At 39.4% G+C, this 143270-nt stretch overlaps 4 protein-coding genes and 1 long non-coding RNA gene across 8 annotated transcripts; 3 read left to right on the top strand and 2 right to left on the bottom strand.

Annotated features, from left to right (window-relative positions):
- The first annotated feature begins 22730 nt into the window (after positions 1 to 22730).
- On the top strand, positions 22731 to 45360 carry VPS26C (VPS26 endosomal protein sorting factor C). 3 transcript variants are annotated; one of them, XM_065676942.1, is made up of 8 exons: positions 22744 to 23114; positions 31984 to 32127; positions 32492 to 32641; positions 36062 to 36142; positions 38662 to 38736; positions 42203 to 42353; positions 42686 to 42838; positions 44714 to 45360. In XM_065676942.1, the coding sequence occupies exons 1-8, from the start codon at positions 23058 to 23060 to the stop codon at positions 44794 to 44796; spliced, it is 894 nt and encodes a 297-aa protein (XP_065533014.1). In that variant the 5' UTR covers positions 22744 to 23057; the 3' UTR covers positions 44797 to 45360. The 3 variants fall into 3 exon arrangements, with proteins under 3 accessions (XP_065533017.1, XP_065533014.1, XP_065533015.1); XM_065676943.1 differs by lacking the exon at positions 22744 to 23114 and adding an exon at positions 31189 to 31256; XM_065676945.1 differs by lacking the exon at positions 42203 to 42353 and having other exon boundaries at positions 22731 to 23114.
- Positions 45361 to 46551: 1191 nt separating this feature from the next.
- TTC3 (tetratricopeptide repeat domain 3) lies at positions 46552 to 121036 on the bottom strand. 2 transcript variants are annotated; one of them, XM_065676940.1, is made up of 46 exons: positions 120933 to 121036; positions 120040 to 120125; positions 118435 to 118480; positions 111546 to 111678; positions 110322 to 110406; positions 109066 to 109119; positions 107080 to 107203; positions 106053 to 106138; positions 105201 to 105295; positions 103371 to 103433; positions 100428 to 100482; positions 99572 to 99734; positions 99407 to 99455; positions 97941 to 98064; positions 93905 to 93959; positions 87762 to 87816; positions 85352 to 85418; positions 83146 to 83283; positions 81994 to 82074; positions 81173 to 81285; positions 78684 to 78810; positions 76039 to 76161; positions 75750 to 75848; positions 74987 to 75079; positions 74221 to 74285; positions 72646 to 72782; positions 69522 to 69836; positions 68427 to 68690; positions 67925 to 67971; positions 64991 to 65047; positions 64123 to 64199; positions 63224 to 63376; positions 61689 to 62601; positions 59669 to 59734; positions 58858 to 59007; positions 57450 to 57589; positions 56043 to 56111; positions 55236 to 55332; positions 54222 to 54322; positions 53494 to 53587; positions 52865 to 52963; positions 49719 to 50140; positions 49136 to 49256; positions 48773 to 49000; positions 48469 to 48558; positions 46552 to 47837 (listed from the first exon to the last, which is right to left on the bottom strand). In XM_065676940.1, exons 2-46 carry the CDS (start codon positions 120112 to 120114, stop codon positions 47727 to 47729), a joined length of 5919 nt encoding a protein of 1972 aa, XP_065533012.1. In that variant the 5' UTR covers positions 120115 to 120125; positions 120933 to 121036; the 3' UTR covers positions 46552 to 47726. The 2 variants fall into 2 exon arrangements, with proteins under 2 accessions (XP_065533012.1, XP_065533013.1); XM_065676941.1 differs by lacking the exons at positions 93905 to 93959; positions 97941 to 98064; positions 99407 to 99455; ... (10 more) ...; positions 120040 to 120125; positions 120933 to 121036 and adding an exon at positions 89960 to 90185.
- Positions 121037 to 121195: 159 nt separating this feature from the next.
- Positions 121196 to 126132, top strand: PIGP (phosphatidylinositol glycan anchor biosynthesis class P). The gene is made up of 4 exons (XM_065676946.1): positions 121196 to 121517; positions 123050 to 123122; positions 124205 to 124323; positions 125499 to 126132. The coding sequence occupies exons 1-4, from the start codon at positions 121436 to 121438 to the stop codon at positions 125627 to 125629; spliced, it is 405 nt and encodes a 134-aa protein (XP_065533018.1). The 5' UTR covers positions 121196 to 121435; the 3' UTR covers positions 125630 to 126132.
- A 4431-nt stretch (positions 126133 to 130563) lies between these two features.
- On the top strand, positions 130564 to 142870 carry LOC136013279 (uncharacterized). The gene is made up of 3 exons (XR_010612211.1): positions 130564 to 136241; positions 137275 to 137307; positions 142460 to 142870. It is a non-coding gene; the product is annotated as an uncharacterized LOC136013279 (long non-coding RNA).
- RIPPLY3 (ripply transcriptional repressor 3) lies at positions 134303 to 141446 on the bottom strand. Its single transcript, XM_065676939.1, has 4 exons — positions 141412 to 141446; positions 140481 to 140550; positions 136370 to 136437; positions 134303 to 135150 (listed from the first exon to the last, which is right to left on the bottom strand). Exons 2-4 carry the CDS (start codon positions 140499 to 140501, stop codon positions 135003 to 135005), a joined length of 237 nt encoding a protein of 78 aa, XP_065533011.1. The 5' UTR covers positions 140502 to 140550; positions 141412 to 141446; the 3' UTR covers positions 134303 to 135002.
- Positions 142871 to 143270: the final 400 nt, after the last annotated feature.

The raw sequence follows: 143270 nt of genomic DNA, 5'->3' as shown, positions 1-143270 counted from the left end.
AGGCATGCCAGCACAGTCAAACTAACCAAAACACCCACCTGAAATAAAAAGCTCTCCGCATGGCTGGGGAAAATACTGGTGCACAGGAGACGGCAGGAACATCTTCCCACTGAGCAATGCATAGTGTAAGATTAAATCACTCACGAAATTGTACCTGAAAGCTGTGGTAGGTGTCTGGGAACACCATGATTTTAGCAGACATTGCTCATTTGCCTCAGCCCAGAAAAACTGAGAGGTCACTTTGAGCTGCTTTTGACACTTCTCTCTTTGCCTGCAAGTCAGACCGGAACACGGTTCTTGCCCTGGGATGAAGAAAGCCAATGTGCACGTTCCGAAGCGTAGCCAAGGCCCAGAGGATCCCATGTTCTACCAAGGGGCTCCCAAGCTAGTATTATATTCTGGCCTGGAGTACCTGCACACAGTGTACTGTACAGGAAATCCAAAGCATATGAAAGGGCACTGGCTGCATATGCTCAGCCCAGTTCATCAGTAAGGGAGGAAGGGCAGCTCTGCTCTTGGGGGTCCCCAGGAGGACTTTGTAAACCTTGCTAACATCTCTTTGCCATTCTGAGTGAACAGGGATGTGCAGTGGTGGAATAATTTCTCTGTTGTTCAATGTTAGGTAACTAACACTGAAAGTTGTTGCACCTTTTACTCTATTCAAGCATGTAACTTGTTGGGGTTTGGGGTTGAGTTGTTTTTTTTTTTTTTTAAATACCTGGGTTTGCCTTTTTTTTGTTTTTGTTGTGGTTTTTTTTTTTTTTTACGAACATTTTTAAATTTACAGAGTCTTCATGATTTTGTGCACTTCCTCTGTAGTCCTCTGCTTTTATTTTGCTGGCTATACCCAGGCTTATGGTATGTGGCAACTTGGGCTGAGATAAAATGTCCTTTAAATGGTGATGGCCTTTTTTAAAATTTTATTTTCCAGCATGAACAACTACATATCTTTGTCTTGTTAATATTGTCTTCATAATGAATAACCTGTATAGTTCTTCTCTTGTACAACAGTGCCCTCTGAAATGTCCATTTCATTAAAAGCATGTATACACACTACAGACAGTCTACAGCATTGTCTGTTTAGGTCCTCCACAGTTGAAGTGTCGAAGCTGGTAATCATTAAAATTAAGGAACAAGGCCAATTAAAATTAAGTGAACTGCAGTTCTGCCAGAGTCCTGCTCCAGCCACAGAACCTGGAACTGGAGCTGGTGTCAGGATGGACTTGCAGAAGTACCAGTATGCGCTGGGAGGTGGACTTGTGTCCTCTGGTGCCAGTATGTTTAGGGCTGGAGTTGGGGATCTGAGTGTCTTCCAGGCTGGAACTCTACCAGAATCCTGCCTCACCTGGAAACCTGGTACATGGGATGGGAACAGGACGGAGCTTGATCCTGGCCCTGAGAGCTAGGAGTCTTTTTCTGTGCAGCAGATACAGGTAAATTTAGGCCTAGCATTTGGGAAGTGAAGGGCTTCCAAGCTGGGACTCAGCCAGAATCTTGTTCCATCTAGGGAAGTTTTGTTTTGATTTTAAAACCAGGTCAGATCTGTTGTGTAATGCATCCCATAAATGGCTGTACTGGAGTAACCGAGAAGTTGGTATTGCATAGATGTGGGTGGGAGTAAGGGGCAGAACACAAAGGTACATTTTAACTGGTTTTGCTAGTGAACTCCATACAACAGGCCAAAAATAAATATGGCCGCAAGAGACATTACCTTCTAAGAGGTCAGCTTTGGAGAGAAGTAGCTGAAATGATAGACTAAAGATGGAGCAAGGAGAAACAACTTGTGATCTGGAAGAAGGGGATTCAAATATTTGCTAATTTCTCCTACTTTGTTCAACATAACAATGTTATCGTATCTTACTTTTTTTCTCTTTTTTTTTTTTTTCCTTAAGGAAGGAACTGTCAAACCGGGAAAGCCTGAGAGTCCTTTTTTCTTTTTTTAAACTCTATCAAGAAACCACCTAGAGTAGGCTGACAGTATTTCAGAATCACACTTGAAAATAGGAGTTTGCATGCATTCTTTATGACTTAGTAGGCAGGATCCTAAGAAATACTTGTTTTTCTTCTCCTGAGAGATTAACCCCTCAGAAAGCCGAATATGTTCGGCCAAACAGAACAACAATAAGCAGAAAACTTGAGAGAGAGGGAAAAATCCTCCCAAAACCCAAACAAAAATGCCATAAAAATGAGGAGGAAAGGATAAGTATGGGGAAATAAGATCTAAGAGGAAAAAAAAATACACAACAGTCTAGAGAAATAGAACAGATGTAAAAGAAACAAAAATCAGTATAAAAGTTTTCTTAGTTCAGCAGGTACAAGTGACCTGATACATGACATTCAAAACATCTTAACTGAACAGAAATATCCCTTACAGACAACCTTTTCTGCTCTCCTGTCTTTCAGTGTGATTGTGCTGAGAAACATATTCCTGCTGTTTTCCTCTTTTTTTTTTTTTCATCTATGCTGTTAACAAAGTAGACTTAGGACCAGTGCAGAAATGGTTGTAATTGGAACTTAAATAATTCAAGAGTTCCTCAAGGTGCAGGACTGCGCAGAAAGTATGCTGTAGAAACTACAGGTTTCCCAGACTGATGGCTATTATTATTACTGGTATTAGGGGGGGAAAAGCACACACTTTGTCATCTAAGGGAAGAATGAGACAGATAAATGTAAAGTCAGAAAGAAATACTTGTGTGTTCCTGTTTCTCTTTTATCAAAGAAATAGATTGAGATCAATAAATTAGAGGGGAAAGCTGAAAATTACATAGTATTAGTTTTATCCTTTGAGGCTTCTGCCCAGTAAATATTAGAAAGGAATTATTTGTTAGGTCTGCTTGGGTTTTAACTGTTTTTTTAACTTTTCTTCTGGTAGTAAAAGGATGGACTACGGGTGTGCTAAACATGGCACTTCTTGCATCCACAGTGGCCAGGTCTGCTCATTTATTTGTTGTTTTGTTTGCTGATGATTGTGGGCATAGTCTACAAGTCTGCATACGACGCCAGGTTTACTTACCTGGGTTCCAAAATGTTAGAAGCAATAGATACTTTCAGAACCTTCCTCACTTTCTGTGGAAGATTACCCGGACTTCGTAACTCCTGACTTAGGAATGTCTATTCACATAACTAGTATTTAAAAATATCTTTTTAGTTATTAAAGCCAGTGTTCTGCCAGTAATAGAATTACAGTTATGTCAATAGTAATTTTTGCAGCCTTCTGAGTACACACTGTATCAGTAAGACAGTCTCTACCATTTTGGGGATGAAGATGTTTTCCTAATTAAAGGGCTAAGTACTTTCCAAGTCTATGGAAGCTGCTCAGTATCTTACCAGCTTGGATCCATCTATCCCTGCTTCAAACTATATATACTGATTTTGTTGTTTCACCCACACAGTTAACTGATGGTGGAGTGCAGTTATGGGTAACATATCCAGTTTTTCCTTTCCAACATTCCTACACTGAGTAGAGGGGTCTATTTACCTCTTTACTGAATGTTCTAGAAGTCTTCATTCTGTGATCCAAACCCTAAAAAGCCCATGTAGCCATGCAGTTTTCTCTTGGAGTGTGTGCATTTCTGTCACAACTCCAGGCTTCCTTCACACCAGTCATGGGTACTCTGACCTTTCCAGGACTTAATATTTGTGGTTTGAATAGATGTTTCAGGCTAGATGATGCGTTGTGCCAGTAGCAATTCAAATAATTCTTGGTATCCTGCATATCCTCTTTGAAAGTGGCCTTCTTAGGCCAGCAGACCCAGCTTGGAAGATCTTCAGAATATAGAAAAAAGGTGATGATGTTAACTGTTCTGTTAACTTGTGTTTCTCAGGCAAAGCCACCACATAGCTCAGTCCCTGTGGTACTAGGCCACAAACTGAAGTTAAGTCCCAAAAGAAGTTCTTCTCTCTGGGTTACATCATTAACACTTCAGAGAACACCATGGCAGCACTCAGACAGACTTAATTCTAAATCAAACCATCATCTGGAGTGAGCAGCTTGTGTTTCGCCTGTCAAAAAGGTTCTGCTAAGTAACTAATGTGGTCCATCTCTTTTTAGGCCAGAGAGGTTGCCATGGTAACCTATTCAAATGTAGATAGATATGCTTTTGAGTCATCATCAGAGCCTGGCTTTGATAGTACAAGGTTTGGATTGACAGCCAGTACTGCATATTGTGTAGGTTGGCACGCCTCTGGACCAGAAGGTCCTGGAATTGCTGCTGTTGCTGCCGGATGAGGCTTGCTACGAAAAAAACATGTACAGCTCCCTGCGTTTTCTCTGATATTCTCCTCAATGGCAGTCATGTATTCCTTGGTGTTCTCACTCTATAAAGAGGTAGGTTGAAGATCACACTCCTACATATGACAAGTTCCTCACTCAGTTGAAAAGTCCTTCCCCAAAACAATGGAGTTTTTTGGGGGGAAGAAGCGTCTGGGAAAGAGGCTGTGTTACTTATTTTAGGGGAAATGTAAACTTTGAAATCATATCACAGAAGTCCTTCTGAAACCACTTTCCATGATAAATACATTTGTAGGAAAGCACTTTTCTGTTAAAATCAGGCATCCTGAAAAACTGCAATTCTTTAAAACTTTTGCAAAACAAGTGCTACAATGTCAAATGTTTCCCGTCTGTGAGCTTCTTTACATCCTCAGTTTCCAACTCCTAGAGGGATCTGGTTTCCCTGTGTTTGAAAAAGATGAAAAAGGCATTATGTTAATTTAATCATAAGATTTCACTCACATCCAGAAGGACTTGTACAACACAAGTCATGTCTCTAAAAATTTGTATTTGGTTCTGCTGATCGTAACACAGCTAAGCTGAGTTTATGTACACCTGTTCAATGTAAAGCTTTTGCTTCTCTGTCGGAATTCCTGAAAGTCAAAAACTGCCCTCAACCCTGTCAGAATCAGGTCCTTTGGCAGCTTCTTTTGAAGCTCACCCAGTGATACAAAATTAAATTTTCTTACTCCAGTTGTGCAGCAGAACCTACCTCTTTGCTGGCAAAAATGGAAACTTTGTTCCTGACGTCAGCAGAAACCTTTTTGTGCTCCCTCTAGAGGGATATTTTCTGTGAAGCTCCAACACGTGGTATCTGCAGTATCCAGACTTCACAAATCTGTTCAAGAAAGTTCTTAGAAGTATGTTCTACTAGGTACCTACATAAGCAAGAAACCTCCTGCTAGCTAAGATTAAGAAATTGTGACAAGTTCTAAATTACATTTCTCTAAGCTTGTCACTTAGGGTACTTCATCATACCTAGAAATTATTCTTTCAGCAGCAGAAGCAAGAATGCTTCGTTGTCTATCCCTTTTTCCTCTCAGATCCTCTATCCCCTCCCAGTCCAATACATTATTTCAGGTTTTCAGATTCCTTTAGTACCTCAGACACTGAACTACCCCAAAGCTCCAGTATGTGACCCTGCACTATCTGTTGAGCAAACGGAACTGTAAACTGTGATTTATTTGGGGTTACACGTGTAGAGCTTGGCCACTTAGCCAACCAAACAGAAGCATTAGCAGTTCAACTTAAAGAGTTCAGCTTTTCCCAAAGTGAGAAATGGTTAATTAACCAAGATCAATTCTCAACCCTGCATCAGTTTTCACAGAACTTCTTTGAGCCTCTTTTATTCGAGACCTCCGCTCGAGAAGGGTCTGTCAAATCACAAGGTGGCTGATCATTATTATTAAAAAAAAACTATTATGAGAGATGGGTCTAGTCAAAAGGCAGTCCACTCAGTCTAATGAAACCAGAATAAAGAGTTTATTTCCAGTATGCCTTTACTGTGAGGGTGGTGAGACACCAGAACAGGTTGCCCAGAGAAGCTGTGGCTGCCCCATCCCTGGCAGTGTTCAAGGCCAGGCTGGATGAGGCTTTGAGCATCCTTGTCTTGTGGAAGGTGTCCTTGCCATTGGCAGGGGGTTGGAACTAGATGATCTTAAGTTCCCTTCCAACCCAAACCATTCTATGATTCTATGATATAAACCAAACCAGCTGTGTGTGCATTACCTTCCTATAATATCTACTTCAGACTTGGATCCCTGGCTATACACAGTGTTGTGGCCCTTGAGTGTATTCTGTGGCAGTGCTAATGTAGGCTAATTGATATGTGGGCTAGCACTCCTTTTTTGTAGGGCACACTTTTTAGAGGCCTGCAGCTTCACCTCTGTGAGCTATTCCAAGGAACTGGCAAAGCAGGCAAGGCTGGTGCTGACCTTATGCTGAGAATACCCCTGCCTTATCATGATCACTCCTGCATGCCAGCAGCACAGCCAGCCAGGCCTGTGGTATCAAATCCCACAGAGGTAGTCCAGCCAGAATGGAGCTACTAAAATAGCACGTCAGCTGCCAGGCAGGGTTTTTCTGCTAGTGCAAGGATATCCCTTCAAGGCTTCCCAGGCTGGCTGTAACAGTCTGGGGAGGGCAGAATGCCACAAGCACCTGTGGGGAAGCACGTGTGGACACGAATCTGAAACCGGGGTGGGAAGAATAATGTCATATAAACAATTTGGTGCTAGCGTGTCAGGCAGCTCACTCTTCCTGTGGTTAAGTCAGGTCCCAGTCTCCTCTAGAGGTGTAATAGAGGGGATGAGTCCAGAAGGTCACTAGATGGTTTGCAGCGAGTTAGGCTGACTTGACTCTGTTGGACCTTCCAGTTTCCCATTCCCATTGTTTTTAAAGAGGCTACAGGGCTATCTATGTCCTAGCATCAATGTTAGTGACTTCTACCCCAAAGGGACTCTCTTATTAAACAACTTGCCTGCTGAACTCACCTGCTAAGTTAAAAAAAAAGGAAAAAAAAAAAGGAAAAAAAGAAGTTTGGAGAAGTGTCAGTTCTCAGGAAATCAGAAAACCTTGCAAGGGGTCCAGACCCTCCCCAGGAGAGTGTTCATTTATTCAGCAGAGATATGTTTGTGGAAAGAGCTGACCAAAAATGGCTTGAACCATCCCCAAACCAGTTCAGGAAATCCTGAGCTGGGCCAGATGCTTGTGTTTTGGCAACACTTGCTGGGCAAGAACTGGCCTATAAGCATTACTGAACAGATAGTTGAATAGTTGCTCTTTATTAGTGGTTTTCCCTTTACAGGGAAACATGTTGTTGCACTAAGGTCAGTTCCAGGTTTTATACACTGAGTAAATCTATGGCAACACAAGACGCACAGCTAGTACACAAGTGTGCTACAGCTGTCTGAAACTCCTGCAGTCACACTGATTTGTTTAGGGTACGTTTACAGAATGACAAAGTCATTCAATCTACAGATTGAATAAACTTGTGGTCAAGTGTTGTCAGTGCCAATGTATTTGGAGAGCATTTTTAAAGCAAGTCTTAGAAAGTCTTAGATCTAGTTTAAATATAAATGTCTAAAATCTGCATTGTGGCTCTTAAACAGTGGTTTAAGATGCTAAGCATGTTGAACTATGTTTGACTTTATCCATCACTACTGTCAGTCACATTAGCTTCTGTTATGTGTATGCAAATACTATAGACCTCCTTCAGCTCACCTTATTTCTGCACCATTATTAATTGTGGAAGCCAGATACAATTATATGATGTACAGAAAAAAAGTGTTTTATATTGGGGATGATGGACTATCAATAAGCATTGGTTGCATAAGTGAAGATGAGGTGTGGTGTTTGCTTGAGTGCTGTGAAACTTGATCGTGAGTGGAAGAGAAAAAGGACTTCTGCTTTTCTTTTGTTGCTGGGTTTTGTGTGTCTGCATTAGTGTTTTTTCATAAACAGTATTTTAAACTTTCACAAGAAATCTGTCATTCACAAGAAATCTGCCACTTTTTACATTGTAGAATGGACTGGGTAAAGGTGGCAAGTCTGTGGAAATGTGAAAGATTTCATTCAGCAGCAGCTGCTCATGAAACTCACTATGCCAGTAGCTGCACAAACCCACTTCTTTGTTCTCTGTTGAGTGCATTGCCAATAAATTCTTTCCCTTCTGGAGAAGAAAATTAACATAACTCCAGATAGCTAATATTTTTATGTGTAGGGCCCATCAAGTTTATGAATGCACAGACTATCATGCTTATGAGTGCACACATCATCGAGTTTATAAGCATTGCACATAACAGTTATGCTCACAGCACATAAAGTTTATCTCTTGGTATATAAAACTCAGTTATGAAAAACAAAACCTGAAAAATTACTTGAATCACATTTTTTTCCTTCACCCTTCCAACCTGTATGTCATAGCAGGTCTTTTCACAATGAATTTTGTATGTATTGACAGAGGATTTTTTTTTCTCAGGTATGTGAAATTGGGACTACTGTAGCCAAGTTTCAGGCACAACATAATTTTGAAGACTTCCAATTAAAAATTATAACAAAGCTAAAGAAAAAGCATATAGAAATTTCAAAGTGCCTAAAAACTAACTTGTGAATACTCACAGCAGAATCCTACTAACTTCAGAGAAAATGCCAAACATGTTAATTTTTAATTTTTTTAACACAACCTTATCTTTGCTATAGCCAAGATGTGTCTCTAGTAGCATAAGTATATAAAAAATTAAGGTAACATACCTACTCTGACTTTATGTGTATCAGTATTGACTGTAAATCCCATATTTGACACTTAGAAGTCTGAATTAACACATTTTCTGAAGAACCAGACTACATCCATTTAATAAAGTAGTAATTACACAGTGCCAGTTGTCTACATGGGAGACTAATCACAGAATCATAGAATAGTTAGGGTTGGAAAGGACTTTAAGATCATCCAGTTCCAATCCCCCTGCCATGGGCAGGGACACCTCACACTAAACCATCCCACCCAAGGCTCTGTCCAACCTGGCCTTGAACACTGCCAGGGATGGAGCATTCACGACTTGGCAACCCATTCCAGTGCCTCATCACCCTTACAGTAAAGAATTTCTTCCTTATATCCAATCTAAATTTCCTGTTTGAGTTTTAAACCGTTACCTCTTGTCCTATCACTACAGTCCCTAATGAAGAGTCCCTCCCCAGCATCCCTGTAGCCCCCCTTCAGATACTGGAAGCCTGCTATGAGGTCTCCACGCAGCCTTCTCTTCTCCAGGCTGAACAGCCCTGAAAATGAAAATGTAATGAAAAACAGTGCTCACATTGTCACAGGTACTTTATACCTGGAATGGACATTTCCTACATGAAACAGAGTACAGAACACTGTGTTACTTAGCTCATCTGCTTTATAACTGCTAACTCTCTGTTCCTAGTACTTAGCTACTCTAAATAATGCCCTCATTACTAGGTTAATGCCAGTGGTCACTGAACAGAGCAGTTCCCCAATACATTGAAAAGCCAGCTCCCCTGATCAAATGGTCAACTAGATGAAATAAGATGTATTTGAGTTGTGCTATGGGAAGTTATTTACTTTTTATTAAACTAGACAAAGTCCTAATATTACAGAACATCATAGGATGTATCTAAGATGTAAAGCAAGAGTTAACAGTGCTAACCCAAAAAGCACAGCAAAAGCAGTATTTATCAAAAGAAGCCTGATGCCCACTTCCACTTATTACTTACACTTACACTTTTACTGAGGCTGAATTCCTGTCTGCACCATCTGACTCTATCATCTCCTAAATCTCAGAGATCTCTTCTCCCCACCCCCCTCCCCATTTGTACCTATCTCCTTGCCTGCAGTAACCCTGCTCCTTGTCCTCTCACATTCAGTGAGTTATCTGTCTCCTCAGAACCTTAGCAGCAGCAGTGCTGAAGAGACAGAAGAGACATTCTCCTCACTGGAGGTGCAGGTGCCCAGAACTCAGATGCCACCACATACTGGAGCAAGCAACTTGAATTAGTCCACTGCTGTATTAGCTGGAGAAGCAGGAACTCTGGGGAAATCAGCAAAGTTTCTACTGTGCATGGGCAACTGTCATTCTTTAGACATCCATAATTTTGCTTGAGGAGGATAATATGAAGGATTGTCCTCTTCTGCCCTGTGGAGAGAATCAAGCCTCTTTCAGGTAGGTCTCAAAGCCAGTGTTCAATAAGCCAGACACAGAATATAATCAACTAATACACACGGTATGTAGTCACTGAGACCAGATTCTCTTGTATGTAGGATGCAGAACCGTATTCTACATATGTGGAATGCATTGGGTGTCTTGGACATGCTGTACTTGTGTGCAGTGGTCAGAGCCTTGGGCACTCATAATATGAAATTCGGGGTAAACCTGAAAGGAACAGAACTACTCTGACACCAGGACAGCACCTACATTGATTAAAATCTGGTTCCAGAGGACTGAGTTTTCAGTTAAAAGTCTAAAGGTTGTACACAAATCTAAAAGAACACATTTCTTCCTAATTTTTCATCCTGAGAAACAGCTGAAACCTTCCTGGCCTTGTTTTTTTGTTTTGGTGGTTGGGTTTTTTTTGGGGGGGAGGGGGTGTTGGGGTGGTTTGGGGTTTTTTGTGTCCAGAACATTCAGGCTGAGTTCAGGCTCAGGCAAACATCCAACTAATTTTTATTTGTTTGTTTTCCATTGTTTATAGGCTTGCCAAGCTTTAACTGTCCTGGGTGTTGCTTCAGGCTGACACCTCCTTCCCCCTTTATTTTTTTAAAGGGGAAGGAATAAGAAGAATATGGGGCATTTTAGAAAGGGTAATATTTTGGTGTTGGAAATTTATAAGCAACTGGAAAACAAGAGCAAGTTTAAAAGGCTGGAAACATAAGCAGCAAAAATATTTCTAGTTTAGATTTTCACAAGAAAAAAAATGTCTTTTTCATGTTGCTTTCCAGGGCAGTAAAATCAGTGTATAATAAATTATGGTACATATACCAAACTCTGCGTCATTAATTTTTACCCAAACCCCAGATAGCACTAAGCATCATCTACCTCTGAGCCAAAGAGACAACAATATACATTTTTTTACAGGCAACAGACACGTGTCACTGTATATGTTCCATAGAAGAAAAAAATCTTGGTTAAAAGTTAGTTCTGAATTAGGGAAGTTTTCCAAGCATTTGTTGTTCCTTTTCCCAACAGTATCATAAACTATGAAACAGGGATTTCTGCAACAGCTTCCAGTTGTATCTCAAAATTATGACATCGACTTTGCCACTGTTAAGTTCTGAGAGGAAAGGTGTTAAGTCACTGCTTCTTCCAAGCCAACAGAAGCAACTGAGAGATTTAATGACTCGCACAGTACATCTTCTTTTATATGTTTCATTTTATGGTTAGAAGAAGAATATTATCTAATTATTTATATTATTTAGAACACCTATTTATAATATATATAATTAATATATTTATATATTGTTTATACTATGTATCCTATACTTATATCCTATTAATAGTATATGATATTATATATTGCAAATATAATATTTAAATAAAATTCACCTATTCAAGAATTAACCATATTCCTAGTCAAGTGACAAGGTTTGTGTGTGACACTGATTTCACACACCTGTGACAGAGACTGCAATTAAGTTCTGGAGTTTACATAGCACTGATGGAGTCACTATCCCTGCCTAGCTGTCTGATCTAAATGAGATCATCTTTCCAGTGCCCTGCTAGTGTAGGGGAGACATAGGGTCCTGGACCTGCCACCTCCAAAATGGCACAGCATCTAGAACAGAAATGTCAGTGGCAGAATGAATAGTCAGAACCAAATTTAAGGCCATTACTAAGGGTGTAAGGTAACTTTGTGAGGAGCATAGTCAGCACTACAACAGCTTGATATTCATATAGGACTGTAAAAAAATTTAGCTATATATAACCTAGAATGAGTAGTGTTTCTTGCTGCATCAATATAGATATTTCAGTTTTAAATATCTCCAAGCATCAAAATAAAGATTTATTTTCTTCAGACTTAGATTGTTTTCCTTTCCTTAATGGTGCCACAAGCCAAATTTCATCTTTTGTATCATCATTGTGTGACATTTCAAATGGTAACTAACAGAAAATGTATTTTCCTTCATGCTACATAAGTAAAAAATTACTGATTTTGCTTCAGTTTCCCAATAACTCTTGAGCTGAAACAAAGCACACAAAGCTCCAGTGCAAAAGGATTTTTAATGAAGAAGAGAAACTAGAAAGGATAATCAACCACAACCTTGGCTAATACAGTTCAATGCAGCAAGCATTATAATCTAGTGAATGTGCAACAGCTGATGAGCAAAGATGAGCATCTTTGATAGTCTGTTTTCAGGCTACCTTTACGCAAACGAATATAAAGGTTTTAATTCAAGCTGCACTGAGGTAATATTCTATGTCCTACCATACATGCATAAGGAGAGAAGTTCTGAGCATACAACCACAAAGGGGGAAATTACACTTCTTCTCATGTGACAGTCACGCCCCCTCTTGCATTCTTACCTCCCACATTTGCACTCTTGTCTTTTCTGTTTCTCAAAATGGTAGTGACCCCCTTAAAAAAAACAACACAAACAAAGTATTTTGGACAATTCATGAAGATTTTCCTTTTATTTTTGGAGAAGGATCTTGAGGTGGCCTCTTCTCACACAAGGGGGTATCCTTGTTTCCACCATGTGCTCTTTCTTTTCTTGCTTTCTAAGTTAATTTTCTCCCTCTGCTCAGTGATACACCTTTGTAGCTAGCAGCTGTCCCAGTCATCACCAGCAGAACACTCAGACACCAGCATGCCTTCCCTGCAGAGGGCTGCTGTTAGGTGTTTACACATGGGTGACCAATTTCACTGCGTACCTGGTTTTGACACTACTTTCCAGCTATATGGATTACGATTTTTAATTCCTGAAGACATCAGTGTTTCTCCCAACCTTTTATGACTCTGATCATAGTAAAAGAAAATCCATGAAGGAGTGTGTCCAAAGGAGGGTGATCAAGATGTTGAAAGGTCTTGAGGGCAAGACTTACAACGAGCAGCTAAGGTCACTTGGCTTGTTCATCTTTTAGAAGGCTCAGAGATGCACTCGACAAGTCTACAACTTCCTCTATGGGGCCAGTGGAAGGGGAGGAGTTGCTCCCAGCAATAGAACACAAGGAAATGGAATGAAGCTGTGTCAGGGGAAGTTCAGATTGGACATGAGGAAAAGGTTCTTCACTGAGAGGATGGTCAGTCACTGGAACAGGCTCCCCGCAAAAGTGATTATAGCACCAAATGTGTCAGAGTTCAAGGAGCACCTGGATGATACTTTTAGTCACATGGTTTAGTTTTCGGTAGTCCTGCAAGGAGCAGGTATTGGACTCAATGATGCATATGGGTCCCTTACAACTTGAGATATTCTACAGTTCTGTGATAATGTTAAACTTCACGGCCTCTTAATCTTCTCTTTTCTATAGTATTTGCCTGAAAAACTGCAATATTTGGAACTTAAAACTCATCTAATTTGGTATCTGCTTTCCAGCAGCAGCCAATAAAGAATACTCAAGGAAGAGCTTACAAAGTAAGCATGTTATCTTCAAGCATTACCAGTGTTCAGTAATCCGTGGTTTGGAGGTTTCTGCAATGTGGACAGTGGGGGATGTTTTCTTATTTAACAGTCCTTACATTTAAATGGACTTTTCTTCTGTTAATTTGCCAGTTCGGTTTATCTCCTAAACCCTTTCCATCTTGCAGCAACCTACAGTATCTTGCAGCAAAGATTGTCTCTGCTTAAAATCATGAAGCGAACACAACTTTTTTGTTTCGAACATGCCTCCTACCAGCTCCATTAATATTCTTAGTACTCATGTTGCAAAACGACACGAAGTGTCTCCATCTTCATCTGTTCTCTGCCACTGGTGATTTTGTAGACCTCTGTTGTATCTCCCCGTAGTCCTCTGTTTTTTTCAGTTAACAGCCCGTAGGTATACCTCATACAGAACCATTCTGTTTTCTTTGATTATCCTTGTCAAATCTTTTCTGAATCACTCCCAGTTCTATTATGCTTTTTTTGAGATGTGAAGGAAAGAACTGTACATACTATTTAATATGCAGAGAACTATGGATTGATACTGGGGTGGATGTGCTACAATGTTCTGGTTTGTTCTGTTCCACTTTTAATAATTTCCAGTATTTTATTTGCTTTTCTCAGTAAAAGGGAACATTGTGCTGATACTTTCATAGAAATATTCATTAAAACCCAAGGATCTCATTTCTGAGTGGAAAATCAGCTTACAGCCCATCCTTGTATATATAATTTTTTCTCTTGTGCACTACTTTACACAACTGTATCAAATTTTATCCGGTTTTATTATCCACTCAGTCTTGTGTCTTTAGTTCTTCACATTCACCCCTTCAACTGTATCACAATTTGTCCTCTACCTTTCCTTTACCTGAATAGCTTAATATCATTAGCAATCTGTGATATTTCACTGCTCACCCTCTTTTTCCAGATCATTTATGAATACATTAAGCAGCACAAGTCACAGCACAGGTCCCTGCAGACTCCTCTTGTGATCTCCCTCTATGAAAACTGAACTTTTATTTCTGTTTTACTTCTGTTTCCTGTCATTTAGCCATTTTTTTGATCCATTCCTCTTGCTGCTTCTTGTTGCATAAAGATGCTCTTTTTTTTTTTTTCTTTTTAAGGATGCTTTTTCTGGGAACCTCATTATCCCTACAAATCCTGGTAACTATTAAACATGAGATCTCCCTTGTCCACATAGATCTGTAATCCTTGATATAATGCAACAAAAGCTGTATTGTCATATTTATGTATGCGCACAGTGATTCTGCTCTGTAGGACAGATATTACTTACTTACTCAGCACAGACTACGCAACAGGCTCACTTGTGTGTAGTTGCCTGGGTCTTTGTGTTTGCCTTTGCCACCTGGTTAGCAGGGAAGGGTTACACACTGCAGTTAGTAAGTCAGCTCTTTGATACTTGAGTTTTCTTAGAACTCCTGGATGTAGGCCACCTGGTCTCTACGATGTCTTGCTTATTTTATCTGTTTGTTCTCTAACTTCTTCTGCCCTGCCCTTGTGTTTGAGACAGATATGCTAAATGCCCCATAATGCCAAGTTCTGGCTGTTGCACTGTGAATACAGACACAAGAACCTGAATGTAGTCTTCTCTTAGGGTCTTGCTTTCTCTGAGTGTTCCTTTTACACCTTGACAGTCTACAGGGCCTACCCACTCTTTGGCAAGCCTTCTGTTCCTGATACTAATTGGGTTTTGGTTTGATTTTGGTTGGGCTTTTTTTCGTGCCTTGGCGAGTCATTCCTCAAGCTCAGTTATGATCTGCCTATCATGTTAATGTAACAAAATTTATGAAGTCACAGGTTTTCTGCATTTCCAAAACAGTTTCCAGAAGATACCTTCTTGCTTCTACTAACCTTCTTTACCTTGTTTAAGCATACTGGCTTCCTCTTCTTCTGTGTCTTTCTTTATAATGTTCTGAGAAGTTGGAGTAGCCCATTATTAACAAGAGGATGAAAACTAGGTTTCTCTTGAATACCAGAGAATAGGCCTAAAGGCCAGAATTCACCTTGCAGAAGAGTTACTCTCCATCTTCCTGTCAACAGAAATTTTCTTCTCCATAATTATAGGATTCTTTCTCCTCTGACATTCCTAGTCAATGCCAAGGCCTCTCAACCAGCAGCTGAGGATTTCTCTGCAATGTTGAAAGAGATCTAAAACTGGAAACTAGAGTGTTTTTTTAAAGAAGAATCTTATACATATACATGCTTTATTGCCTGTGAAAATTATTGGCTAACTTTACTGTGTATGTGTGTGTGTCTATATGAAAGTTAAAAATGTCCATACTGTTCCTTACCCTATTTTAAAATACTGCCATACAAACATAAAGGAAAGTATGTCATTAAAAATGCGTAGTGTCACTCAGCATTTTCTGATGGTATCTCCTAGCCACCATATATAAAATATGCCAAGAAAAAAGCTATTTTAAGGACCAAGCTACATAGTTTTGCTTTTATGTGACAAGAAAACTGAAAAAGATCTGTGTACTATCTCAGCTAGCTCCACAGTCCAAATGTCAGGATAGCGAGGTTGTAAATATCCAGTCATTAACAAACCTTAAATTGCATGCCCACTTACATAGTCCTTATGACTAGCAGAAAGAAACAACAGTGGATAAAAACTAACCCATAAATTGTAATTTTAGACATGGAGGTTTAACAGCTATTTATATCACATTAAAATGTAAACAGCTGAGAGTACTGATATCAGGTTCTGATGGGTTTTTTCCAGTCCAAAATCAATATTTAATAAAAAATGAAGAGTTCTGTTAAAGTCTCCTTTGAGGCCACTACAAAACAGCTATGCAAAGCTGACCGATTATAAAAGCTGATGTAAAATGTGCAATTTATATTGCATTATTAGCAAGCACATACACTCATTTCCTGAGAAAATACAGCAATTTCTGTTCCTTTAAGTGGCTGCTCTGACCTAAGTACTGGGCTTGATGACCAAAGGAATAAAAAAAATTATCAACTGAGATCAAACTAGTGGGTTGATTGACCCAAGATTTTGTTATCTACATAAGACTTGTCATATGGAATACCCAGCTCCCAGATAAATTTTGGGCAAGATTTTCTGTTTAATATGATTGTGGATGTGTTCAGTATCTATATAAATATCAAACTATTTTTCAAGTCCTATCAGCATTCAGAAAGTTAATTTTACACATTTATCATGTGTGATTTAAATATTATTTTAACTTTCTTAAAAAAAAAAAAATTTAACACTGACTACTTCAATTTATTGGTGCTGGCAGAAGTTTCAGTAGGATAGTGCAACTTTCTACTGCTTTCACTCTACATATTTCTATCCTGCTATAGTCTATCTGGCAACTTACCAAACAGTTCCTTTATATCCATCAGTTCTCACACAGAAGTCTGCAAATTTTACTGTTTTGTTAAGAATTTCTTTTTCCACATTTTTAAAGATAGATACCAACTTGCACATCATCATACACAAGCCCACAACACCCAGTATCAACTTTTTGCACTACAAAAAGTTACCATTTATTTCCATGGATTGTTTTCCAATTAAGTATTTCTTACTCAGGATAAGGCCTTGCCTGACACCATTTTATTTTCCTGCCAGACTATTTCAGTATTTTTTTTAAATGTCTACATCACATGTTTTGTTTTATCTACTGTTGGTTGTCAGCCCCTGCATGTCATATTATTTTCCATCTTTGCTAATTCTTTTGAGAGGGAAGTAAACCTCAGTGTAATTTTCAGTAATTTCAAGCCCTTTTTAAACTATCTAATGGCATTTATGCTAAGGTAATTCTTTTTAAAAATGTGCTTTTTTTTTTTTTTCTGGAAAATGAGTTAGTTAATTCTTCAATACCTTTGAAATTCCTTGACTAGTATTACCTCATTTATGGAATTATATGCATTTAGTTTCTTGCCTTCCTATCACCATTTCCTGCTTTTTCAACACCTCAGCTTCCAGCACTGCTTTGTTGCCTGGCACAAATAAAATCAGGTATCTATCTCGACATTTCCTGTAACACATCAGTTTGCAGTGGTTTTACCCTCTTCAGAGGAGTCCTCATCATGCTGTCACTGAAGTTAACACAAAAAACTCAGTAGGTTTCAATATCACAGAATCTAGTCCTTGTTCTTTTTACTTTCTAGTGGCTGAATATGGTCCTTAATTAACATGGACAAAGAATGCACATCAGCATTCTTCTACTCTATTTATGTCTCTTGTTTCCAAGCCTTTAAGCATTTACTTTCATTCTACCTCTACCTCTCAATTTTAACATGCTGTACTGTTCGGGGTTTTTTTAGGCCTTTTTATATGGACCTTTCCTCAGCTTAGTTTCATCTTGGCTAGCTCTTTCCACATTCGCATTTGAACAAATAAGTGTATTTTGTTGCCTTCTGTAGCCTTTTCTTGCTTTTATATATATATATATATATATATATATATATATGACAAGCATAGTTCTTTTAAGTCTGATATACTTTAAAGGGTAAGTTTTAATGAAAAAGAATTTTCCGTGCAATGGGAAATGTTTTAGAAAACATTGATAAGATTTAACATGTACATAGTCCCTGTATGTGGTAAACAGATTTTAATTTCATTATCTTCCTTATTTCTGAGGCATTCAGAAACACTACCATTTAACATGTCACAGTGCTGGGATTTGGTATGATTTTTCTACCAAAGATAATGAATTTCAATATGCTTTCTGTTGTTCAGTGTATCAGTTACAGTTATTTCTTCAGCTCACTCCTTTGTTAGGAATAAAGAATAGCTTTTCCGCGCATGCACTAAAAACAGTTTTCAGTTTATCAAACATATATAATATTATATAAACCATGTAATGCTCTAGAAATTGCCCAATACATAAACAGTATTTGGAATTAGTTTTATTAGACTTAGTAATCTCTGATCTCTTTCAGTAGTATGTACTCCATACGTGTCTGATGGGAAATAGTGAACTTTCAAGTACATTTCTATTGTGACTTTCTATTACCTGTACAACTTCTCCCATTGGATTCCTTAAGTATACCATTGTTGTCTAAGCAAAGATTTCAAAACTATTAAAAAAAAGCAGAAACCCCTATGTTTCAGCTTCCCTATGGACATTTACTGTTTAAGCTGAAGATTTCAGGTCCCCATTTTTAACTTTTTTTGTTTTGTTTTTTTTTTTGGGGGGGGAGGTTGGTTTATTTTGTGGGATTTTTGTGGTTTGTTTTTTTTTTGTTATCCATCCACACAATGGTATTCTAAAAAAAGACTAAATTTTGCTTGTTTCAAGTTATGAATGCTATCATTCTACACCACTTAATGTGTACATTCAGCTCTGGGTTGAAGCAAATATAGAATCCTGATTATTCTGAACAATTTAAATGTATTTATTAAAATTATGTCCCAAAGGAGATCAGTTTCATGCATAAAACAAATGTATGTATCTTTCTACTGAAGTTATTATTTTTTCCATTTAGTTTCAGTTTAGGTTCATGTTACCTGAGTCTTCTAGTTCAGTTCTGGTTCAGGCTCAGCAAAACTCAAAACCAATTGAAGGTCGAAGTCAAGTTTGGGTTTGGTTAACTTCAACAGCAGTATTACATCCGAGATGAATTCAAGCAAAGTATGTAGTCTAGTTCGTTGTGATAAATTCAGGAAAAAACAGAATATATTTATTTAATGTTATTCTCACAGCTGAATGCAGCACTGCTTGAACTAACAACAGCAATTATAGAAATGAAGTAATAAAGGGCTGTCATATCAAAGTAGCTAGTGCATTTCTAAATTAATTCAGATCTCCCAAGTAAAACTATGTTAAAGAAAACCAACATGCCCAAAATAACGAAAAAATAAAAATAAAAAATAATTAAAAAAAAGGAGGGAATAAAAGAACTACTTCAAGGGAGGGAAATATTCAGTATGGTTTTGTCATTAAAAATCCATATACAGTGAGAGCACCTGAGGACTGCAGAATAACCCTACCATAATTACCTAACCTGTGATTCCTCAACTCGGAAATCTAACTAGCACCCGCAAATTCCTAAAAGCTGAAGAAACCAGTAAAAATACCTTCCAGATTCCGCTACATGGCACAGCAGTGATCCACATGCACATAATCTGTTGGGAATAGCTTATTCTTCATCACAAACCACTGCTGCTTGAATTGCCCTGTAGCGATCCAAGCTGTCCCCATGTGTCTGGGCCTGCCCTCAGAGGCAGTAAGCCCTGTTCTTTGCCCCTGGTGCCACAGGCAGTGGCTGCCAGTTCAGGCATGGTGACAGATGAGCTGCCTTCCCACCTCCAGTCTGCAGGCACCAATATTCCCCTGAGATGCCCCATAAGCCCTTTTCCCTTTTCATTCCTTCTGCATTTCTAGCCTGGAGCATGGCTGGGGCAAACAAAACACAGTTGCAACTTCCTGAAGGCCCTCCCAAACATTGGCCAAATGAAGCCTAAAAATTTTCTGTCTCTCCATTTGTCCATATTTGGAGTGGATTTTTCAAGTGGACAGAAGCAGCACGCTTGTGACAATGAGAGAACTCAGTGCCAAAATTCAAGACTTTGCTCTGAAGCTTGAACTGTTTATTTTGCTGAAATCTTTCAAAATAATTCAGCATGAGGTGGATACTCAGTAAAGAAGATTTATGACTTGGATCAATCTAAATAAATCAGTTCCTAAAGAAATCGGTTCTATTTAGGCATGCAACTAGTAATAGGATAGAAACAAGTAATACAAGATAGGGTCACTAGATGAATCATGATCTTCCCCTCAAAGAGTTAGATTTTACTCTAGTATCTTGTGATAAAAGTGGCCAAAAGGGGAAGGGATGATCATCATAAAGGAACAATAAAAATTGGTGTCAGATTTTGTCAAGCTGAATTGATGAGGTTGGTATTTGGCTTGGGCATCTCTTAGTCACTGTAACTAGTATCAGCTTGGCCTAGGCATTTAGAAACATTGCTGGCCACATCTGCAAATCTCATTGTTCTGGCCAACAGCCTTAATAATCCACCAAAACATACCTCACATCAGAGGTCATGGTCATGAAGGAAATAACCAACGCTGGTGAAGAAATGCACTAAGAGTATTTAACTGTCAATAGAGAGACTGTATTTGGATGCTGCAGTCCTTGGGAGCCAGGGAGCTCCAGAGTAGTTTGTTTGTGATGATCTGTGTTGCTAGGCAGATGGGCAGCTACAGCTTGTACCAATAAGAGCTTTTTCTGGACATGAGACTTCAGTTCCTAGAAATGAGTAACTGAAGTACTTTAAAAAAGAATGATAAACACTTGATTGTGAAAAATATGGGTTTCTGAAGGCAACTATCCTGCTTAGGCTAATATTTTTCTATTTCTAGTTCTCCTTTTCAGGGTAAAAAATAAAAATAAAAAAAAAAATCCCTCTTTACCTGCCTCGCAGTAACTATTAACTACCTGTATGAGGCATGCTTTGATTACTGACATTCAGTAAGCAAAGTTATGTGCTCCTTTCTCTTTACACTGACCACTTTCATTCTGTCTTCTCTGAAACTAACACTCGGGAATGACTCACATCTCTCACTTCTTTCCCCAAAACAAAAAATGCTGCTAATTATGAGAGTACGCACTGTTTTTTGCCAAGCTTTCCATAAGCAAACAGGAAGAAGGCACAGTGATGAGGTGTTCTTCAGTACTGAAGTGTGTGTAGGGGTGAAGAGCAATAGGACAGAACCATCTTCTTGGCTTCATGTAGCTGAGAGGACAGAATGCAGACTTCAGACTGCTTCATGTAAATTCTGAGCTCTTCCCTCCTGTTGCTTCAGGAGCCAATCAATGCTCAGGAATGATCTCTGCATGCTGTTGCTAGTGTGGTACTCCCACCACTGACAGGGGCTGAGGGTTGTTTTTTTTTAACTATATGAAGCTTAAGAAAATGTATCTTTAGATTGCTGCTTCTAAATACCAATCTTGAAAAAGCACAGTTATTTATAAAGAACAGAGAACGGTTTCTTCATTCTCCAGTTTCTTCTAGGCGCATTTGCATTACCTGCTTTCATGGAGAACAGTGATAAACGTGGCAGGAGACATCGTCAAGCTCCAGTCAAGAGACCCAGCTGAAGCAATCAGGCTTCAAAAATCCCTAATGCCACCAATGAAGAGTTCCATGAGTGCCTATCTCGGGCCACCTCTTTGGACTTCCTGGAAGGCAGCATTCCAGAAACCTGTTGTGACCCTTCAGCTGTACATTTCATACACATTTGTTAGAGTAGAGCCAGCTTACAGTAACTGCACTGTCCACTTCCACGTTCTCTTTGCAGTTCCAGTGGGTTGTGGTGGGATTTTTTGTGCTTTCAGTGGTTCCATTATTTTGATTGCTAGTACTCAAACCCCAGAAATATATCACAATCCTCTGCTCCTCCACCAAACTATAGTTTAGGAGTGAATTAGCAAACTCCTACCTTTTAAAATAAGGCAAGGATGGTGCTGTAGACTGAAATTTACTTGTGCTAACATCTCAATTAAATGGCTGCACTCACTTTTCAACACAGTAAGAATGATGACTTAAGAAAAGCATTAAAATTCATAGCTAGGTTCACACTTTATAGATTTCCTTTGGGACTTCAGATACCGTTGATGTATAATTTCTGGTCCCACTGAAATCACAGGAATTACATATCCATGGTCCACATCTGTAAGAGACTGAAGCATTTCTCTCAGTACTAAAACCTGACCACACACATCAACTGTTCACCTGAAACATTTTCCAGACCACCCATTTCTTTGCTTCTGGCTTTTAAGACAAATTTTCACACCGTGTATTTTAAGGCGTTGCCTTGTTAAATGTACCCAACAACTTGCCAACAACTTTGAGGAGAGAGGCTGAAACGTATTTTGAAACTCAATATACTGAATCATATGTGTAATTATAACAGCGACAAATCCAGACCCTGTATGCACAGGTTCGTGTGAGTGTAAGGCATACCTAAGACTAACCCCTTCAGTGTAGGCGGAAGTACGAAGTCTGCGGACTCTCTCTTTCTCTCCCATTGTTACCGCGCTGGTCAGAACACAGCCTCCATGCGCTACCACAGCACGGCAGCGGAGAGACCGAGGGAGCCCTACACGACCACCAGCACCGCCACAGGAGCGCCTGACCGGCCAGCCCAACCAACCGCCCGCTCCTTCGCGGCCGCGGCCCAGCGGCACCACCTCCACCCCTCCACTCCCACCAACGGCCAGCGCGCGCACCGCCCCGCGGTAACAGCTGCGCACGCGCAAAACCCCTTCCCCTCCCGCCCTCCGGGCTCGACCGTTACAGCAGAGCCGCCCTGCGCATGCTCCGCCTTCGCGCGAGCGCCGCCGCCGCCGCCACGTCCCACAGGCCCGGCCGGGCAGGGCAGGGCAGGGCCAGGCCAGGTCAAGCCTGGCGGCGCCCGCGGCGATCCCGTCCCGGAGCGGCCGTCAGTCCCCAGGGCTATGCGCCCCACGGCCTCCGCCAGGCGGGAGGACCGCTCCTCCCCGTTGCTATGGCTGCCAGGAAGGGGGCGGAGCCAACCGAGAAGCGCAGTCACCGGCTGAGAACTGACGCCACCGGAGGCCCGGATGCTCGCGGGGCAGAGGCCCTCACACACCCTCGCGGGAGGAAGCGGGTGGCTCGGGAAGGGTTCTCTTCCTGCGGCTCGGTCATGTGACCAGCCTGTCGCCACGTGACACTGCGCGGCCGTGGCGGCGATGGGCACGGCGCTGGACATCAAGATCAAGCGGGCCAACAAGGTCTACCGCTGCGGGGTGAGTGCGGGCCTCACCGGGCTCCGTGCTGGGGCTCCCTGGCCGCTCTGAGGCACGAGGGCGCTTCCTGCTTTGCGCCGTGCTTTACCGTGGGGATGGGGCTGTAGCGGGGCTACAGCCCCCCCCAGCCTGATGGGGGAAGGTTTACTTCTACCCTGCTCCGAGTTTTCTCTCTCCATCACCCCTGCCCACTCCGTGGTTCTTCTGCCGAGAACGCCATGGATTCCTCCTGCCTCCTGTAGCAAAGCAGCTCTGGGCTCCGGCACGGCTTTAGGATTAAAGCCTGCTTTTTGTCCTCCCATTGTCCCCAGCTAGTGCGACGGTGCTGAGGGAGGACCTCCAGCAAATCTCTGCGGGGGGCGGCAGGGCTTCGGGAGGGAGAGAAGGAAGGAGTAAGGCTCCCCGAGGAGTGACTGTGGAGCTCACCTGTGGGGCAGTGTCGGTCAGTCGTTAATACTTCTGCATTATAGCGGGTCTGGTGTTTCAGTACAGTATATAGGTTAGAGTCTTGTTTAGTTTCTGTGCTCTGCAAGAAACCTGAAAGTGTCTCAAGATGTTTGCACCTAATAGGAAATATCCTGTTAGATTAAGTACTTAAGCAAGAGCAGATCGAACTTTTGTTTTTCTTTCCTGCCACTGTACAGAAGTCTGATTTCTTAACTTTTTTAACTGATGTAGTTATTGATAGTGATAAAGTGATAGTTCAACTTATGCAGCTACTTGGAAAAACATTGTGCCTTTTTTCGTTGTTGAAGACTTCAAGCACAGTTTAAAAAGAAACCTCACTTGGCTTATGTTTTCAATATTTTTTGAATAACTTCTAGAAATACTGTTTAAGCTGAAGATTTCAGGTCCCCATTTTTAACTTATTTTGGGTTTTTTTTTTTGGGGGGGGGGAGGTTGGTTTGTTTTGTGGGATTTTTGTGGTTTGTTTTTTTTTGTTATCCATCCACACAATGGTATTCTAAAAAATCTTTTAACACACTGCTTTCCTGTAAGTTGGTAGTTTTGGTCGTTACAGTGTATAAAGCTTGTTTTGACGTATAAAGGTTTTTAATGCTGAAAAACTGCTTTAAACAGATTTGGATGAAAGGATATGCAGCATCTGTTCTTTCTGCAGATGTTAAGTCACCTAAAGGGTGACTTTCATAAAGCAAAATTATCAGTTTGTGAACAGCGCATCCTTTCAGTATGGTGTCATAATGGTAAAGGCTACTTTCTGTATCTCACTTTTACGTTGTTTTGCTAATGCACAGTATTAGAAGGACCTTATTTATTTCAGTACTGTATTGCTATGCCCATTTTCAGTTTCTTCACATGGCTTGCTTTATATCACTTTAGATTATTTCACAGGGAAGGGATATTTCTTATGTCTTTAAGCTGAAATTAAAGAAGATATTTATAGTTAGTAAATCTGTCAGTCTTTTTTGTTGGCTTCTACTTTAGCTCCATGTGAAAAGGTTTATAATTTTAGTTCGTTAACTAGGCCTGAAATTTGGAGGTCTTGAGTGATGTGAAAACATGATGAAAGAGCTGTACACTAGAAACACATGAATTTTTAATAGAAATTTCATAAAGATATGAAGGAATTACAGATCTCCCTTCAGTTAGGTGTAGAATGTACACAGGTTTGGTTCTGAGGTTTGTTTTTTTTATTTTTAAGAATTTAGTGGTTATACTTCAGTGACAGTAGTTATGCTAATAATAGCTTTAGTCTATGGCAACTTTGATCCCAAAATATGCCTGCATCAATGCTACTTGAAAATGGAATACTTTAGTACAGAGAGTAGTTCATCCCAGTGTGTATGTCTAGTTATTCGTTTGAAGGCGCTAGGGGTACTGTAGCTAGATTTGATTTCCACATAGACATGCACCACCCACCCCGAATGTATTTAAACCTGCATTTGGATTTAGAAGAAGGTGATGCCTAAATTATGCACTGGCATAATAACTCTTTTTGTTATGCCTGTTGCATCATAACAGCATAAAAAATTGCTGAAACATTCTAAGTCATAATTTGGCCAGGATCATGCCACCCACCTAGCATTTAATTTCTGCCACCTTTTTTGTGCTGACAGTATTGGCCATGCAGTAAGCTAGATCAAGGAAATGGATAGTATTTGGTTGCAAGACACTCTAAAAAGTAATAACGGTAATAAAAAAATTATCATGGGCATCCTTTTCAGTTTTTCTTTTGAATGCCTTCCAAGTAAAATACAGGGTATTGAACAGTTGGTATCGGAACAGTCTCGCGTATGACCAAAAGAAGAGACATAGTTGAGCAGGAAATTGGACAAACAAAGTGGGGTGGATGAAGAGCAGTCTAAAGGATCTCAGCCTCTGATGTTAGGTAATAATAGACCAAAGAACTGGTAATGGCCATGGCTAAATTCAACCACTCTTCAAAGGAAGAATCAGCATGGCATTACCATTACAGCTCTGATTTTGTACATCTTGAGAGTGTGTAGTCTGGATGAAGTAGGGATTTTAGCAATCAGCATCTCTCAATCTGTTTTGTGTACGTCAACCAGCATCTTTACAGCTGTTGAGTGTGTTTGCTCTAAATCTTTATTCCCTCAAGCAGTGAAAGGGTAAAGGGAAACAGTGGAGAGACCCATATTTAACAAGTAACTGTTCTGAGAATCTTAGTGGTAAATTCCATGCTAAATAAGACTCTGAAGGTGCAGGAGTTTACATTCAAAACTTCTAGGGAAGAACTCTGAAAGTTAACAAACTTATATCTTATTTTATTGCAGAACTGAATTTGAGTCTTGTTAGGGAAAAATATTGTTGAAAGCACATATGAGAAGGCTGGTGTGTGGAGAAGATTAAGGTGTGCCTAAAGGAAATAGCCAACCAGGAAAATAAAGGCTGAATAACTTCTTTTCTGTTCTTTATAAGGTCAGAGTGATGCATACATTTCATTGCAGGCTTTCCCGACCAGGTCAAGATGTTTAAAATTTCTCTTTAATCCTGAAATATCATACAATAGAGCCTTCAAAACCTTTTCTGTTGTCTTGGGTTGGGTCAAACTACCTCCTGCCACAGTTGCTTAGGTTATACTAAATCCAGCTGAATTCAAGCATTTCTCATTGTTGCAAAGCAATCTCCTATGCTGACTGGAAGTCAGTTCACTTCCTAAGACTTTCTTTAGTTCTAGGTATTTGAGTAGGCAACTGTTCTGTTGTTTTTAGTTCCTTACTTCTGTGTTGACTGCTCCTTTCTAATTGTGAGAAATTGAACACAAAATTTGTAAAATAGTCATGCATCATGCAAGCCTGAGATTGTGTTCCTGGTTTTAAAAAGGAAGTTGGTTAAAAGAACATGCTGTGATAAACAGTAACCAATTTCTGTATTCATTATTTATAATCACCAGAAACTGGAGGAACTGAGCAAACAAAGACCTTTATTTTGTCCAGACTTCAGTTTGAGAAAAGCTAGCTTAAACAGGTTGCTTTAAATTGTGAGTAAAAAAGAAGCTTCCCACTTGTTGGACCAAAAAAGTAATAGCATTTTTTAAGAAAAAAATATAAAAAGGGGATTTAAGAACAAAATGACAATAAAAATTGGATCCTAATAAATAGCAGAACATGGCTTATTGCAGTAAAACTGTGTTTAAGTTCCTAAGAACAAAAGATCTGTTCAGGAGACTTCTTATTTAATTGGATGGAGAATTCTTGAGCCACTGAGGCTCATTTAATAAACTCTGGAATGCTAGAAGAATGAGGAGATAGGCACAACTAATGATGCATTTTATTTGGAAAACCCAAACAGGATGACTGGAGGAATTCTGAGATTGATAATTAGAAGAATTGTAGGCTGAAAGGCCTGAAAAATGCATAGTACAAATAAAGGTACTGTAGTTAACATCAGTGAAAACTTTTACTGACAAGTGAGTCCAAAATATTCTTAAATCAAAATTTGCCCATAAGGAAGCTGTCGTGGTTTAAGCCCAGCTGGTAACTCAGAACCATGCAGCCGCTTGCTCACTCCCCCCGCCCTCCCCTTTCTCCCCGCCCCCAGAGAGCTGGGGAGAACCACAAGACTGTAACTCCCACGGGTTGAGATAAGAACAGCCCAGTAACTAAGGTGTAACACAAACCACTGCTGCTACCACCGATAGTAATAATGATAAGGAAAATAACAAGGGAAGAGAATACAGTCATTCACCACCCGCTGACTGATACCCAGCCCGACCGAGCAGTGATCTAGCCCTTCTGGGTAACTGCCCCCAGTTTATATACTGGGCATGACGTGCTGTGGTATGGAATACCCCTTCAGTTAGTTTGGGTCAGGTGTCCTGTCTCTGCTTCCTCCCAGCTTCCCCTCCTCCCTGGCAGAGCACGAGACTCACAAAGTCCTTGGTCAGAGTAAACATTACTGGGCAACAACTAAAAACATCAGTGTTATCAGCATTGTTCCCAGGCTGAAAGCCAAAACCACAGCACTGCAGCAGCTACTACGAAGGAGAAAAATGACTGCTACTGCTGAACCCAGGACAGTATCCACCCCTTATTTCATACTATTCATGTCATGCTGAGATCCCATATTTTTCAATACCCCATCACTCTTGTCTTACATATATATATACACACCCACCCACACACAGAGAGAGAGAGATCATTCCTTAGTGCATGGACCAATCCCTATGAAGCTGCTGAGTTCATCGGGTCCATGATGTTGGGCTCCATCTCTTGTAACAGTCTTTCAGAGCAGGAGAGATGGTGTGCAGTGTTGGATTGTTGCCTGCTGATGACACTGCAGAACTTGTCTGGTCACTGCTGAGTTTGTCTGGTTTCGTCAAAGTTCATTCTTTGTTGGGATGATGTTCAGAGGGAAGTCAGGGCCAGCCGCTGGTGACCCGAAGACATCTGTTTGGTGGGCTATAAAAGTGCTACATAGAAGGCAACAGCATGCAATTGAGTTCATTGGCTGTTTTCCCCTAAAATGAAATCCCTTTGAGGTACACATTGGACTTGCCCCATCTTCCCACATTACCCACCAAGTATATCCGGGTCCCTGAGCAAAAGCAATCCCACGAGTGGGTTTGCCTTTACCTGAAGCAGGAATAACCCAGACTGTCTTCCCCAGCAAATTCTTTATGTGCACCACAGGAAATTTATCCCCTTCTACAGTATGCAAAATTTCTGACTGGGCTGGGCCAGCCCTGTTGGCAGATCCTCTGCTGTTGACCAACCAGGTGGCCTCTGATAAATGTGTATCCCAGTGTTTGAAAGTCCCACCACCCACTGCTCTCAGTGTGGTTTTTAACAGCCCATTGTACCATTCGATTTTCCCAGAGGCTGGTGCATGGTAGGGGATGTGATACACCCACTCAGTGCTGTGCTCTTTGGCCCAAGTGTCTATAAGGTTGTTCCGGAAATGAGTCCCATTGTCTGACTCAGTTCTCTCTGGGGTGCTGTGTCACCACAAAATTTACTTCAAATTTTCCTTTTCCCTAACAAAAGGCAAAGTAATTAGTATATCTGAGCATTGAGGTTTTAAAGCATCTAATGACTAGTTAGTTGGGTTTAGCAGGCTTTTTTCTATTGAATGTGATCAGTTTCTAGCTAAATAATCAAAAGAATACATACTTAAGATTTTGCAGGTGGCTTGCCTAGAGGAATAGATCGGGAATATTTAGCAAATGTGATGTACCTGAATGTGAATTTTTAAATTGTCAACTGTTAGTCCTAAAAGTGAATGCCTGGGATGTGGAGAGTGGAATCTAAGAGGAACCTAAGGCATCTTGTTGGTAACCAGCTGACTATGGACTTGCATTCTACCAAAATAAGGATAAGCTTAATCTATAGATGTATAGTGGCTATCAAATGGAATGAGAGAAATGTTAGGCATTTCTGTATGGCATTAGATATGACATCTTCTCCTATTATCAACACCTCAAAATGAGTGATGACAGATTTCAAGTGTTCTTTAAATCTGCCTCGTGGTTTGTTGTTTATTCAAAGCTACCTTGCATTTGAGAAAAGAAAAAAAAAGAATTACACTGATTTTATTAGGGATGCTGTCAAGTGATTAGATACAATCTGAAAATACCTAATATCTAGCTAAAATTATTTTTTCTAGCTCATTAATGCAGCAAACAGATCTGACAGTGTAAACAGATTGGAATTAGTAAAAATTTGAACACTGAAAGTAGTCATCCCAACAATTTATGGGACACCATAGTGTGTGCTTTGATCCTTCCAGTCTTTACAAAAAGTTTATGGATACTGAATAGCTGTCTAGTTCAGTCAGAAGTCTTTAGATGTGGCTTAGGACTTAAGATGAGATTCTGTGCTGTGTTATGAACCATTTCATGTTATTGATTGAACATAATTCCAAATTGTCCTCAGCCAGACCTGGATAACTCTGCTCCACAACTAGAGAAACAAGCGCTTGTGCTGCTGGATCACATGAAGCAGTTGTTCATCTTAGTTATGACCTTGGAAGTGACAGAAGCTTTCAAAGTGTCATGTACGTATCTGAGTGGTAAGGAACTGAGAGAGGAAAACTGAAAGAGCTTGTTCAGGGTTATTAACCTGAGACAGTCTTCTTACAAAGATGTTTTGTTTGCAGATTAGAACATGTACCGCACTTCTCTGTTTCACATAATACACTGGCCTTCCTATGGATGGTTACTTTTTTGAGATTAATAATTCTGTGTAGAGCTGTATTAGCTTAGTTCCATCTTTCAAAGTTTTGTCATCCTGTGGTGAAGCCATGAGGAGTTTCTAGTAAGTGAGAAGGGAAGAAGTGAACAAGAACAGCTGATTGTAATTTACTACATTGTAGTACAAGGGGATTGATTCCAGTGGTGACATTCTCTGTGCCTTTAGTTTTGTGGTGTTAGAGCTAAACAAACCCCTTTTGATATGATAGTACAAGGGGATTGATTCCAGTGGTGACATTCTCTGTGCCTTTAGTTTTGTGGTGTTAAAGCTGAACAAACCCCTTTTGATATGAACAGTACTATTTTAGTATGACATGATGCTGCGTAGCTTTTGCAAATGGTACATGCTTGCAAATGTTTTGCAAAACTAGTTTTCTCATAAATTATTCGCTAACTGTAAGTATTTTAACATCTTGGTGGGCTTATGTTCTTTGCTTTTTACGTTTTAGAAGGACAAGTTTACTGACAGCTTTGTATTTAGAGAGGTCTCTGGCCTTACACAAAATGGCTCTTCCCCAGAAAATACATAGCTGACCACCTCGCAACACATCAAACAAAAATATGAATATTATCTAAATAAATACTATTGCATCTTTTTCATGATTCTTCCCTCTCCCCCACATTAGTAACCTTTAAAAGTTTTGTTAGAAAGTAGTCTTCAGGTGGGTTTTTTTTATTTCTTAAGAGACATTGAGTGTTATAAGAAAAAATAATATATAACTTCAAGTCACTCTTCTTTCTGCCCCAAATGCATACACCCTTATCGTGTGAAAGTATGTAGGCAGTAGCTCTGGAATAGGTTGTTGCTGTGTGGTGGGAGACTGTTCTCATTTATTAAAGCAGTTCATATGTTCAGGATTGTCCTTGCTTCTTATAGTTCAGCTGTACTCGTTTTTCAAAGCAATAACCTAATTGCTTGTACTAATTAAAGCCTGTTAGCAAAGCAGTACAGTATTTAGGTCAGCTTTTCTTCACTGTCCTTTTGTGTTTGTGCCTCCTGTGCCTGGCATTTCCCAATTGCTGCAGGTCCTCTTTTCAGACTTGTAGCGTGTCAGCCTTTGTTGTGATGCTTGATGTTCTTCTGTTGTCCTGTTCTGCTTTAAACCCCCTGACCCATTTTCTATATTGTCATCCTGTATGTACCTCTAGTAAAGACAAAAGGCTGGCAAAATTCAAATAGTGTCTGTCAGAGATGTACATAACAAGACTGGTTTTAACTGGTTGAGTGTAGAGTGGGCAGTCTCTGAATTATTCTTTGTTTGGAGTGATCTGTAGTTTGGTGTCTAGCTTACAAGCCTGGAGAAGGTGCAGGAAGCATTACTATATAGCAGAAGAGAAGGCTAGCCCCAAGAAACTTTCATAGGTTCTCAAATCACTTGCTTGTATTTCCAGATGTGTGTGAATGGTTGACGTTGAACACTGACTTGGAGTGGATTCTTTGTTGTAGGAGAGGGGAAGGATAAACTCGGGTATGTAAAATGAACTGTGTGTTGTTCTCCTGCAGTTAATCTCTTTTTTTTTTTTCCCCAGTGTTAGAATTTCTAAGTTGATACTTTCAAGATGCAGTGTTCTTGTGCAAATAGCATTTAGTAGACAAAACATTCTTAATGGGATAAGTGACGCGTTGCTTGACTCTTACAACTTGCGCCTTCGATTTCCCATTGTAGCATGGAATTTCCTGGTGTAGCAGAGCAACTATCTATTTATTTATTTTAAACCTATTCCACTCCGCTCTTGCAGAGAGTCTTATCTTCAGCTTGGCCATCACTTTCACAGTTACGCCTTCTCTTCAATCTCCCATTTCTGGCTGTCTACTCTTCATATAAAAATTCCTCCTGGGATTTCATTCTATCATGTGAAATCGAACTTGTTTATTACCAACTGACCTGATATTTGTTCATGAGGATATTTTTCATCTTTCTGAAGAGGAAGATTGTGAAACTTTGGAAAGAAATTGAACCTTGGATCAGTACTTCTGCAAGGAAGAGGACAATGTTTTTAAAGAAAGAAACTAGAAGTAGAGTTCTCTTCCTCACGCTGCTTTCAGTATCAGTATTTGTCTTCTCTGACAAGACTAGACTGTTCTCTAGGAACAGTGTTTTTGAGTTTGGAAATCAGCTAGCACACTGTCTGAGTAACAGCTATAGAAGAAATTTATTTAAACAAATATTTTCCTGTTGTCTTTTTTCCTATTAGGAAGTTCTGTCTGGAGTTGTGGTCATAACAAGTAAGGACACAGTCCAGCACCAAGGTATCTCGTTGACAATGGAAGGCTCAGTAAATCTGCAGCTTAGTGCCAAAAGTGTGGGTGTGTTTGAAGCCTTCTATAACTCTGTCAAGGTAAGACCTGTTCAGATTAGTATTTTTAGCATAAAATCTTTGTCTTTTTTCTCAAATTAAATCTTTCCTTACCTACTTTTGGGTAGTTATAGCACTTCATGCTATGTAAATGATAGCAGAAAAATGCTGAGTATTATCTAGTGATATATGATGACACTTTGGGAAGGAGCTTGCACTGTTTTGAGAATTTTCTTTGGGGCTGAAATACAGTAACATAAATAAGAGATTACTGAATGATGCTCTGTGCTGTGAATAAACACCTGAGTTTCTTGAAATTCAGGAAGACTATTCAGTGGGTGTTGCTGGTCCTTGAAATGGTGGGGCTGTCACTCCAACCTAAACGTCTTAATGTTTATCTTTGCAGCCTATTCAAATTATTAACAGCACTATTGAAATGGTAAAACCAGGGAAGCTTCCCAGTGGCAAGACAGAAATTCCGTTTGAGTTTCCACTGCAAACAAAAGGCAACAAAGTTCTGTATGAGACCTATCATGGTGTCTTTGTTAATATTCAGGTAAGGCAGTCATTTCTGTAAAAAAAAAATCTGAACTTTTGTTAGTTGCAGCATGTATTTACTCTAAAGCATCTTTTATTCCATGGAAGCAGAGGGTAAAGTTTTGCAATAAAGTTTTCATAGTGCAGTATCTTTTCATTTCTCTAATTAGAAGAATGAGCAGAAAGTCAGAGATCCTTTGAAGTAAGTAGCTTCTAAGCTTTCCTTTATTAATACAGCATTCTTCTGGTATGTACTGTGTTTTCTAAATATAAATTAAGATTAAATATAATGATACATGTTAACCTTCAAAGTACTGGTTTCTAGGTAGTTTCTCCGTTTTCACTTAGAGTTTCTTGGAGTCAACACTTTCCACAGGTGGTAACACTCTTAAATGTGGCAAAGGAACCATCCTGAGATCTCAGAATCCCATCAGTGTAATGTTGCTTTAAAAAAAATATGTGAAGTCTCTTCTCTTTTTCAGCAAGTTTAAGCTTTTCATTGTAAATAGTTGATAGTAGTGAAACTTATTAGATGTAACATGGGAAGTATAAGAGACAATTAAAAGCATACTGGAAAGAGGAGCTTTGGGTTAAGAAAGATCTATTAATTTGCCACAGTTGTTACATCTTGCACAGCTCTCTTACAGAGTTCTGATTTTATTGTGAAAGAAGTTGCATTTACCATTTTGTAGATAATCTGTATAATAGTACACACCCGGATACAAGTGTGTGTACTAGTCACCTAGTACCAGTGAGACTTTGTTAGCACAGTAGACAAAAATTACTACTAATACTAGAATGTTAAAAAATAAGTTTATTGACTTAGCAGATCCATTTTAAGACACTGGGATAAATCCTACAGTAATAAAGCCACTTAGTGTTCAGAATCTCTTTTCCTGCATTCATTTCTGAGAAGTATCCTCTAAATAAAGGAAATCTTTCCATCACTTATTGTTTCACGCCTTCCATAATGGAGTAAATCTTTTAAGAATGATGGTATAAACAGAACAGTAACAGGAAGTGTTGCCTGAAATACCTTTACAGAGCTACAGTGATCCCTCCTTATGTTGTAGACAACTACATTTTCTTCATGAGAAAGACTGCACCGCAGTGTCCTTTTGGCCCAAACAAATGTGTGATTTCAGAATGAAGACTCAAACCAAAGTGTTGAGAGCCTGTAGTGTTTTCAAAATCATGAATTGTTTGCTTTCCAGTGGAGATGAGTAGTAACATTTCCTGCCCAAATTTGTACTGACCACCTGCTTGTAACAGAATCTTGTGGAAACACGGTTTCAAAATTTGACCTTTTCTGGTTAAAAATTGTCTTACCATAGGTGGGTTCATTTGTTTGGGTTTTGGGTTGGGATTTTGTGTGTGTGTGTGTTTGTTAGGGTTTAGGGTTTTTTTTTGTGAGGGAAAAGTCTTCAGCCATCTCGTGAATACAAATACTGTGTTAGACAATGCTTTTTCTGACTTGAGGAGTGCATTTTAGGTTGGGTTGGTTTTTTTCTTCAAGGAAAAAGTTGAAGGAGCCATTAAATGCAAAAAAAATCAAAACTACTGTTGATGGAGAATCAGTGGGTTATAAAGCTGCTGGTTTATTGCTTGTGTGTGTGTGTGTGTGTGTTTTTTTTCTTTTGTTTGTTGGCCTTTGGTTGGTTGGTTTTGTGTTTGGTTTATTTTTTTTCCATTTGTAGCTCACTGAGTATTGGATTTGGTGACAAAGTATAGAACTGTTGGCTATTTAATTGAGCATATTACAGTCTGGGATTTAAAAACAAACCCTAACAAACCAAAAACCCACAGGAAAAACCCCTACCTATTGGAAGTAACTATAAGAAAAATTCCCTTGGTTTTTTGTCTACATCCAGATGTTTAAGTACTTCTCGTGTTTTTTTCAGCCTTGGCTTTCTTCCTAATGTAACATCTGTTGTTTGTAGAAGGTATGTCAAAAATGGTGCAAAACTGGTCAAGTTGCTTTCCGTATCCAGATAACTTGCCTATGATCGATATCAGTTGTTTTAAAGTATACTTTAATGGTGAATATTTGTTTTGTTTGTTGTTCCCTCATATATATAGCTTCTCTTTACAAGCTGATGATAAAATGTAATTAAAAGGTTAATCATTAGATTTCAGCCCAACTGTGAGAGCTGTGCTGTCCTGAAGAGGAAAATGTAGTGTTGAGGTGCTGTTTAAGAAACAATTCCTAGACCTTTGTTGAGGTCCTGTGCAATTTAAAAGCAAGCCTCTCTTTCTTGATCTAGGTATTAGTATGTTAGCTGAGGGTTCAGTTTCAAGATTCAAGACTCTGTCCTCTTACAGAGACCTTCTAATTATCCACTGATGGGGAGACTGTGGGCCAAATTCCAAGGCCTATATGGTCCTGCTGCCTCACTGTACTGTGTTCCCTGGTCCAAGTGAAGTATAGTGCAGTAATAGAAGGTTTGCTCAACAATGATCACCTTCAGTGGCAACCATAGTCTGCACGGGGTGGGTAAAGCTAATGCTCCCCAGTGTCTTTCTTGCGTGTATATTCAGGTTATGAGCAGAGAGACATCATGAACTAGAAGTTATTAAGCTGAAAATCAAACCCCTAGTTTGATTGCACCTGTTTTTTGCCAATTCATCATCTGTAAACAAGGAATTAAAAACTAAAAAACAAAACAAAACGAACCCAAACCACCCCAACAAATTCCTTATTTTGTAAGGATGTTGAACAGCTGTGTTATAGATACTGGAGTATATGATTACTGGGATAATGAAGGTCCTACTATTTTTCAGTCACTGGTTTATGGCTCCTTTTTTTTTAGGGGAGAAATGGGAGGAAATTGTCAGCAAGGTTTTGAACAGTGAACAGCAAAATTAACCTTGTTGCCTGATTTTACTGTCCACTGCTGCTTTTAAGTTCAGATGTATGGCTGAAGACAGTTCCCCATTAACAGTGGTAACAGTTATATGCATATTTAAATTCAATTTTACAGTAGATTTAAAATTAGAGGGGCTATGAATATATCTTATAATCATGTATCCAAAGTATGGTGAAAAGCAGTACCATAATCACTCTTAACTGAATGTAATTTGGGTGCTGAAGCTGTAAAAGAATACCACTCTCTGTCAGTGAATTAGTCCCTCAATCTTACAGGTTGTTATATAATGCAGAAGATATGGAAAGCTTTTGCAAATGACTAGGGGACTGCAAACTCAAAGAAAAATCATCTTGCATTTGGGAGTATCTAAAATCACTGTACCTCTTACCTCTTTCCCCTTTTCCTGTCACGGGTGTGTACATTGCCTACTAATCTGTTTTAAATGATGCCTTAAATATTAATAAGAGTAACATTCTGCACATATGCAATAAAAAGATGAAAAGTCAAGAGAAAGAGAGAGGAAATCTTAATTAAGTCTCTCTTTTTGTTCTCTGCCATCCTGTTCTTGCTAGTATACGCTACGGTGTGATATGAAACGTTCTCTGCTGGCAAAAGACCTGACTAAGACTTGTGAATTTATTGTCCACTCACTGGTAAGTGTGATTTGTATACTGTACAAAGTGAGATTTTTATTTTTTTTTCCACTTTATGTAAAGTTTGGCAGTAAGCCTTGAAAACTGAGTAAAACCATGTAACTTGTAACAATTAAATGTGCATATATATGTATAGGGATATATACGAGTAAGGAAGATGGCCTCAAAACAAAACCATCCAGAAGAGACAGGGTGTCAGTTGCTTCTGATTAGAATAACACATCTCTCTTCATTTAAAGAAAACAGTATAAAGAGGATTTGGTTTATACGATGATTTTATACTGTACTTAGTTTGTTCTCTTATTCATCCTTTCAGTTCCAAACACAGGTGTGGTTAAACATTATGGTGGTGGCCTAAACCCTGTTTCAGATTATCCAAGCATTTGTTAGCCAGAGGTTCTAGGCACCCACAATGCCTGTCCCAAAACCAGGAGTTTGTTGGTGAAGAGAAAGTGTCTGATATCTGTTATTCAGATGACTAACTACAATTGAGAGCCCTGACTCAAAGTATCAAACCTGGGATTGCATCAAGTTGGAAATAAGAAGCTTGTCAGCTTAATCACCTTTGCTATTAAGTAAGCCCATGGTTGGCAATATGCTAAGATAACTAGGTTAACAGATATCCACATCCTGCTGTTAGCAGCATGGAGACAGCATTCCTCTTCCTCCAGCGGAGATACCGTTGTGGGATGACATTGGCTTGTCTCCCAAGGAACGCTATGCTGCTTTGTTATTTGAAGTTCCTTTATCAGATTGGTTTTAGTTTATATTGACTTCATGCATATCCAGAGCATCTGATGTCAGTACAGTCTGTGCGGGCCTAATTAAGTATCTTTTTCCACCCACAACTTGTTAGAACATACTGTTTGTATCGTTCCTCTGAACTGTTAATGGGGCAGTAAAGTATTAGACTCTTTTGTTTTACTTATGCATAATGGTGGAAATGGGTTATTTTAGTTCTATAGTACCTTTTAAAAAATTTAGTTGCTTTTTTAAAGCTGTAGCTAGGTGCTATGAAGTTTCCTGTCGGTAAGATTTCATTTTTTTCTAAATATTATACCACACTTTATTGGTCCGTTATTACATTATAAGTAAGCCACACTTGTCAAAATAGTGAACAAATTACACACTGTGCAGTTTCCTGGGTTTATTTCTTGTTCCCACTACAGCACTTCTTAGATCACAAGTCAGTAAATCATGAGTCTCTCAGTCAGGGTGAATTAATGAGGTTTTACTGAACATATAATTCTCGCTGTCAGTGCTCAATGTACCATTTCCCTTAACCTTATTCTTTGCCAGAGTTAGTCATTTATGGGAAAATACAGTCAAGTCTTCTGCTAATATCTTCTGTCTTGCAGCTGGGCAGCAGAAGCTATTTTGAATTCTTAAGCAGTGAGGGTAGATCCTAACTAAGAATTCAAGTTAAACCCATTGGTGGTGGCGGTGTGCTCTGCCAACTCCCAGTTATATACAGCTGGGACTCAGAACTGATGCTGTGCTGGCTACTTTAAATATGTAGGGGAAAGACTGTGCATCTCACTGAGATAAGGATGGAGAGGGAGGCCAATGAATGGTAAGCAAAGCTTGTCTTCCTGATGCAGAGTACAGGCTTCCATCTCAACAGAGCTCAGGGCTCATTCAGCCACTTACAGAAAGACTTCTTGGTTTTGTGATAAATGGTGTGAATAGATACTGTAGAACTCTAGTAATGTGCCCCCCAGATTGTTTCTGTAGCGTGGAAAGCTAACCTGGACCAAGTTTTCTTCATTTTACAGTTAAAGAAGCTGGAATGCTAAGCCCATTAAATCAGTGCTATGCTTGATTCCATCATCTGAGGATGGAATGATGATTTGATGATCTTCTAGTAACGTGAGGATGGCTTATGAGACCTGAAAGGGCAGCAGACAAGTTCAGAATGCTCGGAGATGTTTGTGCTCAAACATATTTGAAGCAATGAAGCAAGTTCATTTATAATCTCCCCATCTCTGGACTGCCCAAATTAACTAAGTATTAATAATGAAAGGAAACATCGCAAGTAATATATAAAATGGAATTATTTGTAATTACAGAAATGTGAAATTTAACTGTTTTCTAAGGTGTACCCTGTGCTTCAGATAGGTAGTGTATTTCTTTATTTCCAGATGTTAGTTAACCGCATGATTTGGTTTTGTTTTCCCTTTTTCTCTTTCTCCCCCAGTGTAGGTAGGGTGTATGCCAAAACTCACAAATGGAGAGCAAAGAGGTTGTTATTTGGCAAACACAAAGTAACCAAAAATTGCCATGGTTTTGTTTCTACAGTTCAGATTTGTGATGCATTGTGACTTGTATTTAGACAATGTTGTAATGTTTCTTAATAACAAAGGCAGGAAATATTTTTTTTATTATAGATGCATACTTTCAGTATGAAGAAAATCCTGAAAAACAACACATCCTATAGTTGCTTGACTTTGTCTTTTTTAATATTCTTGTGTGTGTTTTGTAAATAGTAGTTTACAGTTTAACTCTTTCATTACTTGCAGTCACAAAAAGGGAAACTGATGCCAAGCCCAGTAGACTTCACAATCACTCCCGAAACTTTGCAAAATGTTAAAGAGGTAAGGCTTTTCATATTCTTTAAATGTAATGCCTCTGTGATTATTAGTGAGAACGAGACAGTAATGGTTAAATGCTGTCCTATAGATAGTCAGTCCTCTCTTTCCCCTCCGCCCCTTCTCTTTTTTTCCCCACCTTTGTAAGCAGTAAAGTGATTCTGCCTGGTCTCTGGTGGTGGTGGTAGTGGTGGTGGTGACTAATGTAAGGTGGACCTTTGTCCAATAATGGTTAAACATTTTTATAATTCTTCTGAGTGAAAGATGGCAGCAAAGCAACAAAAACCATTCTAAACCCGGTGTAGTCAAGATCCTTTAGAAACGTACATTTGGATCCTTGTTTATGCCTCTTTCTACAGCCCCATGTGGCTTTGGGAAGTCTGGATGAACGTTAGGAGCTATTTCGGTCATTTAGCTTTCTGAACACTTGTTTCTGTTTGTCCACTGACACGTATGTTCTCTTTTTTCCAGATTTTCCTCTTGTGCTCTTTTGTTAATAGGACTGTTTTCCTGCTTTAGGCTTCCCTTCTGCATCCCCAATTTGTCTTCCATTGCTCTTGGTCCCAAGCTTCTGAATTTAGACCTACTTTTCCACTTGTTTCTCAAAACAAACCTCTTATTCAGCTGTCCAGTTGTTTCATGCTATTGTTGACCTTATTCTACGTGTTCTCCAAATCACTGCAGCTAGAAGGGACCTCTAGAGATTGGTTAGTCCATCACCTGTGCTTAGAGCAGAGTCATCTAGAGCAGGTTGCTCAGGGCCATGTGCAGTCAAGCTTTCAATATCTCAAAGAATGGGGACTTGCAACCACTCGGCAGCGTTACAGTGTTTGACCACCCTCACAGAGTTAAGAATAAATAATTAAGATAAGGATGATGTTCAGGAACCCTTTTTGTTCATGACAGCCTTACAAAGGTAATCAAGATTGGCCTCAGGGGATCATGGGTCAGTTTCCTCAGCACTTGTGTCCCTTAAGGTCCAATGGACTTGTGTACATCCAGACTGTTTAAATGTTCTCCAGCCTGCTCCTTCTCCGCCAAGAATAACTCTTCCTTGCTCCAGACTTCCCCTGTGGTTGCAGGGGCCTGGGATTTCTGAAGGGAAATCTTATCAGTAAAGTCTGAGGCAGAGAAGACATTAAGCGCCTCTGTCCTTTTCATGGCTCTTGTCACTAGGTCCGTGTTGTCCTTCATGTCTCTTGATTTAATTCCAGCTGTTCTTTGGCTTTCCCAAAGCCATCCCTGCACACTTGGATATTGTTTTTATGTTCCTTCTGGGTCACCTGACTCTATTTCCATCTTTTGTATACTTCCTTGTTATTTTTATCAGTAGTATCTTTTTCATCCATGCAGGTCTCCTCCTACCTTTGCTTAACATTCTGCATGTTGGAATAGGCCATTCTTGGGCATGGAGGAGGTGATTCTAGAAAACAAGCCAGCTAAGTCCCACTGAGTTAGAGGATGAGCAGGTTGTGTCCGGTAGCCTCTCATGTCTCATGGAGACTGTTGCATGCTGAAAACAAGTCTTTCTAAATGTAAGGATATAATAACTACTCTTGGTAGTAAAATTTGATACTACTGCTAAATAGTAAGCTCTCAGCAGTCTGCTGTTCCTACGAACCATGTTTCCATATAAATGATTTTCTCTTTCTTCTTTCTCTTCTGTATCTTGATAGTCTATTCACTCGCATAGCAAAAACTTGGTGGTGCACGTCATGAAAGTCCTGTCCATTAAAAGCTCTTTCTTAACAGACCTTGTGCCTTTTGATACTTCAAGTACATAACTACAGAAGTAGGTTCTAAAACTCCTGACATCTCTGATCCAGCAGATCTTGGTGCCGTCTAAGGAATAGCGTTGACTGTGTATGGTAGCACAAACAGTGCTAGCTCGTCTCAGAAAAATGTATGAAATGTATGGTCTAGAGTGACTACCCAGTGGACATGTAGAAAAAGTCATTGTTTTGGTATATTTAAAACATAAAAATTTAAATTCTCTGCTTGTCTGGAGATTATGACCGACCTATAGTTTCTGGTGGACTACTAGAAAACTGATCAGGAGGTTTGAAGTAGCCAAGCAAAGCACAAAGACATTGGATGAAAAACCAGGATTGATTTGCTTCTGTGTTCTTGATTCTCTGAGGCGAATTATGAACTAGATGGTAGGCCCCATGAGAGAAGACCTACCTAGGATTAAAATACGAAGAGTGCCAGCAAGAGTAGTACCTTTAAAAAAACAGGTCTCATAGACTAAGATTGAGGAAAATGACCTTGAGTTCTCGTTCTGCAAGTTCCTTTTATCTCTGTCTCTTAGCTTCCTGACCACTAAGTTTCAGAGCATAACTGTATGATGTCCCAGGGAAACAGCTCTCTGTTTACTGGTAGTGGTGATGAGAGGAACCTGTGAGGGAGGGATCATACAATAAGAAAGCATTTTACCAATACATCATTAGGACTCAGTATTACATAGGATGGTTTTGTCGGGGATGTAACTTCTGTTATTTAAGTTAGGAGAAAATACTCATTTACTAAAGGCATGAAAATGCCTCTCTTTTCATTTCCCCCCAAGATTTGTTTTGATCGGAACAGCTAAATTCTGCAGAGGTGTTGGGTACCTGAGTGAAACAGTCTAAACAATAGCTACTGCCATCGCTACTGGCAGCCAGGACTCAGAAGCAAACCAAACAGATTGGGATGAAAAAAGTTGTCAACGAGAGAGGTGGTTTGGAAGAAGGGAAAATCAGTAACATGGGCAAGGAAATCCAATGTCACGAGCAAGTGTGAACAGATGGTTGGAAGGTAGGGTCTAACATCAAAGATGTCAATAACAAAAAATTAAGGAGAGAGAATAAGGCTTGCAAAAGGGGAAAGTTAAGAGCAGGATGCTCAAACAGATTGACGAAAGCTGGATGGTGAAGATACGAGCTGAAGATGTGGGTAGAAAGCTTGACGGTTTCAGTATGCCTCCTGCCAGAACTTTTAACTGGATCTTGACTAGGAGAGAGAAATATTAAAGGGTAGGAAAATCACTGAAATGAGAGACTGTATTGTAATCTGTAACAAAATGGGACCAGCATGAGGTTCTTAGCGCACTCCTAGCCCCCTTGACCATCCTGTTCCTGCCAGCCTACCTCCTTCACCATGCAGTTCTGACTTCTGGATTAATTGCAGTGGCCAGGTTTTGTCAGTGCAGGTTTTGTCAGGAAAAGCTCCTGTGGATGGAATGAGTAGGGGGGCGATGCACGTCAAGGGGAACAGGGGTACTAAGAGATACTTTAACGCATCTGCATAAGGATGCGTATGTAAAGAGATTATTTGAGTTTCTTGAGGCATTTCTGAACTTCTAAATTCTTAACTTTGCAGCTTTTTGGGATCTCCTGCATATTTTGGTACCTTTCTGTAAGGTGTTTTTTTTTTCCTAGTCTGCTTTTACAGTTGTCTTTTTCTCTTCCCCCCCTTCCCATAATCTTTTTAGAGAGCCTCACTTCCCAAATTCCTCATCAGAGGACATCTCAGTTCTACAAACTGTATCATTACACAGCCACTGACGGGGCAGTTGATAGTGGAGAATGCAGAGGCTGCCGTCAAAAGTATCGAGCTGCAGTTAGTACGTGTGGAAACCTGTGGTAAGCTTCTCTATCAATGGAATGTGTATAGAACAGACTGCAGTAGCTACTGCCTGTGCTTTTTCAGCTTAAATATGAAAGATTGTCAAAAGCCGTATAATTAAAAAGACTTGCAAACAATTGTTTTGTGCTTTAGGTGGAACAGTCCAAACATTAACTTAAATAACCTCTGCCATCCTTAACTCAGACTGCTCATGTGAGAACGTGCAGGTCACAGGGATAAACGTTTTGCCCACACGTATCTCACCCCTTAGCCCCAGTGCATCTTTGTTTTATATTTTGGCCACTGTGTTCTCTCTTTCCCTTCCCTCTGAATCTCCCACTTTCACCAGGGTGCGCGGAGGGGTACGCCAGAGATGCCACAGAGATCCAGAATATTCAGATTGCTGATGGGGATGTCTGCAGGGGCCTGCCAGTTCCTATATACATGGTGTTTCCCAGGTTGTTCACCTGCCCTACCCTGGAAACAACAAACTTCAAAGTTGGTAAGTGTGCGTAGGGCTTTATGCTGTGTTGGTGTCTTGCACCCGAGGGAAGTTGCTGAGTTTCACTTCAGCTTCTGGTAGGTAACAGGATAAGTCACTGCCAGCACTACAAGAAGCACCAAGGACATCACTCTGTTTCCCTGCAGTCCCTGAACAGGAATGGAGTCTGCTGTATTTCATGTAAATTGAGAAAATACAGCCCAAATACTTACAACTAAAACTAGTTGTGCAGCTGTTCAGCTACTTCTCACTACTAGAATTATATAGTAAAGGGACAGGAGCAGCAGTGTAATGGCAGGGTTAGGGTTTTTTTCTGCCAAAATATTATATGTGTTAACTATGTGAGTAATAGTCCAAGAATAAAATGCCAAGATGATCCCTTCCTTCTTTCACCATCACTGAGAACTTCTCTTTCCATTTCCTCTCCTTTTTGTTTCCCATTTTCCTGGTGCACGGGCACAGAAGTAGAAGTAGTTAGGCTGCATGTGGCTTTTCTTTTTGCATGTGACTTTACTTTTATTTAGCTATACCAGCTACTTCTTCCTGCTTTTTTTTTTTCCTTCCAGCATTTTCCTCCACAAATACCTCACTTGCTCAAGTGCAACTGCAAAAATTCTCATTGCTAGCCTGGTTTTCTTCCCTTCATCCTGCTGGAATCTACTGGGGTTTGGTTTTTCGTTTGATTGTATCAGATTGAAGCTAAAAGTCCCTGCCTTTGGGGTCCTTCCCAGCTGAAGTCCCTGAAGCTTTTCTGCTGTACATCTCAGACAAATGTGCACAACTAGTTTTCCACAACCAGTTTTTCTGCTTGTTTACCTGCTCCCTCGAGAGCTCTCTCACACCTGATGTGTACAGTGATGTTTCCCCAGAATACTTCTACTCTTTACTTTTTGCCATTTGTAGCTGTCGAACAGCAATTTACAGTGACAAATGGCTCCTGTTAGTGTAGTGTCTACTTCTAAGAAGTTATGAATATTACAAAAAAGGACAGTTATTTTCAGTTTAATTTGATCTCTGGTTCCCTTCATTTATTAACTCTACCTGACTTTGTATCGTGTGTCTACTTAGGATTCATTATCGACCTGATTCTGGTTTTGAACACCACAATATACTATCCAAAGAGCAGATTTTGAAATTTTATCATAGCTTGCAGGTTTATTAGATGTTGGTGTTTAATGTCATAAGGCCGTGTGTGATGCATGATTCTAAGGTTCTGTTATGCTGACAGCAGAGGAGGAGTCTGCTCCCCAGCTCTTCTGTTGCCATGCCTGAGCAATGCATACTGGTGTGAGCCATCTTTCTCAAAGCATCTTAATCTTGGAGGCTTCAACTCTGCCTGTTGTCTGGAAAACCAGATGTCATAGTTTGTCAGTGACACAGAAATGAATCCAGAGGAATCCCAAAGATGAGAACAAACCAAGGTTCTCTAGGAATGGGCTGAGGATTGGGTGGGATGCCTGGGGCGGGCATATCCAGGGTACTGGAGCAGCTTGGAAGAGCTCTGAGAAGTGCTGTGCATGAGAGCAGGAACTGCCTGCCTCTCCTCTTACTGCTACAGTTCAGATCTGCAAGGGGCCCTTCATCTGGGACTGTAGCAATAGGGCAAGGGATAATGGGTTTAAACTTAAACAGGGGAAGTTCAGGTTAGATGTAAGGAGGAAGTTCTTTACTGTGAGGGTGGTGAGGCACCGGAATGGGTTGCCCAAAGAAGTGGTAAATGCTCCACCCCCCTGGCAGTGTCCAAAGCCAGGTTGGACAGAGCCTTGGGTGACACGGTCTAGTGTGAGGTGTTCCCTGCCCATGGTCTTAAGGTCCTTTGAAATCCAAACCATTCTGTGATTCCATGACTCTAATTTTGTTATTCCCCCCTCCTAGAGTTTGAAGTTAACATTGTTGTCCTTCTGCACGATGATCATCTCATCACGGAGAACTTTCCACTGAAGCTCTGCAGGATGTAAATAACCAGAGGAGAATCACTTGAGGATTTAATGAAAAAGGACAGAATTGTTCAGAGGCAAAGTGAAATTTTATCAGTTTCTTACTTGAACTGGAAACACATCACTTCCTTCTCCCTCCTGGAGGTTCTTGTGTCTTCAGTTCCCTGTAAATCGTGCTGCCACTTTGCCTGCCTCACAATAGCCTGCATGGAGGTATCTATCCAGACAGCCACGTCAGGTATCTTTCTGACTCCAACAACCATGTTTTCTGAGATTTTCCTTTGACAAATCCTGAAGGAATGATTCTGTGTATTTCTGCAAGTTGTAGGAATATAGTAAGTTTCTCTCTTCATTTTGTAATACTTGTTCCAAAGGCCTTTGAAGACCTCTTAAACATAGTAAGTCCTGTTATATATGGTGTATATATACTCAGGGGGGAGGGTATGGGACTTGTAATATAATACTGAACTGTGTCTTTGAAGGCATAATAAATGGTGCTACAGCAACACAGGGTGGTGATGTGGGATGAATACTGAAGGATGAACGTGAAGTAAGTGATGTGTAAGAAATAATGATGTGAAATAACACCAAGTGTGTTTTGGTCAAATGAGGAACACAAGTGTGTACCAGAGGAATGCTTAGAACTGGGGTTCTTGTGTATGGTATAGAGTATAAGCGTAAAGATGACAACTTGAAACGACAGAATTAAGAGAAGTGCTTGAAATTATTTCCTTTAGCTGTAGCCAGCAGCACTGCAAAGCAGGAAGCTTCAGTTCTAGGGTTAGCCCTGGTTCTGTACCACCTTTAGGAATAACCGTCTGGAATTCTTTCTTTTGTCTTACAACACTCTTGGGCCAGGAGGGGGTAGATATTTACTAGAACTTACACCACATTAAGATCAGGAACTGGTACAGGGTAAGGAAAGGTGCTCTCTAGTCTGGCTGGTGGTGCAAGAGTGCCACCTGCTGCTCAAGTGCCACTATCACAGCCTACCATCAACGTTGTTTTGAAGGCCGGACAGTGTCCATCCTGCCCCAGGCTCCAGCATCCAGAGTAGATGTGATTTAAGCCCAGCCGGTAACTAACTCCGTCCCACGCAGCTGCTCGCTCACCCCTCCCTTCCCACCCCCCCCCCCCGGCATGATGGGGAGGAGAATCAAAAGAATGCAAATCTCACGTGTTGAGATAAGAACAGTCCAGTAACTAAAGTATAATATACTACTACTAATAATAATTTTACAGGAGATAACAAGGGGAGTGAATATAAAACTAAAAGGGAAAAGGAAAATAAACAATAAGCACAACAGAGGCACAATACAATTGCTCACCACCCTCACCTCCGTTAATCTGCTGGTCGCGTTCCTTTTGATCAGCCCAGGCCATGCTTGGCTTTCTGAGCTCTAAGAGCACACTGCTGGAGCATGTTGAGCTTTTTTGTCAATCAGCCCCAACCACTGGTCCTTTTCCTCAAGGCTGCTCTCAGTCCACTCCCTGCCCAGCCTCCTGTTGTAGTTTGGATTGCCCTGACCCAACTTGGGATTGCTCCAACGCTTGGTCCTGAGGGTCAAGGATGTGGGCTAATGGTGTGACAAGCTAGAAGGATGATGTATATGTATCCCCCACCCCAAAAACATAATGGAAGATGAAAAGTGGGCATGTGCTCTTATGGCTAGCAGTGCAGTACCTGGATGTTCAGGCTGCAAGGCTCACCAGCCTACAGTAGACCACTCACCAGTAATTCACACTTAGCGAAAATATCACACAAAAAATTACTACTGCAGCTGCTACAAATTTTATTTTTGATCCAAGTGCCTAGTAATATAGTGATTAATCACAGAATAGTTTAAGACTTCATCTGGAGGATATATACGCATTTGGGGGAACATCTGATTCCTAGAATTAGCTAACAACCTCATATAATAAACGTAATAGTGCCTGTATCCAAACAGTCACAGTTCAGTTTCAGGGTGGTCAGGCTGTACACTCTTACAAGCGTACACAAGTCTTACTTACAGTGACAAAGGTACTCAGGCAAGCTCAGACTTCTAAAGCAGCAGGAGAGCCAGTCTTTCAGCTGTCTGCATTCTGTACCTCATTCTGAGGATGAACATCCACACACAGAATACAGATGCAGGTTTGCCTCATCAAAAACAAAAATCTTGTAATTCTGATTTAAACAAATCAGCTCTTCAGCAATGAGGCAAATTCAAATCATATTGTAAGATTAAAGAACTGAGCCACACTATTACAATTTAGTGATAAAAAGAAGGAATCACATGAATACTTAAAAAGTCTTGCTTTAAAGTATTACTAGAAGTAATTATTTAAACAATTTGAATTATAAGCTATGGATTTATGCAGAGTAAGGAGCTGCAGTTATCTGAACTGCATTCATAAGGAATACAACAACCATGATTTGAATCCTGCAGTTAAATTCTAACTGTTTGTGCCAAAGGAAGGTAATGTCTTGGCTGTTCCAAATTCTGCTGGTCTGGCATTGGGGTCACCTACTTGTTTAATACTAGAATTTATTTTCAGGGTGGTGTAAGCTCTGGAGGGTGGTGCATCACTCCTGCAAAGAGTGATGCACCATCCCTGGAGAAGAGTGGATAGAGTAGTTGCAATATCCCTTAGCCAAAAAACACAATCAGTTTTGTGTGCTGCCAGCCTCTGAACTACACCAGCTTCACACAGGAAAAGTGCTGCATCTTGGAGGACGCCAGCTAAATTCCGCAGGTGCCGTGACAATACCACGTATTTATGTATATTATGTGCCAGTATCTTATGGCTTAAAACTCATTGGTAAACACTGCAGCAGTCCGAGCTCTGCTACCATTTCAATATAGCCAGGGTTCCAGCTCTTTCTGGGCATCATGTTTCTGTTCCTTATCATGGTGGTTATTCTGCAGCTGCTTTGCATCTTACTACAATGTGTTCAAATAAAACAAGGTTTAGGTGTATTTGTTCCGTGCAGGAAGCTCAGGAAAGTCTTCAGGTAATAGAGCATGAACACGGCAGATGGGGCAGGTACTCGAGTGTTGCTTGAGCCAGGTTCTAATGCACTGCAAGAATAGGAAGATGTTGAGGACACAAAGCCCTGTATCAAGACTTCAGTTTAACTAAGCTAGTAATTGTCACTAGCAGGCAAGCACAAGATACTCTATGTTACTACAGTTTGCAGTAGAGAACCATTCTGCAGCTGTGACATTGTGCTCATCAGTTTACTTTTGCACCTACTTTACAATAACAAATCTGCAGTGAACAAACAAGGAAAAAGTCACAGGCACAAGCATCCAGTTATTCTCGCATAATCCTGACTTCTTACTACAGTAAGCTACATGTGCAGCTGCTAGCAGGTGGCAAATGCAGGGCTTACAGCAATAGCCTGTTCTGTAAGTACACTGCAAAAAACTCTGTGACTTGACTACCAGATTCATCCTCTGAAAAATAAGCTTAACTCCGATGAATTATCATTTTACTTTAAAATCTAAACCTGAAAATTTTCTGGCACAGTAAAGCCGTGTGTGCTGCAAGTCCTGGAGTATAAAGTACGGAAAAGGAATGGGGGTTCTGCACTGCTCTTGGGTGCAGACGGGTTCAGAGGGGAAGGCTGCTTTCAGAAAATGGAACAAGGGCATAACAAGACAATGTCCATAAGCATTTGCATCTAAGCAATAAGAACAAAGTCCTTACTTCTCTGTGAAAACGATGCCCGCATTCTAGTTCACACGAGTCTCTGCTTAGCTCATCATGACATATTGTGCAAGGATCATCACTGGAGGCCTAGACAAAAAACACAGTTATTTGAAAGCTGGCAACAATTAATCAACAAATTCTAATAAGTTAATGGTGTTCCTAATTTTAACAAAGTCTATTTAAGCCTTTGCACACCAAATGAATGAGTCAATTATTTTTGCCAGCAGTACTTGGATTATTTTATGTCTTATAAGAACCACACAGCAATCACTTCCCATCATGGAAACAGTGGAGAACTTACTATAAAGTCTCGTTTCTTCCATTTCGATTTAGGTGTTGCTCCAACATTTCCCCAGGGCTGGAGACTCAGCTGAGGTGGATTCTTACTCGAAGCATTTTTAAGTGCAGGTTTTGCCTTGGGTGGGCTGGCAACATGTTCTCCTGCAGGGACTTCCTGACCCCGAGTTCCAGCCTGTGCTGCTGACACAGAGGATGGTGACTTCACAGGTCTCTGTGTTGAAGTTGGTGCCTACGCAGGTATTGGAAAAGAATTTGGAACAAGTTTGCATTTCAGAGCCTGGCAGCAAAGGCAAGGCTGCATGATTTTCTGGGCTGTGCTGCACCAGCTCCTCTGTCAGGGATGCAGCTATGTACACCACAGTACCTTACTCTGCTGCTCCAGAATGAGATCCGTCACTCTGCTGAGAATTTCATCAAAGCTCAAACCTGACAATGTGTTCCCATTTCTTCTTTGTACAGCTTTTATGTAGCTGGTGAAGTCTGAACTGGAGGGGCAAAGACAACATTGATTATGTCTGACTGGCAACATGATGGCTGTTACCAGCATAGGCACAGCATGAGGGTGCACATTAGCCTCCATGCTTGATTCATGGCAGTGAGAAGATACTCAAATGAACTGCACCAAGTTCCTGCTTCCAATACCTTGCAGTGACTAGAATCTACCTTAATGATAACACACACTTCCACCCCTCACCGCCCCCCCCCCCCCCAAAATAAAATAATGCTACTTCTATTTGGTAGTGGCTCTTAACTGGGGAAAAACCCCAAACCACATAAGCCAACACCACAGGTCTGTTCCCTTAAGGAATGTCTCAGTGGGAGGGAAGGGAACAACTAAGATTACTCTGCTCATGAAACAGAAGCCTTCTAAGAAATCAGTTCTTCTTGTACTGGATGTTCAGAACTCCTGTTACTCAGCATAGCATTACAGTCATGAAAACAAATACCTGCTGTAGTTTGGAAATATGCTCTGTAGATGTGCAATAATATTTTCCAATGGCTTTGGAAGTGTTCTGTTGGTTGAAAGTCTGGGAGGCCTCAGTTGTGTAGCTGAGTCATCTTGGTGCTTCTGGTTCGGCTGGACATTCTGAGCATTACTTCCAGAAATCCCTGACAGGCAAGCTGTTGAAACTTTATTGGAATGCGATCCTTCCAGGGGCTTTGAGGGTGTTTTCACTGATCCACCACTTGCAGAACCAGCCTTAGAATTTGCATACACTGGCTTAGCTCCAGCCTGTGTATTAAGTGAAGCATGTGTTAGACCTTGATCTTCAGAACTTGAAAATGCAGGAAGTAAATTTGGCTGTGCAGGTGCAGACGAACACACGACGATGGCTGGATCACTGTCTGGAGGCCTGCCTTGTTTTATCTAGAAATAAAACGATTTCACAGGAAAAACAGTGATTAAAATAAATTGAGCAGATCTCTGGAGCATTTGCAGCATGAACTATGACACGTTTGGTCATGCCAAGGAATTGGAAGGTCACATTATCTAAACTTGCTTCACCTGGCTAAAAGCACTGCACAAAGATGCTCTGTAACAGGTACTACATGTACAGCACCTGTTTGAAACAGGATTCAATAGGACAGCACATACACAAGCTGTTCCTTTAACTGAAGGCAAAGCTGTTGGACAGCTGTCAGTTAATACACAATACAGGAATAGCTTGAAGCTGATAGTAGAAACAATTGCTTTAAGTAAGTGCCATCAGTTTAGAAATACAGATTTCACTGCTTTTAATGAGTTACATGATCTCTATGTAATTCAGTGTAATTTTAAACCAGAAACATGTGTCAGCTGTAGTCATCATCCTGAAAACTTGGAGCTCACGCGAGTCAGGAAAACTTCTTTTTTGCACTAAGAACTCTCTTCCATAAATGGGAAGAACTCCTTAAAGTCAGTTTAGTTGTTTGACCCCATGACTGCTACTTCTTTCAGAGCCTGACTGCTCTAGGAAGGTGGCTTCCTAACACACAGAACTGAAATTCTGCACTTCATAGTTGAAGTTGAACCTGCTGGTTCTTGTTCTATGCTCTTTAGTTTAGCACCTTTTTGAAGCGGTATTTTACCATCCCTCTGAAGGTGTTTAGTTAATTAATGGAATTAAATAGGGGAAAAAAAAAAAAGGTTTTCATTCAAGTCTCCTTCATTTGGGCTCTATAAAGTCCTCTCAAAGCTGAAAGAATTACAGATACCCCTTCTAAAAGGTTACTCCTGTATTACTGCAGTAAAAATAGATAACAAATGCAGAACGAGAAGCTCAACAGTCACTCCTTCTCAGCCTGTACATTGATGGTAACCAAAGGATGGTAACTTAAGTTACCTACATACTCTTAAGAGATCTGTACCAATAAATAGAAAGGAGAGACCTAGAAATAAGTGGGGAAGAACAGGCATGCAGGGAAGTGTAACTATGACTTGTGTAAGTCTAGAAAAACTGTAGTAATGATCATTAACACAGTATTAGAACAGAGCCTTGAATCTAAATTATACCAAAAACCAACCAACCAACCAAAAAAAGCCACATGACTTTCTGCAGAGAATATATAAAAAGTTGTCTTGCCTCTTCAGCAAATTCATGGATTTCCTACGTGTGTGCATTATGATAAACGTTTCACTTACTGAGTCCATTATATCCCTTATTTTGAGGGATGCCTGAATTGTCTTCCTCTTACTCCACACCATCGCAGGTACTGTGGTTTCTGAATGCTATTCGTCTTCAGGGCTGGGCATCACCCCCCTGCCCTGGTTTCAATTTTGCCATCCATGAACATCTGCACCACTGCTGCAGCTAGCTTGGCTGTATTTTATCACTGTCAGGTGTCACCCCACAGCTGTGCTCATGGACAGTTCAAGGAGTACTGACTTGATACTTGAGTCAGAGCAGCCCTGCAGAGAAGGACTTGGAGGTGTTGGTTGATGAGAACCTTAAGATGAACAGGCTTCAGTGTGCGCTTGCAGCCCAGAAAGCCAACCGTATCCTGGGCTGCATCAAAAGGAGCATGACCAGCAGGTCCAAGGAGGTGATCCTGCCCCTCTACTTTGCTCTTGTGAGACCTCACTTGGAGTATTGTGTGCAGTTCTGGTGTCCTCAACATAAAAAAGACATGGAACTGTTGGAACAAGTGCAGAGGAGGCCACAAGGATGATCAGGGGACTGGAGCACCTCCTGTTATGAAGACAAGGCTGAGAAGGTTGGGCTGTTCAGCCTGGAGAAGAGAAGGCTGCGTGGAGACCTCATAGCAGCCTTCCAGTATCTGAAGGGGGCCTGTAGAGGTGCTGGGGAGGGACTCTTCATTAGGACAAGGGGTAATGGGTTCAAACTTAAACAGGGGAAGTTTAGATTGGATATAAGGAGGAAGTCCTTTAGGTGAGGGTGGTGAGGCACTGGAATGGGTTGCCCAAAGAAGTGGTGAATGGAGCATCCCTGGCAGTGTTCAAGGCCAGGTTGGACAGAGCCTTGGCTGACATGGTTTATTGTGAGGTGTCCCTGCCCATGGCAGGGGGGTTGGAACTAGATGATCTTAAGGTCTTTGTCCTTGCTCCAGGAACAATTACAGGGTATGGAATTAACTAACATGACTTAAACACATTTTCTTATGGGCCAACAGTTCCACAAATGCTTTGCTTAAGCAGTATTTATCTGGGATGTAGTCATTGCAGATGCATTTCCATAAATGGCTATGCTCCATCTAGTTCACAACAGATACAACTGGAAGTTGATTTTGGTATTTGTAATCAGTTACACATGTCAGTGTAAGGGGGCCTTGTCCCTATGGATTTTGGTGCTACAGGAAAATCATGACACACAAAAATACTAGTCCCAATTCAGACAGAATATGAAGCATTTTAAAGTGAAACAGCTTGAGACTCTCAAAGGACTTGATACTGTTCTTCTCACTGGCCTTCATCATGCTAATCCACAGTCACCTTTTCCTTTTGACAATTACCTGGGCTTACGGAGAGACAGCTTACTTTGTATTCAAGACCGTATATTCAAGTTCTTTATGTACATATCCTGTAACAGGTAGCCATGCTAATTCAAACTTCAAGAACTTCTTAACAAACAGCTATCAAATGTAAGATACATACTAAGACACTGGGAGGAGAAGGAAGATCCTCAGTTTCCATTTTAGTGAGGCAGTTCCGTGCACCATTTTTCACCATCTGAATTTTTTCTTCATACTCGGTCTGCAGAAGAAACACAAATTATCCTCCACATCAGCATTAACTAAATGGCATGAACACAACTACCTTTTTGCAAGACACCAATGATATACCAGGCCTTTCAAATGGAGGCATGAGGCTACCATTTGCTATAAATGATGTACTTGCACTGATGCTTGAAACCATTTGGGAAACCCAGTCTAGACATTTGACATCGTAACTTTTCTGTTGCTTTTAGAGAAGTTGCATGGATTATCTGAAATTCAAAAAGTACAAAAGAACCAAGAGCAAGAGTGGGATGCAATTTTGAAGCAAATGTATAAAGGACAGATTTTTGCCTTTTGAAATTGAAGATAGCCATCGTAATTTAACTATACTTAAATAATCTGGACTTAAATCTGTGCCTTTCCTTTGTAATTTAAAAACTGCAGTACAGCATTTGCAGGACAAGCTACTGGTGTTTTAAAAAAGGAATGCAAGATTACGTAAGGTATTTATTCTGTTTTAATTTCCAACGTTCAATTTAAAGCTCTTTAGGAGAAATTAAGGCTTACCTCTACTTTTTCCAGTTGTTTCTTTACATTTGAAATAAATACTTCCCAGGATTCAGTTTGTGACTTCAACTTAGGCGCTGCTGAAGCTGAGTTGCTGAAGCATCCAAGATGTCAGTTAAACTCCAACATTCCCCTTATTTTTGTTCAAGACCACTGGTTTTCGTACCACAGTTAGTTCTTTTCCCTACCAGCTAAATCACAGTTAAAGATTCGAGCAATTTTAAAACCAGCTAAATGACCAGTACTTGGATCCTATCCAGTCTCAGAAGTGGGTTCCTCAAATGTAAATTGGTATTTTCTGGCAATATAAGGAAATGGAACCTGGCATAGGTTTTTAAAAAGATAACACCAAGGGCTTAATTAGTTTCTCGTAAGGAAGAAAACAGTTTTGTTGTATGCCCAGCAGCTTTGTTTGCACTCTTCTTTATCTCCATTGCAGCCCTTCACAGTGATACTGTGCAGGAACAACTAGAATGTTCCCAGTAGCCTGATCTTCCCTGGCTAAGAAATAACAAGACAAGAAGCTTGCTCCTGCTTAAGTATCACACATGTTGGTAATTCTAGATTACAAAGAAATTCAGCTTCAGGAAAGCTGTATTTAACTATTATGTTTCTACGCACCTTTCAAGCTGACATCCCTTTCTGAGCACAACTGACTTGCTGAGATTAAAAGTTATTTGTATGTAGCTACTAATAGTACTGAAATTTCCAGTGTAAACTCTCCATACCTGCTCAATGACTTCAGCATCTTGACATTTGCTTCTGCTTTGGCAGCTATGCCATTTAGCTTGCATACCTGAGTTTCCTTCCAGTTTTTGAGTACTGATATCTGTAACAAAACAGTGTAAAAAAAACCCATGCAGTAAAAGCAGTGCTGCAGCACAAGGTATAAAACCTCAAACAGATTTTAATAAGCATGTGAAACAATAGTTCGATGATACAGACTACAGCACACACATTGTTACTACAGTGAGCAATTTCACATGCAACTAACAGCCCTGGCAGGCCTTCAGGAGGATAAAAGGGCTGCATTTATTTCAGCTGATAGCAGAAATAGTTCCCATTTGCAACTTATCCTATATATATATATATATTTATATATGTATAAATACACACTTAAACTTTAAGTAATTAAGGCAACCTTTTAATTACTGCATAGTTGAAAACTAATGTTGACCAACAATCTAATCTTTTTATAAAAATCCCAAGACAGCCTTCAAGCCCTTCTTAAGAAGGGAGAATTGTTCATGATATTCAAAGCATTTCCAGTATAAAACATACTGGTTTAGAAAAAAATCTTGGTATTTCTCAGTACTCTCAGTGAAACACACAGGCTGCTTGTTACATTCTGATTCTAGCTCGTAAAGCAGCAGCTATACATTAGCTAACCGTGACTTACTTTAAACAAGAAATTTTTCAAGTTCCTATGGTTAATTCTTGCTAATGGAATCTATTCATAACAAGGATAAGTATGAAACTCAATCACTAGTTGAATTTTGCTTGGGGCAGTACTACATCCCCCAAATTGTTTTTAGCACTGGTCAGTAATAATAACGTGCTTTGATGATAACTGAAGTTATCTGTAGGATAACATCATGGACAGCACTTTTGATATATGCTTATGAAAAGTTTTAGATGCTATTTAGAAAGTAAATGAAGCTTCACCAGTCATCTTCCCCACCTACTATTAGTGCAAATGATCCAAGCTTTAGCAAAAGTGGTTTAAGATATTTTGTTTGTACCTCTGCTTTAACAGCTCTTTTCACACACTCTTGGTAGTCATCTTGACTCTTTTTTATAAGCTCTTCCAATTTTACTTTTTCACTAGCAAGTTTATTACTGTGAAATAGAAAAAAAAAAGTTAAATATTTGAGTAATGTTTATGACAGATGAGTATTTAAAATTTATGGCATTTTGGAGGTTTTCTACAAGTAAACTTCTTCAGAATGGCCCATCTCCATTTACATTATTGTTCAGCTTGTGCCTTCAGGTACAGCATCATGCTCATGCAGCCCTACTGCTGGCTCCACAGGCACAGCCTCCCTGTTTCTTCAATACTTCTCACTGTGCAACCTAGAAAGTTTACAGGAGTTTGCCTACTGCAGTCATGCGAGTGTGCCTGATCACAAAGATAAAGAATGCACCTATAAATGAAACCTTGTCTTTATACTACGTGCAAATGAGTTACTTTTAGAAAATGTTAGGTAACGCTAAGTACGTTTAGGACTACAAGCATGTGGGGGTGCAAAGCTACACATAGCAGGTCAGTATGTGTGTACCACAGCCAACTTCTAACACGTGTTCAAAAACACATCATATAATCAAGGGAAACGTATGAGAGTATGTTGAAAAGCCAGATTTTTATTATCCTAAACATCTAAAAGAAAATAATATTTACTCATAATAAATAAACGTAAACTAACTTCAAATAAGAGATAGAGGTTAAAGTGCTTATTTTTAGTAAGCCTTTACCCAAAGTGAAGAGAGAACTCAATAATGATGAGTCAGCAGAAAAATGTAAATATTGCTGAAAGGTACAAGAGTTTTACCTGGTCTCGAGATATGTATTTAAATATTCTTTGTACTGCTTTTCCTTCTCATCAATGGTCTTCAAATACCTACAGTAATCAAACATTTATTAAGCTTGTTCTAGAAAATGTTCATTAGCAAATGCACAGCATGTTCCTATACAACAACAGTGACAACTGCTCAGCAGTAACAATGATGTTTAATACTGTAAGTACATTTAAATGTACTCCTAATTAAGCACTAACTAATGTAAAAGCAGGCTGATGATTTTTCAAGACAAATTTACCCCAAACTATTTAGACTAACGGTAATGCAGCAGCATTCAAGGCAAGAAGTCTTCTCATGTCTGTGAACTTGGAGAGAACTTAAAAACACAGTGAGAATTGTCAAATCTGAGTAGAGAATTTATCCTAAGTCAGTTTCATCAGTTATCTAGAAACTATTTATTTTAAATATTTACCTGTAACTTAAAAAAATCAAAATAGCGAAAGCAGACATGTACATATTTCAGTCTACTACTGTGATAAACACCTGTCTGGTTACACAGCCAATCATCGGGTTACCGAAAGATTTCTGAAGTCTTTGGAATGCTGCAGAAAAAGCTACTGACAATACTACATCAAATGACACACAATTTATTTTTCAGTACGTCAGTGACATGATCTCATGGATGCTTGTTGGCCACAGTAGAAGTCACTTGTTGCTTCTCCACAGCCAGGAGAGCCCATTGCCAGGGGAAGAGCTAGGTCTGCTGCACACAGACAAAGTTATGATGGGCTTCACATATTGATATTAATGATTTAAGTTCTATGGAAAACTCTGCAGACTTCTGTTGAGACAACTCAATAGATACACCCAGTTATGTGGTCCTGGCAGTTTTACTTGAATCTAGGAAACAAGTTATAGGACTAGGAAAGGAGGAAATGTGCATCCTTGGATGACCCTCAGGCTACTGTGGCAGAAACAGACAAAAAGGCAGCATGAAAAACAAATGAAGACCAGAGTTTGGTTGGTTTGACTGTACAATAGAAGGAGGAAGAACGAAAATGGAAATGAAAATTTAAAGCTAATCATAATGCAGTAGAGGAGCAAGCTGAGAAAGCAACGGTAAGTCACGAAGGAGAAAAGTGAAAAAGCAGGGCTACAGGATTCTGGAAAACATGAGATCTTGAACAGTGAAGAAAGTGGCATTTGTTAATTAGGTTAAATAATGCTGTATGTAGATCCTATTAACAGCAGCTCCAATCAAGAATTGCATTTAACTCATGTCAGAATGACATAATCAGGACAACAAGTCTGAGTTTTCACTCTGCATACACTGAAACCAGTCTATCAGAAATCACTGTACTTACAGGTGCTTAAAAAAAAAAAAAAGGAAGAAAAAAATCAAAGGGAGAGTGATGTAAATCAGTATTTAAAATTAGTACCTCTCATTGGTATCTGTATGCTTTTTAGCTGTGTTCCTTAGTGCTTTAAAGTTCTCTTGAGTTTCTTTTTTCTCCTGTTGCCATTTTTTCACTTGCATTTCTAAGTCTCGATGAAACCAATCCAGTTCAGTCTTTGATAACTAAAAGCAGAAAATAAGAAAACATTATTTCTGAAAACACTATTTTATTCAAAAGCAAGTTAGAGCAGATTGTTGGCACTTATGATCAACAGCTAAGCCAGTGAAAACTACAGTAACATGATTTTTACTAGTGGTTAATTTACTGTTACTTCAGCTGTTCAGTGTGGGCAACATACTCATAAAACGCTTCCCCCCCCAACTATCTGTATTCTTTGTTTAGATGGCTTGCAAACCCATTTTGCAGCCAGCTAATAGAAGAAATCCAGTACCACAGTGTCACATACAAGTACCTACTGAGATCCAGATCAAAATCCAACTCAAAATCAGAACTGATACTGTTGTATCAGCGCTAACAACCAGGAAGTTACTATTCATAACCGAGCAAGGCAGCAGTGGATTTTATGGCTGCCATAACTGCTCCAGAAACTCCAAACAAGCAATGTAGGATCCATGAGTCACTGAGAAATATAAAAAAAATGTTGTTTACAAAAGTGCCTTCAATACCCATGGACGAGTTCACCCACCCCACACACTGCCATGCTTTCAGCTCAGACCCTTCTGAGCTCATGGTTTACCAAACGGTGGTAAAGAAACAGATGTGAGATTCCATAAGCACTTATATGAAGGTTTGCCAGGCTACTTCTAGGCAATGGCAAAGCTAGAGCTCAGGAGCTCCCAAGCTGCAGTACAGGAGTTTACTTCAACATGCCACTGGAAGGAAAAATATACATAAAACCGAGACTGAGTGACAGGCTCCATCTTACTGAAGATAAAAGAGAGGCCATGGGGAGACATGGATTTGGCATTACTTGATTTTTGTTTCTTAAATGGAAAAATTCCTTTTCACGTAGACAAATGGGCAGCCTGTAGAATCTACAGCTTTAACTATAAAATTAATCCTGTCAAAGTGATAACAAGCTGACAGTGTTATTTGGGGATGACTCCTCTTGCTCCCAGACATTTCCAAGGAAACAAAGCCTGTCAGCAAACCCAACATATCAAGACAGAGTCAGTGATGTAGGGCTTTTTTGTTCTCAGGCTGAACCAAAAAAACTGATACGTATCCACTAGATGGAAGCAAACAATATCCTACATGTTTGAGTGTGTTCAAAGGACGATGACACACAAAGACTGGGAGGTTTGCCGAGTCAGACTTCACAGCAACGAGGACTGCCTCACTGCAAGTTTCAAAAGCACTGCTGATCAATTACAACCAATTTTGTGAACCAGTGCAGTTTGTCCTATTGCTGTACAGATAAAAACATTACCTCAGTCTCTTGAACATTTCTCTTTATGAGCTCTTTTAAAGCACTGGTTTCTTCCGAGCTTCGGCTTTGTAACTGTTCATATTTTTCCTGTGCTTCTTTAAGTTGTTCTTTTAATACTTGATGCTCCTTTTCCATACGTAGGATATCTCCCTGAAAATAAATCAGTTGCAAAAAAAATCTAGCATTTGTTTCCACAGGGCAGCAAACATTTGTGATGTCTAAAAGGAGCAGCCTACTGTCAGGTGAGATTCAAAGTCTTGAGTTTGGTTGGGGGGGGTTTTTTGGAGGGGTCTGTTGCAGGAAGTAAGAGGGGGTTGTGTTTAACAGAAAGTTTTGTAAGTTTCAATCCAGCTCAGGAAATGAACATTCATGCCTGACCATGAGTGGAATATAACTAGTTCAAAGGCCACATTTTCTCACTTCTATCTCCTGGTACAGACATAAGACTGCCAGTAACATCAGTCTGAGCTGTCTATATGCCCAAATGGAATATTTAAATCAAACCTCCAGATTTTTGGAAAGGAAATGCTAAATTTCCCTAAAACATACTCCAACAGCTGAATAGCTACAGAGCAAAGCTCCAAAACCTTGTTGTGAGCCTATGTGAAGTTTTCAAGAACATCACAGAATGCAGCCCAACATGAATCAGGGGACAGGACACAACACCACACACCACCAAAGAAATTATAATAAAAAAAAATTTGCTAAAACATATCATTTTCAGAGAGCTTTTTTTTTTTACTATTAAATTTCTGGGCATTCCTTTAACATTCTTCATTGAGAAATATGAACAAATATGTAGGTAACTTACTTGTTGCATTTCAAATGGATGAAAAGGCAAAGTATTGGTTTCCCTATCAGCTACTTCATGATTTACCTAGAATACAAAGAATCATTAGTTGATTAAAAAGCTTTCCAGTTTATATATGCAACTAGTAGGTCAGCTCTGTTGTGGAGCTTTGGTACCTAACCTACAATTTTACAAATCCAACTCCATCCCAAAGTAGATCTATCTACAAAGTAAAGAAGAAATCACACAAGTGTTTCTGAAATGGACTTCTGTCTATAATGGTCATGATCTTTCTCTAGTTTAATTGACCATGAAGCACTTATATTGAGAACAGTTCTCTGAGTCTTCAAACACAGCTGTGCTCTAAATGTCTGAAAACTTAAGATTTGCAAAATCAGCGTCTGACAGCTCACTGAGGAGCTCTGTTTTGTGGCTCCTAAACTCAAGATGGACTTCCCAAATGCCTCTACTTAGAAGAGATTACACTCAAGGAGCCTCCAAGTCCCTGCTTGTTTTCCTATAATACCATCTATCGAGAACTTACTGAAAGAACAGAGTTCAAAATCTAATCATGTGTCACATTAAAGAGCCAGTTTATGATATTACTGTTCTAACAGGCTATCAGAGTCTATTTTGTCAGAGTAATAAAATCAGTCAGGTAATGTTGAATGAAGAACATTCATTTGCAAGGCAAACAGAAACGTATCTGTTGCTTAGTGACATTTTGATCTCTTCTGACCAGAATTCTCTAAATTAAAAACTCTTGCCTTTTCTGATATCTCTTTGTTGTATGTGTTCAAGAACCAAACAGAAATCCCATTTCAAAAGCCCAGTCAGCCAAGCAACGAAATTCACCTGCCAAGACTGATGGCAAACTAGCTTTCAGCAAGTGATCAGGAAAGATTTGGAGTGAAGAAAAGTTTTAGATACAAAATAAGTTTGCAAAAGAAAAAAAAGAAAGAAAAAGAAAGTTAACATTTTCCTAATATAGAAAGCAAGAATAAAAGGACAACTATTTAACAGCTTTAAACAGCTGTTCCTCACTTAATAACAAGAAACAAATGAAGATGAGGAACTCCTCCACATCAGTCCCTCTAGCATATTGGATAATCTCTCATAAACGGATGTGTAAAACTGATATATCCATAACTCTGAAAACCCAGCATCTTAGTCCAAAATATTTTCTGGAACAAATGTGGATGTGATTTTTTGTCTCCCTGTTACTGGAACTATGTTTTCATGAGTGGTGTATGCTCTTCTAACTCTGGGGTACCGTTAAAGAGTGAATGTTCCAGACACTATTCTGTTCAGCTGCATGCCCTGCCCCTTTCCCAGTGTTCAGCAATACTTTCTCTTTTACTGTAGGCAGCAAAAACCTTTCAGTTTTCACTTCAGGAGAGAAAAAGAAATGTGATGGAACTTGCCCCCTGAATTCACCATACATCTGGGCCACCACTGTAAGACCATGAGGGAAGCATCAACCAGCAATTGTTAGAATGTACAAGCTATCTAAATCCTCAAATATTGTGAAAGTTAAATCCTTGAACTGATTAAAAATGAAAAATGATGACACAGAAAGACTTTCCTTCACCTCTGAAGTTTAAACTGATGTATGTGCACTAGTTTCCTCCTTTAACCTGGATCAAAAGATCTGTGAAAATTTCAGGCAGAACAAAATTCAGTGACCAGCACTTTAAAGAATTACAAATGAAAACCAAGAGTAGGTGTAGAAAGTGTCAGCAACTTAAACTGCAAGTTCTAAGGAAGTGCCAAGTCTGATAAACACCTCAGTTATCTTCCAACTCATGGCCTCTTTGGGGGGTGATAAGTACTAGAAAATGCTAAGTATTACTTTTAAGATCCTTTACATTTAGGTGGCTGGAGTTATTACTTGAATATTTGATCTTGAAACTCTGTACAATATTCGACCCTTTGGAAAGTAGTAAAGAAATCATTCAAACAGGAGTTGTACTTTCCAGTGCTCAGCACTGCCATTTATCACTTAAAAGCACTCAAACAACTGTTCATTTTAATTTCTTACCTGAACAGCTATCATCCTTGTATGAGGATTGCTTTTCAGTAGAGGTACATCTCTACTTTCTTTTTCCAACTTAATAACCTCTATACCACATTCAGCTTTGTTTGTATTATTTTCAACAGCAAAATTGTCTTCATAAAATGTATCATCTGAGTCCTCCACTTGGCACTGAGGGTCTTCATCTGTTTTTGTTTCAGTTGGTACAAAGCTGCTAAAGACATATTTTCTGTCTGAAACTGCTGACTGATCACTATCCTGATGAGCTACATGATCAGCATAAATATAACTAGGTTGTTGGGCAATATTTGATGTGAGAGGCATTTCAGAAGGCATTAGCAATATTCTTTCATATTGACAATCCCAGGAAGTCAGAGGCAAAAATATACCAGGATTTTTAGAATCAAAGCACTTCAGTAAAATGTCTGGAAATGAGGAACCCTTTCCTACGATATCAATATTCTGACTATACAAAGAATGCACCGGTGTACATGAAATAGGAAAAGAACAGGGAAAATATTGTGGAGTCTTGTAATTTGCTACTGTTAAGTCCGAAGATGTTGATATATGGGGCTGCTTAGGATAAAATAGAGGTTTAAATTCCTTAGCAGCTGGATTTAATTGTAGTTTGTTCTGGAAAGAGTATGCTTTTGGCACATCACTGACTATACAGCTTTCTTCTTCATTATCTCCAGTCTCATTTCTGTTTGTATTTTCTTGAATAAGAACTTCATGCTTTCTTAAACCAATAAGATTATCCACCATAATGAAGCGAAGAGATTTCAGAAGAAAAGATTTCAGTCCACCTTCATCTTCTACAATCTTTCGAACTTCTTCAGGGAAATGTTCATATTCCCCAACTAGTAATTTATCATTAATTTCCATCGGGCCATGTTCCTCCAAGATTAGAGAGAAATATCTTAAAAAAGAAAAAAAAAAAAGAAGTTGACATTATCAAAGGGTTTTTTTCCCCATGTAATTCTAGAACCTGTTTTCACATGTTGTATTTTCACAATAATACTTAAAAGCAAAGAGCCTCTAGAACAACTGAAGAACAACCATTTGAAAGACGGTGCTCTAGCCAAACATAATAATTTTCTGCAATATGCTTGCTTATACAAATCTTGCTGGAAACATGCAGCTATTTCAAAGCATTAGTACATACTTTTATGTACTTACAGAATCATAGAATAGTTAGGGTTGGAAAGGACCTTAAGATCATCTAGTTCCAACCTCCCTGCCATGGGCAGGGGCAGGGACACCTCCCCCTAAACCATGTCACCCAAGGCTCTGTCCAACCTGGACTTGAACGCGGCCAGGGATGGAGCATTCACAACTTCCCTGGGCAACCCATTCCAGTGCCTCACCGCCCTTAAAGCAAAGAACTTCCTCCTTATATCCAGTCTAAACTTCCCCTGTTTAAGTTTTAACCATATACCAGGCCCCCAGGACTCAAATCATGGACTTAGTTCAAGATGCTATAAAAATAATGAAGTAATATTAAAGCCTTTAAACTGCTAAGCACAGAAATGTATACATACTCATATAAGCTCTCACAGGTTGGATCTGGGTTATTATCCAAATGTCTTTGATAGCGGTTACTATTTGAAATGCCATGAAGCACTTCAAATTCCTCTAGTTGCCCCCGAATATATTCTGGGATTACAAATGGTTCATAAGAATTTGTAAAATCTCTGTACCATTAGGGAAAAAAAAAAAAAAAAAGAAAACAGAAATAAGTAGTGCATATGAATAATAATTCCTGTTTCTGAAAATAACTGTATTTGTCACATATACTGAAACCAGAATATACTGTATGGTAACTACATAGTGCTAGAAATATACCCCAGTAGGAAGCTTTTTTTCTAACAAGCAGAATGAACACTGTCTCCAGAATACTTAACTGCTGAAGTTATTAACTAACCTGCTACAATAATAGGGCCTAGCTCTTCCTAGCAGCTTTCACACCCATAAGCAAGAGCAAAACCAGGCTCAGAATACAAGAACTTGACTCCTGATTAACCTGATTCTGAGCTATATACACTATAGATGACCTCAATTCAACATCATAACCCGTTTGCTGGCTAAGTTCAGCTGTGACTATGGAGTATGTACAAATACATCAAGTAATTTCTTGCTACATTAAAATGGAACATAAAACAGGCAAGATGTTACTTGAAGGGATATGTTATGGCCTAGAAGACGTATTGGGCTGCAGCCTGACAACCATTTGGTTACTTCTGACATTGTTAAGATCTTTAAAATTTTAATGCCCCTTACACCTGTCCTAGAAGCAGAGAAGTAATGGCTTCACACAAGTTTGTGTCAAAACCACTTATATGTTAACACAGACTTGGTTTTTCTAAGACACTGTATTCCCTGGTACATGCAAAGCACTTTAGAGTTTGGGCAATAAGCAAAGATACACAATGGTACTTACAAAGTATTTTCTTCTATAAATATCTTATCTTCTTCTCGTGGTGCTGTACTAACTCCACTGGATAATACTAAAATAGACTAATTAAAAACGGATTATTATTTTTTTCACCTCACAAAAGAATACGCAAAACATTCTGAAGACTTTGAGTGACTTATTTACACTGACTCTTGTTCTGTAACTTTATCATGTTCAGAGGCCATATTATGAACTGCAAAACTTTTAACCTTTTAATCCTAGAAAAGCAGGATAAAAGAGAGTATAAGCTCCAGGTACAACTATCATACCTAGTAAAACCTATAAAATACTTAACAGCTAACAACATTTTTCTGAGCAATAAATGGAACACTCACATCTTTAGCCCATAAAAATTATCACAAAAGACAGTTAAATACATAATTTCATATTTACGGTCATAAAATATAGGGACACAATTGTCTTTCACAAAATAATGGGTGAAGTGTCCTTCTCCAAATTTGCTGTTTATCAGTGCAAAACAAAGCAGAGCATAAAGTATTTATTCCATACAGCATTCAGTGTACTGCATTCACATTTCCCCAAAATAAGACCAGAACAGTAATTAAGAATTAAAACAGTAGACAGACTGAAGGTATTGGTATCCAGCCACAGCCAAAGTTATTAACAAATAACTTTTTTAAGTTTAGAAATATATTTTATATTGCAAAATCCGTAATGTAACAAATGCAAACTGTATTAACTGAGTCTTAACAGCATCACTCTACTTCAGGAAAGACTACTTAAAAACGAGTATTTTCATAAATACCACAAAGTATTTAGGAAAACAGCCTCTATATATCTGAATGGCAGCAATTCTAAAACATATCTGTAATCAGCAGCTGCAGTTACTGACCTTTGAGTCTTTCGAGTTCTTCTTCCTGTTTTTATTTTTAACTTTGATACCATTAGTCTGAAACAGAAAAATTAAAATTGTCATTTTTTCATTAGAATAAAATCCTGATGCATTTCCAAACCCCAAAATTTCATATTAAAACTCTCATTCTGGTTCGACCAGCAAGATTTACAAAGTATGCAATCTTCTCCCTCTTCACTCCACAGAATCACAGAATCCCAAGGGTTGGAAGGGACCTCAAAAGATCATCTAGTCCAACCCCCCCGCAAGAGCAGGGTAACCTACAGTACATCACACAGGAACTTGTCCAGGCGGGCCTTGAATATCTCCAGTGTAGGAGACTCCACAACCCCCCTGGGCAACCTGTTCCAGTGCTCTGTCACTCTTACAGTAAAGAAGTTCTTCCTGATGTTAACGTGGAACTTCCTATGCTCCAGTTTACACCCATTGCCCCTTGTCCTATCACTGGATATCACTGAAAAAAGCCTAGCTCCATCATCCTGACACCTACCCTTTCCATATTTGTAAACATTGATGAGGTCACCCCTCAGTCTCCTCTTCTCCAAGCTAAAGAGACCCAGCTCCCTCAGCCTCTCCTCATAAGGGAGATGTTCCACTCCCTTAATCATCTTTGTGGCTCTGCGCTGGACTCCTTCAAGCAATTCCCTGTCCTTCTTGAACAGAGGGGCCCAGAACTGGACGCAATATTCCAGATGCGGCCTCACCAAGGCTGAGTAGAGGGGGAGGAGAACCTCTCTTGACCTACTAACCACTCCCTTTCTAATGCACCCTAAGATGCCATTTGCCTTCTTGGCCACAAGAGCACATTGCTGGCTCATGGTCATCCTCCTATCCACCAGGACCCCCAGGTCCCTTTCCCCTTCGCTACTTTCCAGCAGGTCAACCCCCAACCTGTACTGGTACATGGGGTTGTTCTTCCCCAGATGCAAGACTCTACACTTGCCCTTGTTAAATTTCATCAAGAAAATTTCCCCAGGTGGAAAACACAAAAAGCAACAGAGCTTTCCAAGACTTTATCAATTTTGTCCTTTTTCACCATTTTCCTTATTAAAACATATAGAACATGGATTTTAAAACCAAAACATACTATCATTTCAGCATTTCAGCTGATTGCTCATTGCTTACAGCATAAAGAACTAAGTCATCCCACACAACAGTTACATGTGGGCAACAAGCAACAAACAGAACTGTCAAATGTTCTGGTCACTTCAGTTTTCTAAGGTATGCAAAGATGAAGGAATAAAAATGTGTCTTCACTTTTTAATAGGACTGTAATTATAGATTAAGATAACTCTACTAAGAGTAACTTGCAGTCTATTTTAGGATATAAGTAACATTGAAATAGAAATAATTTTACTGTAATCCATTCTTAGATTTCAAATTCATGAAATTGAAAAGCAAAGAACTTTGCATTTTATTAAGATGTATATTAACTAATCAACTCTAAAGATTTGTTCTATATGAAAAGTAAATCTTGGATTTGTACAGATATATTTATCTGCAGGCTAGAATAATCTTAAATGACAGTGCCTCAAACACATAATTAACCAAGATATATAATACACTTCTGCCAATTAGGGTGGGTTTTAATTAAGATACTAATCAAAAAGTGATTCAGAATGATGTATACTTTAAGATTTATGGGTTGAATCTGAAAGGCATCTATAAATTGTAATGAATACATGTACAATATGCCTAACTCACTTTGAATTTACTTATTAGTGAAATAAACGCCAAATTCCTAGCCTTACAATTTAGTGACATCTGAAGGTAAAGATGGATTACACCACTTTGTTGCTTTGGACTGTAAAATATACAGTACAGTTAATGTCCAAAATTATATAGATTCAAGTTATGTACACTCAAGGAAGAATCACATTTCAGTTCAGTTGCCATGGTAAATATGCAGATACAAGGGATGCCATCCAGATGGACCTTGACACACTTGAGAAGGGGGCCAACAAAACCGCATGAAGTTCAACAAAGAAGTGCAAGGTCCTGCATCTGGGTTGGGGCAATCCCAAGCACAGCTGGTACAGGGCCAACAGCACCTCCCACATGAAGACAGGCTAAGAAAATTGGGGTAGTTCAGCCTGGAGAAGAGAAGGCTGCATGGAGACCTCATAGAAGTCTTCCAGTATCTGAAGGGAGCTTCCAGGGATGCCAGAGAGGGACTCCTTATCAGGGACAGTAAGTGATAGGACAGGGGGCAGTGGGTTCAAACTTAAACAGGGGAGATTTAGGTTAGATATAAACAAGAAGAGTGGTGAGGCACTGGAACAGACTGCCCAAGGAAGCTGTGAATCCTCCATCCCCGGCAGTGTTTCAGGCCAGGTTGGACAGTGTCTTGAGCAACCTGGTCTAGTAGGAGGTGAGCCTGCCCATGGTAATGGGGCTGGAACTAGATGATCTTACGGTCCCTTCCAACCCAAACCATTCTACGGTACAACAGCTAGTAAAAGTCCTTTTTTTTTTAATTCCTCAATGATACTTTCAGAGAGACATTTTGTAAGTTATCACCGAACAGCTAGTATCAAGTAATACATAAATGCTATTCCCATGTGCCTTATTTTCCCTATCCAAAGGTGGGGGTGCACATCCGCTTTCCCTACAGGTTCCTCATCTGCCTTCTTGAAATGCTCATAATCTAAAAAGTATCTTGTTGGTGTGTGCTTTAACCAAAGAGAAAACCCAACAAGTATTTTACTGACAGAAGGTTAGGAAAAATGGTATGCTTCAAGAAAAGGAGGGTCAGGAAGGAGGATAAAATAAAAAAGTAAGTAGACCTCTTATCCAGTCTGAAGAATGATGACGTAAAATAAACAGAGACGCACTTCTCTTCACTTTTGCATGTTTTTAAACACTAAACACATGCTTGTTTCTGAGCTTCAAATAGATATTAATTTCACTTACCGATATACTTTCATTTTCTTGCTTCTTTAATACAATGGTAGGGTCATCTATTAAAAGGATAACAAAGTCACATTCGTACATGGAAAGAGTCACATTTTATGTAACTTGTAAGCTATGAAATGAGAGTAATAACTATTGTAATTCTTTATCAAATACCATGAAAGCATCTCAACAAGGATAGCTGCAGAACGTTTATGCTTGATAATAAGAGAAATATTTATTTAAATACTGAAAGAGAAATACTTAATTTTGGCTGGACGCTATATACACATAAAGAAAAACTCATGTGCTGGTTATGGCACATGAAACAAACCAGCAGAATGTAAGCTAAGAAAGGGTGGCTTGCCTTTTGTGGTCATATTGCACTGAACACCAATGATGCCATATAATAAGGTGGACAGTAGTTTGCTGAGGTTTCGGCTCTTTTACAGAGCCCATTAAATGTGGTGTAGAAACAGACCAAATACAGTGCTTGTGAGAATGATAACCTTTGCATACTTACCCATTTTATCAAAAAAATCATCTAAAGCTTGATGAAGAAGTGGAAAATGTTCTCTGTTGTCTTCTAATAGCCATATAAAACAACGGGTTTTCTCTAGGGGTGGTTTTAAGAAATAATCTCGAATTTCTTTGTCTTCAGAACCAGTTGTCACATAGTCAAATTTACTACCATACTTCTCATTCCAGAGTGTGGTTAAAATAGAAATGTCAAGCTCTTGTAAAAATTGTCCATATTGAAGGAGAAAGTTCTTTGTAGCTGTCAGACCTAAAACAGATTAAAAAACCCCAAAACATTTCATTCCAGTTTCAGAGTTTTAGTGCTTACAATGTAATATTCCTCTTCAAAGAGGAACAGTTTGTTCTAAACACTGTACAGTAGATGAAACAATTTTGTAAAACCTCTTGTATCTTAAAAATGCAAACAAAAATGATAAGTGGAGTTTATATAAATTTTACTCTTAGTCAACACCAAATTATTATTTGCAGAATAAACTTATATAAATGCCTTAAAGAATATGGACATTACAGATCAAAATTAAGAACCCAAATCTCATCCAAGGTTTTTTTTTGACGTCTTACATCCCTTTTGCCTGCAAAAAACAAACTTCTATCTTCATCCAATTATAAATTCAACAGGAAACTACTGAGTAAGGCAACACTGTCAAAGGGCACCATGTTAAATTACTTCCAAATTATATAGTCAGCTAAACTTTTAATGACAAAAAACCCACCAGGATTTACTTTCCTGAAACAAAATATTCATACAAATATTATCATTTAAGCTTATTCTGGAATTTAAAGACATTAAAAAAAAAAAAAAAAAGGTTAAATTTTCCCTTTCCTACATAGACAAAGCCCTGCCCACATTAGAATGCTTTACTTGCAGACAGGAGCAGTTGTTCCTGTGCTACCAATGGTCGCACTTTCTTCTCTAGAAATTCTGGCTAACGATCAAGTAAATGAAAAAGAGAAAAGCTTTACGTTACCATTTAAACTTTAGAAAGCAAGACCAGAAAACAGGGAGGTTATCTTTTAATCTATAAGCAAAACAAGTATGACAGAGTAAGATCTGCTATTACATAAACATATAGCCTACCCGAGTTGTTAAGATCTTTCAGCCACTTGAGTAATTTGGGATCCACTTCTTCCAGCTCACTCAGCACATGGATAAACCCCCTTGTTTTTACTCTGTTTTTTTCCTGAATTAAGTAATTGATGAGCTGCTCCATCACTTCATGTGTCATGCTACTAGTTTCAGAATATGATGTGTAGTCTTCCTCACTGATTACAAACCATGAAAGTAATTCCTTCAATAGTTTGGAAGCATCATAAACAGCTGCTTTTATCTGCCCAGCATTTCGACTGATACGCTGCAGAACTCTATCACCAGCACATAAATCCTGAACATAACCTATAACGGGATATAAAGAAACAAAGGAAACAAGATTTCATGTCAATCATAAGTTAAAACACCAACTTTAAAGTACAGGTAAGTTGGACTAAGTGGGGTTTTTAATTATTTGCTTTATCACAACACTGGAAATTACAGAATATATAACTTCCCATACAAACTATGGGAATTCATAGCATTATGAATTTGACACAACATTGTTTTAAATTTGGTTTGCACAAAGAAACAATCCTTAGCACCTTAAGTAGATTTCAGAGAGAAAAAAAAAAATGACCTGCCAGTAACCATAGCTTAAAGCAATTGTCTATACAGAATTGTCTGTGTTGGCTGCATGCCAGCCCTCATGCAGAGACAGAATTCCCCCAAGCATTAGTTCTTAGAGCAAAGGCACACTTCTGAAGCACCTTTGCCCTGACCCTGCCACTGGTTCTTTGTAGAACAAGAATGAATAAGATTACTGGTTCATATCAGCCTTCAGCTTTCATCATTCTTCGAGATCATACATTCATAGAATGCCACTTTCAGAGCTCAACTGACAGTAACAGTAACAAAAGACTTAGATCTGAAAATATTCTTTTAAAGAACAAAGCACTACATATTATACCTAGAATAATTAAGCATTGTAAGACAAACGGTTCCAAGTGTACTATAGGATTCAATGAACTCTACAGGTATAAGCCATGCCTGAGTCTTCATTAAAAATGTTTGTATGTACATTTGTAAGATACAGAGAAGTGCTCCTCTCACTTGCACTTCTCCAGTGTGATATACTATTGTACAAGGGGATATATATACACGGGGGGTAAGTAAACCATATAGAAATGTAGAAATGTCCATAAACCATACAGGGGGGAGTTGTACAAGGGGATACCAAGTTAAACTGCTTGATTGCTTAATATTTATATCGCTCAGCAAATACCTATCATGCTTACCATGCAGTACCAGAGTATCAGCTACTGATAAGGAAAGACAGTTACTTAATTTTCATAAAAAATAGCTTTTGCAACTTGGATATTAACCAGACTCCTGAAGACTCCTAGAGAGCATGCGCAGCAATTAAAGGTGAAAAGTTTAGACTGAGGAAGACTCACTTGCTTCATCCTGAGACCCCTGCCCAACGACCACCAGGAGGCACTGCACACGCGCAAAGGACTTTTTGCTCATTATAATACGAAGCAGGAATAGGACATAAATATGTATAGATGTATTGAGTAACCTAATGCATATGAATAATTTTAGAGGATAAATGTAAAGGGAAGACGCTGCTGAGGTGCACATGCCTTTGGAGGAGCCATTCCCCCATGGGCCTCAGCTGAATAAACGCATACCTACTTTACAACTTTCATGAGCTGTGGAGTTAATCCGCGTATCACAGTGTATGAGCAGATTTGTTCTTATTTAAAAGGTAGCTGTGGCTGCTAACAAAACTAAACAAAAAACCCTTTTTGATCTAGCTCTCCCCTGAAATTGGTGCCTCAACCTCTAGGACAGCTTGAGAAATTAAATTAGATGGGTTTCTTGGAAAGATTTTCTCACAAAATTTCCCTGAGCAAAAAAAGAAAACAACCCTCAAAAAAACCCCCCAAGCAAACAAAAAAAAACAAACCCAAAACCCAGGGCGATAGGTAAGTTGCTTCCAAAGAATTCAGTTTTCTTATAGAATTCACTCGGGACAAATTAGAAAGGTTGGCCAATGCCAACACACAGATTTTTGCAGAACTGCACTAAATTGCTTCCTGTTGACATACTCCTGCATCAGTGTCCCAGCTCTTACCCACAGTACTTCAGGGTGAGTATTCTTAGAAGTTTTAATGGCATTTAGGACAGCCAAGTCATATACATATATACCTGAGTGACTTGCAGTGGAACCAAGGACCAGAACTAAAGCTAAGTCATAGCAAAGCAGATAGCGGAAGTGCCAGGATATGCCACTGAGCAAGCAACAGGGTTTTAGAGAACTCCAAGTATGCCATGTAGGGGCTGAAAAAGTTTCCTCAAACTACTTAATATGAAATTCTACAAAGAAATTAACATGAGAACTATTTTAAAAGTAATAATACAGACAAAAAAATGTGAATAAAGAAAACCCAGCAACACAAAACAAAACTATTTTTCTTTGCACCGCAGCCTGCCTTAACACCTCTAAAATACAGAACCCTGCAGACCAACATAACTGGAACACAAAAGCTGAAGCATTAACTGACAACACACTTACAGGTTGGAGTATTTTATTTTCCCAAGTTCTCTAATATATGCTTTTCAAGTCACAGAATCATAGAATCAACTATGCTGGAAAAGACCTTTAAGATCATCAAGTCCAACCATTACCCCAGGATGCTGCCAAGACCACCACTAAACTGTATCACCAAGGGCCTCATCTACACAGTTTTTGAACACTTTAAGTCACTGCACTTTCTGCAGTTAGGCTATCATTCATTTTTTATCTGAAATGCAACTGTCTGAGTTTTTTATCTGTAGCAGTGTCCTAACTTATTGGTTATAAAGCTTTTCCTGAAACTACTTATAAATAGATGTACTTGGAATTTGAGCCTCTGACCTCTTCAGACTGCTTTTTCATGAACCAGTGAAGCAAGAATAAAGGTTTTCTACAAGGAATTTAACCATATATTAACATCCTACAGTTACCTAGAAATCAAAACCAGAACTGAAATAAAAGCATCTGAAGTAAAAATGCAGAGGGGGATTATGTTCAATAGTAGCATTCTGCTATAATTTGAATTTGGACATTGAGAATGCTAATTATGCTACCTCGTGGCAACTTAGAACAGTAATCTGCATTTTCACATACCACTCTGAACACTGTATTGAGATGGTTCTTTTCCCATCTGGTTTTCTTCCATTTTCCTTTTAGCAGAATTCTGTGCCTCTTCTCGTGCATGTTTTCTTCGTAATTTTTTTTCTTCTTTCATTTTTAACTTCCTAAGACTGAAAAAAGCAATTAAGCAGTGAGCCTAATGTTAGTTAATTGCCAAAGGAGTTTGGCACATCTCAGTTATTTTTTATGTCTTAAAGCAGAATGGAGCACATAGCTATTGTAAAATACTATGCTGAAAAGTACAAATATAGAGCTAGCTTTCACTTAGAAGTTGAGACCACAAAACTTTGTTAGTTTCAGAAAGTATGAGAATATCCACAAAATGCAATAACTTTTACTTCCATTTAAGATGTCTGGATTAGAATTAACTTAATACTATCAGGTTTTTAATTCATAACTCAGCATTTTGAACCAAATATTAATGCTGTATTTCCTTAACTTTTAGAAATCAATTTTGTTTATCATCTCATCAGGACCCCTCATTATTTATAACCTTATCTGACCAGAAAGTGTAGACTCAGTTATGTCAAAGGTACATGTATCAACAACTGAAGTAGCATCACTACACAGTTTCTATTTACACTTTCTAAAATTCACACACAGTTGGTTATTTGGCAAATTCTGTGGAACAGAGGTGCTGAACTTATGCCATACAGCGATACCTCTCCCATACAGCTAAAACTCTTGCTGAGTTTCTTCCCTCTAGCATGAGGAACAAATAGAATTATGCTTGCAATATCAGACTGAAAATAGAGGTGATATTCTAATCTAGATACACATGCAGTGAAAGGCAACTGTAATTAAGGCACTGAATCCATTTAGAAGAATAACAGACACCACCCCCCATGCCCCCCCCCCCTTTTAGTATTCCAATTGTTAAGTATCTTGGCACAAATGAAAGACACGTATGGAGAGCAAAAGTAAAGAAACAGTTCTCAAGCTCTGCACACAGTCTTCAAATCATATTTTCCCCAAACAACATATTATTTCCCTGTTCAGAGATTTCACAATGAAATTAGCTTTGAAGTATAAAGACTTAAAGACGACTCAAACAACTTGTATTAAAAAACTATTGGTTCAAAATTGCTGGGAAGTCATGGTGCAATAGCCAGTTTATCCCTTAATACAGAAGTGTGGTAAATCAGATTTGCATCAACTCATACCCTGTATATGTGAAAACAGCTTTGTGTGACCAAACTGAAAATGCTAGTTTTAAAGAACTGTATGACCACTAGAGAGCCACCAAGAATTTATTCAGCAATACCAGTTAATGCCCTTCTGTGCTCAGGTTATAAATCTGCAGTTCTGTACCTTTGCTTACAAGTTAACTTAAATGCTTTTGTACTTTGTAATTCTGTAAATTGTTTTTTCTAATTTGGATCATAACATATTTTACCAGACCTTTTAGCTTATCAGAGCCAAAGGGCAAGAATAGCTTTCCAAAGTATTTGTGGTATTTTAGCAATTCTTAAAAAGGCGTGAAAACCAATCCTAAACTATTTTGTTCTCAAATTGATTCAACTTAGCTTTAAACAGCAGAGAGCTTACCTTGAACATTTCTGTTTAATAATGGCTCTTGGTGGTTCCTTGGTTTTTGTGACTTTTTGTTCAAACTACCAAAGTAAGTGACATCATATTAATTAAATTTGGGTTACAATCCAACATTGCTGTTTCAAAAACCCAGGAATGAACATTTGATGCTTTGGAAAGCAGTAATACTATGAAAGAGATAATGCAGCCTACATAAGCCTCATGAAGGCCTACCTAAGATTATCTTCTACTGCAACAACTTGGTATATAGCAAAACATCTTTATCTGCAGGAAAGACAGGTTGAAAGATAACACAAGGTTAGGAAGAATTGGAGGCTGGTTTGCGTCACCAGTGGGCAGGAAGCAAACTTTACAATTAGTTTTTTTGCTTCTCATATATCAATACCACTCTGGGAAGAAATATTCATCTTCCTGCTACAAAGGGTAAGAGCACTCTTCCAATAACACCATTATTTCTCTTAGCAAGATTAGGCCTGAATTAAACTAACAGAGTTCTTTTCATGACACACAAACTAAATATAAAATGAAACTCCAGTTCTCATCCATGACAATTCTAACTCATTATAAAATAATGCCTGCTCCACCAGAAGAACAGCTAAGAACAGAACGGGTAATTAATATTCCCAGCTAATGCTCAAATTCTGTAGTTAAGATGGTATATTACTGATGAGTTTACAGTTACATTCTCATCTTTGTTTTATCTGCTTTACCAGAGTAAATATTTTAAGGATTATTTTCATATTTTATACGAACATTAACTTACTTCACATTTTACCAGACCAGAAGAACTGAAAATAACTATTTTTGATATAAGGCCTGTACAATCAGGAGTGAAACACAACTCTTGAAGAAAATCCTGTAGGAGAAAATGGTACAAATGCATTTAAATTCATACAAAATCTATGTTTTCATACAGACTGCAGTTTCTTAATTTGAGATACCCAAGGTATTTAAAGCTAGCACAGTCCTAAACTCTTACTGGATGAGGAAAGCAAGTGACAACTGACTTGACAAGGACTGCAAATGAAAAGGATCCTAGATCTGTGGCACACACCTGTTACTCCCGAACCTGGAGGAAAGCCCCTCCTCCTCCAGCTTCACATTCAGGAGTCAACTTCTTCTATGAGTTCATACACTGCTTCCATTTTCCTTCATTTTATACCAGCTGCTGATACTGTACTTGGTAAAATTACTTTAGACATACTCAAACTGTTGCTTCAACAGCAAGACTGTAGAAAGATCAAAACTTCCATATGGGAAGACATGAATGATACAAGTGAAACAGGCTAAGCATACTAAGCCTTCACACAGACAGTTTTTTCTTCTGTAGACAACAGCAAGCTTTACCTACACTTGCACGTCAGACAATTTAGCAAGAGATTCCTCTTTCCAGTCTCTCCTCCTGCCAGTGTCATATGGGTGAAACATCAGGCTGTAGCACTGCACTTATCCCAAATCAAAGGAATGCTATAATCCTAACTAAAAAAGGAAAAAATAAAATGCTTAGAGTTTAACACAACTCTTACCTTATCATTTTTATCACTGTAGTTTGTTTTCAACTTTTTCCAACAGCTGATATGAAACTCCACTCTACATTGCTGACAGCAAGTAATACGTATAAAACCCTAATATTGAGAAACAGTATGAATTTAATGTGTTTTAAAAGAATAACCAAAAATCAATAGAAAACAGCGCACAACTCCACAGGAGATAGGATAAGGTGGTATGTTTCAGATAGCTCTTTTATATTAAGGGGAACAGAAAATATGTAAAAATTAAGTTTTGTTTCCAAACCCCTTTAAACTAAAAATTTACCTTGAAGTCTGGGTCTGTAAAAAATATTTGGATTTTGGAGTGGCCATGGCATTGCTGATACCGACAAATTGCATCTGGTTTTGGAGGGAACTTGCATTCCTCAATACAATTCTTTAAAGTCAGCTGAGAAAAAGAAAATGACATAAGACAAATTGCACAGAAACCAGGAAAACATTCAATATCTGCTTACAAACTTCTAGGGAACTCTGCAGTGAAACACACATCTCTTTTTGAACAGCGATCAACTAATACCAAAAGAACAACTCTTTTCTAGTGAAAGCTATGAAAGATTATCTTTTTATGGCAAAATATTCAAAAGTTTATTTGAACTGCTATCAGCTAAGTGTGCATAGCTTCCCTGTGTGCAGGTTTATCTTGGACCAATGTTTTACATGCTGACCAATTCCAAATGCATGACAATACCGTAAGTTTTTCATTACCAAAATGATGATCCAGATTACTCAGATAATGTGCCAAAAAGGGACTGTCTGTTCATTTCCACTATTACACAGCATTTCAGGAGTGCCTCACCTGGGATCTTGGCTACAGGATCAATTATATTCCCAGGGACAGCTCAAAGCTGGCCCTGCACTGGAGGTACTGAGATCTAGAATAGCATCTGAGTCAAAGGCTTTATGTAAAGTCAGTGGAAGTCCCACAAGGTTGGCCTTGAGCCCAGATTAATAAGACATTATTACAAACAGACAGACCACTAGTTACAGCCTTTCAGATAGTTGCATTATGTTTTCCATAAGTCCCAAACCACTGGTATATTACTGTGGCCAGACTACTGTAGCATCAGCTAGGGAGTATAAGAAATCTTAGGTCAGTTTTTGTTTAGGAAACACCACCATTGCTGTTTCTACCAGAAACCAAACAGGTCAGTATAATATAGCCAAGTTCATACACTGGATAGCCTAGTAAGCTCTACTGTGTCAAACTGCATCCATGCAGAGGAGCTCACACTCCTTGCCTCTCACAGCATGGTTTATTCAGAAACCCTTGACAAGTAAAAGTGACTCAATCACCATTTAAAAACCAATAAAAATAACTATTATAATAATATTCTTTTTGGAAGCTTTTCAGCCTGAGAAAGCAATTCGGAAGCACAAGTTAAGATTTTAAAACTCAAATGGGAAATTTTACCACGCAACTTCCACTGCAACAGCCAAGAACTACATGATCAAGCTCTCTTACTTGGTTTTAAATATAGCACCATAGTTGCAATTTTCAACTTCACGTTTTTGCCAATTCAAATTTTTAACCAATTCTCTCTGGCATTACATTGTGTATAGTAGTCACATCTACTTGAAGTTTGGTATCATGCAACTAAGTAGTTAACACATTATGAAATACTTGGAGCAGATTAGAACTATATTATTGCATAAAAATACCCAAGCATAGAGCCTGACACAGAGCCCCTGGCCTTGTGCTGTAAATGGGATGCTCAAATATGGGATTTTCAAAAAATATCAAACAGGATGTTCAAATATGCTGTCACAAGAAGAGTTCTGCTTTACAAACACCAGGCATCAGGGTTGACAAACTCAAGACAATGAGCAGCAGCATTTGCACTGGCTGCTCCAGACTGAAACCTCCTCCTTTCACCCCCCTGTGGGAATACAGGTGACCTGCTAATAACCTCAGGCAGTCGAAGAAGTAAGGGACGTGACCAGAACAGCTATAAAACATCACAGACGTGAATACCAAACATTGGTATGCAGCATATCCTGTACGGGTGTGTCCTGGGTTTAGCAATAGCAGTGATTTTTCTCCTTCTTAGCAGCTGGTGCAGCGCTGTGTTTTGACTTTCGGCCTGAAAACATTGCTGATAACACAAATGTTTTAGTCTGACCAAGGATTTTCTGAGCCTCACACTCTGCCAGGGAGGGAAAGCTGGGAGGAAGCAGAGACAGGACACCTGACCCAAACTGACCAAAGAGGTATTCCATACCACAGCACGTCATGCCCAGGATGTAACGGAGAGTCACCCAGAAGGGCTGGGACTGCGGGGTTGGACAAGGTATCGGTCGGTGCTCGGGCTGGGTGGGGTTGGGTGAGTTATCGGTCGGCGGGTGCTGAGGTGTTGTATTCTCTTACCTTGTTATTTCCTTTAGCACTATTATTATTGGTGGTAGCAGCAGTGATTTGTGTTATACCTTAGTTACTAAACTGTTCTTATCTCAACCCATGGGAGTTGCATTCTCAATTCTTCTCTCTGTCCCTCCGGGTGTAGGGGGAAGGAAACAGGGGGGGGAGTGAGTGAACGAGCTGTGTGACAGGGTTTAAACCACGACAGGGTGGACACAAGCTAATAAACAAAGATAATGTAAATTACAGTGTTGGAACTGATCAAAGCTCAGCTAGTACAAAAACAAGGATAACAGCTGAATAGTTAAGATCTAAAAATAGCTTGTCTAAAAATAGCTTGTATGATTTTGTATAAATATGGCAAGAAACTCAGTAAAGGTGATTCAGTTTGCACACACATTTTGTCTCCGTCTCATACTTCACTGCACCCCTCTCATCTTTCTTTGGCCTTTGCAATGGGGAGGCAGAAAGGAGGATGACAACTGCATTTATTTTTTTGAAAGGCCATTTGACAAAATAGGTTTTATGACCTTTTATTCTTTTATTAAACAAACCTGTAAATTCTCTGTTCGTGTTTCTTCAATGACCTGAGATGTTGTGGGCCAAGTTAATACTCCAGGGACAATCTTGTGATTAACCATTGTTCGCGATTTCATGAACTGATCGAGCGCATCTGAAAACCTGCAGTTTGAAACAGGTACATGTTCAGAATGTTCATGAATAACTTCTGCACAGCCTGTAACACTTTCACAATTAATTTTATGATCCAAGGAGAAAAAAAAAATGGTAACTGTAAGAGCATGTGGGATGAAAGAACAGCTGGTTCATTAAGTTATCTGTTTAAAGACTCTTCAGTATAAAAGAATCAAGGAGTAAGCCAGTATCCCAGCCTGGGTAAGAGGCCAGAATCCAGGCATGGATATTAGGCAGAGCCTAAGCTGATATTCAAGGGACCTGTGAACATGGGTGTGCTTGTCAATACAGAGAGTGAGGGCATGTGCATGATCACAAGGGACCTTCAACCCTGATCAGTCAGAGAGGAGGCACAGGACTCCGCTACCTATATGTATATTTTACATGGGTTCAGGTAGTGCTATGTGTGGGAGCAGCTCTGCCTGGGGTAGTCTGGGTGGCCAGCTGTCTTGTCATGTGTGTGTGTGTAACAACTTCTTTGGAACACACACATAGCCTCCTTACAGGTCCTAACTGCCAAAGGAAACAAAGCCACATCTGTGGGACTGGGATGCAGATACCTCCTGAGTCTCAGCACATCTGGCTATGCTATGGCAGTGGGAAGGAGGAATCCCATCTCAGGTTCCAACACTCTCTGACCTGGTGCTTTTAGATATTCCAAGTGAGCAGACTTTAAAGTTTCATATTAAAATTTATTTGGCATTGTATTGGGTTTATGTGGCAAGGTTAAGCAGAGGGGTGGGGACCAGTGCTGGAAGGGTAGCCCCTGCGAGGAGGGGCCAGGGCTGCCCCAGTTCCTGTTGGCTCTAGTGAACCCCACTACAAGGCACAGCTGAGCCCCTCAGGCAAGATAATGGCACCTCAGTAAAAGCATGGATAAGAAAGGACAATATAAAGGACTGCACAGCTGTGAGGAATAAGGACAAAAAGTCTGAGAAACAGCCCTTCAAGCACGAAGGTAAAAAGCAGATGAGGAGATGTTCCTGGCATGGAGCAGAGATTCTTCCGCAGCCCCTGGAGAGGACTCTGCTGGAGCAGACAGATATCCCCACTGCAGCCATGGATGACCCCTGCCGGAGCTGGTGGATGTGCCCCAAAGCAACTGTGGCTCGTGGAAAGGCCACAGAGAAACAGCCCTTCAAGCACGAAGGTAAAAAGCAGATGAGGAGATGTTCCTGGCATGGAGCAGAGATTCTTCTGCAGCCCCTGGAGAGGACTCTGCTGGAGCAGACAGATATCCCCACTGCAGCCATGGATGACCCCTGCCGGAGCTGGTGGATGTGCCCCAAAGCAACTGTGGCCCGTGGAAAGGCCACATGCTGCAACAGGGGAGGATGTGTGGAGGAAGGAGACACAGAAACCCAGTGTTAGGGACTTATCACAACCCCCATTCCCCATCTCTCTGGGCGGCTCAGGGGAGGAGGAGGTAGAGGAGTCAGGAATGAGGGAGTCAAGCCTGGGATAAAGGTGGGAGGAGAGGGAAGGTGATTTTAGTTTTTTTACTTTGTTTCTCACTATCTAACTCTATTTTAACAGACATTAAACTATTTTTCCTCAAGTTGAGTCTGGTTTGCCCTAGTGATCTCCTTGTCTTTATCTCAGCCCCTGGGCCTTTTCTCCCTTCTCCCATTGAGGAGTGGGAGCACAGCTGGGTGAGGGTCTGGCAGCCAGCCAAGGCACAGCCAACCACAGCATATGGAGGATTTTGATTAAGTACAGCAATACAGTGATATACTGAAATCACAACACAAGCATAACGTAGCAACTGCAAAACACAGCTGAATTACTGCAAACTTGATTCCCATTACCTGTCCCTATACACTTACCGTAACAATGCTGGGAATAAATACTGCCAGGAACACCTCGGTTGAAGCCAGCCCAAGCCCTCTGCTCTCAAGTTTACCAGGTGCTCACGTTCTGCAGTTTGTTTGGCTGAGCCACTCCCCACCTCTCCTCGTGCTGGTCTGCTTAGCTCAGAAGACGTTATCTGTTTCAGGGAACTCAATGACTCACTGGTGCAGCTGCCTTATCTAAAACCAAGGTTACCCTCCCATCTCCCTAGTGCTGAGATAAGTTTTCTTTACAATTCTTTTTCCCTGAGATCATCATCTTTTGCCCTTCTCTTCTGAGCTCTCCTCCACTGCAGTGGGTGCTGGTTGGTCATACCCCTGTACCCTAAACTCCCCTCAATTCAGCAGCTTCCATTAGGTCCTTAGCAGTAACAAAGTTGTAATAAATCAGTCTGATATATGAATTTCACGATTAACAAAGAATAATTTAAAAACCCCACACATTTTCTCAAATTAAAATACTTTTTAAATCGAATACTGAAGCTTTATATTATACCAACCTGTTTTGTCTGAGGTACACCTTTCCAATTCCATAGTATGCCAAACAACCAAATCTTTCTTCCTGGTACTGTTCAATTATTTTCTTAAACTGGTCTTCAGCCTTTGCCAATGCCTTCAAAATAAATTTAAGACAAAAATGTGTGGTGCTTTGCCAGTATTTCCCTCCTTTGTTTTTCCCCTCCATTAGGATGGATCAGAAGGCCCTATTCTTTCATGATGAACAATAAAGGCAATTAAGCAACCTCATGATCACATACAAAGGCTTTCTCTTTTTTTAAAAAAGAAATTTATTCTGTAACCATGGGCTCCCTCTGAAGTAATGAAATTAAATGATTGAGCTCACTGAGCTACAAATGCCCGGACACAGTTACATTCACTGTAAGACACTGAATATTTTTAAACACTGCAGGAGGAAAAAAAAAACCAAACCAACCCTCAAGAAACCCCCACACATCCGTTTCGGTGTTTTCCAGAACCAAAAGCATTCTCCTTCTCTTGTTTAAAAGCAAAATGTTTGTGTTAGAAACACAATGCATAACCCCATTACAACAAAGTAGAAGAAAAACGACTGACTGTACTTCATTAATTCCTAAGCATCACATCTGAAAGTTTAAGAAGAAATCTTATGAAGAAATTTGGTGGCTTACTTTATCCAAAACCATTAAAGATCTAGTCCCAGTTATTAAACCATATGATTCTAAAATGTGACAAGAACTTTCCTTCCCCACTCATGTTGTCTGTTAAGAAGAGACAAAAATGGATGGCCAACTAGCTGAACTAGAGTTTTGAATAAAAGCTATATAGTGCCTTAATGTCATACCTCAGGTTGTCCTATTCCAAGAAGAGCAGTGGCATGTCCATAAATGATAACAACATAATTAATAACACAAAGATTCAGCTGCTGCAAAGAGAGAAAAATTATTGTAGTAGTATGCACAAAACCACTTTTCTGGTAACTAGACATTGCCTACTGTGAGTTGAATATCTTTGCTACAACAAAGCTAGGAAACATCCTTCTTTATCATAGCCTCTATCCAGATCTGTTATAATTAGCATAAAAAGTGAAGGTTAACTACACCTTTACTACAGGACATTTGGTGCACCTATGAATTTCAAAGTGATACATCCTAAAACCTCTGCTTTTAGAAATGGTATAACTACTTACAGCATTCTAGACTTACTGTGTTGACCTCATAGACTGCAGTTTGTCTTTGCTATACTCATGTTAAGAACTGAGCAGGTTTTTCTAGTTTTGGGTTTGGCTGGGTTTTAATTAAAAAAAAAAAAAAAAAATTCAACACAAAAAAACCCAAAAAACCAAAACACCTTCTCAACCTCTTTCTCCCTAATAAACTGGATTGCAATTCCAGATGGATTGGTGCGTTACTTGCTTGGACAGATTTATTAGCACTGCAACAATCCTTATTAAAATGGGAGCCTGAAACATAGCAATGCATGTGCACATGCACTGTCACACAAAACTTAATATTACAGTACAAGAATTAAGAGAAATCTGGGAGACAAATGGGTCAATGGCTGATTGGCTAGACACATATACACAAAATTTCAAAGTATTTGCCATCGAAGAGTTATCTGACCTGAAGAATATAAATTCTTTTCACCCTACATTATTATGAATAAGGGTTAAGCTGAAAATGTACAGTAGTTTCTTATCAAAAAAGGTATTCAATAAGACTAGCTTATGTTACTCATTATTTTAGTAAGTATTTTCAGATCGCATCTAGAAATGCAATGCATGCTGAATGTGCCTACTATGGTTATTTTTTTTATTCCTATTCTCACTTGTAAGCTCCTTGGCATACTTATCAGTGAAACACTTGGCACTGTAGTAAACATCACTGGCAGCAAGTCAAAAATACTGACTGTTTCAGAAGAAGGAAAGAATGAAACATGGTATTGAAAGCATAAATCTCGAGTACTCCAATAAACTACGTTATTCCTCTTGGTTTACCTTTAATTCTGAAGGATTCAGAATGCTCAACAATCGTGAAAAGGCTTGTTCAGCACTGTGACACCGCTGGTCCATCAAGGCTGTATAACCATCATGAACGAGGGATTTAACCTCCTCTGGGAACATAGTTAAATCGACCTAGAACATTTAGGAAACAGTAAGTCCAAAAGAAAACAGTTTTTCCCTTTTTTTTAAGCAAGCAAACTATATGCTAAAATCCACAGACAACTGTTAAAATTCTGTACTTCCTACAGTTCTATCACAGTGCCACTTCAAAGCAGAAAATCAGGTACATTTTTAAAAACTTTGAAATTCAGCTTCTAAAACCTTAAGATTTTCATCTAATCTTTTTTTTGAGATTAGAGATTGCTGCTAATCTCTTTAAAGTTTTGTTCTAAGTTTAGATCCTTTTTCTCTCCAGAAAGTTTCAAGTTTAGTTTCAAGCACCATTTTAACCATTCTCATAGCTAAGAAAAACCCTCAGACTTAACGCTTTTCATCACTTGTACACTCCATTTTGTGTACAAACGTTTTTGTAAAACCTGAGAACTATTTCCTTCTGCCTACACTTCTCTCCATCTAGGTTAATAGTTAATGCTAGAAGGTTTCAGAATGCATTATGTTATTAGCCTTTCACTACAGATACTTCCTGAAGTCTGCGGGAATTCCCAGCAGTGAGACTGTAAATCAAGACAAGCAGCTGCAGATTAGGTACGTCTATTCCTTTGATCTGCTGAAAAACCAAAATAAAATGAGCTTTGGGAAGCAGATCACTGTGCCAGGGTAGAAGTAATTTGACTATTTAAGAAGCTCTTTCAACACCTACTCCTGCAATCATAAACAAAATACAAACAGTAATAAGGAAGCCTATCTGTGTAGTTTATGCCACTACCTCATTTTAGTACGAATTAATCTTCAGGATGAAGTAATCCCACTTTACAAGCTTTGTGCTAACTGCCCCTTCCCTCTCTCCATATATTAACATTTGAGCCTCGGAATCTGAAGAAACCGTCATGGGCAGGGAAAAAGTGAAAGAATGAGAAGGTTGGGAAGAATGGACCATAACAACATTAATGTATTCCTGTGAACTGAATTAGGCTTTTGACATACTAAATTTAATGCATGTCTGCAATGTATTTTCCTAAGCATCTATGAATTTTTATATTGTCTTCATCCTATCAATTGATCAAAAAGAACAAACATAAGAAAATACCCATCATCTAATGACATATATAAGCAAAAGTTTATATGTTGGCAGGGACAGTGGAAACTACAAATAGGTAAAGACCAAAATGCAGAAATGTGCAAATGAAAAAATTAATAAGACTTATTTTAGTGTCCTAGGACGACTGATACAAGTTAATGCTGTCAGACCATACAGTTACAGAACAAAACAAAATATAGTAATTCAAAGTTAAATTATTGATGTTAAACTGTGTGACATATGAAGCTGGTTAAATAAAGTACAAACCTTATTTTCAATAATAATAATGCATTAGCCTTACAAAAACAGGTATTTTAAAGGAAATAAGGGGTCTTAATGCAGGTAGAACATTCACCTTCTCCTGCACCCAGTTTTGTCTTAAGATGCAATTAAATCAGAATAGAGATTTCTGATATGTACTTCCCCATATTAACAGAGAGGAAATTATTAATTACGTATGTCCCCATTATTTCATTTAAGAACTTTGGGATACTCATCATTCATTGCTGATGAGATGTGAGAAGGAAAATTCTCCATTTATGAATTTTATAGAGTTTTAAACTGCCATTCAACAAAATGTCCCATGGTTATTTCCAAATGTACGTATCAAACACATGAAAACATATTTGGTCAGAACTTTGGGAGGGGTGTTATAAATCCCTGAATGACTTTCAGTGATTTTTGTAGTTTCTATTACAATTAAGATACAAGAGAGCTATACTACTAACTCATGGTTTTAGCTAAATTATTCTACAACTATACTAATTTTTGTTACATTAATTTCCAGTGTGAGGTCTTACAGAGTGGACAGAGGAGAAGCAAAAAGACTACAAGCAACAAGACAGCATGAATCAGTGAAATCACATAATCTTTGTCTCCTGATAAAAGTCATGCCAAGCATGAAGTGTTAAATTTTTGAATGAACTGGGTCTCTGGACAGTGTTACTAAAAGGTGACAAATCATTTACATTTAAGGTCGTATGGTAATGAATTCCCAGTTACCTGTTGCATAGTACAGAAGAGTTTATCCTGAATGGCTTTAGATTCTATCTTCAAATCAAGGTGATCTCTACAAATAACAGGACAACGGCATCAAGAGTTTGTGTGTGTACTGTATATGTAATTTTATTTTCAAGAAACAGCAATTTCTGTGCTTTTATCAACCATATCACATCTGCCTACATGCTGAAGGTGATTATGGCACACTTTCACAATCGCCCTAAGTATTATAACACTATCAAGGATTATGATACTGTTCATATAGTTCATGTATTTCTGGCTCAGGAATCACTAGGGCTTCAGGGAAGTAGCAGTCTTCTCCATAATTTTATTTGTTTTCTTTTGTCTTCTCTATCTTATTCTCAGCTGAGTTGATCTTATGAAAGGGTGGGAGAGGTGACTAGAGAACTTCCCTATACTACAGGTAGCAGCATAAGGAGGTACTTAGGCCTCTTTCCCCTTCTCTACTCTTCCTAAGTGCATGATCCTTTATTCCAGTTCAACGACCACTTAAAATATATATAGCAGCTATGCACAGGAGGGGCAGGGAGAGCAGAGAAGAGAGGAATGGAGCTGTTCTTCCCAGCTCTTCCTTTCCACTACTGCAGCAGAAACACATGCACAACTAGAGAAGAGGAAAAGTATAACAAAGAGGCAAAGTATTGCTTAATACTCTAAATCCTCATCCCTAAAACTGTTAGTCAATACTTAACGCCACTATAGTGCCTTTTGCTATATACACTCAGTTCCATCTTACACTTGAAGCCATCAAACACTCATCATCTGAGATAATTTTTTTATAGTGTCAGTGGATTTCATAAATTTTTGGAAGCCAAGCAACCTGCTAGTTACAGAAATGGAGATAAGATTAAGATTGTAACCCACCATGCACCTCACTTGTTGAGAAATAGCATGTTTTGTATATACCTAATAAAATTCCTGTGAGAGAAGCAATTTTGTAGATGGTTCAGTTACTTTAAAGAGGATTTGCTCCCATGGTGAATTCTAACATTTTTTACCTCCTTCTTAAAGTGAAAACAGTGGCTACCCAGTCAAAGAATGTAAATGACCTCTCCTGTGACAAAGTTTCAATTGTCTTAGCTACAGTGGTATTCAAAAAGGTATGGAAAAATCTAAAAGTATTGTACTGTAATAAATACAGATTAAGAGATGGTTGGTTTTGTGGTCACACTTAGATTAGGACTGGGAATAATCAGGTTCAGCTCCCAGGTTTCCTAAAAGTCGGCCTCTTCTATAAGAGAAACCTGTCTTTAAAAAATATCACTTAATGAAAATTTCACTATTTTAATGTAAGCAACTTATTTTGCTGTACCCCTCTGTTCTTAATCACCCTAAACACAACTAAAAACACTAGCTGAAGAAGCAAACAAGCAAGAAGTTACACTCAAAGCTTAACTCATCTAATTTCACAGCTCAGGCTGAAACACTGAAAGCTTCCACCTCTGCATGTCCTTGAGTAGCCAGTCACCATTTGCCTCAGTCACCTTACAAATAAGACAACAGTAACAGTTCTTTACTCCTTAACTATTAGATAAGGGAATACTCTGGCATATGAAATCACCCATAAATGCAGCGATTTCCCCAAACTTGTTTGCAGTATTTTGGCCCCAGTATCACTGGAAAAAATTATTTCCTTTGTTCAACTTTGTTTTAAGTGTTATAATGGACAGAAGCATAAATTTTGTACATAATGTCTATAATGCTTTTTATCTTAACTAATTTAATTTTGGCCCCAAACTGTCAAACATATTCATTCACATTCAGCATGTTCTACAGCAAGTATCCATGTATCTAAATAAGACATTTACACGGTTTAAGCAAAAATTCAACTCTACAAACAATTTAAAGGCTCTTTAAGTAGAAGTTTTTTTCCAGTACTGAATTCTGAGACTGACTTACAATGCTTTCCTCACAGTCAAACCTCTTCTTCATAGTAAGCATATGAAGTGCTCTAAAAATTACTTAGTACACAGAGTAGAATTAGTACAAAGAGGCCTTGAAAATAAGATAGAGCTTGAGTTACGCTGTGGTCTAAGTTTGAATGTAACAACTGGACCAAGGTTCCTATTTTCTTGGCTGTAAAGGAAGCACATTTTTTGTTACAGCTGTGCTGTGTGACTTGTTTTGGGGCAACAGTTTTTAAACGGCAGTTATTAAAATTATGCCTTCATTTACTAAAATCAAGTAATAGCTCAGGCTTTTTGTGAAAACTGGAATTTTTGTCAACTTTAATCAGCTATCTTAACACGAACTATATCCTGAAGAGTATGTAAACAACATAAACAAGGCAATTAGCAAAGTCAAGCAGCAAGTCAAATTTGCATTAACAGCTTTTTAAGGACTACATAAAATAACTCAAAATAATAATTAAAAAATAAGCCAGATTTCTTGCCTTATCTTTTCAGAGTCACCAGGTTTTGGCCTTCCTTTGTTTTGATGACTTTGGCCTGTAGTAAGAGAAAGCATTGCAAACTAAATTAACATCACCTAAAGCAAAGGGGAAAAAATGCACTCAGAACTCACCATTTTGCTTTATATATAACAGATCTTAAACAGTCACAAATCATAAACTAGCATAAGCAAAAGGTTTTTCAAAAAGCCACCTCGTGTTTTAAATTATAAAATCTCATACTATTTTTATTAAATAGTATAGGATTTTATTAATCCTACAAAGGGGAAAAGATACTTTAAATAAGCAGAAGACTCTTTAAAATTCTGTAAGAGATGATCTGACTCTACAATACTGTAACAACTGTTAAAGTTGACTCCAATCTAAAGAAATCATATCTTACGTAAAACCACAGATCATATTACTGATTGTTAGTTGATAACTAGAATTTTCAGAGGGGATAACAGGTCACTATAGATGTTGAAGTTTTACTACAGAAATCTTTCAGAGGCTTCAATAATACATCGCTAAAGGAGTTAAGTTCAACCCACATTAATCTTAGAAACATGAGTCAGATCAAGATAAATGGCCCTGATTACAAAATATTCAGTATGCGGAAACAGTGGACAAAGACAAGAAAGAATCTATCATGTGGCACTGATTCATGTCTAACTCTGTACCTGATTGCAAAACAAAAATGTTTTACTATGTGGAAATTCTGGAAGAAGACAAGAAAGACTCTATTCTGATACTGACTCATTTCTAACTCTGAAACTTAACATCAAAGACTTAACAAGAAGCTTTACTAATACACTTTACAATTTCAGCCACCTAACATTGTCCTTGATCAGTTACAGGGCTCTACAAGCTGAGTAAACAATTTGTTAATAACAAGGAAGAAAACATTGCAAATGGTCAAAACCAGGAAGCCATGCCATTGAACTGCAAAATACCTCTCAACTGTTTTCCATGGGATTAAACATAACATTAGGCATCTGAACACGCACATACATACTCATGATGAAGTCAAGAAGGTTTTCACTTTCAAGAATTTTATGTTATAACTTTACAAGGCATTAACAAAATACACTTAAGGAACAGCTGCCTTCCAGTAACCTAACAACTAAAGAAGCAAGGCAAAAAATTACATTTCTGGACTGTTAAGAAATCAACAGGCAGCTGACACAGTTGCAGAGCATCACATGTTGCTGGTGTTCCTTATTACACAGGGTAAGCGGAAGGGATGCAGAGCAGCAGATTTTTTTTGCTAGTTAAACCTTATGGATTTTTATGCTGAATTGCCATAAAATTAAATTTGGAAAAAGGACTTATTCACTTTATATATAAAGTTTTATAACTATCTATGCTTTAAAATGTTTATTTGATGATACTTAAGTATCTTATATAACTGGACATCAAATACTGAAAGACACTGATTTTTGAAAAATACAAATCTACCTATTTGAGTAATCTCACTCAAGCCAGCAGGATGTCTCATGTACACATTTCTCAAGTTAAATCATATGCATACATGCCAGAAGTAATATTTAATTAAAAAGTACTTAATGACATAAAATTTAAATTAATCAGAACAAAAAATCAAGCATCACAAAGACTGAATGTGTTCAGAACTGTTTCATGAACACTTCTTGAAACTGTCACACACAAGTCTGAATGGTGTCTGTTGAAACAGTTCATACACATTAAAAACTCCAAGGCTACAATAATAATCATCACAAATTCCTCATAATAGAGTCAATTAATGGTTGGAAAACAATAATCCTTTTGAAAGCCTGAAAACACTCCAAGCATATCATCATTTAACCATTTGGAGAGAGAGATATATTACCTTTTCTTCATTATATAGGTTTCTTTCCCTTAAGGAACCAATCTATCACTCTAAACAAAATCCTAATTAAGATAAAGGAATATAAACCTTCCCTCCCACCATCAAAAGAAAGAATTTAATCAGCATTATAGTTTCATTGAATGATCTGAGTCTAAAAGCCATTCAACAAATATGATTTCAGAAAAAATTCCTACAGAAACTACTCCTCCCATATACTACCCAAGTGAAAAAGATACTGCTTTCAGGTTTTTTAAAAATACATTAAAATAAAAGTAACAAGCAAATCCTGCTGAATTATAGCTAAAATACTTCAGGAGATACATTAATTCAACTGCAAATATGACTCACTTACCCCACAAGCATTTTAAAATATTAGTAGAAGTAGCATTGCTTTTGCTAGACATTCCGACTAGTAACGAACAATAATACTTCACAGAAATGTACACATGCTCAAAAAAATAGTACATGCAGACAAAAACTGAAATTAAAGAAGACAGCAACTTTAAGATAAGATACAGTGGCATACAGCTCCTCTACATTAGGTCTCCTGCAAGTCTTGAGCCTTTAAACAAAGGCGAAGAAAAAGAAAGTTATTCTTCCCCACCCACAGTAAACTTATATCAGTGAGGCATTCAGAGCCTAACTCCTCCTTTCAAATCAAAGCAAATCAAATACTTTCTTCTACTGATGTAATTGTAGCAGGACACTCTGCCTGCGTGGGGGTGAAACAGTTCAAATTTCACCCTACTTGTGAAGATTATCAGTGATGGAGGGAGGTCACACTGGTTTTGGTGTTGAAGAATCCAAGACCAGCCAAACTGAACAGTCCCATAAAATTATCACAATGATATGAAACCAGATGTTTCCTGACAGAGGAACCAACAAGGATGTGAAACCAGGCGTTTCCCGACAGAGGAACCAATGAATGGTCACAAAAACTCATCTAAAGATAAATTCTGTTTCACTGAGCTGGAAAATCTAGCCTTATAGAAAATGACTGACAGTTAATCACTTTCTACTACAACAGCTTAGTCCCACCTTTCAGCAACAGGGATTCTAGCACACCCCTCCTAGGAAAGTATCAAAATTCCTCCCTTGAGTGGGGACACCCCTCAATGGTACTCCTCTAGGCTAAGCAAGACAGTTGCCCACAGTCACTGGTATGGGTAAGATCAATCTCTACTTAATGCTTAAGCTAGCTTTGAAACTATTGATTTAAGGAACAGTGAGTCTAGCAAATGGTAGTTACAGTGAATTATAGTGAATAGTAATTCTAAGAATTCATACTGTGTAGTAGTGTAATGGATGAGAACCTGAGAGCTGATCCCTGCTCATGACTGTGAGAAACATAACAAAGTATGGTTTTGATTGTGTATTTGTTAAAGTATGTATTTGTTGTGGCCATTTGTTGTAAAGAGGCAGGAAAACATAAGCGTGCAGCTGTTCCATGACCTCCACATTTGGCCACGCCAGGGTGCCTGGCCAATGCTCTCAGCACGGCCAACAGCAAGATCATGAGAAACTGCACAGCCACATGAGTAAACAATTACAGATCTGGCATAAAGTCGGCTGTGTTTCTAAGGGTATAAAAGCAGGACCCTCTTGTAGCCAAATCTGAAGCCTCACCTACAGGTGGATGCACTGTGTAGGAATTTTCCAAGTTACCCAAGATTCCTAGCATCAGCTGCAATGGGGCTTCCAGGCTGAAGTGTGGGCCTGGATGATGATTTGGTAGTAACTGGCGATTTCTTTTCAATCATTGTTCCTCTATGCATTAATGATCTGATGCACTGCTAATTTTCCTCTGTACTGTTCATATATTATCTCTCTTTGATTCACTTTATTGTGCTTGTTCACTATATATACGTATACACCCAATCTGCTTTAGCGTGCTTGTTTAATAAACTGTTCAGATTTTACAACTAATGTGTGATCATTTTGTAGAGTACCCTGCCTGTTCACAAAACAAGTAGATATTCTGATTAAAGTTCTCTGGCCTAACCATATAATTATGAATTATCATTAACTATTAAAGCATTTATTTTACCTATGGATATATCAAGTTTGCCATCCTTAATCCTGCAGGACAAAGTGATACAAATGATTGATTACGCATCTATAATCCTTTAGGTATAAAACCACTGTCCAAGTCTGAGACTAAGACTGGATCCAGCCACACCTGAGCTCCTCCCTGAGAAGGAGTTTAGAAAAGAAGGGGGTCCTTTCTGACCCTTGTGACGGAACAGAAGAGCCTCCCTGATAACTTTGTCTGCAATACATCTATCTCCCACTCTGTCTGCAATAGTAAGAGCGAGGGGCAGAGGAAGAGGAGAAAGGAAGAACAGAAAAAACTGGAATGAACAGAGTTTTTTAAAATTACTATGTTCAATACAACATTTCAAAGTCCTCTGATCTCTTTAGCCTAGAAGAATTTTCAGTTCTCTCTCAACAGCCTTTCGTTATCCCTCTTCCCTCAAAAATTAGCTATGCTTCTGATATCCTGCCCCTTCACCAGTATCAGCAGCGCAGACAGACTGCCAGCACCCTGCTCCCCCACCAACAAGGGCAGCAGCATACTGCCCATTTTAGTCATGTAAAGTGTGATTCTCTCAAATCCCATTACTGTTAGTGGAACCAAAAGGGCAGCACAACTCCTACTTGCATTCAGAAAGCATTTGCATGATTTGGTTTTGCTGCCAGATGTGCTATACACCAAGTGCTTCTAGCAGTCCACTGGAGTTGAGACATTGTTTATAATCCTGCGTTTGCAATTGGAGATTGCACAGGTCGCTGTATGGATGTGTTGCTGCTGACCTTTACCACTGCCTCCGTAAAGCTTTGTTTTATAATGTGTCATCAAACTCCATTACTACTCAAACCACATCTTCTAGCTCAGGAAAACATCTGGATTCCCTTAGTTGTCACTTGCTTCAAACTCATTCAGAATTTCCTATGGCTTCCATGCATCTCACATTCTGCTCCTTCACACCACCTTCATATAGTTCCTCTAAACTGATTTGTCTTCCAGAGCTTGACTTCCTTTTTCTAACCCCCTTCCCTAATTTATGCTTTCTGCATTAAGTTCCTTCAGCACTTCACAGTTTCTTTCCTTTTTTTGTTATCCTACCACATAACATCTTTTCAACATGTTCGTTTTGACTCTTTTTTGCAACCTATCCCACATTTTCCATCTCTCAATAAATCCTTTAATTCTTCAAGATGTTTGCATATGCTCAAAGTCCACAAGAGCAAGCACTTCTCCTACTGTCCATTTTAAAGGAAGATCTTGTAATATATCTTCACTAGTTTCCTAAAATCAAATTTTGAAACTTTGGCACCCATTCAGCGAAGTATTTAAGTACGCAAAGTGAAAAGAACAGTATGGCTGGGCACTCAGAACTTCAGACTGTGGAATGGTCAGGACTAAAAGGACCCACTGCCTTGGAGGTCACAACTTTAGAATACAGTGTAAGTGTGCAGCTGGTCCAGATTTGGCAGGAGTATTCCATACAAACATCATCAAGAAAAGAAATTTCAGGATGATGGGGAAATATCTTACGGTTTCTTGATTACAGCAGGTTTAGCAAGGGATAAAAAGCCCCAGGTAAAATTCAAGAAAATATTTCACTTTGAAGATTAGAACTGCTTGCACTTCACTTTCACCACAGAAAAGTAACTCTGGCACCGTGGGAGTTTTGGCAGGGGGTAAGTTCTCTCTAACAGGATTGTGCGGTGAGTTTTTGTGTTTGGTTGTTGCTTTGTTTTGCTTTCCTTTTAATTCGTTAAAAAAAAACCAAACATGAACAATAAATCACACCAACTTCTACCTCTTAAAGTTGGTAGCTCAAAATCCTCTTTGAGAAATATTTTGTGGCCTCCTTCCTCTCTAACTGCAGGATTATTTTCTTAAGGACCTATATGGAGCTTTTAGTAATCACAAATGAATTATGAATATTGAAACTACCTACTTCAATTTAGATCCTTTTAGATCCCATGTATCTGACTCAGAAGGAGAGAAAGCATTTCTAGCCTGTGACTCAGCATTCTACTTTTTACTTCCAGTTTCAATTCTGAATTCATCCATGTAAAGTAGATTCAAATTACAAAGGCATGAAAGAAATAACACAAATACAGGAGAGAAAATAGTATTAAAGTAATAGCATGCTAACAGGAAAAGAAGTGAAACATAAAAGCTTACCATTGTGAAAATAGCAATAGATACACTTCTGCTTATTAATAATGGCAACAGCAAAGAAAGAACCGATTCAGACATGATAAATTGTAAAAACAAACTCACTTGGTGGAAACTCCAGAGACCAACCTTTGCTTTCTGTTCTTTGGATGTCAGTCACCTAATGACAAATACGACAGCTTGGTTTTACACAGATAACAAAAAGCAAACAGATATCACTCTAAATTTAAACAAAGAACTAAGATGCTAATGTTTAACCAAAGAAATACAGTACAGTATATTATGTCCCAAATCAAGAGAGAAAGAAAAATAATTTCATTAAGCAAAGCGCATTTGTACACTTACACTTTTTTTCCCGTATTAATATCAGTTTGCTATCTACTAGTGTGACAAATACTAGCCTTTTTTGAAGTAATATTCATCCTCAAGGAAGATAAATTTACTGACTTACATTATGAATATTTTCATAGCAGAAAAGCAGATGAAAGCTTTCACAAGACAGTCAGAAATCTTCAAGCACTTCTTGTGAATTCTGTAAATAGCTTTCTTTTTTAAGAAGTTGTAACTTCCATTTCCTTTCCTTTTCCCTTGGACATTGGTTTCATTTTCCCCACTAACGAGTCATCTGGGCTTTTTGCTGCCCCACCCACCTGTGAAACTTGAGTGTTTTTTTTCTCTTGTGCTAAATTGTTTTGACCTCACTAGCACATTCATTTTATTTATCATCCTGGTTTCTATATTAAATAGCTTATTTATAACACATTTCACAGGCCAAATTATAACAATTTATTATCTTACAATAATAATGCTACAGACAACCAGAAAAAGGCACAAATGTTTCTTTAAGAATTAGTGTGAAAGAGAGCTGTCTGTATGCAAACTGGAGGTTGGTTATTCAATTTTTAATTCCATGCTGTTACAGCAGGACTGTCACAGTCTGCATGCATCTAGCAAAGCAAACCACTCAGGAAAATTCAAGCACAGGAATGGCTTATGGGCTTCCCATGATACTGACCATAAGACAGGCACTAAGACAGCAAGAGCTGTGGAATTCCAATGACATCCAGTAGTGAAACCCACCTAAAACAAGGTAAACATCAACAAAATCCCCTAACTTCCCACTTTTTTAGGGTGTGTTTGTTTTTTAAGGAATAAAAAAATACATACTGATTTGGGCTGGGATAAAGTTAATTTTCTCGTAACAGCTTGTATGGTACTGTGTTTTGGATCTGTGATTAAAAATGTTGATAACATATGGATGTTTTAGCTAATGCTGAGTAGTGCCTGCACTGTATCTTTTCTGTTTCAAATGCTGCGACCCCACCAGCAAGTAAGCTGGGGGTACATGAGAAGTTGGGAGGGGATGCAGTCAGGATAGCTGACTCTACCTGACCAAAGGGATATCCCAGATTATATAAGCTCCTGCGCAGCAACAAAAGCTGGGGGAATGAACTCCTTATCTCACTTTGCTTGTGTAGGCAGCTTTTGTTTTGTTAATTCAATTGTCTTTACCTCAACTGATAAAGATGAGTTTTCTTACTTTTACACTTAGGATTTTCCACCCCCATCCTGCTAACAGCAGTGAGCAAGCAGCTGTGTGGGAATGAGGTGCCTACCAGGGTTAAACCACAACAACATTGTATGGCATTGCCCTTTCACCAGTAAAACATCCTAATAGTCAGAATTAGAGGCCCTTTTTTTTGATGGATTTCTTTGATCGTCCTTCACTAACATGGATCTTTAGTGTAATTATTTTTCAGAAACAAAAGTAATCCATGAACAGAGAATAAAGTTTGCTCTGTTAAGCTTCTGTGATGCACTAGACTCCTGATAGTTTGGTTCAGGCTCCAAAGGAAGAAAAGGACTAGGCTGTGACCAGGCCATGAACTTCTCTAGTTCCAACCTGTTGTTGAAAAGCCAAAGGCACAGGGTGACATAGTGATGTGTATGAACTTGGAAACAGGATTAAGGTATAAATAGAAGATGGTTCTTCCAAAACTAATTTGGTCAAGGAACAGAGGAAGCTGTGAGTACAAGGAGTCTTTTCTCCATCACATGTAATTTGACCACAAGCCAACCACTTTATTCCATATACATGAGTGAGCTTTTTTGATCTCTCCCTCTTAAGTAGCTGGCAGCACAGCAGTGATGCCTTTCAAGGTTACTGCTTGTGCTCGAAAGATCCCTTATCAACTACAGATCTTTGGTAAATGATTAATATTGCACGTGACTCCATATCACAGGGCATTAAGTTTCTGTATTGGTAGCTTTGAATTATTATTATATCCTCTGTGCAGTAGCATAATAGATTGAACCTTGCCATCAGACTTTGTTAAGCCTCACTTTTACAACATCTTGCTTCAATAAAACCACTGCTGCTGCTGCTTTTGGCAGTGGCTCTTTAAGCAGTCGAAATCTCCCCTGTGACAGCTTCTCTTCCTGCTTTAAGCCTTCCTCGCCATATAAATTAATAATCTATTAGAATATTTCCGCTTGTAAACAGTCTTTTAAAATGAAAGAATGTATCTAAAGAATTGCAAAGGGCTACTAAAATAACACAAGCCCATCTTGCATTTTAGAACTATACCACTCATTTTAAACACATAAGCCAAACATATTCAAGAACCACAAAATCCTAGTTTTAAACACAATCCAGTTAAGCATACTATTTAACCAGATTTTTCCCATGCAAAAAAAAAAAATCTGTTTACAGAGCACAAAAATAATGGTCTATAACCATGCAAATACATTAACATCACATTATCAGTGCAAAACAATGCTCCAATATAATCCATAGACAGGGCTTCTGCTAACTTTGGTGTCCTGGGTTTACCAGGAGCCGTTTTGCTCCTTCTTAGTAACTGGTGCAAGCTCTGTGTTTTGACTTCCAGCCTGGGCAGAGAGCTGATAATACCGATTGTTTTTAATTGTTGCTAAGTAATGTTTATTCTGGCCAAGGACTCTGTGAGTCTCATGCTCTGCTGGGGACGAGGGAGGCCGGGAGGAAGCAGAGACAGGACACCTGACCCAAACTAGCCAAAGAGGTATTCCATACCATAGCATGTCATGCCTGGAGGGGGAACTGGAAGTTACCCGGAAGGGGCAGGCTCTGGCTCTTCGGGGGGGTCGAACTCGTTCGGCGGTGGTATCGTATTCTCTTGTTATTTTCTCTTATCAATATTATCATTTGTGGTAGCAGCAGTGGTTTGTGTTATACCTTAGTTACTGGGCTGTTCTTATCTCAACCCGTGGGAGTTACATTCTCCTGATTTTCCTCCCCATCCCTCCGGGAGTGGGGAGGGTCGGGGGGGGGTGAGTGGACGACCTGTGTGGATTGGTTTAAACCACGACATTTGGTTAAGGCAGCTTGCACTGAAGCCCATAACATCAGTACACATTAACTGAATCCTCCCCTAAAGCCAATGGGAAACCCACACCTGAATGACATTTATAGGTAGGACTGGACAGTCTATTAAATCAGACATGACTTCAAGTGTTACTTTCAATGAGCCCAAAGAGACCTCTTTCCTCCTTTTAACATACAGCCTCCACCTTCTCATTCAAGCAATCATCTCCCACCTCTTTTCAAATCCAAAGTTCTGAACATAGAACATAGAATAGTTAGGGTTGGAAAGGACCTTAAGATCATCTAGTTCCAACCCCCCTGCCATGGGCAGGGACACCTCCCCCTAAACCATGTCACCCAAGGCTCTGTCCAACCTGGCCCTGAACACTGCCAGGGATGGAGCATTCACAACTTCCCTGGGCAACCCATTCCAGTGCCTCATCACCCTTACAGTAAAGAACTTCCTCCTTATATCCAATCTAAACTTCCCCTGTTTAAGCTTCAACCTGTTACCCCTTGTCCTATCACTACAGTCCCTAATGAAGAGTCCCTCCCCAGCATCCATATAGCCCCCCTTCATGCAGTGAAATGAGCTATATCTATGCATATTTCATTTCATATTTCAGAACACAGATTTGGTATTTAAATATTACAGGAAAAGTGCACTTGGCTGAGAAAGCAGACAATTATTAAAACACAGTGGCTGCAAAATTTCAGCCACACCATTAAACAACACATTCCAGGACAATGAAAATCAACATACAGTCTTGCAATGCCAGCTGTAGCGTAACTTACCTTAATATCACGGCTTTGATGACAATAATGACCTTTAGGATCAGACTCTGTTCTCTTTCTGTATTTTTCTGTTTCCTTTTCTTCTTGAGAGTTTATTAAATGGAATTCTGAAGAACTGTAGTCTCTGATATGCAAAAAGAGAGAACCTGAGGTCTTTCAATGTTGATGGTTTTTCCCCATATTCAGGACACATACCACACACGTATAAAGAAAAAAACCAAAAACGTATACAAGCCTAACCATCACACAAGTGTAATGGCATAAACATATTTAAAGGATTTGATCAGCCATTTTTTTTATACTTTCAAACTGCACAGTCCAAAGCTATGCAAAATATAACATCAAAAAAAAAGCACACCATTTTCTAGAAAAGGGACAGCAACTGAATTACTGCACTTTTTGAAAAAATAAATAAATAATTTGGGTAACTAATGAAAAATCTTGCCCAAAGCCACATTTTATTTGTGCAATATAGAAAGGAAACAAAATTGACCTCCTACAGAATTTTCAGGTTTACAAAAAGCTGTTTAGTAGTTTGCTTAGTGTACTGTTTTTGAATGACAGATAGCTCATCACTACAAGACCAATAAAAATGAAGATCTTTCAGACAAATGTTTAATACAAAAGTTACAGCATATATGGTAACTTAGCTGAACCTGTGAATATGGAATCTCTCTTACTCTCTTCTCTCTGGGAAAGGCAAAAGCACAAATGTGGCAAAACCAAGTTCCTACAAACTAGGATACATATTCATTTGTACCATTGCCAATATGCATTTGCTAGCATTCAGTTCCTCAAGTCAGCTTACCCTAGCAAACTTCATATAGCAAAGATAACACGAAAAAGTGGCCATGACCGCCCTGACATTTTCACGCATCAAATTTCCCCAACAGCGAAGTACTTGAAGTTGGCAGGAAAAAGATCTCCACAAAAATATAACTGGAAAAGGATTTTTTACACGGACATGTAGTGACAGGACAAGGGAAAGTGGCTTTAAATTGAAAGAAGGGAGATTTAGATTAGATATTAGGAAAAAATCTTCACTATGAGGGTAGTGAGGCACTGGAACAGGCTGCCCTGAGAAGTTGTGGATGCCCCATCCCCGGAAGCGTTCAAGGCCAGTCTAAGTTGAAGGTGTCCCTGCCCATGGCAGGGGGTTGGAACCAGATGATCTTTAAGGTCTCTTCCAACCCAAACCTTTCTATGATTCTATGATTTCCCCCATTTGTAAAACTTAACGCTGAAGGAAACTACTTGAAAGTGGAACACATTTCAAGACAGCTTATTTAGTTCCCAGAAGTCCTCCTTACTCCGAGGCTACACTGTGGTTGCATTTCTGGTAAGTTTATTCCTTCCATTTTTATTTACTCATAGATAACAAAATTTAAGCAATATATATGCTATATATTACTCATACTAAGAACTGCTGATTTTGAAAAAGGAAAGGAAACTTGACAATTACTTACTTTTTCTCAACAAGTGACTTCTTTGGTTTCCGTTTATGTTGTTTAATAGCTATAGAAAATTATATAGGAAGGGAAAAAGAAAAAAATTAGCTAGTTTCAAAGGAAAGTTACCAATGAAGGAACTGTGCTGTGTTTAAGGTAGATCTTGAAATCAGTAAAGGTTACCATTGATTTCTTCTAATGTCTTCTTTAACTTCTCATTTTGTTGCATAAGATCCTTAAGTCCACCAAGAACATTCTTGCATAGATCCTGAGCCCTCTCATTGGCTTTCAAAGCCAGTTCATGTTCCCCCAGCAATGACAGTGCCTTACAGAAGTGGTAGTGACCCTACACAGACATAAGTTTGAATTTCAAGCATTCTTTCACACAAGTAAGAAAAACGTTTCTATCCAAACCAGCTGCAACAGACAGTAAAATTTTATATACACAGAAGTTACCCACTCTATTTCAAGTCATATGATGAATAATCAAAGTTTTCAACTACTCAGAACTCTGAAACAGAAAGAGAATTGACTGGAAGTAGCGTCTAGCCTCCGGCTTTGGAAAACAGCAATTTTGATTTTTCCACTAATCTCAACTACTACTTTGCAATTCTGTAACTATCCCTTTATTTACTCTTTCTCAGGCCAGGAATATTGGGAAATACATGCTGTTCATTAACCAGGATTTTTTTATTGTAAGGACTACATATATGCTTTGTAAAGCATTGTGATAACATAGCTACTCACAGCAATGTATTTTTCTTTACAGATGCAGAACACCATGTAACAACACTTACGAGCTGTCAAAACAATATTTTTAATATAAAAATACAAGCAAACTATGTACTTGGCTGACTGAAGCAGAATTCTTAGTCCATAATGTACTGTGCTCGTTCTACTGTCCTTTAAATTTACTGTGTTGAATGCAGATGAGAACATGTCACATCTATCTGGGTCAAACCTGTAACTAAGATTCCAGGTTCTTGTAGTAGTTTACAGCACCAACAAAAGACAATTTTGAAATGCATATGAAACTAACCTTTGGCCAATTAGGCTTCAAAACTATGGCTCTTTTTCCATCAGCAAGGGCTCTCCTTAGAGAAGAGACAGAAAAAGAAGAAGTATTTATTACTTAAACTTTAGAAAAACCTACAGACCAGATGTACGAGATGCCATAAAAACACAAGTGAATAAAAGAAGAGTTCATTCACCTGTGTGAAGGCATGGCCAGACAACACTTCTTAGCTGAAACTTACCTGGATTAAAATGTTACAGTCTAAACAATTTCACCCATCAGTTATTTATTCCCTCCTCCTGCCTACTAGGTTTTCCAGCATTTCTGCATATGTACCCCCCCCCCTTTAGCTGGTGTATAACAGAATGTTCCTTTAAAAAGCAAAGCCTTATTAAAAACCCTGAAAACCAAACCTAAATATTTTGACAAAAATCATGTTAGAGAGTAGTTATATAATCACAGCCAGAGTGCAAATATTAACTGCTGAGCACTGAAAAACAGTAACCTCCAAGACTCCTGATAACTAAAGCCTGAAAAATATTCTTGACTCTGACTTTTTATATACAAGGTGTCGTGGAATAACTAGAATTACAATTTTGATCAGAAGAGAAGCAGAATATCCCTATGGCTACAGGAGAGAACACAGAGCACCAGTGATGGCCTCTGCTGCTTTCACTGCTGTCCACAATGGACAGTTGAAGAATTTATATACCTTTGGGATGCACCACTCGCTCTTCACTGAACTACAGCTATGTGTTAGATAAGCAGGATGTAGTAAATTACAACAAAGAGTGGTCACATACGGATTACTTCAGATGAGGAAGTTTACAAATAATCTCACACTCCTTTGATTGCTGGGTCATGCTGACTCAGTGAGGCCTTTACAAAATGTCTGCAGTGGGACCTAACTGCAAAAGCTTGAGGCTTTAACTATTTTACCTCCACAAAGGGGAGGAAGACAGGAAAAAACCCTAAACAACCCACACATGTTTTACACAAAAGTCTCCATAAATTGCCTAGTTACTACCTCTGGTTTTCGTAACCACTATAGCAGGAAAGCTTGTACACAGGGATCTGAAGGAGGACGATGAGATGTAATGAAAGCTGGATACTAAGGAAAGGCCTGAAAGAGACAATAATTCTAAGACAAAGCAGTAATGGTAGAATTTAGAGATGTAGCAATACATTTTAAAAAATTAATAAGAAACAAAAGACCACAATAGAGCTAGTGATTAAAGCGGGAGAAGTTGCACCATATTCATACTGCAAGGGATGCAAACAAAAGGAAAAACGTGCACGAGTAAGGGACAGTGGGGTACAGAACCTCAAGATAGTAAGGGATTATAAAAGCAGTTGAAAAGATTAAAAAAACCTGACGCATTTGACTTGTTCTCTAGTGTATGCTGCTGTGCTTTGTTTTCACCCACCCAGCCTTTCCTCCAGTGCCACCTTTCGACAGTCTGGCACAGTGCTAGGACAGCTGCTCCGGTGGAGCACTGTCAAAACATCACGACATTAGGCCAAGCTGCAGGGAAAGGTCCTGTCCCGTAGCAAAGCCTGGGAGGGAACATGATCACTGCCTCTCACGAGGCTCTGAAAATGGGAAGAATACACACAGCTTGGAAAAAGCTTCCAATGCTCCAGCAGATGATCTAGAGAACACTGTTAACCGCCTAGTCCCATAGTACGGTATTGCCACCACTGACAACAGGATCTAAGCTACTGAGTTTGCAAAAACCTCAGGACTGAGGCTTCTTGATCTTGCTCAGCCTCAACTGCAATTTCACCTGCCTGCAGCTTTCTTTTACTTAAGTGTGACATCAACTTCTCTAATTGAGCAGGTGTGTATGGTTAATTTGAGCTACTTGTTCATCTTCGTGTGGTATGGCCATAGATTTAGCTGGAGTAAGTGCTTGTAATGGCTATCTATACAGAATGAGATATTTATGATTCCAGAACAATGATATCCTGTAAAGAAATACAACCCTGGTATGACAGCAGAGGCCTTAAGAAGTAGAGACACAGCATGCAACAAAGGAGTATAGGTAGGATATGACAAGAAATGGAGCACAATCTTGGCACTGGAGACCCCATGGCTATAAACAATTCACCAATGGTCAGTTAAAGACATGCCAAATCTGGACAAATATGACTTTAAGGGTAACAAAAAGTAATATCCATAAAAAGTACTATGAGTAGTAAACTCAGATCTAACAGGGTGCCACAGACCAAAAAAGAGCAAAGGTGTAACAGCACATTAGTAAACGCAAAAGCGAACCCAAGTGGATTCTAGAGTGAGGAAGAAGAAACCATCAGCACAAACATCACATTTCTCGTGGAGAAGGGAGGGCTCTGTTCACCTACAGTTTTCTAACCCCACTGCTACAGCAATGGAACTGCCAACTTTGGTACCCATCCAGAGAAGCAGTGGAAGAAGTGAGGATAACACCAGGAAAATGGGCAAAAACTAAAAATCATGTGCATATCAATTTTAATTACATTGATATTTTTTCTTTTTATTTCAACAATTAGATATGGGCTAATAAAAATTAGACCCTTAAGACTTCAATTATACTAGCAATAAATTCTTGGTTTGGCTTTACATGAAAGGTATACATCAACCTTGCCCATAAACGTGATTTTTAGATTAACAACTGGCTTAAGGAAAATAACCCACATATTCACAATAATTTCTTCTTCAAGAGGTTTAATAAAAATCAATACTCACAGGTACTGAGATTTGTTTTTCTTGTTGTATAAGGCACACACACACAAATTTTAAGTTGTATTACATACTGCCAGAAGATACATCTAATATTACTCATTTTTCTTAATTTCAGCTTTCTGAGGTAATAACATCACAATTATTACATACTTAAGTTTTAAGAATATTATTTTCCTAAGTATATTGACAGTTTTTAACTGCAGGATCACAACATTTCAGGTTATAAACAAGGGATTACTTACTTGTACTGCCGTGTGAGAATCAAACAAAGAGCTCGGTTTCCATACAGAAGATGGTTTGCAGGACTTAAAAAAGAAAATTACGAAGAGTTAGTAACGTATGTTACTATGAAAATCTTAAGGAGAAAATAAAGTAGGCTTTCACAATAACTGTCTGCAAGCAGTCTAGCATCAAGTATTTACAAGTTTCCTTTAATACCCCCACTTATTTACAAGTCAATGAGAATTTTAGTTTCAATTATGTAATAATTCATAATATTTGGTCCCACTAATGTGACCTCCAATCAATTCAAGTCACTTTCAGACTACCTTAAAGGAAAAAGAAAAAAAATTAAAAAAAAAAAAATGTGATGGGGGGGAGGAGGAAAAGAGCGAAAAAAAAGAGCATGAAGCATGGGACATGGAAAAGCCAGCTTGACTGCCCAGCCATGCAGACTAAGCAGTTGCTCCAAAGAGTTAGAGAACCATCCCCATGTACCTAATGGAGAATGAAAGCAGGGAACCAATAAATGTAATCCAGCAACAACTTGAAAGAAGACCAGGGAAACGTGCAGCTAGTTAGGGATGGAATGTGATGATGAAGCAGAAGACAGTTAACACTGGGAGAATGAGAAAGGGAACAGTGCACAGAGCAGATGAAGAAGGATCCCCTCGCTGCTAGACATCCCTTCACCTTCCAGGAGGGTCTTAAGGACAAAGAACAATTTTTAACAAATAGCTGTAACAATAGTTGAGCTCTACAGCCCTTGAAAACCATGAAACTTCCTTTGATCTTTCCAAACCATGGGATTTCCTTTGTTCTTCCACTGAATTCTGTTCATCCCTTCCCCTCATCAGCTACCCTGTGCAAAGCTGCCTTAGCCTGCTCCAAGATCCTGGATACAGTCACTTGACTGAAGTCAGCCAACCCAAATTTTCAAGAAGGCTGAAATCAGCTTCAATTTGGGATTGAAATGTATCCTACTATGTGACATAAAATCCAAAGCAAGGATCAGAAAAATGCTAACCCTTTCAACTGCACAATTATAAAGCTACAGACTTCAAAAAGGAAAAAAATGTCTCCACAATAAAATTTTATGAAAGGTGGGACTTTACGAATTTCACCATATTTCACAGACACAAGGACTTGTAAAAGCAGCATTTGCACAACTGTAACACAAGTAGTGACATACTCCAAGCCTGCATTCTGTAACCACTTGACATTCCACGCAGACTATAGGAAATGGGCAAATGCTCTATATGCATGAGACAAATTCTCATTTAATCTTTTTAAAGAAAGTCTCCCTTCCCATTTACAGTAGGAAAGTCTCCAAAGCTGTTCAGCGAACGACTTCTGAGAAGAAATTAAAAAGACTTACAAAAGGAAATTAAGTCTTTTGCATACACAGGTGCCAAGACTACATTTAAAAATAAGTATCTGTTCTTGTTTACTTGTTCTGTGTCATAGCTGAGATGATAAACATTTGCAAGAGTTGGTCATACTGTTCTGTTGAAAGAGTATTCAGGAAGGATGATGCCAACAGCAGCTGTTCACACCAGATAACTTATTTCCTTTCCTGGGTTTACTATACTTACTGTTAGTCCTTTTAAATCAACTTTAAGCCTTAAGAGGACTTTTGGGGCAGTACAAGTGCAAACAACCATTAGTAACAAGAAATAAAATAGAACAAAAAATGTGTTAGATACCTAATTTTTTATTTTTTTTTTTTTTTAAAAGCTATCATTTGGCCTCCAAGTGGCTCATGCAAAACTATACAAAAACCAGCATAAATCTGAATAAGCTGAATACATATTATATAACACAATCTTGTTAACCAGTCAGTTAGTTCTTACCAAAACTCTATGGCTTTAGTATATGACATTATAGCACGATCAAAGTTTCCCTGGGAAAACTCCTCATTTCCTTTCTGTTTCATAGATTCACTGTTCTGTGAAATCAAGAAAAAAATAACTCAGTAACCACTGTAACTAAACTCGTCTGCAATGAGAAGTAAACTGACAAGAGGCACCTCAGTTTTTATGCTTATAGAAACAGAATGTTATGTATATGCTATTAGCTGTGATTTAATACTTTCAATTCACTGCAATTAATAAGCTTAGAAGTGCATGAATGAAAATTTTTGCAGACAAGAATACAATGAACAATAATTAAAAAGCAGGACTAACTCAAAAGCTCTCCTGAGTTCTATAGTGTAGTCATCATCAAAAGTGAGAATGTGTCAAATGGGAAAGTAGGCAGAGTACAGCACAGCGCATACAGTTCCCTACTCGGTGCCTTTCAGTGCAGCTCCAGAACTACGTGATTGTAGCAAGGAAGGCACAGGAATGAAGACTTCCATAGAAAGAAACCCTACACATCTACACTAAAGGAACACATGGCAAAGAATTTGAGAGCATCTTATTTCTGTATTAAAAGGATCAAGTTGAAAATCTTCTACCAACATTAACTGCATTTCCTTGAGCTTTTGGGGGGTTAAGGAAAGGAACACTTCCCAATGTACACTGGCAACATAAACAACCAATTTGTTGTTTATTAGGATAGGATGTCTCAAGGTAACTATTTATGTCAGGACAATTACCTACCATCATCTTTAATCACCTGGTCATTTTCATAATCATTAAAAACCCTTAAAAGATAACAACAGAAAGTGAAAAGCACAAACACATTCTGATATCTTCTCTCACCTTCCTACAGTTTTCACAGGTCACAGCTTTAAATTCTTCAACTAAATTACAATCTTCCAAAGCAACTTTAGTAATACAACCTGTGCCTGGAGACAAAATTCAGAGAAACACAGTGGGTGAAGAAGTTACCAACGACAAGAAGTAGTGTTTATCTGCTGCTGCTACGAATCACACTGTTTTCTGACTGGAAGCAAAATTTGACATATCAACTAAATAACAGAAACAAATTAAGAAAAAGAAACATTCAAAAGAAAAGGATTTACTTATTATTGGGCAAGCCCAAAATAACTGGCTGCAGACTGTAAAATGTTTAAGTACTTGTCTAGTTTCAAGCAACCGAGTGAAACTTGACTGTATTTTAAAGAATTTGCATTTTAAAGATCTGTAAAGATTTGTATTGTAAAGAATTTGTACTTTGGTTCTTAACTATAAAAAGACTCTTCTCCTCACATGTACGTTCAATTTCTACTATGCTGTTACTGCAACAACCGAGTTAGAATGCACATATGCAAAAATACGGGAATAGAAGCCACTAAACATGTGTCAAATATAGCAGCACTGAGCTTTTTGTAATTTCAGCAGAAGTTCTACTGCTAGTGCTAATATCTCAGGGTAACTTCAGTGAGCTACATAAGCTTATTTTTGAAATATGACTAACCTCTTAACTAGTATTTTGACAAAAACCTCTGCCAACCATTTAACAGAAAGACCCAAACAGTATTTCAGGCAACTTTCAACTTAACCTGAAGTTAAAACAATACAGGGCACACATACAGGCCATAAGCGACACCAATGTGCAAAAATGCTCTGTTCAGAAAGAACATGTGCACTGTAAATATGACCCACATATAAAAATTCAAGGAAGAATTGACAAAAAACAAGGAAAAAACCCCCACACCACCACTATTTTCCCAGTCACTTTTTGAGTCTCTCAGAGTAATGAAATACATGCAAACATTCACTATTTCATAATTACAACACAAGTGACTTTCCTCACCACTGTTTCCCCAAAAGTGTTCGTACTTACATTGACCAAAGAAAACTCCAAGACACATTGAACCAAAATCACCGAGTTTCTCTAGCCTCTGCAGAATACTGAGATCACCTGTGTATCTGACCCAATCAAGTCCATGCCCAAAATCAAAGACACCCTATTTCAATTGAAGGAAAATAAAGAAAAAAAATTATTCTATACAAAGCAAAGTCTTAAAACAAAAACACCATCACACAAACCAGCAGCTCACTGACAATATAGTGGAAGCATTCCATGTAAATATAACAAACAATACTACTGTAACACTTATACTATGCACTTGTTAATGATTTGTTAGCCTTTGAAACAGACAACAGCTCATAAACACAAATATCTAGATAACAAAAGCATAGCATAATAAAGCATATTCACAAAATGAAAACAGTTGTTCTTTCAACAGGAGACAGGGGAGCCACTCAATTTACTGAATTTGATTGAGAAACTTCTTTTCAGTGACTGCACACAAAATTGCTTCAGTGGGAAGTGACAAGCCTGATCAAAAAAAGCAACATTCTCCAGGCTGTTAGACACACAGGCAAGGCTAAGACTCAATTCTGTAAATCATTACTTCCTTTCTATTAAAACTGTATTTAATTGCTCGAGCTACAGAGCTTTAACTGAAGGAGAGTGATTAAGTGAAGAATGTCCATTGCCGGGGATATTCCCACATTACCTGAGCCAACAGATTTTGAAAAATAATGTAAAAACCCATATGACTAAGACAAATTATCGCTAAACATATAGGAACTGGGTGATCCCGTGGTAACATACAGTTGTACCTATTCTCCCATTGCAATTATCAGCTATGATACTACCTTCTAATTTCATCGTTTTTAATTTAGCTTTTGCAGTTAACCTACAGCAGACAGCAGAAACTAGAAAGTGGGAAGAAAATGACAAACACAGGGAAACTAAGAACATTCACTGTCCAAAGTTTACAAGCTGAAAAATGTAACAAGTAAAGGTCTACCATACACCAAATTTGCAATGGATTAACAGGTTTTCAAATCACAGTCTTGCTCTTGCCATTCACAGTCCTTCAGATTGAATCAGTTTCACTATTTGATAATCTCATAAAAGATTTCCAACCCATCTCCAAAGAAGAGAACTTCTGCATCATTTCAGTGGTCCCCCACTTGTAGCGCTGTAGGCTCATCATACAGCACTGTCATTGCTTTATACAGAGTTTGCAAGGCCGCAGGGCTGTGACTTGTCATGTTTATCCTGAGCTTGTTCTGACCTGCTTAGATCTCTGTTTTAACTCAGCTTTAACTGTTAACAGAAAGTTTCCTTCTGACCAGGTGGTTATGACTAATCTGGTTTAAAAATGAACCTAAGGAGACTCTAGGATGAGGAAGAAGAAAACATCAACAGCAGTCCTGGCATCGGAGAACGCCAGCTAGCAATGGCTACATCCGCCACTCCACACATGAAAACACAGAAGCATTCACTTCAGGATCCCAAGAAACAGTGCAAGGATAAGCATAACACTGGGAAAACAGTCAGATACTAGGAAGTGTGTGCATTATAATTTTAACCATTATCATTAGAGAGTTTTTCTGTTTAGTAGTATTTATTTCTTCATTTTCTTTCTTCTTCTTCTTCTGCAATAGTTCATTCTGGAAGACATCTACTATACTAGCAACAACTTCTTTACACATAACACATAAAGTGTATTTATTTGCCTTTTGCCCACACCTAGCCTTTCAGCATTACACACCAATACCAGCACAGAAGGAGAGGACACTCCTTTTGGTCTTCTTAAGATACTTATTTTGCAATTCCTGTCACACACAGATTTTGGTTTGTGACTCAGAGTTGCAACAGCTGGCAACTCCAGTCCTGTATCTATATACTTTAAAAACTTCAGACTCAGTTTATCTATGCAAGCATCTTCAAGTTTGGGATATTTGTATAAACATTTTGGTTTTATTCACACATAAAGAAGCATTCCTATTAAAAACAATTTGAGAAACTTACGTGTTCTACTCTGCTGCCAATACTCAGTACACCATGAATAAAAGTTGGAATGTTCTGGAAGAGGGATAGAAAACAAATAAAAACCAAGTTATTTAGATCTGATAACTTTAGTTTCTATCTGCTGAGGCTCAATAACATTTTCTGTTCTGGTCTAACGCAGTATCATCTGGACGGTTGCTCTGGTCCATTTCAAAGTTTCAAGAAATATTTTTGTATTTGGTAGCAAATCCCCTACCATTTTTGTTGAAAAATAAATAAATGTTGACATGGAAATAGGAATGCATGGATGTTGTTACATCTGGTTAGGAAAGTCAGCCACTTTAACCACCTCTGCAGTTACCTACATACCAAAGAATCAGCTGACACATCCAATGAAAACCATCCAAAACAACAGTACTTCCTCTCCTCAGACCTTATGCTCCTCCAAACAAAACTTACTATTGGATATACAATCTTTTTACGTAGAGGAGATACAGGCTGAGGAAGTAAGAAGAGGGAAGCAGAAGTAAATAGGGAGATAAGAATATACACGGGCTCTCACACATAAAGATCAAATGGGAGACTATCAGAGAAGGAAACAGCACAAAGAACTCATCACATGAGATAAAATGGAAAAACTATAGGGACATCCTGAAGTACAAGAAGGTGAAAACAGAGCACTCAGATAGTCTAAATGAGGAAACAGCAAAACCAGCACAATGAAGTATGAATCCACAAGGTAACACAGTACATGAATATTGCATCAAAGAAAGTTGCTTGGGGTTGAGCACAGAATTTTGACAACCTTTTTTTTTTAAACTTATCATACTTAAATTAAAAATAAAAGTTAAAAAAAATCTTTTCCCTTCAGCTGATGAGAACATTTGTTATATCCCTCTCTCCTCTGCACTGTTCTGTTTCTGATTTAAGTCAACCACAATATCGAATTTTAAGTATTATTTGTTGAATGAGGAGAAAAATTAGTATTTAACTTGCACATCCAGGAATGGTGCCATTTTCCTCATAGATATGACTCTTAGAAATTTACAAGGGCCCCAGTAAACTATATTCTCGACTCTGCAAATACTTAGTAAGTTATCCAAACTGTAATAAAGCCTATGACACTCTTTCTAGAAAGAATTCAACTATCAGACAAGTTATTCACTCCAGCAACAGGAAATGTCTAATTTAAGATAACATCCCAAGACACATAAGGTACAGATCTAATTAACTTATTATACTTGAAAACTTACACAAAGTTAAAATATAGTACTTACGACAACTTTTTTCATTAAATCAAAAAGGTCTTCCAAAACCTCTAAATCACAGAGTCTCTTCCAATTCCAGTCTAAAATCTGTGAGCTGCTCAAAAACAGAACAAGTTTCTATTTAGGAAAATAACACTGTATTATATGATCATCATTACTCTATTTACGGTAATTAGATCTAAGCAGGACCATGGTTACAAACTAAATAGTTACAAATGTTATCCAGGAAGACAACATCAGCTGCTCTGGATAGAGGCAGGAAGCTGACATCATCTACTTGGGGCTTGTGCAAAGCATTCAACACTTGTTTCTAACAACCTTGTTTCTAGACTGGAAAGACATCGATTTGATGAATGGACTACTCAGGGGATAAAAAACTGGCTGGATAGCTGCACACAGAGAGTTGTGGTCAATGGCTCAATGTCCAACTGGTGATGGGTAACAAGTGGTGTCCCTCAGGGGTCGGTGTTGAGACCAATCCTGTTCAACATCTTTGTCGGTGACATGGACAGCGGGATTGAGTGCACCCTCAGCAAGTCTGCCAATACTAAGTTATGTGTTGCAGTTGATACACTGGAGGGATGTCATTCAGAGGGACCTTGACAGGCTTGAGAGGTGGGCCAATGCCAACCTCATGAAGTTCAACCAAGCCAAATGCAAGGTCCTGCACCTAAGTTGCGGCAATCCCAGGCACAGCTACAGGTTGGGCAGAGTAGTCAAGAGCAGCCCCGCAAAAGAAAGACTTGGGGGTTTTGGCTGATGAGAAACTGAACGTGAGCCGGCTTCAGCATGCGCTCGCAGCCCAGAAAGCCAACCTTATCCTGGGCTGCATCAAAAGAAGCGAGACCAGCAGGTCAAAGGAGGTGATCCTGCCCCTCTACCCTGCTCTCATGAGACTTCACTTGGAGTATTGTGTACAGTTCTGGTGTCCTCAACACAAGGAGGACATCAAGCTGTTGGAGCAAATCCAAAGAAAGGCCATGAGGATGATAAAGGGAGCTGGAGCACCTCCCATACAAAGACAGGCTGAGATAGTTTGGGCTGTTCAGCCTGGAAAAGGAAACACTTTCTAACCATAACTAACTTAGGACACTGGTAAAAACATTCCTGTACACAGTTTAACCGCTACTGAAAGTATACAACGAACTTTCACTGACAACCCCAAACAAACAGAAAAAAGACCCAACCCAAACCAAAGGCTGATTAAATCACTTTGAGAATATGATTACTTACTTCAAATCAGCTGCCAAAGAATTGCTTTCACTTTTGAAGAGAAGAGGCCAGAAGATGAGTATTTTAATAACGTTGCAGCATTCTATTAATACGTCAACTGGCTGACTGCACCACACTTCACAGGGATCAACATCTTCAAGAGAACAGTTAGGAATCAGACTACCCAATTCAGGCATTACAAGTAACCGAAGTCAAAATAAACATTCAAACCATTAGTTATTTCCATGCTGTATTCTTAAGTACTACATAACCAAAACAAGAAAATTTGAACACTCTAAATACAACTTGGAAGTGTTTTATAAATTGAAGGAGGAGAGGGAATTTATATGGAGGTATAGAAGTAGTATTTATGAAAGAATACAGGTCTGCTGGCAGGCTTTACATTCCTTGCCCAAGGAACTGCCTGTGTTCTCAACTGCACTGATATAATATGCTATCAATTTGCTACTGAAGGAGCTGGCGAATGAAGTTGCTAAGCCAATGTCCATTATATTTGAAAAGTCATGGCAGTCAGGTGAAGCTCCTGACAACTGGAAAAAGGGAAATATAACCCCCATTTTCAAGAAGGGGAAAATGGATGACCCAGGGAATTACAGACCAGTCAGTCTCACCTCCGAGCCTGGGCAAAATCTTGGAGCAGATTCTCCTGGAAGGCATGCTCAGGCACATGAAAAACAACAAGGTGCTTGGTGACAGCCAGCATGGCTTCACTAAGGGGAAATCCTGACTGACCAATTTGGTGGCCTTCTATGATGGGGCTATGGAGCTGATGGACAGGGGTAGAGCAGTTGACGTCATCCACCTGGACTTGTGCAAAACGTTCAACACTGTCCCACACCACATCCTTGTCTCTAAACTGGAGAGACATCAATTTCATAGGTGGACCACTCGGTGGATAAAGAAGTGTCTGGATGGCCGCACGCAAAGACTTGAGGTCAATGGTTCAATGTCCAGTTGGAGACTAGTAATGAGTGGTGCCCCTCAAGGATCAGTGTTGGGACCGGTCTTGTTCAACATCTTCGTCAGTGACATGGACAGTGGGATTGAGTGCGCCCTCAGCAGGTTTGGTGATCACACCAAGATGTGGTTCAGTTGATAAGCTGGAGGCCCTCCTGCAGCAGGGGCTGAGCTGCAGATGCTGTCAGTAGCTGAAAGGTGTCAGGGAAGCTGAGAGGGAGCTGGGCTGCTTGCTCTGGGCCTGAACTGTGCAGGGGCCCCAGGCATCCATCACAGCGCATACAGGAAAGAAGGAGGGCAGTAATCCAGGGAGCGGGGAGCTAGTAACAAACAAAGGAAGAAGAGGTGATTGTCCTGCTGTAATCAGTGCTGGTGCAGGCTCACCTGGAGCACTGGGTGCAGTGCTAGGTGCCACCATTTAAGAACATGAAGGTCCTTGAAAGCATCCAGGAGGGCAACAAAGCTGGTGACAGGGCTGGAAGGCGGGTCCTGTGAGCAGCGGATGAGGACACCGCGATTGTCTGGTTCGGAGAAAAGGAGGCTTGAGGGGTGGCCTCATCGCTCTCTACAGCTCTTCCCAAGGAAGGGAAATGGAGAGGGAGGTGCTGGTCTCTTCTCCATGGGATCCATTGGTAGGACATGTGGGAATGGTTCAGAGCTGTGCCCGGGGAGGTTTAATGTAGACATTAGGAAGTCAAGGGGTTTTCAGCACCAAAACCCCATTCAAAGAAACAAATCAGAAATGTTACAGATGGAAAGAGTATTTTATTTATTTATGAATAAAGTTATTTATCTTATTTTAGTTTAGTTAATTTTAGTCTAGTTTAGTTTAGATTATATTTTCTTTTTCTAAATCGCTCAGAGCTGATGCTCACAAGCATTAACACAATGCACACGCGCAGCCAGCAGCAGGCTGCCTCATCCCTTGCAGCCTGACAAAGGAAAGCCGGGGCAGGAGCGGTGCTGTGGTGGTGCAAGAGGAGCGCAAGAACCCGGCCAGAAAGGGCCAGGGAAGACCTGACTGGGGTGGTGCTCAGTGCTACAGAGGACAGCAGCAAGTCCCGGGGCCACGCTGGGGCCACCCTGGGAGTCCCGGGGCCACGTTGGGGCCACCCTGGGAGTGCTGAACGCTGCCTCCCCCCGGATGCGGGGCACGAGGGCCACCTGCGTGGAGCACGAGCAGCTGCCTTTGGGCCACAATGGCCCAAAGGAGCCCCATGAAGGGGCTGTGCTCGGCTGCAGAGGAGGCAAAAACCCCGGGGACACTTGCTAGTCCAGCCTGGGGGCAAAAAAGCCTTCCCCCCCCAGCTGCAGGACACGAGGGGCCACCTTCGTGGTGCATGAGCACCAGGCGATAACCCGGAGCACCAGGACCAGAGGAGCCCTGACAAGTGGTCATGCTCAGTGCTCAGAGGAAGGCAAAAAACCCCCGGGGACCGGTGCCAATCTGCCCCAGGGGAAAATTCCTTCCTGACCCCAGCACTGGCGATCGGCTACTCCCTGAGCATGTGAGCAAGACCTGCTCCTGGTCCACGGGCTGGTTATGCCTCTAAGGGGACACTGGCTCTGCCTTTTCTGCCTCCACCTGGAGCCATCTGAGGGGCTCCCAAGAACAGCAAAATGCCGCTGGCCTGATCAACAATGGGGGCAAAAATCCTTCCTGTGCCTGGCAGTTGGAGCTCCAAAGCAGTTGGCCATCTGTGGATCCTATTTCTTATGGCTACTGCCACTGTCTCCCCAGAAGATGAGGGCAGCGAGCTCCCCAAAGACTGAAGCAGGATTTCCATCCATCAGATGAGCTGTGAGCATGGCCCCTCCAGGAGCTGGAACTGCAGCAGAGAACCTCCCACAGCTTCGGGCAGTCTTCCCCCCTCTGCCCCTCCAAGTAATTCCACCGGTGCCTCAAGGACTTCCTCTTGGGTGCCTTCAGGCTGCCAGCTCTGTCCTGGTGGCAAAGCCAGGCACTCTGGCAGTGGGACACAGGAGGATGCTGCCTTATACTGCCCCAGAGCATTGTGATGCTGTGTTGGTGGGTAGTGGCACTATGACACAGTGGTGACGGGGCCCCCACAGCCCTGCCCACTGCAGCGCTGCTGCTGCTGCCCTTTTGCCCAGCATCCCTTGCAGAAAGGACTTTGGGGAGCTGGCCTGAGGCAGTGCCTGTGCCCAGGAGGCCCAGGGAGATGTCCCACCCATGGTGACCACACATGGCACCGCTGCTTGGTGTCCCTGTAAATTAATCTCTATGTTCACATGTGTCAATAAGGGCTTTTATACCACATACAGTCATTTGACTGCGGCGATCCCAGGGGTGAAAGAAAGGGGTTTTGGGTCCCTCTGCATGAACTTTGCAGAAAAGGAGAGAGCATACAGGATTTCCTCACCATTCCTTATCAATACGCCAAGTGGCATTTGCTACTGCGCTGCTCATGGTGACGTCTTCTTCTTGGAAAGATGAATTTAGGAAATCTGCGTTTGTTACGCAGGGTGTTTAGATATTTGCTTGTGTTTGTTAACACTCGTGTCTAGTTTGGGGGCTTGTCTCTTGTATTACTACATGAATGCAACACTTTACTGACTGCTGCCTAGTTCCATGTTTCGATTGTTCAATAAAGTGTTTTGATCCCAGTTCGGTTTAAACCACATGAGCAGCTTTTCCCTGCAACGCTCAGGAAAAACAAGTAACTGACTCAGTTGGGTAGAACAGTTTTAAAACCCTCAGCTATGTATCATGTAAGGGTACTGTATAGAGGGCAGAGATTTAGAGATTAGCAACAAATCCCCCAGCACGTTTGTTCAAATCCCTGAAATGCAGAATGACCGTTGGTCTCCCTACCATAGGTTTATTTCTTGGGTGATCTACTGGGGGGAAAGGGAAAGTCACCGAGTTTATTGGAGATGTTGGTGTAGGCTGCAGAAGACAGCCCCAGCTGGGATCCCATCTGAAATGAGGAAACTTCTGTGTTTGTCTGAGCAAACTGTTCTTTTATGAAAAACACCCATGTTTTTCACATACAGTTGTAGAAAATGCTACTGCCTCTGCCCAGTTCTGGTAGAAAGTGAGCTTAATCACCTCTTGGAAACACACCAGACACCCAGACAGAACCATTGAGAGGGGAGGCTGCAGCGCAGACCTTGGAGTGCAGAAAGTGGCTCCACTTGTGTCTTGAGGCAAGGGTGCACAACAGGCAGGGCTGCGATCGGTGTACCCTGGTGCAGGTCCTCCTGCAGCAGGTGACTGAGCTGCAGGACACTGTCAGCAAGCCAAAAGATTCTAAGGCCCAGTTAGAATTAAAGCTGGTAAGGGATGTGAAAGATAACAGGAAGGGCTTCTATAGGTATGTAGCAAACAAAAGACAGACTAGGGACAATGTGGGCCCTCTCTGGAAGCTATTGGGAGAACAGACTGCCTTTGATTTGGAGAAGACTGAGGTTCCCAATGACTCCTTTGCCTCAGTGTTCACTGGCAAATGCTCTGACCAAACCACCCAAGTCTTGGAAGGCAGATGCAGGGACTGGGAGAATGAAGACCTTAGGCCCACTGTAGGACAGGATCAGTTTCCAGATCATCTTAAGAACCAGCATGTGCACAAGTCTGTGGGACGTGATGAAATCCATCCGCAGGTCCTAAAGCAGCTGGCAAATGAAGTTGCTAAGCCAATGTCCATTATATTTGAAAAGTCATGGCAGTCAGGTGAAGATCCTGACAACTGAAAAAAGGGAAATATAACCCCCATTTTCAAGAAGGGGAAAATGGATGACCCAGGAAGCTACAGACCAGTCAGTCTCACCTCTGTGCCTGGCAAAATCTTGGAGCAGATTCTCCTGGAAGGCATGCTAAGGCACATGAAAAACAACAAGGAGTTTGATGACAGTCAACATGGCTTCACTAAGGGGAAATCCTGTCTACCCAATTTGGTGGCCTTCTATGATGGGGCTACAGAACTGATGGATGGGGCAAAGCAGTTAATGTCATCTACCTGTACTTGTGCAAAGCATTCGACACTATCCCATATGACATCCTTCTCTCTAAATTGGAGAGACATCAATTTGATAGGTGGACCACTCGGTGGATAAAGAAGTGTCTGGATGGCCACATGCAAAGAGTTGTGGTCAACGGCTCAATGTCCAGTTGGAGACTGGTAGGAAGTGGTGTCCCCCGGGGTTGGTTTTGGGACCGATCTTGTTACACACCTTTGTCAGTGACATGGACAGTGGAATTGAGTGCGCCCTCAGCAAGTTTGCCAGCGACATTAAATTATGCGTTTCGGTTGATACACTGGAGGGAAGGAATGCCATCCAGAGGGACCTGGATGCGCTTGTGAGGTGGGCTGATGCCAACCTCATGAAGTTTAACCATGACAAGTGCAAGGTTGGAGCAATCCCAGGCACAGCTACAGACTGGGCAAAGAAGAGATTCAGAGCAGCCCTGCGGAGGACTTGGGGGTGGTGGTCGATGAGAAAATGAACGTGAGCCGCCTTTAGTGTGCACTCGCAGCCCAGAAAGCCAACCGTATCCTGGGCTGCATCAAAAGGAGAGTGACCAGCAGGTCAAAGGAGGTGATCCTGCCCCTCTACTCTGCTCTCATGAGACCTCACTTAGAGTACTGTGTACAGTTCTGGTGTCCTCAACATAAAAAGGACATGGAATTGTTGGAACAAGTCCAGAAGAGGGCCATGAGGATGATCAGGGGACTGGAGCACCTCCTGTGTGAAGACAGGCTGAGAAAGTTGGGTCTGTTCAGCCTGGAGAAGAGAAGGCTGCGTGGGGACCTCATAGCAGCCTTCCAGTATCTGAAGTGGGCCTACAAGGATGCTGGGGAGGGACTCTTCATTAGGGACTGTAGTGATAGGACAAGGGGTAATGCGTTAAGGTTTAGGTTAGACATAAGGAAGAAATTCTTTACTGCAAGGGTGGTGAGGCACTGAAATGGGTTGCCCAAGGAAGCTGTGAATGCTCCGTCCCTGGCAGTGCTCAAGGCCAGGCTGGACAGAGCCTTGGGTGAAATGGTTTATTGTGAGGTATCCCTGCCCATGGCAGGGGGGGGTGGAACTAGATGATCTTAAAGTCTAATTAATAAACACAGCGTGCTGCTAAATGAAGAGCCTAAGAAGGGCTGTGAGCTGTATAATGGCTGTTAATGTTCAACGTAAAACATGAGCCTCTTCTAACTGTACCCCTTCAATTATTTTCTACAGTAAGTCCAAAGTAGTGTGGTTCATAGCAACATGGTACAATAAAATCAGCAATATTATTCCTTTTTTTTCTCCAGAGGCCATTACATGCACGATACATGGGTCTTTCAAAAATATAATCCATTTCCCTCAGAGATTGTCTTTAAAAGGTAAAGATCCTTTTTATGCTATTGAGATGGCATCAATCATTCTCAGAGCAGAAGCAGTATTATTTGAGATCCTGAATATATGCAAAAATCCATTCTACATAGTTGGCTGTGTTCATATGAGTGTCCAACATGTTACAGTTTTGAAGAACTTGACATACTCTTGAGCCACTTGATTTTCTGCAACTAAAAATTATTTTTAAATATTGTAACTGCAGAATTTTACCTACAAAGATCAACTTGAATGTATTTTTAGATGCATACAGCTACGATATAGCTACAGTTAACACACAGGTAATGAACGCAAGCCTAAGTCACCATCCTGGAACATTAATTGTCTGCATATATGCACGTATTACTAAGGATTTACCTGTTCTCACAAATGTATAGCAGTCTTTTGCACATTACGTTAAGACAAAAAGATGAGAATTCTTCCAGTGTAAAAGAACATACTAATGCTTCTGCTAAGAAATAATAATTTTCTACTTATTCAGACAAAATAAGGAAAAAAGTGAAAAAGCAATCAAAAGATCTAAACACAGCATAAAAAGTGTATTAGAAAGTATGTAATATTGTTTTAGTTTATATACCTGTTTTAGGCTTCTGTGTTGATCGCTGTACAAACACTGCATGACCCTAAAGATAAACATATTTTTTTTAACATTGTTCATCTCACAAATGTGTTACACTAGCTATGATTGCTAAACTCTTTTTAAATATTAAACCAATACAAATTATTTACATCAGAGGAAGGGAGGGATGAGAGCGATTTTTATATTCTGTCACTGACTTTTTTTCTCAAGAAAAGGTAATTACTGAACATACTTAGACCAGTATAAAAGATGCGCTTCGGCAGACCTTTATTCCTTCAGCGGCAGACCTTCTGGAAATACTAGCATGCTATGTGCAAAGTTGGCTTACTGTGTGCAAAGATGAGTTACTAACTTGACCTAAGGTGATGACAAGCAATCATGTGATTTCACCCAAAGCAGTATTTCTGAACTATCAGAGTGTTACATGCAAATCAAAGCTTACTCACAAAAATAAGTTGCTATAACATCAACATACTTAACAGACCATGACACCCAACGACAAAGAGGAAAAAAAAAAATATTACTTCAAAAATCAGTTAATCTTGAAAGATGACTGAACATCTCCTTCACTCCACAGAGCAGATTTTACTACAATATTTAAAACCAAAACAAACCACACACACCCCCAACACAAACCCTCTGTACATCAAGCTCAAGGTGGTATTCCCACCAAAGCAAAGCTGAAAACCAAGATTTAGCACCTGCACAGAACCAAGGGCTTTCTTTCTATAGCACAGCACACACGTCATCTTAAGAGATAAAATGTCTAGTATCTTATGCTAACACAGCTGTAAAAGTACTTCATTTTGTCCACAGTACAGGGAAAAAAAAAAATCTTTATTGATCTAAACAATTTCTAATGAGACTCAATACTGGACTGGTAAATTCAATTTACCTCTACTTTTAATTTCTGCTTCGGAAGAATAATATTAGGCCAGCTAATCTGCATTTTGCAGCAGCAACACTTGGATATATAACTCATAACTGAACTCTCCAAGCAGCAGGAAGATTAACTACTATAGTGTTTTCTAAGGCTCCTTAAGCATAGCAAGCCAGGCAAAATAACAGTAAAGGAGAGCAATCTTGCAAGTACTAAAACAGAAGAGTGCTACAGTTCATTCAATGAAAGAAACAACTAAATAAGTAGAACCTTTATTGGGCACAAAAGGCTAGAAAAAATTGTAAGAGATGACAGGAATATAGAATGAATGAACACTACTGTTGACTTGCAGACTTCAACTTACATAAACTAAGCTGTATTGCTCTGCAGTTATAGGAAGTGAATCTGTGACTTGGAGATACAGCACCCCAAATATGGCCTAGATACACAGCCAAACAGTTGGCCAAGTTTTCCTAATAGGACCTGTACACCACCATCTCATTTCACATAGCTGTATATGTATTAAGTAAAACTTACTCGATAAGAGGATACACAGTCTCTATGCTATACACCAACTTAGTACTTTTGAAAGTGAATAACAGAAGGTACCTTTGCATCAGTTTGAATTAATCAACACTAGCAATTACTCTGCAGATCAGATATAGGTATAAACTCCACTGGAACATCTTGCAAGTTTTTCATCTAGTTCCAACCCTACTTACCAATTCACAGCAAGATTTACGATCAGCATAAAAAGCCAGGCCTACAGACTCAGACTTGCACACAGGTTCACCCATGGTACATGATCCTGAGAGAAAAGGATGATGAGAAAGGCATGAAGGGAAGAAGCAACTAACACGTGCTTTGCAAGACTTGAAATGATCACAACATTAAACTACACTTTGCAAGAGTTTCACTGAAGATGCGTTCTTATTTACACACCCCATAGGTTAATGCGCGAAACAATAACTTAAAGCGTCAGTCAAAAGCTCGTTAAATCGACTGACATTCTCCCAAGTCCCTGACGCCTGACAATGCTCCAGCGCGCTCCCTCACACGAGACCGGCAGCGGAGGGACGGGCAGTTCTTAGCAGCCGGGCAGGGGGCGGCACCCCAGAACTATTGCCACGTCCCGGGGGAGCGGAGTTAAAGCCCCGGCAGCCCCGCCTGACAGCCCCAGCGCAGCAGCCCCGGCCCAGGCCGCGCAGCTCTCTGCTGCTCGGCGGCGCGCCCGGCAGCGCCCGTCCCTTCCACAGCCCCGCCAAAGGCGAGGCTAGAGCCGGCCGGGCTCCCCGCCGCCGTTACACCCCGGAAACCCCGAGGCTCGCCACTGACGTGTCGCAGCCCAGCCTTTCCCGTCGGGACAGCCCTGCCCGTGCTCGGTCTTCCTAGCAATAAAGAGCTTCAGCGGCCCGGAGGAGCTCCGCCGCGGCTCCCAGCGCCGCCAGCACCAGTGCCCGCCTCATGCTGACCGAACTGGGCCCGGCGTCACTCCGCCGGCAGCTCCGGAGGGATGGGCATCACCCTCCCGGACCCAGCCCCACACGGACGAAGGGGGCTCGGGAGCCCAGCGAGACACGGGGAGGTGGAAAGCACCCGCCGCCGCCCCACTCACCGGCCGCCGCCTCAGCCGCTCTCCCCCGGCTCCGCAGGCCCGCGGCTGCTCCCACCCGCACCCCGCCGGGCTCCGGCAACTGGCTGGCTGCCGCCTGACGTCAAGGGAGCTCACAGGCTCCGTGCTGGCTGCCGCGAGAGGGCCCAAACGCGGCGGGGCTGTGGCTGCGCATGTGCGGGATGAGGCCTGGCGGGGAGGCTGGGGCGCATCTTCTTCCTCCTCTTCGTTCCCTGCCTAGGCCGTGACCCCGAAAGGGAGGAGGCAGAGGGACGGGACGGGACGGGGGTGCGGGCGGGCGGTGGGTGCGTTGTGTTTGTGTGGGGCTGTAGGCCGGTAACACCGCGGTTCCTGTGCGTGGCGCGAGTGGGGCTGAGAAGGGGGTGGTGCACCCACGACCGGGGAACCTCTGGCAGCGCCTGACCGTGTCCTGTGTGTGGCGTCCTCCCCTCTGCCGCTCGCCATTCCCGCCCCCCTTCCCCCGTAGCTGGAGGGAAGAGACGGACATGGTTGAAAACTCTCCAGCCCCATTGCCGGAAAGGGCGATATATGGATTTGCCCTTTTTTTAGGATCGTGGTTTGGCTTCAGTAAGTATACCGTGTGCTGAGTACTTCACCAAAAAGTGGTGCTTTGTTTGCGAGGCAAATGTAGTTCCCGATAAGACCTCCTGGGAAGGGTCAAACTTGTATGACACCGTCTGTTGCGAGGGTGTGTGGTGAGCTAAGATGAGCAAACCTGTCTGCTGTTACAAAGATGTGTCATTGCCTTTTATAATTTCCTCGTGTTTTGTCTGTTTTGAACCTTATTATGGGACCTTTGGTAGTATTACAGAGTCAAATTATTTACAAAATTCTGTGCATTCTTTTGTTAGCTTATTTTACTTGAATTGCATACATGGTTGTTACTCAGTAACCACTGTTGATGCTACTACTGTAACCTTCCCCACCCAAATATTGAAATTAAAAAAGTAAGTCTTGTGGCCAACAGCAATGAGAATGATTAGGGTTACGCCAGTAATTTCTTTGTTGGTGTGACAGATGCTTTGGCATATCACAGAGTACCACGTTGGAAGACCTCAAGAATCATCTGTTCCAACCTTTCTTGGCAAAGCATGACCTAGACTAGATGTTCCAGCACCCTGCCCACCTGGATCTTAAAAGTGTTCAGTGGTGGAGAACCCACCACTTCCCTGGGGAGATTATTCCAATGGCTGGTTGTTCTTATTGTGAAAAATTTTCCTGTGTCCAGTTGGAATCTTCCCAGGAATAATGTGTGCCCATTACCCCTCATCTTTTCCATGTAACTCCTTGTAAAAAGGGAGTCTCCATCCTCTTTGTAGCCATCCTTTAAATACGGGGGCAAATACTCTGTATGCCCCCACAGGACCAAGGCTTGAGAGGGTGAGGACACTTTTTCAACACAGGAGAAGGTGCTGCAACTATAATGTACTCAAACAATAATCCAGGATCCTACTGTAAGTCTTTCTCACCCTTAGGAAGTAAGAAGGAATGAAAGTATTTGATTTCCTTTACTGTTACAGGAAGCCACTGCAGTTCTGCAGCTTGTGTCACTGTTTGGCTACTGATCTGTACCCCTCAAGTTTTGTTAAACTTTAGTCTGGATTTGTTGTTAGGAAACAAAATTTCTCCGTATGGTGTTTGTTGACATGAAAATGACTATCTTTCCAACAGTCAGTATTTCCAATAACAGCATCTGACCAGTTCTATCCAAGCACTGTAATTCTACCAACTTTTCTCAACCACATGATTCATTGTGTGATTATTTTCTGCTATGTTTTCCACATCCAGAGTCATTTGACATCCTTTTACTGAGGGCTTTCTTTGTTTTGCCATTCAACTTGCAGGAAATTCTTGTCTGTCTATATAGGAAATCAGAAAGTAAATGTTAAAGCAAATATAAAAATGTTACCATATAACCACCTACAAAACATTGTCCCTGTGTTGGGCAGGTTTTGTGCCTGAGACACATATTCTACAGTGTTTTGGTTGAGCTACTTTGGTTTAAATAGTGTAAAAGCAAAATATTGCTCTAAAACTAGCGAAAGAAGTGTAAACCACTATCAATTGTACTGTTGTGACCTCTTAATTCTTTCATGCAGTGTTGTACCTCATCTGGGCTTATGTTCCCGAGACTTGGCTGTTCTCACTGGGACTAACATACTGGCCTCAAAAGTAAGTTCAGCCACTTGAACTGTTTAGCCTGAATATGTGTGTCGGACACCCTTAAATATCCTCAAATAACAAAAGTTGGGGTTTTTTGTTGTTTAGTTAGGGGTTTTTTTATATAATGGCCATGTATTTAATCCAGTTTTTGATGATAAAGGACTCTAATCTTTTTGAAGCATTTTTATTTATGTAGATAAGTATCTGTGGTGAGAAAAGCGATAGTATTTGGATGTTTTATGATAAATTCGTTCTCAGGAACTTTGCCGGTGAAAATACAGTAAACTTCATAGAATCATAGAGTAGTTAGGGTTGGAACAGACTTTAAGATCATCTAATTCCATCTCCACTGTCATGGGCAGGATTTCCACCCACTAAACTGTGTCACCCAAGACTCCATCCAACCTAGCCTTGAGCACTGAGGAATGGAGCATTTACCACTTCTTTGGGTAACCTGTTCCAATTCCTCACCACCCTCACAGTAAAAAACTTCTTTCTTATATCTAACCTAAACTTCCCCTGTTTAACTTTGAATCTGTTACCCCTTGACACTTATTTAAAAATTTAAAGCCTGATAAACTTATATTTCCTCAGCCCCATACTTTGGCCAAAAAGCGGCCAGTGGCTGAATACTTTTCTTTCTCCACATAAAACAGGACTGTATCATCTTTTCCTGGCTTTTCCCTTTGTATAAGACATATCTTTCCAGTTTTTCAACATCCTCCCTAAGAGACTTTCTGGAGGAATGTTATTTCCGGGATGATTCCTCTCATCCCTTTTCTCTTCCTTAGGCCTATAGGTGGTACAAAGATAGTATTCTTTTTAACCACAAAGTGTATCTTCAAAACGTAATTAAAGAAAAAAAAACCAACACGTAAGTAAGAAATCTATTTGAGGATCTATACCAGACTAGCTATGGTGACTCTGTAGTCAGTAATAATGGGAGAGGCCATGGCCCCTATTCAGAGGTGGTGTTTCTTCTCCTCTTGGCTGAGTTTGTGCGAGATACAATAACAACTTCTGTATTAAAACTGTTGTGTCATTAGGTGTTTGTTATTATGATATGTGAATTTTAAAATCTTCTTCCTCAGATACTGGGCAGTTGCTTTGCCAGTGTATCTACTGGTTGCTGTAGGAATTGGTTATATATTACTTTTTGGTATTAACATGATGAGTACAGCTCCACTTAACTCCACACATACTATTACAGGTAATTTTACTGTTTTTTCTGTTTTGGGTTTTTTAATTTTGATACTCAGCTGGTAATTTCTGTCAATGTATATATAAAGATCTGCAAAGTTTGCACCTTGCATTATGAACTAGTGAAGAGTGTCATGGGAAGAAGTGGGAAGGCAAGCAGGAGTCAATGTGGTGCAGAGGAGGATGTTGTGGTATTGAAGCATGATTAAATATGTCAGTGATTGCCTGTGTAAAAAAGCTGTTCTTCAGTTTTTCTCTCAGCTTTTGTGTAGCCTTTACTCCTGCCAAGGAGACATGTTCAAGGCATTCACAACATTCTTCAGGCAGCTGCACCTTCTTCCACATGAGAAATTACACCACTATTTGCAGGTGTTAGAAAAAATGCAGACGATAAAATCTGGCACAAAATTTACCTATTGCTAAAGGAACGGCTGAAGTTGCATTCTTTCAACAAACTATGTACATAGTAGTAGTACATTACAATGCACTGCTAAGGAAAAGCAATCAGTTGAGGCTGTAGTTCAAATGCGTTACTCCAATGCTGCTTTCAAGAACTGCCATTTAGTCACCCTTGTGTTCCTGGGCTCTCATTGACACTTCCATGTCACCTTCTCTTTTGATGTCAACCCAAGAGTTTGTGTGGCTGTATGGCAGGTGGGACGGGGTACCTACTATGTTTGAAAAACAATTGTATTTGAAAATTTTCTTTTTCAGAGGGAAAAGTTCTGTAATTCCGTTCAAAACAGATCTGTAAAAGTGTTTATGCTGTTACAGGAATGGGTGCTGTGTCTTGATGGGAACAAGCAGCCAAGATAAAGGGAGGGTGGGCTGCATCTCTCAGCAAAAATTCTGGTATAGTGTTCAAACTACAGGCTGAGCTATTCACTCTGGGGTTTTTTGTTTGTTCTTTTTATCCTTGGATAGTTAGGATTTGATGTCGTACAGCATCTTAAACCAAGTCCCAGAGAGTGATTTCAGCAGGAGGGTGGGGTTGATTTCTTCAGGGGCTCTGCTAAGACATCTTGATGTAAAGTGTTTCTGATGGCCACCTTACTATACCTCAGCAAGATGGGCTTTTCAGCATTACTTATAGCAGCTAAATTTATGCAGTGTTGCATTATATAATGTTTCTTGAAAGGAAAAAAAAATCTATAATAAATGAAATGTTCTTATTCTTTCCTGTAGATAACTATGCAAAAAAGCAGCAGCGGAAGAAATTCCAAGAAGAAGCAATTCCAGCACTGAGGGATATTCCCATCAGTGAAGTAAACAGAATGTTTTTCCTTTCTGAAAAAGGAATCTGCAATAGCAGATAGTCATTAAGATCTGTTTGAATAAAGGATTAGTACAAGTGTTACATAAGGAAAATCAAAACCTCTCCAAACTAAAAGTGACCCAATCTCTGTCTACTTGCAGAAGAAAGTGGTTTTTTTGGTTCTTATTTGGGTTTGTTGTTTTTTTTTTTCCCCTGAATCTGACTAAATTTATGTTAACATATTTCCTTGAGATGGCTTGATTTTATTATACATGCACCTTAATAACATGCATTGGTATGAGAATTATGCCACATTCATTTATCTAACCATTCTTGTGAGTTTAAAATGTTCTATTGCGTGCAGATTTCTGCTTGCAATTTCCCTCCAAGAATGAAAGAAATAGCTTTCAGACATAGCTTAATCTGTTTCTCTTTGAATTCAGGGAGAGAAAATGTGTTCCACTGGTCAAATGGAAATTATGTTAATTTGAAGTGTTTACATTGTAAATATACAGTTCTTATCTGTAAATATTAATAAAATGTAGCTAACTTTTACTTGTTCAAGTTAGTGGTTTTCCTGTGATTCTATGATGTGGATTTTCTTTCAGGTGTGCGTTACTGTGCAGAGAAACAGTTTTTATTGCCTTTCTTCCGAGAGTCACACACCTGGTTATCTTCAGCAGTCAAGGTTATTTAGCTTGGTTATGAAAGCCAGTGAATAGGGCTTCATTATTGTCTGTTAGGTCTATAAGCCATCTTCTGACCAGCAGAGAATTTAGTTAAAAACATCACTATTTCATTAAAAGGTAATAAGAAAGTTTTGAAAATTTTTGTGAAGAATCTTAGCCAGTTCCTTTAGAAAATGGTCAAAACAACCATCAGTTGCTGTGGGAAGTCTTAAGACCTGGTAACAGTCAATCTAATATAAATATAAAATCTGTTGTTTTTTCATCCTCTTTAGTAGTTTGCTATTTTTTTTTCACCTGTGTTTGAAGAAAAAACCCAAACCTGCTAGGTGTTACAGGTAGGAGAAAAATATCTTCTTAACAAAGGCAAAAATACATTTCAACATTTCACTCTGAAATGGTAAATTTTAGGTATATTGTTGTTTGGGGACATTTTACAACAGTGAGTGTTTGTACATAAGCCTGATGACTGCAGGTTGGTACAATGTTTGTTTGATAGTTATAGGCATGGTTGTGAACTTTTCTTTTTGTTGTTTTTGTCCTCAGTTGCTATTGTTTCCCCCTCCTGCCATGCTTTTGCCCTTCTATTAATTTTATGTGCTCAAACACCTATATATGGGGTTGATTCAAGATTTTGCAATCAACAGATGTGAAGGTGTATTTACTCTTGTGAATTCTGTAATGTTGTAGACACTGAACTATTGGCTGTAATTTTTTTTTTTGGTATGTAATTTCTACTTGTGTTCTACATTCCTTTTGCTTTCTGAGAAGGCAATTTTGTTTTTAATTCTAAATTGACAGCAAGTGAAGGCCACGTTTCTGCTATCGTTTGATGCAGGGATTAATTTAGTCCCCTGTTAAGGATACCCAAATCCCTTCAGGCTAAAGAAAAGGTACTGGAAAATGCCCTCAAGACCTGAAAGCACACAAATTAAAGGACTGTAAACCTTCAACAAAGATTGTATCAGTGATGAATCTGCCATTTAATTTAACTGCAGACCTCACAATTAGGGGAAAACTAACAGAAGCACCTAAGTGAGTAGGCAAACTGGGGCCATTTGTTTAAGTAAAACTTGCAGGCATGAAACTCAATCTTTGCTTTTCTGTCACTACTGTGTAGTGGTGCTTCAAAGGCACTGTAGTGACCTTTTCTTCAACTTAGGAGTAATGTTTGACACTTCAGAAATTGCCTCTGTGATCAAAATAAAGCCAGTTGTCTAAAAAAACTGTCATTGGGCTAATAAATGCATTGTAGGGAATTGCAGGTATTTGGGATCCATCATTTCACTGTCTTGCCTGTAACTGTGATTAAGGAAAAGATAAGCAACTCTGCTAGCAAAAAGAAGAGAGATTCACCCTTTTGTAAATGTACAGCACACTTAGAGCTCTAGTTATTTGGTGGGGTTTATATAGATTTTGCCTTAAATATTATTCAGAAAAAAACTGAAATGATTGAACTGTGTTGCTAGTAGTGCCTTTCTTTACAAAACATACCTGTTCACAGATGGGATATCAGGTATCCATTCTTCTCAGAGACTGAAGAATAAATAAATAAAGGCAAAACCCTAAATTTGCCCCCATTTTCACCCTTCTGACTTACTGGTGGTGTATTGTTATAGTACAACCTCTAGTAACAGAGTTACACCAACTGCATTGTCCCTGCTGAAATAAATGATGAAACTGCAGCCTTGCATTTTAATGCACCTTCTAGGATTCTTCTGCAGTTTCTATATATTGGAAACTGATGGTATTTTACACATTTTGCTATAAATGCAATCTTGTAAAGCAGGTTCCCCCCAAATGCTGTTTGAATGAATGTCTATGTAGACATGTCACACAAAAAAAAAAAAAAAAAAGATTGATTTGTTCTGTTTAGAATGAAAAGGTTGTATGCCAAAGGTAATAATAGAGCTTTGGTTGCTGAATTTGTATATAGGTAGTAGAGTATGTCTCTCTGCTTTCCGCCTTAGCGGAATGTCTCTCTTAGAGTATGTCTCTCTTAGGAGAAGAGTAGTAGCAACACAGACTGTGTTTATGATGTTGAAGTTAAGTACTGGAAGAGAAGTCATGGAGTGTACTGGAAGAGTCATGCAACTGATTTAAAAAGTGAAGCTATCTTGAAACTGATTTTGGTCTTTTTCATTGTACTGTGTTGAATGCCATAAGCATGGACGCTTCATCGCAAATGTATGGTGTATGCATATGAAGTAATAGAAGAGTTAAATTCTTTGTGTAGCCACATAATTTCATTCTAAGCATTGGTAGAAGAATCTGCCACTTTGATATCAACAGTGAGCTACAGCAAAAGAGGTAAATGATCTTTTGTGAAGTTCAAATGTGTAGAGCCCATTAAGTAAAATACGCAGGCACACATGAGTAAGAGGTTAGCACAATTCTCTGTGTGTGTTTACTGTTCCTACAGATTGGATGGCTGGAAGAAGAAAAGGAAAGAAAAAGCAACACGGCATCTCAAATGTTATTTCAGTTTCTAGACATGCAAGTGATGCCCTTGCAGGAAGAGAAAGAACTTGTTTCAGCAGTAGTGAAACGGAGTTGTCTTTCTCCTTGAGATATGCAGGTACACTTTTGCTGTTACCTAATGCATTCTGAAGTGTACAGGCTGTCTTAAAAATATTTAGAACTTACTATGAAATGCTGTCAGCTTGATTTGATGACCTTTAAAATAATCGTTTGTGATTGGGGGGTATAAGCAAAAAGGTAAGTAACAAATTACTCTAGATATTTTATGGCAAAGCTCAGATACCAGTAAGTGCCATCAAAGACCATCTCATATGAATCAGAAAGCTGTAGTATTAGATGGTTATATTGTTGCTGCAAGCAGCATTTCTGTAAAGTTAAAAATTGTCCTGGATTGGGCGGGCTCATACTGCCTATGAAGCAGGTAGTGTGCCTGAAGCTTTTCTAAGAGTAGGAACAGGGAAAATGTATGTTTTAATTCCATAGTGCAGGTGTCTCTGGTACTCTGGTGGTTCATTGGTACACCTCCATGTGAGGTGGTCTATAAACATTAAAACTGCAACTCTGCCTCCAACAGCAAGTAAAGTATATAAAAGGAATGATGGTAAAGTAATAGTAACAGGTTTTTACATTCTTTTTAGTGGAACTTGAGATACTGTGAGTTAAATCAGGAAAAGTTAGCCTAAAAATATACCTTAAGGAGGAGAAGCAATAACTGTAGAAACGGTGAACTTCCCAACTCTCATTCAATATGAGAATGGAGGTACTGGTGAGGTAGTCTAAATAGTGTTTGACTCTTCTTCCTCTTTTCCCCTGCTCCAGCATTCTGTGCCATGAGAGTGTAACATTGATATCTTAGCTGTATCTCTAGCAATTCAGTTTGATAAGTTTGATTAGAGTAATAAGAAGTTGTGAGATCTTTGCCTTAATACAGTGTTTCTCTACTACCTAATTCACATTCATACCAAAGCTCCCACCTACGGAAACTTACCACTAAAGCTCTTTGGAAAAAAAGCTTTTTGAGTACTTGCTTTCTTTACCAGGCAGTTTCTATGGACTTTAGTTTCATTTTTGGGTGTAAATGACAAAGCATTTCTGACTTACAAACAGAACAGTTAATAAATGATTTTGTGTAAATAAATTTTGTTCCATAATGCATCTTTTCCATCGGCACTTGAGTCTGAGTGGCTGAAATGTTTAACTCAAAGTCCTGCTTGCTGCTGTACTATTAGATCTCCAGTCAGCTCTAAAACAACTGAGATGAATGGGGTTTTTTGTATGCCTCCCTCTATTCATGAATGGAACTGTATTCTGAGGAGAAAGTTTTGGAAGCATTTAGTCTTGTTCTGCCAGTTCTCTTACAGAGAAATTGCCAAAGTAAATTTTGTTGGCATGCTGTGCAGTTGCTGTATCAACTTAAATCTCAGCCTTTTGCTAAAACCAGCTGAGAGTTTAAACCAGTCTGAAAATAGTGATTATATTGAATGTAATTTTAAATAGTATATGTTTCAGAGAAGGGGGGGAATTTTGTTTCCTGAGCTTATAAAGCTGCTATTTGGAAGATTGCTTTTTCTCAGTTGTGGCAACTCAGTCCTACTGCTGTTGTCATTCTCTCAGTATAAATATAGCTTAGGGAAAAAAAACGTGATTGTGATAGTTGGTTTTTTCCTTAATGCAAATTATTACTGCATTACTAGTAATAATTTAGCATTATTTTATAAAGAACTTTAATGTCATGCAAGGATATTATTCCCTTGGATCTATGTATCCTCCAAGATCTTGTCTTGGAAGATCTTAGAAGTAGAATTCAAGACTGTTTTATGAACATACTTTAATTTTGATTTTTCACATGAATGCATGCAATAGAAATATAAAAGCGTAGGCATTGTCTGGATAACTTCGCATCATTCACGTACAAGTGGAACATGAACTTGTCTTTTGCTGTTGTAATTCTGGACAAAGATAATCAAAAGGTAGCATTTGCTGGAAGTGTTGAACTATTAAGGGAAGTTATGTGGAACAGAGATCTTGAGCCAACAATTTAATTTGTAAAATGCTGTGTTTCTAGTCTTTGAAGTAGTAAGCTCATGATGAACTCACTATTTGGGGATGCTTTGTTATCTTTTTCCTGTATATGATGGATCATTTTGAGGTTACTGAAATCTTAGCAAGGTGAAACCGCAGATGAAGTAACAAATCAGAGCTGAAAGCTGAAAGTTAACTCCAGCCAAATAACAGAGATGCTATATTTCTATTAGTTCACTTTTAGTCTTCTCTTAATTATTAACAACCTGTAAGGGATCACAATGCATATGTTATTTAGTGTGCAAATAAGGGTACTTTAATGTTGTAACATGAAAAGACAGTTATTTGACAAAAAAAAATAAAAGAAAAAGCTGGCTTGACAGGAAAAGAATAATACAGGTTTGTCTTCGTCTGATGATTGCAGTTAAATATTGCCAGTCAGGTAAATAATACGGTAATGTTACCTTAATTTGAAATGGAATTTGACAATACAGGGGAAAACCAAACGGAATGTGTAGCAGAGACTGAGAAATAGAATCAGTTCAGACCAATGCAGTGTTGTCAGACTTCAGCAGATGTGCAAGATGATTTGTTTGAATGTTTCTAACAGCCTTTGGCAATACTGTCATTCACTCTCCGACAGTATTTTTCTAATAACAGTGTCTGTTCTACTGCTTTAAAGAACACACTTTTATTAAGATTTTTTTTCTGTTCCAGAGGTGTGGATTTTTAACAGCACTTGCTTATGTCATTAAATCTACATCTCATGCATCGGGGATGTAGCCCGTTTGTGAATATTAAAATGCCTGTTTCATAGGAGACCAAAGATAAATATAGCTAATATCCTGCCTCCAACACTGGCTAATGGTGCCTGCTGTAATAGTAAGAGCAAAGATTAGAGAAAGAAGCTAGTAATGTTTCCCCAGAATGCTTCCCCATCCTGCAACAATATGAAACTTCTGAACCAGATGTTATATGTTTATATTTTTCTCATGAAAATCTTTAATTTACTTTTTATAAGTAGGTGAACTCTTAGTTTCAACAACATCACAGCGTTGGGTTAAGTATTACTTCCTTTTGTTTTGAACTTGCTTCTTACTACTTAAATTTCATATTCAATCATTCTCTCCAAGCCACTGAAGATAGTATAGACTATGTTTATCATAGAATCACAAACATAGAATGGTTTGTGGTTTCCATGGGCTGGAAGGGACCTTAAATATCATCTATTTCCAACCCCTTGCCATGTGCAGGGACACTTTCCACTAGACCAGGCTGCTCAAAGCCCCATGGCGCCAACCTGGCCTTGATATACTTAGTCACATCTTCAGGCTGAAAAGTTCTGATCTGTTTTGTTGTTTGTGTAATCTATGTACTTGATCATCCTTCCCCCGCCTCTTTATTCCATTCATGTCAGATATGAATATAATTTTCCAAGATACAGCAGACCTGTTGCTCTCATTCTGGGTAGCTGATCTGCAGTTTCTCAGTGGCCTCTTGTCTGGGATTTGCTGTATCTGGAAATTCTGAACAAGTTAAAAATGTTCAGATTCTGCCTGAACATGTTACCAGGAAATTTGGAATAAGATGCCCCATCCGGTATTGATGTGGTTCTGTTAGTATGTACGGCCACTGTCTACACTATATCTTGTGTTCTTGCACTGTTTGTTTTACTGGAAGCTGCTCCGACTGACCAACACTCCTAGAAAATAGTTATTACACTGAAAGCAGTGCTTTCTATTTCTCAAAATATTCAGAAGACTTCATCAACCATAAACTGACTTAGGACCTGGCAGTGTTCTGGCATGCTGCTGCCAGCAAGTCCAGGAGGCTTTTTTGCACATCTCAGTGCGCCATTTGCCAGTTCAGGCTGGTTGACCACCACCTGTCTGGAGTTAATAACCAGTCCCGAACATCAGCACATAGTTCCACCTGTTGATGCTTATCCCTCCAGCTCAAAAAATCTCTCCTAAATGCAGGAAGATCAGTCTCAGTTGCAGCTGAAGCTGGCCTCCATTTATGTCATGTGTTCCTGCAGCTGTTCATCATTGCTATCCTGCAACAGTAGTAACACCCACTCTTGCCATGCATCTATGTCCGCAAGCATGCACTGGTCAGAAATGGTTAGAAAATGTGTTTTCTAAAGATGGGACCACAGCCCACTGCTTGGCATCTGCAGGGCAGGCACTGAAGCTATGTAGGAGGAAGTAAGATGCAGCATGGTCCCAACAGAAAGGTAAGGATTAGCAAGGAAGAACCTACAGAGTGTGCCTTTTACATAATGCATCCCTAAATGGTGACAATGTCTGTGTAAGGCAAATGGCTCTTCACTGTTGTGTGTTGGGGAGCACTGTGCTGTGTGGGGATCGTGTGGTAACTGCCATTCCCACAGGGGATGGAGTTGGTTCCTTCAACATACCCCTCCGGGTTCCAGTAATCCTCAATGAAGGCCTGAGGTTGGTTTGGGGCATAGCACAGATTAATATGGCAGTGCAGCTGCACACAGGTATCTTAAGAGGCAAGAAAAAGCCCTGTTCAGAGCTTTGAGGTGAGCATGGAACACCAAATATCGGGAGTGAACTCATCTGAATGCTGACAGAGATGAGAGCTTCTTGCAAGGAAGAAGTTGGGACTTTGTGTACAATAATTTGACTGCTGTATAGAATATGTCATCACCAGCCTGTTAAGTGATCTTTGATGCTTTTCTGTTTGTTTGTGCTACAGATTGAATAATGATGAAGCAGGGGCATAAGTAATTTTAGTACACCGTATGTGAGAAGTGAAAGACCTTTAAAATGTCTGTATTTTAGTTCCATATGTTGGGATGTAAAGATGTGGAGATGGTGAGTGGGTGAAATGTGAAAGCTGAATTTTCGTGTGTCACACCAGGGTTTACAATTTCAACTGCTTTGTGTAATTTCATATGTTATAGGATGCTGTCTTCTTGTGTAAATTTAATTAATATAACTACTTTTTAGTATGTAAATTAAAATTGTAAAAAAATCCTCTATTCTAATATATTAATTCATTTGGAATCTGAATTTGCTATGCTAAGAATTTAAAACACTATCACTTTAATAGTTCATTGTACTAAGAGGAATACTTGACACACAGGGTAAGTGGTTCTGACAGCCATCTGACCTACCAACAGTGGTGTAGAAAAGATCAAGAATCTTGGATTCTGCCTTTGCCTTGTCTCCGGAGAAACTATGGAGAGAGTTTTGTTAGAGATAAGATACTCGAAGCGTAATAATTATTGAAACATAGCAGGGCTAAGCATCTAATCCTTGAGCTAAATAAAAAATGCTGGCACAGCAAGACAAGTACTGGCAAAATCTCTGAGCATACACAATTTATGCAAACAAAAGGTTAAGTAGACCAGGTTATACCAATTCTCTGAATGAAACTGTGCTGAAAAAGTAGGTTTTGTTAGTGAAATAACAGTGTTGGGATACATGTGTCTACATTTACTATAGATAATAATGAAAATCAGTAACTTAAGTCTTCCTGAACATTAATTTAAAAGAAATATCAAGGTAGTAGGATACATATTTAAGCCTCACCAGATGAGAATGAGCAGTAGGTTGATTATATTAAAATCATAGATTCAAGCGCACTAAGCTATAGAAATAAGATTTTGTATATTTTAGTGAAGACAAAAAGGTAGCACATAGTGGTTTAACATATCGTTCATAGTTTTTAATAATGACTTTTTTCTGACTGACACTAAGGCACTTCTCTGATGACAGGGAAGAACCTGATGTCAGAATAAACATTACCCCAGAGCTAATAAGCAGTAGTCTTTGTATTTTAAATAGTTTCTTCCTTAGATTCAAACATTATATTTCAAAGCTTTTGGGTTATTTTACCTCTGTACATTATATTATTTTACCCCATAATCAATTCTATTTTCATTTTATCAGGACTGTAAGGTAAAAAATAGTAATTAAGTTCAGTGCTCTTAATGTTCTTAATCCATGTTACTTAAACCAACTTCTTTCAAACCTTATAATCTGTTCAGCTTCAGGGTTTTATTTAAAAGTCTCTGAAAACACAAAAGGATTTTCTCTTAGTTTCCAGTTGCATTGGCTCATTCTTCTTGGTAGGATAGTTATAAATAGTTTGAGCTTTGTATTTCTTTGTTTGGTCAGATGTTTTTCCGTATGTTTCTGACAGTTCTTTTTTTATCTTTTGAGTTCTTTCATTTTTATTTTGTGTTTGTCAAGGCTGACCTACTGCTCATTCTTAGGCTGAACTGATTTCTTCTTCATCTTCCTCAGAGTCGGCGTCATCATTGTAGAAGTGAATTGTGGCTTGTACTGGAAAACTTGCCAGAACCTTCTCTCCGATGTTATTAAGAAACTTTTGGGATTTGGACTTGGGCAAATAAAGTCTAGTAAGAAAACACATTTTAAGAAAAAAAGTGAAACTATGTGATGCTTTCACAGCTAAGCTAAACTAGCCTGAATGTTAAAGTCTATTTTTATCTTTCTTCAGAGAGAGAAAAATCCTAGGGTTCCTTGTCTCTTAAAATAAAGTTGCTTACTAAAAGGTAATGTTGATTTTAAGTTATCTTAGTTGCTTTGGGCATATTGCATATTGGATTTATCTAAGGTCCCACCCTAGTAAAGTGTTGCCAGGGCAGTGATGTGTGCTTGAGATTGTTTGGTTTGGGTTCTAGCACAGTTCACAATGGAAATGTCCCATGCAATGGGTAAAGTTTGAGGAATGTTTTGGGATTCTGAAATAAGATACCAGGTTAAGATTGGGGTGAGCTGCCCGTTGCACAGCGGCTGATCTTAGTGAATCTTGTGTCTCCAGATGGAGGAGGAGGCATACATTGAGAGAGATTTCTTTCAAAATTTATATTGTTTTGTACTGAAATCATAAACGTCTTAATTTACATTTCAGGTTTTCACCAGCTTTCTCACTAAAACAAAACTTATGTGGTCTGTACACATACGCATTTTTGTGTGCATAGGTGTCCACTTTGTCCCTATTTCAGTTAATTTTGACAGTGATAAAGGTTACACAGATTTTAAGGTTCTACATCTTGTTTACAAGTGCATGTAAAGAAGATGGATACTCTGTTAATTTTCCTCCTCTAAACTAAAGTCCAAGTCAGGAGTTTCTACATAATTAAGCCTTAAAGAATCCAAATGTTAGTGGAAACCCTTATAAATCCCCCAAGCATAGGAAAAGTTTCACCTGCAATTCAGCTTTTATTGAAGAGCAAATTTAAGCAACCTCAAGACACAGATCTGTAACAAGTCATATTCCATTAGCAGCTGCTCACATTAATTATTTGGGCTTTGTGGGCTTCTTATCATATTAATAAATGTAAATATAAATCAGATGAGGCAGAAGAACGTTATTTCTTTCCAGATTACTTTTTTCTTCTTTTTATTTTTGCCATGTTGTTTCAGGTTCTCTTCAGCCTGGGTATCAGTCCTCATGGAGGGATAAAAAAATCCATGAAGTCTGGTGAGTAGATAAACTCCATTATTAAAAAGAGATACTCCAGGGACAAGCTAATACTTCTCCTGAGAAGAAATATATCTTTTCTTGGAAGGTGTCACTTTTCCTGTATTTGGTGATAGGATTTAACTCACCTCACTGGATGTTGAAATCCCAGGGCTCCTTTTGATCTAAAATTTACTAGTTGATCATCCAGTTCTGACTGTAAAGAGACATATTTATTACTTAGAACAGGCTAAAAATAAAGATTTCACTTTTTATTTCTACAGCTAACTATAAAATTCTACAGCAATGTGGCCTTTTTTTTTTTTTTCTGTGCTGCTACTTGTTTTACTCTGGCTAAATGTACTTCAGAGAATAAATGTGTCCACAGTCTGCTAATAGTTGCACATTTATCAAAGGATTTGAGCTTGTACATCTTATGAGCAATGAAGCTGTACATTTTGTTGAAGTTCTTATGGAATACTGTAGTGACTGGTGAGCTAGTAACCCCACCAAATGCAGGTTCAGTGATTGGAAAAGGAAAAAACTATTTTCTGTCAGTTTAAAGGAATGGGAAGTTAGGGTTTGTCCTGATTTCAGCTGGGATAGAGTTAATTTTCTTCCTAGTAGCTGGTGCAGTGATATATTTTGGCTTTAGTATGAGAATAATGCTGATAACACACCGAAACACACTGATATTTCAGTTGTTGCTAAGTAGTGCTTGCTATAAGTAAAGGACTTCTTATTTTCTCATGTTCAGTAAGGAGGAGCACAAGAAGCTAGTAGGGAGCATGGCCAGGACAGCTGACCTGAACTAACCAAAGCAATATTCCATACCATAGAACATCATTCTTGGTATATAAACTGGGGGGAATATGCCAGGAGGAGCCAGTCATTGCTCAGGTCGGGCTGGGTATCAGTCAGCAGATGGTGAGCAATTGTACTGTGCATCCCCTTGTCTTTCTTGGGTTTTATTTCTGTCTGTCTCTTTTCATTGTCCCCCTTTTCATTACACTTATTATTATTATAATCTTTATTATATCTTTTTTTATTTCAGTTACTAAACTGTTCTTATCTCAACCCATGGGTTGTATCCTTTTTCTTATTCTCCTCTGCATCCCACTGGAGAGGGTGTAGGAGAGCTGCAGTGAGCAAGCAGCTGCGTGGTACTTAGCTGCCAACTGCAGTTAAACCACAAGAGAGTTTTATAAAATCCCTCTTAACTACATGACCCATAGTTTGGACTTGGAATGTTCAAGCTTAATTGTAACCAAAGATCACACGAGCACGTTAAGGAGTCCTCAAGAGACAACTGGCATCTCATATTTCTATGCAACAAGCAATAAAAAGCAAGCATTTCAATACAATTAGGAAGGTAGAAACATATATTTTAAGTATCAAATTTTAATTTAGCACAAAATAAATTCATTTAAATTAAGGTCAGAATAAAACTCAGCAATTTGTAATTGTTAATGTTACTAAATCCTGTTAGGATTGTAAACCTGAAAGTATCTCCCAGAATCACAGGGTCCTTTCTAAGGTCCTCATCTAGGCATGTATTTTCTTCCATATCTTAAAACAAAAAGACTTTTTTCCTCGTATCAACCTGATGCTGCACAAAATACAGATACTTAGCTTTGCTGTAGTAGAACTCCTGTTGAACAGAATCTAGAAACCATCCACTCTACTACAAACAAAGATGACTTTTGCCAATGTAAGAATAATTAATCTCTCTTTCAGTGGAAGTAGGCTTCAGCATGGATATTTTGGTGGGCCCCCAAAAGCCCCAGGCTATGGACTGAGCAAGAGATCTTACAGGATTATCTCTACCTTTTATGTTGGCCTATTGCTCTCATACCCACTTGTTTGTCTTGTAGCCAAAACGATTTGTGTTCAGGCTATTAGATTTTTGCTCAAGGTTTTTTTTTTTTTGTGTGTGTTTAATCAGGAGACTCATTTACTTTGTTTCCACAGTACTAAGTAAAATGGACTCCTGATCTGGCTGAACACTGTAGAAGTGATCATAATGTCTGTGTTAAATACCATTTTTCTCCTTTCATGTTTACATTAAAATTAAACCAGCCTTTTTTACTGACCTGTATTTTTTACTCTCTTCTCTTTGGGGTATATATTATTTTCTAATAATTCTATATGTAATAATAATATTGATTAAACACACATATGGTTTTTCTTCTCATGCTTAAATAGACCATTTCTGAAAAATGATTCTAATAAAAGCCAGTTGCAACATCTAGCTCAGTTTTGATACAGCAGAAAATGTTCATTTATGTTATGTTGTAGATATACAATAGTAACTTTAAATTACTTTGTCATTTTTATTTGTTCATAAATAATGTAACTGAATTTAGGTAGTAGGAAAAATGTTACTTTTATACAAGGAAAAGGATATTATGTGTAGGTAACCACAGGGACCATTGTAACACATGTTCTGGGCATTGTAACACATGTTCTAGAGGTAATACTAGTTTATTTTTTAGCAGTAGTTTCATATTTTATCACTTTTTTCTTGAATCAGTTTCTCAGGTTAGATTCTTATATGTATATTCTTAAACATTATTTTTTGTAACTACACAGAGGATATTGAAACTTCTGTTTGCTTCACTCCAGTGTTTGTAGTGTCTACTGATCTGTAAAGCATTGGCATTTGTATGTATGCACTCCAGAAAATAACAGTAGGCAGCATGCAACCAACTAGCAAAACCATTGTGTTTAATCCATCTTTGGAGGCTGCCTGCTAGAAACCTCAGTAACTGTGCTGAAGATACTTGCCTTCGACACCTGTGGGCTGTAGGTTTGCATTAGCCACTCTTCCCACCTAGGCACCACACAAAGTATCTAAGCATCTTTCCTTTTCTGTGACCCAGTTAAAAAATGTAAGAGCTTCCTAAAGCCCTCCTTTAGTCCTCATTAGGTCCCAAGCTACAGAGACATCTAGGATGCTTGAGCGGTGTGAATGTGACGTAAAGTGTAGTTGAGAAGGATCTGAGAAGCTTCTGGCAGGAAGGAGAAAAGTTAAAAAATTGAAAGCAATTGTTACAGTTAAGCTTGGCTTGAAACAATGCCACTCTGTGAGCAGGAATGTGGCAAACTTCCTATGTGGTTGGTTTTTCTCACTGAAGTGGGCAGAATCCCAAGTGTAAATTAAAATTTTTGAGCTGGTTGAATAAAATTTTCTCCAAGACCATAACCTCAGTAATCACAACTTCCTGATTTCAGAAACCTTAGTTTCTTGAAATCCTCCCTGTAAGCATGTGCTCTCATGAGTCAGACTCCTTTAATCCACAGCAATTTACAGGTGTCTCTGGCAAAACTTGGAACACTGCTGGGAAGGGCATTCTTCCTTAGGCTTTCATAAGGCGCCTGCAGGGAAGAGTAAGTTACTCTTTCAGATCTGTACAGTTACAGTCTCCATCATCAGCAGATAAAAAGTGCAAGGTAAAGAGGTGCTGCAGGTGTTAGAATATAATAATATAAATTGGGAATTTTCAAAGACTTGCACTAAGGAGAATTGTTTTAATATGCTGAGCCTTTGGTAAAAAGTTGAAGATGTAACTGTGTATCACATGCTGCAAAAACTTACTCAGGTGCTTAGAACTAAGCAGGGAAATAGCATCATTTCAATAGGTGTTTAAAGCTTGGGACCTAGACTGAATGTGCTTCAATCTCTGTTTTTGTTCTTTGAGCCTAACAAATCTTCTTACATGAGTAAATAAATTTAACAATCACAGTGCCTTTCAAAGGCATTTGGCAATTAAGAGCTGCTTTAAAATCCAATTTTGTGTTCATTTCCTAGCTGGTTTAGCTATAGCAATATCCCTCCAAGAAAAACCAATCAATAAAATTGTGCACCTGAAAGTCTTTTTTTTTTTTTTTTTTTTTTTTAAATTCATCTTAAAGTCATTTTCATTCCAACTCCCCCTATACACAAAATACCAGTACAGAATAGGCCTGGAAATTTCAAACTGAAGATACTGTTATTTTTTATAATTAAGTAAATGAAAACTGCTGTTAAAATAAGAGTAGAGTAAGCAGTGCTTTCTGCAGCTCTTTAAGAACTGATAATGATTCTATATGTGATACAAAACTAGAGATACTCTTAGCCATTATCATGTTCAGAACACTTTAATTTGAACCATATTTCCTAACACTGAAGAAAGGTTCAAATCACTTCCTGTGTTCAAATAGTTTCAATTTCTGCACCTGTTTTCTATAAGGGTTATTTTTTTCAGAATTTAGTCTCACCATTTGTTGATTCTCTGTCATCTCACTGTCTCTGGCTGTGAGCGTCCAGGGCCTCCATAAGGCAGGGCTGCTGAAAGATTGAGTAGTGCTCCTACAGTTAATTCTTTTGGAAATATCCGTACAGTACAGCTTCTTTTGTTAGATTCTGCTGGCATCTTTTGAAATAATGTGATTTTTTTCTTTTCAAGACATTTTGATTTGGTAAATCTGAGTTCTATGGCAGTCTGTCTTCTGTCCACAGTGATTAAACAAACTAGACAATTGCTTGCACATTTTTAACTAAGGTGTTATTTCACAACTCAAAGCAGCTGCATTGAACTCCAAATGATGATGTAATTAATACTGAAATCTTTTTATTTATGCAGCACTGCTACAAAATAAAAAGTAACCCTCCCTCTCTGACAGACCGTCTAAATACAGATTCCATGTTGGCATTGAGTGGCTGGTTATTTATTGAGTAAGCAACTCCAGCATTCAGCTGACATGGGCGATCTGATCTAATTAGTTTAAGAGCATGTGCAGTGGTGGGTGCTACATATGCCTCTTGTTTGGCAGCAGGTACTTAAAATTAAGGATGCTCTTTTTAACACTACTTTCCACCTCTGCTGCTATGTAGCAGATCCATACAGTTGGGGAAAGATACGAAGGATAAATAAACATAATAATAACAACAATATTTTGTTAACAAAAGCAACAATAATTTGTTATCACAACCTTAATTTTCATTTACTTCCATTTATAACTTCTGAAATATTTGACTGAAAAGGATAAAATATCAGCAAAACAAATAAAACACCTGTTCCCAGTGAAACATCTTCAGGAACATTTTGCCCTTCTGAACTTAGAAATTATTTTATGTCTATTCAACGCTAAAATTAGTCAGTTTTGAAAGGAAGCTGCTGAAAAAAAGGTCTCCCTGTGCCTGCCTTACCTCTCTGGGTGCTCCCTTGGCTGGGGTGGTGGGCGCTGCTGCTGCTGCTGCTGCTGCTGCTGCTGCTGCTGCTGCTGCTGCTGCTGCTGCTGCTGCTGCTGCTGCTGCTGGGTGCCCTGGGAGTGATGACAGACACATTGCACTGCAGCCTGGAGCAGGAGACTTGCAGCTGCACCCTCCATGTCATTTGATGGTCTGAAGCCTCATGGCTGAGCTCTTGCCTGAGTCTTTCAGCCCCTCCTTTAACTCAACTTACCTAAAACAAACACGGCCTCAGGTAAAAGGGGAGAAATTGTCCTTAATGAGATTTCTTTTGACTCACTGAAAGAGTTCAAAGATAGGGCTCTCAGGTTGGCAGGCTGTCCTGGGGACAGCACTGCTAGGGAAACAGAGACTTTTTGTTAAGTTTGGTTAGCAAATCACATGGAAAATAATCCATGCCTTTACCTTTCTGTCTGTTTTACAAAATCTGTATTTGCTCTATATGAAATATACAGTGTAAATACACTTTTTGCATGTTCTGAGAAAACTCATCCATACCCTGTCCTGAAAAAGTGTAACACAAACTCGAAGAGAATTTAAAAGTTACAATAATTTTTAAATTACTGAAGTATTTTACATGTCCTAACTTTAAAAGAGAAAAAGATACCAAAAATTAGTGAGGGTGAGAGGATTTAAAGGCATGCCTAGCGACTACATCAAGACTACAGGGATGTTCCTTTAATTTGATTGCTATCTGATGGATGAAGAAGACAGCTTATGTCAAGAAAGATTACTTTGTCTATCAAAGAATCAGGGTTATGAATGCCATAAATTTGAGGAATCTTTTCTTTTAAAGTATGCAGTATATGTTCTAAGCCTACAAAGACTGGATAGAAACAGACTTCCAAACTTTCTTCCCACCATTTTCATTCATAATGTGCATTATTTGTAGCCTGTTACACTGTGCAAGAACAAATATTACCTGGTGGCTAACATTATCTGTTTTTTATTGTGATGGTTCATTGCTTTATTTCCTTTATTTTCCTTTATTTCCCAACTGCTGCAGATATGTGAGAGGATTATAAGAACCTAAAGCTGAATTCTCTTTCCACTGGTGCTAATACGCATTGACATCAAAGGGAAGAGATTCAGCTCCCAAATATAATTGGTTTCTACTGTGAACTTTCTTCCCAGAAAGCAAAACGTAATTTTGTTTGCTGAACATGGAATGTTTGTTGATTTTTAGTATGAATTAGGTCCCTTCTAGCTGATGTAGCTGAAGAAACCATCAAGTCAGTCAGTTTGAGAGGACACTGAAAATTCTCGGTGGGAGTCAGATCCCTCTGAGGTAAGCCCTGCGGCTCTCTCTCAAGTTGAGATCCAGCTGGAAGGAGCACATGTTCAGTCAGCAAGAAGGAAAGCAGGGGCTAGACTCACAGATGGAAGCCACTGGACTCATTCTCTTGGAAACATTATTTTCCCCTGAAATTGTTTTGTATTAGAAAACATTGTATATACACATTTGCACGTGTTTTTGTGCATTCTACTGATCTTGCTTAAATCTAAATATCTTCTGACAAGGAGGAGCTTAGGTCAGATTTGAAAGTCATTGTTTTACATTGGTTCAAGTTACAGAGCTGTGTTGGGTACCTGGCACTCCTAAGACTGCTAAAAGCAACAGTGTGAGATGGGTTCTGATGGTTTTGAAGTGGTCTTCAGGAGTAGAGTCTGGGATTCAGTTTGTTGAGGTCTAATTCTTACATCTTGGGTCATTTATGGAGGTGAGCGGCTCCAGAGAGGAGCCTTCAGCACCGCAGCGAGGGGAAACCCCGCGCCCCGGAGCCTCAGCTCGGAGCGGCGGCAGACACCGAGGGAGC

The sequence above is a fragment of the Lathamus discolor genome, chromosome 4 (assembly GCF_037157495.1).
Source record: "Lathamus discolor isolate bLatDis1 chromosome 4, bLatDis1.hap1, whole genome shotgun sequence".
Classification (NCBI taxonomy): domain Eukaryota; kingdom Metazoa; phylum Chordata; class Aves; order Psittaciformes; family Psittacidae; genus Lathamus; species Lathamus discolor.
This window is presented reverse-complemented; position numbering and strand designations above follow the sequence as displayed.

Coding starts and splice junctions, on each gene's coding strand:
- VPS26C (XM_065676942.1), top strand. CDS start 23,058: ATGGGCACGGCGCTGGACATCAAGATCAAGCGGGCCAACAAGGTCTAC. Junction 32,642..36,061: donor GTGTCTTTGTTAATATTCAG/GTAAGGCAGTCA, acceptor TGTTCTTGCTAG/TATACGCTACGGTGTGATAT. Junction 42,839..44,713: donor AACAACAAACTTCAAAGTTG/GTAAGTGTGCGT, acceptor CCCCCCTCCTAG/AGTTTGAAGTTAACATTGTT.
- TTC3 (XM_065676940.1), bottom strand. CDS start 120,114: ATGGGTGAACCTGTGTGCAAGTCTGAGTCTGTAGGCCTGGCTTTTTAT. Junction 81,286..81,993: donor TTGGAATAGGACAACCTGAG/GTATGACATTAA, acceptor TTTATTTTGAAG/GCATTGGCAAAGGCTGAAGA. Junction 53,588..54,221: donor ATGCTGAAGTCATTGAGCAG/GTATGGAGAGTT, acceptor TGGATGCTTCAG/CAACTCAGCTTCAGCAGCGC.
- PIGP (XM_065676946.1), top strand. CDS start 121,436: ATGGTTGAAAACTCTCCAGCCCCATTGCCGGAAAGGGCGATATATGGA. Junction 121,518..123,049: donor AGGATCGTGGTTTGGCTTCA/GTAAGTATACCG, acceptor TCTTTCATGCAG/TGTTGTACCTCATCTGGGCT. Junction 123,123..124,204: donor CTAACATACTGGCCTCAAAA/GTAAGTTCAGCC, acceptor CTTCTTCCTCAG/ATACTGGGCAGTTGCTTTGC.
- RIPPLY3 (XM_065676939.1), bottom strand. CDS start 140,501: ATGACAGAGAATCAACAAATG. Junction 136,438..140,480: donor TGACAGAGAATCAACAAATG/GTGAGACTAAAT, acceptor GTCTCTTTACAG/TCAGAACTGGATGATCAACT. Junction 135,151..136,369: donor GGATTTCAACATCCAGTGAG/GTGAGTTAAATC, acceptor TTTTCTTACTAG/ACTTTATTTGCCCAAGTCCA.